The 121,896-nt window shown below is 46.6% G+C and overlaps 4 protein-coding genes across 7 annotated transcripts; 1 reads left to right on the top strand and 3 right to left on the bottom strand.

Moving 5' to 3' along the window:
• Window positions 1–331: 331 nt before the first annotated feature.
• SIK2 (salt inducible kinase 2) lies at window positions 332–58,507 on the bottom strand. Its single transcript, XM_087939218.1, is given in 17 exon segments — window positions 332–1,191; window positions 1,193–1,316; window positions 2,111–2,202; window positions 2,503–2,616; window positions 4,318–4,481; window positions 5,235–5,519; window positions 5,792–6,020; window positions 7,197–7,349; window positions 8,975–9,127; window positions 11,428–11,648; window positions 13,090–13,213; window positions 15,303–15,340; window positions 15,343–15,426; window positions 21,957–22,118; window positions 37,422–37,485; window positions 42,061–42,177; window positions 58,157–58,507. Coding segments are annotated over 17 exon segments (2,787 nt in total). The 5' UTR covers window positions 58,373–58,507; the 3' UTR covers window positions 332–744.
• Window positions 58,508–65,810: 7,303 nt separating this feature from the next.
• On the bottom strand, window positions 65,811–81,779 carry LAYN (layilin). Its single transcript, XM_026708994.2, has 7 exons — window positions 81,584–81,779; window positions 75,740–76,034; window positions 74,497–74,654; window positions 72,569–72,610; window positions 71,152–71,238; window positions 70,106–70,205; window positions 65,811–68,225 (listed from the first exon to the last, which is right to left on the bottom strand). Exons 1-7 carry the CDS (start codon window positions 81,702–81,704, stop codon window positions 67,874–67,876), a joined length of 1,155 nt encoding a protein of 384 aa, XP_026564779.1. The 5' UTR covers window positions 81,705–81,779; the 3' UTR covers window positions 65,811–67,873.
• A 6,215-nt stretch (window positions 81,780–87,994) lies between these two features.
• Window positions 87,995–98,885, bottom strand: HOATZ (HOATZ cilia and flagella associated protein). Of its 4 annotated transcripts, none has more exons than XM_026708993.2 (7): window positions 98,567–98,885; window positions 97,333–97,374; window positions 96,092–96,156; window positions 92,711–92,770; window positions 91,666–91,715; window positions 91,511–91,528; window positions 87,995–89,699 (listed from the first exon to the last, which is right to left on the bottom strand). In XM_026708993.2, exons 1-7 carry the CDS (start codon window positions 98,826–98,828, stop codon window positions 89,648–89,650), a joined length of 549 nt encoding a protein of 182 aa, XP_026564778.1. In that variant the 5' UTR covers window positions 98,829–98,885; the 3' UTR covers window positions 87,995–89,647. The 4 variants fall into 4 exon arrangements, with proteins under 4 accessions (XP_026564778.1, XP_087795334.1, XP_087795335.1 ...); XM_087939207.1 differs by lacking the exon at window positions 87,995–89,699 and adding an exon at window positions 89,720–90,154 and having other exon boundaries at window positions 98,567–98,841; XM_087939208.1 differs by lacking the exon at window positions 91,511–91,528 and having other exon boundaries at window positions 88,376–89,699; window positions 91,648–91,715; window positions 98,567–98,841.
• A 12,342-nt stretch (window positions 98,886–111,227) lies between these two features.
• Window positions 111,228–115,780, top strand: BTG4 (BTG anti-proliferation factor 4). The gene is made up of 4 exons (XM_026709158.2): window positions 111,228–111,438; window positions 113,071–113,208; window positions 113,821–114,028; window positions 115,362–115,780. The coding sequence occupies exons 1-4, from the start codon at window positions 111,266–111,268 to the stop codon at window positions 115,545–115,547; spliced, it is 705 nt and encodes a 234-aa protein (XP_026564943.1). The 5' UTR covers window positions 111,228–111,265; the 3' UTR covers window positions 115,548–115,780.
• Window positions 115,781–121,896: the final 6,116 nt, after the last annotated feature.

The raw sequence follows: 121,896 nt of genomic DNA, 5'->3' as shown, positions 1-121,896 counted from the left end.
GTCCTCTGCTCAACAAAAAAGCAGTCCAAAGAGTTCCTGCAAGTCCTCTGAAGAACATCTATGCGGGGATGAGTAATGGTGGCCGTCTTAGGACGGGTGGACTCCCAACTCCCAGAATTCCCCAGCCAGCAGGAATGGCTGGCTCAGGAATTCTGGGAGTTGGAAGTCCACCCGTCCTAAGAGGGCCACCATTTCCCCACCTCTGACCTACAGCTTAGCCTAGCTTAGCAGGCCAATTCTAAAGCCCGCAGGACATCCTACATTCCTGACTGGCTTCCGTGTCGACGACATCTCGGCCAGGTTCCAACGGGGGGAAAAATAATAATAATAATAATAATAAGGTATTGCTTTTATTGCCAAGTGTGGTGTAGAGCGTAATTCACTCCTCTTCCTGAATTCTCCCAGGTTTCCTCGGGCAGAGGTTGAGCGGTGAGTAGAACGCCCGAGACTTCTGGAAGGGTCTCCTTCCTTCCTTCCTTCCTTCTCAGGAGTGAGTAGTCGTCCTTCCGAGCAGTTCTTTGTTCTGGTGAAGGGGTAAGGCCTGCCTTCAGCCCTCCTGGAAAGGAGAAACGTGGCCCTTCTCCGCTAGTACCAGTTCAGTTGGGCTCTTCGGCCGCGAAAGCTTAAAGGTTGGAGAAGCCGCCGTGGAGTCCCGGTGGGAATCCGCAGCCACGGCGTGGCTGGACTTCGACCCGCCGTCCTCTTCTCCAGGAAGCTTCTCCCCCCACCCGTCCCCCAAAGCTGCTAGTTGACCAAGACGTAGCCTCCGTGTTGCGGGTCGACCGTCTCCATCATTTCACAATCCAAGAGCCCAGGCAACTGAGCAAGGTTTAAGGTGTCATAGCTGGACTGAGACCCAGGAAGTTCCGAGCCCCTCTGGACGTTGGTCATGGCTACGCCGCTCTGCTGGGTAGGATCCAGGGGATACGGAGGCTGGCTGGCATAATCTAGCTCTGGCGAGAGACCAAGGGGCCCCTCGCAAGTCTGGTAGGGGTACGGCTGCTGGGGCGGGACCTGCGGGGAGCCGTGGAGGGCGGGAGGAGGTTGTGGGCTGAGCTGCAGCTTCTGATACTGGCTGAGGAAAGGGTCGTATTGCATGTCTTCGGCCGACGGCGGCTCCATGACGGGACTCAAGGGCTGCACCAGGCTGAACTGGGGAGGGGGAGGAGGGGGAGGGGGAGGAGGCGGGGGGCTCCTCGTGGCAAGGGAGGGGCAGCTGGCTGGATCGGGAGTAGGTGCTCTCGGCGATCTGCATCTGGTTGAAGTAGGTCTGCAGCTGGGATTGCTTCTGGAGGAAGAGGTGCTTCTGATACAACCTAAATCGAGAGGGGGAGAGGGCCGGTTAGCCTGCTTTCCCAGAAGCCGTGTGTGTGTGTGCGTGTGTGTGTGTGTCTCCAACCGGGGCAACTTTGAAGGCTTGTGGACTTCAACTCCCAGAATTCTCCAGCCCAGATTGGCCAGAGAATTCTGTTACCTGATGATCGGGAGCTCTGTACTGAGTGATTGAGGCTGGGATGACGGTCGGGATTCCGACAGTCACCCCCCCATTTAAATCGTGAGCCTCAAGCCAAATTTCCAAACCTTCCAAAGGATTTATTGGGAGTTAACATGTCCGGCGCTGCCTGGGTACAGCCGACTCTGAGACACATCATTCATTGTCACCCTTGACCTTGGAGTTTTCCCTCCACCCTCTGAGTGTACCATAATTCATATTCTCCAATGGGACACAGCCGTAGCCCAGAGTCATCAATCTCTGGCTCTCCAGTTAGAATTTTGCCCGACAGAAACTTCAGTCACCTAGTTACTATCTCTGAAAACATTTATGGAATGCGGTTTCGGTTTTGCAAGCTGCCGTGTTGCTCCCCCTTTCTCCCTTTCTGTTGGCACCTCTAAAAAGACCCTAGAGATATTTGATGAGTTGACAATTACTTTTTTTCCCAGCACCAAAGGGAGTCTTTTTGTGTGTGTGTGTGTGTGTGTGTGATTCTATTTCCAGGGGAAGAACCCACTGTTAAGGTGGGCTGTATCCTCCCGAAGTTTCAACTGCTTCTCCAGTCTTTGCCAGTGGAGCTTGCTGGGATGCCGACCCTTCCCCGAGCGCGGGGCTCACCTGTGCTCCTGCAGCTGCTGTTCCAGGCTCCGAGGTATCTCCTTGCAAAACATCTGGCAGGCATGCTGGGCTTTGGAAAGCAGGCTGGGCTTCTGGAAGGAGACGGGGAAGAAGAAGAGAGAGAGCTTTGGGCCTCGTTGCAAATGCTGCCCTTTCGAAGCTGCCCTCGGAAAGGCTCGACGGGTCAGGTGGGAGGCTGAACTTTCTGGGCTGGGTCTAAGACTCCCTGCCCCCCGCCCCCAGCCTTCCTACCTGAGGAGGAGGCAATGTCTTTGCAGAGAAGGCGCAGCCCCTCCCCTCCTGCCCCTCCCCACTTTAGAAGGGTGGGCAGCCTCTTCCAATGAACAGCTCCTTCCCGTTGACTTCAAGGCTTTCCAGGAAGGGCAACATACCTGAAGCCGGTGTTGCAAATACTGCGTTTCTAAGCTCTGGCGCCTGGATAGCAACGGGGGATGGAGGCTGCTGGGGAAGGTGGAAGCTGCCTCCTGAGACAAGGATGCCTCTTCCTGGAGAGAGAAAGTGGGGGGGGAGAAGAACACCTTATCAGCCAAATGATCTCCCTGGGGTTTGGAGCAAGAGGTGAGCTCAGAAAGGTGCTACGATGCTGGACAACTGGCCAGACTCTTTGGGAATGGGGAAAAAAACATCTAATTCAAAGTAATTCCACCCTCCACCATCACCACCACCAAACATTCAGCCTGTATATCTGTCATACAGAGAAGGGAACGGCAAAAAGTCCAAGCAGAGGTTTTGGCCATCCAGAAGAACTCCAGATCCTCTAGACTGGGAGGAATGGCACCAGATAGCAGTGTCATGGCCTCGTTAGAGTCAGACTCTGAGGGGGAGGAGGAACAGTCGACAGGGCGTGGAGGTATGGCTCCGGAGGTTGTGGAGGAGGCTGGGGAAGGGCAGAGGCTGGCCGGGCAGTCAGAGGAGGACCCAGGCCCATCCCCTCTCCATCCTAGGGCACACAGGGAGGAACAGAGAAGGAAGCAACTTGGCTTACGAGAGAGGAAGCGGCCATGATCCCCCTCATTGGTGGCAGCTGGGGAGACTAGTATGTACGAGAGGTGGTTACAACACAGCGTTGCCAGAAGCAAAGCGTGTGTTCTTTTGGGCTGAAGTTATCTTGGTTGGCGTCCTTCCAACAGACTGTGCCTTGTCATCTCCTTGAAGTTGGTAATTACTTCTCCTGGTCTGTTGTGGAAATTCCTTCATTGTAGTTTGCTTTAGTTTTTTATTTCACCTCTATCTGCTCATTAACTTTGGACTGTATTGTTTTTTTGAAGACTATTTTTGAATAAGTTTTATCTCCAACTGAGAATTATTGAGCAGTGGGGCCAAGTTAGAGGCATTAAAGGACATTTATTTACGTTTTGGATTTTGTTACATTTGTCTTACACTCCAGGTTATCACAGCAGACAGTGCCACATTTCATGCCTAGATGAATCAAACCCCTGTGCTCGATGTGCTGCAGTTTCCATCATCCCTTCGTATCTACACCTATCTAAGCCGCCTCCCCGATCCCAAATATTCAGACTTTCAGAAGCTGCTGGTGAGAGGGGCCCTAAGATATCTTCACTCCTCCCAAGGTAGCTTCAGGAACAGGCTGGCTTATAATGTAGGAGCTCAGGGGCTCCAAGGGACTGTATATTTAATTTTGCATGTATTGACAGCTGCAAGGATTGTATTTGCACAACACTGGAAAAATGAGAACAACCCATCAGATGAGGATGTAATTCAGAAAACACTAGACTGTGCGGAGATGGATTGGTTGACATTAAAAATAAAAGCTAAAGAAGACACAGAATATTACTTAACATGGAATAGATTTTACGAGTAGCTAGAGATAATAGGTACAAATTAGGTGAAGAAAGATTTTTGTTATGTAAGAATTAAATACAAAGAGGGTTGACGATTAGAAACATGTTGATATAATTAACAGAACTATAAATAAGCTAATACAAAGAAATTTAGTTAAAATTATTCTGTTACACTATCTTTTTTCTTACTAGTATATATGTTGATATTTCTGTTTTTTTCTTTTGCTTTTTTGTAAATGATACGCCCTGGCAATGCACTGTATTCAAAATGTTTATGAATAAAAATAAAACATATATTTAAAAAAAAAAGAGAGAGAGAGAGCGAGCTCAGGGGCTCCAGACAGTACCGACCCAGAATGATGCAATTCCTCTCTAAGGACATACCTGATGGGAACCACCCTCAAGGTCATGCAGGTGAGGAGAAGTGGATTCCAGAGAAGGTTCATCTTCTGACCTCATCTGGTCATACAACAACTGGACTTTGTTCAGCTCCAGGATGCCTTTGGTTCTGGCCAAGTTCTGAAGGTGTTGCCTGAACGCGACAATTCCTGTGGAAAAGTTTAAAGAGCAGAGTGTCTGTGGAGATCGTCAGTCATCCAAGTTTGTCCCAAAGGGGCTTTTGTTTCAAGAGGCAACCGGACTTCCTTGTTTTTTCTTTGAAGGTGTTTCTCTTCTCATCCAAGAAGCTTCTTCAGCTCCGACTGGATGGTGGGGAAAGGAAGGATTTATGCTCCTTGCAGACAGCTGGTCATTTGCATCCTTTTAGAGAGCAGTTGAGGCCACTTGGAGGACCCTCAACAGAGGGGGAAGGGTATGACCGTCCACAACACAGTTCTTTCTGCAATTCCAAGATGGCTCCACGCCCATTTGCACCACTTAGCTGACCCTGTGGACACAGACGAACCTCCAAGTGGCCTCAACCACTCTCTAAAAGAATGCAAATGATCAGCTGGTCTGCAAGGAATGTAAGTCCTTCCCCACCATCCAGTCAGAGCTGAAGCAAGTTCTTGGATGAGAAACGAAATGTCTTCGAAAGAAAAATAAGGAAGTCAACTTGCCTCTTGAGTAAAGAGCGGAGCAATTCCAAGTGGTTTAAAGATTCTTTCGCAAGCAAGTCGCGGCGACCGACTTCTGAATTCTCTCTTGGTTCCAGCTGCAAGCTTGCAAGAGCCGATCCCAATCCCCCTTTGGCCAAGCCAACCCATTGCGCCCCCCCCCAAACTCCTGCAGCCAATGGCAACGAGGCTTCGGCCACCGAAGACCGCCTCTCCCTCTGACGCCCCTTAATCCAGAGCAGGTACCTTGCGTCAGGGACGTGTCCGATGCCCTGCGCCCCTCTCGAAAGCTGACCGGGGACCGATTCTGGGCTTCCCGCTTGTGGGCCACCAGTGCCTGCATGGCTGGGTTAGGCGGCCTCAGGCCAATGAAAGGGGGGGTCAACCTCGGAGCTGGCAGGTTGGCCAGAACCATTTCCTTCAAGGAGGAGGTGTCTTCCAGGAAGTTTAAATCCCTCTGGATCGACCCCATGTTGTATTCCGAGTCAACGCTGCTCAAAGATTGGTTCGCGTCCACGGAGAAGACTTTTCCTTCGGGACCCGAGAACCACAAGGAAGAAGAATTAGCCACGATCCCACCGGGAGCGTTGTTATCTAAAGTCCTAGAAGGGCCACAGGTCACTTGGTGGGGCCTACAAGAAGGGCTTTTCCTCAGGATTGGTTTCGCTTGCAAGCGACTTTTGACTTTACAGACCGCGGACAAAGTTTCCCCCTCTAAGGTTTCCCGCTCTAACGCAGGGCTCTCCAACCTTGGTCTGAAGCTCCGATTCTCCAGCCCAAAACCCTCAGACCCCATTTCGTACCTGGGCCTGGCATGGCTAAGAGCGGGTTGGTCACTTCGGCCAAGGTATGTCGCCTCTTCCCACTGCGAGATCCTTGCAGCGCCGCGAAGGCCTGGGCAGGATCCGTTTCAGTTTCCCCTTCGGCCTCGATCCCTTCATCGATGGACGTTTCCATCATGCTGGTCGGGAGGGACTGGCACCCCTTCCTTACCATCATTGGGGGAACCGGATCCAGCAGGCATCCATTCACCTAATCAGAAGGACAAAGGAAACCGGAGGGAGAGGGTTTGAAGGCAGCAGCTCACACGCAAGCTACTCCTTTAGTGACGAGATGATATCCCTAAAAGCCGTTCATTGAGTGAACGGCACTGAAAAATTGAACTTATGAGAAATCCTTGCACTTGTGACAAGCAAAGCACCTCCCGGGGTCATGTGAGGAAAAACAGGGTGAAGAGTTGATTTAAAAGAGCCAGAATGGTGCAGTGGTGAGAACGCGGCATTGCAGGTGAGCTCTGCCCACTGCCAGCAGTTTGATTCTGACAGACTCGAAGTTGACTCAGGCTTCCCTCCTTCTGAGGTTGGTAAAATGAGGGCCCAGATTGTTTGGGGGCCAGAGGCTGACTCTATAAACCGCTTAGAGAGGGCTGGAAAGCACTGTGAAGCGGTATATAACTCTAAGGTCTATTGCTATTTTCTTTCTTTCTTTCTTTCTTTCTTTCTTTCTTTCTTTCTTTCTTTCTTTCTTTCTTTCTTTCTTTCTTTCTTTCTTTCTTTCTTTCTTTCCTTCCTTCCTTCCTTCCTTCCTTCCTTCCTTTCCTTTCCTTTCCTTTCCTTTCCTTTCCTTTCCCTTCCTTCCTTCTCAGTGGTTAGAATGCAGTATTGCAAGCTAACTCTGTCCACTGCCACCAGTTCGATCCTGACTGGCTCAAGGTTGACTCAGCCTCCCGTTCCTTCTGAGGTGGGTAAAATGAGAACCCAGATTGTTTGGGGGCAAAAGGCTGTAAACCGCTCAGAGAGGATGATATAAAGCATTAGGAAACAGCGTAGAAGTCGACTTGCTGTTGCTACTGCTAGATCAGCGTTTCTTCACCTTAGCAAGTTTAAGATGGATGGACTTCAACTCCCAGAATTCCCCAGCCAGCAAGGGGGTCACCCTGAAAGGGGGTTTCTCATACCCCGCGTGCTCTTTTCACAAGAGAGTCTTCCCCCTCTCTCCAGCTTGCTGGGGGTCTCTTCAGCCCCCATCCTAAGCCCAAGCTCACCGGAGCAGCCGGATCTTTGCATCACCATGTTGTCCTTGCCCCTAAGAGCCAGCCCCTTTCCTGGGGAGGGGGAGGGGCTGGAATGCAGCCACAAGAAGCAAAAGGGAACCCAAGCATCATGGCCCACAGTCCCCCTGCAGAGCGAAAAGGCGAGGCGCCCTTACTTTGGGGGTGTCGATTCTCTCTTCCTCCATGAAAGCCGTCTCCGCCTGGCAGACGGACCTGGAGAAGGAGAAGGCCTCGGCGGTCGGTGGGAGGCCAGGAGACCTTCGGAGCCGAACGTTGGGACTGTGCAAGTTTACAGGAGCGACAGATGCCTGCGAAGGGCGAGAGAAAAGGACGGTGGTCAAAGGAGGATTCCAGCAGAAGCCAAAGGAAACCGGCAAGTTCAAGGATGTTAGGACGAAAAGCGGGGAAAGTGAATAGAATGGAGGTGAGTGAAAGAGAGGAGAGGGGAGAGGAGAGGAGAAGGAGGAGAGAAGAAAGAAGGAGAGGAGAGAGAGGAGAGGAGAGAGAAGGAGAAGAGAGGAGGAGAGGAAAGAGGAGGAGAGGAGAGGAGGAAGAGAGAAGGAGGAGAGGAGAAAGAAGGAGGAGAGAGAGGAGAGGAGAGGAGGAGAGGAGAGAGAAGGAGAAGAGAAGAGAGGAGGAGAGGAAAGGAGGAGAGGAGAGGAGGAAGAAAAAAGAGAGAAGGAGGAGAGGAGAAAGAAGGAGGAGAGAGAGGAGAGGAGAAGAGGAGAGGAGAGTTGGAAGGGATTTGTAGGTTATGTAGTCCAACAACCCACCCACCCACCCCCACGCCCAAGCAGGAGACCCTACATCACTTCTGACAAATGGAACTCCAGTCTCTTCTTGAAAGCTTCCAGTGATGAAGCTCCCACAACTTCCAAAGGCAACTTCTGTTCCATGGGTTGGTTGTTCTCACTGTCAGAAAGTTTCTCCTTATTTCCAGGTTGAATCTCTCCTTGTTCAGTTTCCACCCATTATTCCTTCTCTGGCCTTCGGGTGCTTTAGAAAATAGCTTGACCCCTTCCTCCTCCTCTCTGTGGCAGCCCCTCAAATACTGGAAGACTGCCATCCTGTCTCCCCTGGTCCTTCTCTTCCCTAGACTAGCCAGGCCCAGTTCCTGCAGCTGTTCATAGCATGTTTCAGCCTCCAGTCCCCTCATCAACCTGGTTGCTCTTCTCTGCACTCTTTCTAGAGTCTCAACTTGACTTAAACGGCAACAAGGAAGACAGAAGAGGTCAAAGTGCAGCAAGCAACTTCTCCCAATCTCACAACTTGAGACTTCCCTACTGACTCTAGGCAGAAGGAACCAGGAAGGCTACCCCAAGGGCTAACATCCATCAACATATAAGGAAGGGCAGTTATTTGTCCCCTGGAATGGAGTGGGGCCAAAAAGGGGAACCAGGAGATATTCATCAGCCAGCTGTCAAAACAAGTTCAGGACAGATTGGGAGCTTCTGGGTGGTTTACATTTAATCAACATTATTCAGATTTGGTTGTGTCTGAAGTCAACGGGAAGAACTCCTTAGGTCCGAGATCCAGTTTTTTTTTCCAAACTTGGCAACATTAAGATGGGTGGGCTTCAAACTCCCAGAATTCCCCAGCCATCTTAAAAGTTGCAGAGGTTGAGAAATACTTCCTGAGATGGCGCCCTTCTCTCTAAACAAGCGGCCGGCTTGGCAATACAGGATTTCCTGCCCGTTTCCAGAAACACGTAGCACTGGGTGACAAGGACTTTTGTGGCAGGTTTAGTTAAAATGGGACTACCGGGAGGTCTGAATAACCGGTGGTGGCACGGTGTACTGACTGGAATTTACTGAGGAGAGCTTTCCAGGAAGACCATCCTTCCGCGTTCTGGGTCGTCCAACCGCTCTTCCGCGTTCTAGATCGTCCAACCGCTCTAGAACGGAGCCCGGGCGTTTATTGGGTTTTTTTTTACCTTAGCGACCGTTTGTTCGGCGATGGTGCTGGGTCGCCGCTGGCGAGAGTCTAACCGCTGATCGATGGGGAAGCTACTGCGGTGGGACTTCAGCCTCTCCACCAGCAGGTAGTAGATAGCAGCGAAGTGGTTGTAGCTCTTATCCTGCAGGGACTGAGAAGGAAACAAGGACCCAAGCGTTACACGTCAGGGCATCGCTTCTTCCCCCAGCGTCCTTCGCGGGCATCAGATCCTGCCCCGAGGCCTTGCCCCCGCACCTCCCGGGCATAGCGCAGAGTTCCCCTGAATCAGGGTGCGCTCCTCAAGTTACAACCATTCATTTAGTGAGCATTCGAAGTTCCAGTGGCACTGGAAATAAGTGACTTGGGACTGGTTTCACCTTCTCATCCAAGAAGCTTCATCGGCTCTGACTTGGATGGTGGGGAAATGGAAGGACTGATATTCCTTGCAAGATAGCTGGTCATTTGCCTCCTTTTAGGGGGTCGTTGAGGCCACTTGGAGGTTTATCGGTGTCCTCAGGGCCGAACTGAGTGGTGTTCCTGGAGCCTGCAATCAATCCTTCTATTCCCCAATATCCTGTGAGAGATGAAAAAGCTTCTCGAATGAGAAGCGAAATCTCTTCAAAGAAAAAAATATCCAAGTAAGACCAGTTACTTCCTGAAAAAGCACCTTTGGGACAACCATGACCTGGATGACTGAGAATCTCCACAGACTTTTAGCGATACAATTTGAACTCCTTTTGAATGGTGTGGGAGTAAGAGTGGATTTCCAGAGGGAAAAAATTACAGACTACAAGAACCATTTGCACCACTCAGTTCAGCCCTGAGGACACAGATAAACCTCCAAGCGGCCTCAACCGCCCTCCAAAAGGATGCAAACGACCAGCAGCCTGCAAGGAGTACAAATCCTTCCCTTCCCCGCCATCCTGTCGGAGGTGAAGAAGCTTCTTTGGGTGAGAAGCCAAACACCTTCAAAAGAAAAAGAAAAAAACCCCCCAAGAAACTCCAGTTACCTCCTGGGGAAAAAAAAAGCAGGCACCTTTGGGAGAACCGAATGGCCCGGAGGACAGAGAATCTCGGCAGACTTTGACCTGCAGTGAACCCCAATCATATTTCAGCCTCATGGGGGACAATGGACTCTTGCACCCTGTGGCCATTTGAGGCTTTTAAGAGCAAAACAAGACACCCTTTTTGCAAAGGGGAGCTGAGCTCAACACCCCTCCGACCTCAGGCCTTCTGATCCCTGCAAAAGCGAAACCCAACTCCAGCTGGGTCTTTCCCAATTCCAAGGCCCGGAGGGAAAGTGCGAAGCTGCAAAGCTCAAAGTTTCGTTGACGTACATCCTCCCCCCTGCCCCCCTCCAGCCCCCTGCTGCAGTTGCTGGCAGGAAGCCTTAATATTGCAGGCTCCACACCAGCTAAAAATATCGGCCGCTCTCAGGAAGTGATCGCAGGGAGTCCGTGGGGAGCAGTCGGGAGCGTTTATTTCTGGAAAGAAGCTTGGTTTGGAATCTCAGCCCGGAGACCGAAAATAAAAAAGGAGACTCTCTGCACGTTTCTTAAGCAGACGGTCAGTTCTCGGGCCGGGCAGAAGCTTCGATACGGAAACAGAACAAAACAAAAAAAAACAAAAAAAGTGGCTTTGGATTTCCTGTGTTCCTTCCGACTTGTAATTTCCCCAAATTTCCTTGGAGCCAACCGACAACAACCGAATTCCCTTGTCCTCTGGATGCTAAGCTCGGACGTGGAAATCGGAGGACGTGGAAGTTTTAAGAAGCCTTTTTAAGCACGAGGGATGTAAACGTTCCTGGAATAATGAGAACCGGCCCTTTTGAAAGGAAGAAAATACCGATTCGGGCTGCCCAGAGGGAATTTCCAAAAGTTGCGCTTAAGGGCAAAAAAAAAACCAACAATCCAGGAAACAAAAGTACCTATTTTTTCCCCTCTTCCAATATATATTCCCCTCACCAAGAAATTGCACAATAACATAGAAGCAACAATGGAAACAATCCCTCTTCCCTGATATTTTGGAGACCTAAGATATAGATAAAGGTCAAGGTTCCCCTCGCACATCCGTGGCAGTCGTTTCCGGCTCTAGGGGGCGCTGCTCGTCTCCGTTGCAAAGCCGAAGAAGAGCCGGCGCTGTCCGAAGACGTCTCCGTGGTCATGTGGCCGACAGGACTAAACGCCTTCGAAGGCGCACGGAGCGCTGTTCCCTTCCCACCAAAGGTGGTCCTTGTTTTCTTACTTCCATTTTTTACATGCTTTCGAACTGCTAGGTTGGCAGAAACTGGGACAAGTAACGGGAGCTCGCTCTGTTAGGCGGCACTGGGGATTCGAACTGCCGACCTTCCTGATCGACAAGCTCAGCGTCTTAGCCCCTGAGCCACCGCCTCCCTCTAAAATATAGATAACCTGGATTAAATCATCTCTCCGTGCTGGAGGCGGTTTTTACCTCAATGGTCTTTTGCTGGTCAATTCCCAGGCTGTGCATCAACCTCAGGACCTGCTCGTTGTATTCTCCGATGGGAGGCCCGTTCTCCTGCCCCTGGGAATAGAGAGTGGGTCTTTGGACCGGAACCTCTATCAGCATCCACTTGTGCTCCTTAATCTGAGCAATGCTGAGTCTCTTGGATGGATCCAGAACCAGCATCCTCCGGATGAGATGCTCGCACTCTGCGTGGGCCCCAGAAACAAAAAAGAAGAAGAGTTGGATACAGGAAGGGGAGAAGGCTTGGTATAGAACAGAACAGTGATGGTGAGCCTTTTCGGCACTACGCGCGTACGTGCGCACCAGAGCGCCAGAAACCAAAAGACTAGCTGGCTGGCACGCGCATGGCTGGTTTTTGTCCATTTTTGTCCGTTCTTTGGGCTGTTTTCAGGCCATTTTTCAGGTTTTTATCTATTCTATTCTATTAATTCTAGTTCTGTTCTATTCTATTCCTATTCTACTTATTCTTCTATTTCTATATTTCTTTTATTTTATTTTATCTTTTATTATCTCTTTTCTTTTCTCTTTCCTTTTCTCTTTCCTTTCCTTTCCTTCTCTTCTCTTTTCTATTCTACTTCCAGTTCTGTTCTGCTCTGTTCTATTCCTACCCTACTCTATATTCTGTTCTGTTGTTCTATTCCTATTCTACTTATTCTTCTCTATCCTATTCTGTTCTAGTTCTGCTCTGTTCTATTCCTACTCTACTCAACTCTATATTCTGTTCTCTTCTATCTAAAATAGGCAATGCATAGCTTAGATGCCAATTCAGTTATTGCTGAAGATAAAAATCAACATGAATGGAGTGGCTTTCCTTTGCACAAAATACAAAATCTACTTCTCCCACAGGTGCACAATTAGGGGGGGAAAGCCAAAGTAGAGCTTTGAATAATAATCGGGAGAAAATGAACGTCAACACAGGGTTTTCTACCTGGACTGAGCCATTCATTCCTGGGGCAGTTCAGTATAACACCCTGGCTGCTTTCGATGACATTTCCACCCCTGGGCTTATAGCCACAGACAGGCTGACCATGAATCACAGCTTGTTTATGTCAGAATGGAGTTACGGGAGACCTCACCCCCTCCCTGGCTTTGCGGATGAGCCCCCCCCCGCTCCCCAGCTCTTCTAAGGCTGGGCCTTGCCCGAAGGCCCGTCCTGTGTGAATAGGGAGACAGGAGGAAGCTGTCAGAGGTCAACGTCGCCCTACAGCTGCCTTTTAAGCCACAGATTATGTCCATGTCCAATTTCAGGGCCTTCTTGGCAGCTCTGCCCTTTGTGAGGATGGACACAACTGGGGTCTCCCAGTGCAAATTCTGTCTGTTTTGGCCAAACATCCAAAGGCCAATGTCTGTCTGTCTCTGTCTCTCTGTGTATGTGTCTCTCTCTCTGCCTCCTTCTCTGTCTTTGCCTCCCTCCCTCTCTCTCTCTTTCTCCCCGTTTTGTCTCTCTGTGTGTGAGTGTCTGTGTGTGTGTCTGTCTCTCTTTCTGTGTGTGTGTGTCTCTCTCTCTCCCACCCTCCCTCTCTCTCTCTGGGACTTCCTGTCCCTTCCCGTCTCCATCACCCACAGCAGATGGGGGTCTGCGGGGAACGGAGGCGGAAAGACCCCCGAAAGGAAAGGTGGCTGTACCTTCAGACATGAAATAGGGGATGCGGAACCTCCCTTCCAAAACTCTCTGCCGCAGGATGGGGAGGGTCGGTCCGTCGAAGGGCAATGCTCCACAAACCAAGACGTAAAGGACCACGCCCAGGCTCTGCGAAAGAGGAGTGGGGGGGGGGGATCTCAGATCTGGGGACACAAGGGGCCTTCACCGACACCCTGCTCCAAAGATAGCGGTCATCGTTTCATGATTCCTCCCTCCCTCCCACTTTCCACCCTCGTTCCCATTCCCATCTCCTTCCTTTCTTCCCCTCTCCCGCTCCTATCTCTTTCCTTTCCTTTCCTCTTCCTTCCTTTCCTCCCTCCCATTTTTCCTTCCCTCCCTCCCTCTCCCTCCTATTCCCATCTCCTCTCTTCCTTCGCTCCCCCCATCTTTTGCCTTTCCTTTACTCTTCCTTCCTTCCTTCCCTCACATTTTTCCTTTTCTTCCCTCCCTATTTCCATCTCCTTCCTTCCTTTCCTCTCTCCTTCCTTCCTTTCCTCTCTCCTTCCTTCCCCCTCCCCCCATCTTTTGCCTTTCCTTTACTCTTCCTTCCTTTCCTCCCTACCTCTTTCCACCCTCCTTCCCATTCCCATCTCCTTCCTTTCTTCCCCTCTCCCGCTCCTATATCTTTCCTTTCCTTTACTCTTCCTTCCTTTCCTCCCTCCCATTTTTCCTTCCCTCCCTCTCCCTCCTATTCCCATCTCCTTCCTTCCTTCCTTCCTTCCTTCCTTCCTTCCTTCCTTCCTTCCTTCCTTCCTTCCTTCCTTCCTTCCTTCCTTCCTTCCATCTTTTGCCTTTCCTTTACTCTTCCTTCCCTTCCTCTCCTTTCTTCCTCTCCCTCCCATTCCCAATTCCTTCCTTCCTTCCTCCCTCCCCAATTCTGCAACCCCAGGCCGAGCGCTTCTCTGACCTGCTCTGGTTCGCATCAGAGCCTCCATGAGGGAGCGAACCTCGACCGGTTTTGTCAGCCAAGCCCGCCCCGCCCCACCGATCTCCGTGCTCTCCGGCACATTCTTCCCTTCTGGGATCCACAGGCAGGATGTTTTCCTTAGCAGCCGGGCCAAGTCAACAGCTCCTGCCATCAATCCCCGTTGTTTTGGCACGTTTGCGGAGAGCGCCGAGGGGCCGTCCTCAGCCCTTGGGGGGGTCTTTGGGGTGTGCCCGGGGTTCTTCGTTTGGGGGGGCGAGGGGCAGGGAATACGGGGCCGGGGGGCGCTGCTCCTCGCTGCAGAGCCTCCCGGATGAAATGGGCTCCCTTGTTCGGGGGGGAGGGAGGGAGGGAGGGGGGGCCGGAGAGGATGGCGCTGATGTTGGGAGCCTGCCACGCTTCTGAAGAAGGACCAACTTCAAAGGAGGCCTTTGGTCCTCAAGGGATCCTCCCTACATCCGCAGTCCGGGCCTGCAACCGATCAACAGATAGGCCTGACGCAGGCTCCAGGCCGCTTCTTCGTGCTCTTCTCCCCTCGCCTTGCATGACCCCAAAGGGACGAAGGCTTCACCTCCGAATCCACCAGAGCCCGCGAAAGCATCTGCAGAAGCCCTGCGGATCCCAGGAGGGGCTCAGAAGGCAGAGTCCCACCCTGACGGTGCGTTTTTTAAAAAAAACAGCAACCAGGAGGCCCTGGGCTCTGCTAGGTGTCCTCTGGGGGACCCTGGTGTCCCCTCTGTGTTTCCTTTCCCCCAAGAGCTGCATGAAGGAAGAAGGCACGGAGTCCAGCCCTGCAGCAAGATTGCCAAAGGCCAGGCCGCCTTCTCCCTAGAAGCCAAATCCCTCCAGGCTTTGAGAATCTCCCAAGGGGGAAGAACTTAAATCTGCTCAGCCCAGCGTGGACACGCCAATACATCTTGGTCCAAATTCAGGAGGGGGCAGAGAGGAGGGGAGAGAGAGACGGAGAGGGAAGAGGGGGGGAGAGAGAGAGAGAGAGAGAGAGAGAGAGAGAGAGAGAGAGAGAGAGAGAGAGAGAGAGGAAGGAAGGAGAGGAGGAGAATTGGAGCCCGTTTTCTGCATCCGCTGAGCGGTTCCCTGTCTTGCACGTTTCAACGGGGAAGGTTTTCCGGACTCAAAGCTCTCTTCTTGCGACAAGAAGGAGGCATTTTAAGCAAGTCAGAAAAACAAAAATGTAAGTAGAAAAGGAAGAGGGTGTTGCAAAAAAAAGGGGGAGAAACCAAGAAAGGGCTTCATTTAACCCGAGGCAGGTACCCAAATGTCCAGCTGCGGCCCCTCATATTGCTGGCCTTGAAGACCTCGGGAGCCGCGTACGGAGGGCTTCCACACCAGGTGGTCAGAGGCTCGCCGCTTTTGTAGAAGTTCCCAAACCCAAAATCTGCAGAGGAAAAGGGGGGAACACAAAACAAAAGCAAAACACAGATGAACCACAGATACCGCTGTTCTACCTGGCAGGTATATCAAGAGAACACAAGCGGAAGATGCCCCTGGGTTGATGTCCAACTGAGAGATTTCGCGTGGGTGCCGGGTTAAGCGCTGGGAAAACCAGAAAGCTGGTTCAGAAGAACCTTCCGTGGATCCAGCCCAACTCCTGGGTTCTGGATAATTTTGTGAAAAGAGCCTTCCTTCCTTCCTTCCCTCCTTCTCCTATCTCTTTCTTCCCTTCTTTTCTTCCTTCCTCTGCTGCTTTCCTTCCTCCCTCCTTCCTTCCTCCCCTCCCATTTTTCTACCCTCCCCTTCCTCCTCTCTCTCCTTCTTTCTTTCCTCTCTCCCTCTCATTCCCTTCTCCTTCCTCCCTTCTTTTCCCCCTCCCCTTCCATTCCTTCCTTCCCTCTCTCTCCCTATCTTTTTCCTTTCCTTTACTCTTCCTTCCTCCCTCCTCCCATTTTCCCCTTCCTTCCTTCCTTCCTCCCTCCCTCCCATTCCCATCTCCTTCCTCCCTTTTCCCCCTCCCCTTCCATTCCTTCCTTCCCTCTCTCTCTCCCTCCCTCCCATCTTTTTCCTTTCCTTTACTCTTCCTTCCTCCCTCCTCCCATTTTCCCCTTCCTTCCTTCCTTCCCATCTCCTTCCTTCCTCCCCTCCCATTTTTTCTACCCTCCCCTTCCTCCTCTCTCTCCTTCTTTCTTTCCTCTCTCCCTCCCATTCCCTTCTCCTTCCTCCCTTCTTTTCCCCTCCCCTTCCATTCCTTCCTTCCCTCTCTCTCCCTCCCTCCTATCTTTTTCCTTTCCTTTACTCTTCCTTCCTCCCTCCTCCCATTTTCCCCTTCCTTCCTTCCTTCCTTCCTTCCTTCCTTCCTTCCTTCCTTCCTTCCTTCCTTCCTTCCTTCCTTCCCAATTCCTGGGTTCCGGATAATTTTGTGAACAGATCTTTTCCTTCCTAAACTTTGGCCTAGCCCGGGTTTCATCATTTCACAACCATGTAGTGTTTTTCCAAATGCAGCCATTTTAAGAGGGATGGATCCCAACTCCCAGCAGACCCCGGCTACGGGAATAAGCTTCCTCCTTGATCTGCCACGTCGCCTTCAAGAAACAATTCTGGAAATCCCACGGTAAGGTTCTGGGATCGAAGCCGCGGGGATCCTGGAACCCGTAACCAGCTGCCCGAAACCCCTTCTCTCCCCCTCTACACAGGACCTTCCCCAGATGCTAAACCAAAGGAAAAGTTTCATTCCTCTCACCCCTCGTGCCTGTGAAATGTTAAGCCTTTTCAGATCAGCGGGAGACGTCTCCCTTCCTGTTGTAAATCCATATTCTAAGATATACTCTCCGACGATGGAAGCCGGCCAGCGTCTGGCTGCTGGAATGCGCTTGGGGTCTCTCTATTATTTTTTAAGAGGGAGGGGTACATTTCATAACTCTCTCCCTTAAAGGACGACTTGAGCGCAGCTACGAGCAACTTCACTAGGGCACAAGAACGAATTTCTATCCGAATTGAATTGTATGAATAATGAATCGGGGGGTGGGTGGGAGGTTAATGGACCAAGAAGAAGAGCCCCCGAACGCCTCCCCTGGGTACACCTTGTACCTTTCTTTCCCCATCTTGGTCCATTTTGAATCAATTCTACCGCTAGGGTGTATGGTTCTGACGCTTTTATTTGGCTGTTACTGATTGTAAGCCATTTAATGCCTCTCAAGGGAAGACGAGTGACATCTAAGTTTAATAAATAAAAGGATAAAAATTCTCTGGAGAATCCGGGCACGTGCCTAGATGCTCGTGGATTTATCAGTGGTAGATAATCCGATGTCCTTCTGAAGATTTGCAATTGTCTGCCAAGGTTTTTGACCCTTGGCCAGGAGGGCTGAGCTTATGGGAAACGGAGTCTAACATATGTAGAAGAAGACATCAGTCTCGAACCTCAGGAGCCAAATCCAAAATCCCTTAAACATTTTTGTTTAAGCTCTAGGAAAATGTAACGTTCTTGGAAGTCTCGCATTGGAAACAGGAAGTGGCAACTGGACTTTCTTGGTCTTTTTCTTCGAAAACATTTCGCTTCTCAGCCAAGAAGCTTCTTCAGTTCTTCTTGGATGATGTCTTAACAGAAGAACATGTCCAGTTGCCTTTTTTTTGGGGGGGAGACACGCCTTTGGGACAACCATGGCCTGGATGATTGAGAATCTCCACAGTCATCTAACCACTGGCGACTTTCTTGATGCCTGCTGAGGATCCGAAATGATGTTTTAGCAGACCTGATCTGATCCCCCGTTCTGTTGTGGCCCGACAGCGGCCAACGGAGCTGGCGGCAGATTCGGGCAGTGAGGAGGTTGGGGAGGAGCATGGGCCAGTCCTGGAGTCTGGGGAAGGCTCCGAAAAGGGCTCTGCGTCGGAGGCAGAGATGGGGCCAGGGCCATCCAACAGTTATCAGCTGTCTTCGGAGTCGGAGTAAAGCAGAAGAACAGCTGGAGCCTGTTCCCAGTGTGCGCATGCACAGAGCTGCCAGATGAAGGGAACAGCTGAGGAACAAGGGTCAACTTGGCAGTAAAGCTACAGGTGGATGGTGAATGGCTTCCTTCCCTAGAGTATAAAAGAGGAGCGAAGGGGGAATGGGGATTTGCAAGAGACAATTGGTTCATTCCAGCATGCTTGCCAAGTATTGTGGTGTCTGAAAGATATAGGCCTAGCCCCTCTCCAAGCCTCATAAAGGTTTGTAATTGGGAACTATCATGAAAGGCTGTTGGCCGGGACTTTGTTGGGAAGGAAATTCATTGCAAATCAAATAAAAGGAGTTTATCAGGACGAGGACTCGGCTTCGTGCTGTTGGGGGAAGCCTGGCTCAGAACACGTTCACCATCTTACCCTCCCTCCCCCGTTTTGCTACTTGATTCAAAAAGCTAAGCCGAGCCCAGTTGGCACTTCGAAAGGAGGCGACCCGTGGCGGCCTAGATGGGGAAGTTGAAAAACAAAACAAAACACCATTGCTAAGAAACTGCGTGGGACACCTGAGGAAGTCACCTGGCCTCAGGCTGGGCTGGAGGCCAGACTCGATCGCCTCCCTCTGCTTCGCGTTCCTCCCTGCCTTGCTTCGACCTCTCCAAATTTGAAAGGGCCAACATGGAAGCTGTTCGTCGGCCAGCAGAGTGGAGCATTTTCTGGTCCCAAATATATGCTGTTGCTGCCAATCCATGGCCTCCCACTCTCCAAGGAATACACAACCATTCCCATAATAAACCAGAAGTCCCCACCTCCTGAAGGGCCTAAGCGTTGCAAATAAATGTGTGTGTGTGTGTGTGTGTGTGTGTGTGTGTGTGTGTGTGTGTGTATGTGGATCTTTGGTTGTTCGGGTTTTCTCCCACGTAAGATTCGAAGTATCTAGGCAACGTTTCGATGAAGTCTCATTCATCATCTTCAGGCTTCTGTCTTCGGCTCTTGCTTCTCAGAGTGGCTGACTGACTCTTCTAACTCTGAGAAGCACAGAGCCGAAGACAGAAGCCTGAAGATGATGAATGAGACTTCATCGAAACGTTGCCTAGATACTTCGAATCTTACGCGGGAGAAAACCCGAACAACCAAAGATCCACATACAAATACCCGCGAGAACCACACACACACACACACACACACACACACACACACACACATATTCATTCATTCTTAAGTTTTCGCGGGTACTTACATATATGGTATTCAGCTTTGTTCGGGTATTTTCCCACGTCATTGTAGTTGTGCTTTTAAAGTTGTAGCAACGTTTCGGCAGAATCTCATCTGCCATCATCAGGCTTCTGTATAGTTTCTGTATAGTCTGCCGAAACGTTGCTACAACTTTAAAAGCACAACTACAATGACGTGGGAAAATACCCGAACAAGGCTGAATGCCATATATATATATATATATATATATATATATATATATATATATATGTATATGTATATGTATATGTATATGTATATGTATATGTATATGTATATGTATATGTATATGTATACATACATACATACATACATACATACATACATGCATGCATACATATATATAAAAATTGGCAGCTCAAAAGGGCAGAACGTCTGAGCAAAGAAGAAGCCAACTGTGAAGGGAAGAGGAGACAATGGAGGAACCAGAAAGGCCTGTTTGTCCACTTTTCACATGTTAACGTCACCTGCACAGTCAGCCTCCAGGAACAAGGCAGCCGGAGGGTGGAAGGGAGGGGTGTGGATTCGAACAAGCGCAGCAGCACCGTCCTTGGTGGGAAAGCCTCCGGGAGACGTGGAAGTGAAGCGTGCATTTCATTTGTCTCCGCAGTCTGTTCCTTCACACGCTGCTGTCAAAAAGAGTCACCCGCCTTGTTGGCAGGGCAAGAAGTTGGGCGGCCTTGAGTGGCGCTCAGCTTGTGAACCGAGAGTCTTTCTTTCTCAAGAGCCTGCCCTGATTTCTGTGTCACGAAAGTACGGAGGAGGCACAAATACATTCTCCACGGTGGCTTTTGCAAACCAAAATCCCTCCTCGGGGCCGAATGCCTTTGGTGGGTGGGTGGCAGCTGGGTTAAATCTGGATGAATGGCTACCTGATCCCTGGTGAATTTCAGGAGAACCAGATGGGTAAATTTCACAGTGCTCTGGGGTCCTTGGTCCTCTCTGAGATGCTTCACTACCTGATATGATAACAGAATCAGCACTAAAAGGCCCTTGTAATATAACCCCCTCCCCGCTTCTAGCACTGAAGATGTTCCTAGATGGGTCATGAAATGTCTGCAAGAAAACCACCAAGCTCAGAGAGCACCAAGGGTCTCGCAGTTCTTTCTTCTGTCTCCTTCTCCTTGTTCCTCCTCCTCCTCCTCCTCCTCCTCCTCTGTCTCCCCGCTCCCTCCTAGCCAGGGCCCCACAGTTCCACCCTGAGCTACAAATCTTCTTTTCTATGGGTTTCACAGAGCTCCTTGCTTGGGTTTAAACTCAACAGTGCAAATGCCACGTGACGTTATCAGCAGACGCCGGGATGATAATTATACAGCCATTACAAGACATCTTGCAGGCATCATCAAGACTTCACTTCGCATTAACGAATTAAACGGTGGAAAAGGCAAGGAAGAATTTATCTCATTAGGCAGCAAATAATGCCCAATGGATTTTGCTGTCCTTGATACAAGGAAGTTGATTTTTTTTTCCGCTTTGTTGGTATCTAAGACTAAACCACGTTTTTAAGGCTACAAGGAACAGCTGCTGGGCGCCTTGATTTCAACCTCCACCTACAGCATATACCTTGCCTAGATCTTTGCCCTAAATTATCTTCAATCTCTACTAGGATCAGCAACAAGAAACCAGCTTCATAAATGGTAGCCTGAAGTCCTGATCAGGAAGTTAAAACAAGCTGCGATCGATCCAAAAACAAAAGTACAATTTCTGGTCCTTTTTCTTCAAGCTATGTCAAAACAAGGACGTTACTAAAATCCAAGCCTTATCCGAAGCTATGAAAATGGTTTCCTTGACTAGCTTTAACAACAAAATACGGTCCAGGATGTACCTGCCATTCCTTATTTCTGTTTTGGAGTTGAATTAAGCGCCTGCCAAGAGTTGCAAAAAATATCAATCCTTTTAACAGCATAAGACGGTCCTTTGCAAGCAAGTAGAAGTGACCATATTTTATCCAAACCCAACTGGGAACCGAGGCTGTTTCCCACATCCTGGTTCTCTCTCCATTCAACCTACCCATGATGCAAAATTAAACTACAATAATATATGACCTCTGTTACTAAAGCCATCGGCTTTTAAGTCGTTTTAGCCTCCATTCCCACTTCCCTACTGCTATCCATCCCTCTGGAACTCAATGCCCACAGTTCTGAGTTCCACCCTCTTGGGAACCAAACACTCTCGGCCAAAGTTGCAAGACATGATTTCTTCCAAGAACTGGACAGCGTTACAAAACTCTCAAGAAGCTCAAACATTTTCTCGTTCGTCTCATTTTAAAACAAATTCTAGTCGGGCAATCCAAGAATCCTTTGCAATATACAGAGGCGGAGGGAAATTATCCTGCTGCGGCAAACATCTGCTGTATTTAAATTTGTAATTAAAACGGAATCAAGCATGCTAAAATAACCCGAGAATTTTCCATTTTGAGTCGCTTCTTCTTCTTCTAACCCCCAAATTAATTAATTTGATTGTAACCTGCACATCTGGCCAGGGGGTTAGGGGGTTGCTATGGCACTGCAAAGGGGAGTAAAAACTTCATAGCATCCAAAATGACTCCGATTTGGACAAGCAGAGAGGGAAAAGTCAAGCAGGAGCAATTTTTATAGCAAGACCTTCGGGCCAATTTTATCTAACCCTCGTGAGTGCAAGAGGGATTTGGGGAGGAGTGTATTGTTTTCACTCTGTTTATATTGGTTTATTTTTATTTTTTGTAAGCTGCCTAGAGTCATCGAAAATTATGAATTTATTTACAGATAAATAAACCACCCGCCCAGCCCATCACGTATGGAATACCTGCTATCTTAATATTCATGTTGTTATCGAGAAGGAGATTCTCCGCTTTGAGATCCCGGTGTACAATCTTCCGGCCGTGACAATATTCCACAGCCGAGAGGATCTGCCAGAATTTGCGCCTGGCATCCGTCTCGCTCAAACGTCCCCGGTTGGCCAGGTAATCTGCGGAAAGAGGAAAGGCAAAAGGTGAATTGCACAGAAAAAGGTCTCTCTCTCTCTCTCCTCTTTCCCAAATTCGGAAATCAAGCGTGGCAGCGCCATGTAACGGGCAACAGGAGGGGATGTTTTGGCTGGGAGGTTTCATAGCTAGGTGAAAAAGTTCCTGCATTTGTATGCACGGCTCTGCCTGGCCTGATGGAAACCAGAAAGAAGACACGGCCAATTCTTCCCTGGAAGAGCGAACGTCCCAGCCTTTCTTCCTAGGACATTCTGTCCTGGCTCTTTGCAAAAACAAGGACTCTCAAAAGTGTTGCTTGGAGGCCACCTGGAATTTACTATGTGTGCATGGGAAGGGGTGGGGTGGGATGGGGAGAAGAGAGAGAGGGGGGAGAGAAAGACAGAGAGAAGGGGAGGGGAGAATGTGAAAGAGGGAGGGAGAGGGAGGAGGAGGAAGAGAATGAGAGAGAGAGGAGAGAGGGGGAGAGAAAGAGAGAGAGAAGGGGAGGGGAGAATGTGAATGAGGGAGGGAGAGGGAGGAGGAGGAGGAGAATGAGAGAGAGAGGAGAGAGGGGAGAGAAAGAGAGAGGGAGGGAGAGAGACAGAGGGGGGAAAGAGAGACAAAGACAGGGAGGGATAGAGGGAGGACAGAGAGGAGGAAAGAAAGAGGAGGGAGGGAGGGAGGGAGGGAGACTCTTCAATGCTTTCAGCCCTCCTTAATGTTGTACAGGTTGGCAGGACCAACCCAGCCACCTGGCACATCCTCTGAAGAGTTTCAGGATTCAAGACCTACTGAATGAAGAGGACTTCGCTGACAAGGGAAGCGAGGTCTTTTTCTTTGATTTTTTTTTATTCTTATTCTTATTTTTGCAAGCTTGGGGCAGCAGTCAAGTAAGAAACCACCAGATGTCTTGGCCTTACCCTGCTGGGACTTCCTCCTTTCATACTCTGAGAGGGCAACTATCGCAAACAGGAAGACACATCTGACGCTAGCATGAAGTTCTAAGGAACAGCTTTCGTTTGTGTTTTCACACCCAGTTATAAGACTATTATTATTATTATTTTTCTGAACCACACTCCCCCTCCAAAACTATGTTCCCTAAACTACACTCCCCACCCCGCCTCCCCCAAAAAGCCAAGTTTTAAGGTCTTTCTGGAACCCCAGGAGGGTTGGAGGCATGTCAGAAGAATGCCAGTTTTCTAGATCTCTTTTAAGTTGAGCCAGTAGTACAGCGGCCATATGGCCTTGATTAAAAAGGTCAGCCTTTTATTTTGGAAAGCTGTCCTTTAGATTTATTTATTTTTCAAAAAGCCCACTTCTGCCCTTTATTTTGGGCCGTTTGCAAATGGTACCACTTAATGCACGCTCTTTCAAATTCACGCAAAACATGTGAAAAGGGAATTGCCCTTTAAAAAAAAAAGCAAGTTTGCATCATATGCCATTTGATTTTTTTTCAATATATTTTTTTTTATTAGAGGCTTGTAAAATTTGCCCTTAAGAATTGTCTTGCAAAGCTAAGTTTTAAATGTAAACAACTAAACAACAACACAAAAATTATCCTCTTTCAGATTTTTTTTTTCCAGGTTTGTCCTTTATTCTTCCCGACAAAATAAGGTCATATAACCAAGATCTGGAACCCATGCCTCCTGCCCAAACAGCCCAGAAACGACAGGAAAATAGTATCGTTCAGGAGACTCTCTTGTAAAACCAAGAGCACAATCACACGGGGCTTCTATTCATCCCACAGTTTCAGCAAAGTTTCAGGTAGACTTGTGTTTGAAGTTACAACAGCACGGAGAAACGTGACTTCAACTCCTTCCCTCAAAACGACGTTATAGAGCCCTGCACACCAGCACAACTACACACAAGGACAGTTTTCGCCCGAACACCATCACTCCGATAAACAAATAATTCCCTCAACACTGTCCAAGTATTTACAATGTCTGCACTACTATTATTATTAATCTTCTCATCACTCCTGATCACCCCTCCCCTCGCACTTGTGACTGCATGACCGGTAACTTTGTCGCTTGTATCCTAATGATTTATATGGACTGTTTCCTGGTATGATTTGATTGCTTGTTGTACCCTATGGCTATAATTAAGTGTTGTATCTTATGATTCTTGACTCTTGATGAATGTATCTTTTCTTTTAGGTACACTGAGAGCATTTGCACCAAGACAAAGTCCTTGTGTGTCCAACCACACTTGGCCAATAAAGAATATTCTATTCTACTCTACTCTACTCTACTCTACTCTACTCTACTCTACTCTACTCTACTCTACTCTACTCTACTCTTGCAGTCCCCCACATCACGGTGATCAAAAGTTTGGGCACTTGGCAACCTGCCCCAACCAAGAAAAAAAAAATCCACCCTCAGAAGTTCGCATGCCCCCCCCGATTCCCTTGCCAAGGACGCCTTAGTAATCCTTGCCAAGGACGTTTTAGTAAACGTGGGTTTACTAAAACCCACCTCGCCTGCTACCTCTTTTAAGACGATTTATAGAGATTTGGGGGACACACACAACGGATGGGATGGGAGTGGAAAAAGTCGTGACCTTCCGTGGTGGGCGAGGTGTGTGTGTTGTGTGTCTTTCTTCAGAAATGGACAGTGAACACAGCCCCCTGGCAGCTACACGAGGAAGAAAAGGACAGTGGGGGAAGGAATCCAGATTTGTATTGACGAAGAAGACCTGCGAGCGGAAGGAAGGAGAGGAGGCCATTTCTAAGGCACCGGGAGAAAACCCCACTGTCGATTATGTCAGAATTGATTTCGAAAACAATTTGGAGAGAAAACAATTTTGCAAGGCGCCCTTATAAAATGAAAAAGGCCCTTTTAAAACGTACTTAATTAGCTAGACTGGTGGAGAGGGGGGAGAGAAAATAAAAGGTTGTTTTATATATAGATAGATATATAGATATATATATTTAAATAATAACCCTTTATTGAAAAATTAAAACATTAAAATACAAAATACAACACAAATATTTAAAATAAAAGTGTTATGTATATTACAATCCTTTTTGACAGTGCTTGCAGTTCAACTGTTATTCCAGTGCATATTTTATACTCCTATTTGTTAATATATACATTTGAACAAATTCTTCCTTTCTTCCTTTCTTCCTTTCTTTCCTTCCTTCCTTCCTTCCTTCCTTCCTTCCTTCCTTCCTTCCTTCCTTTCTTTCTTTCTTTCTTTCATATATATCTTTATAGAAAACCAGGCTAGGAAACTGGACAGGCCCTCAAATTATGTTTCCTTTGTGCACCAAACTGTAACTCTCCAGGAAGAGATGAAAGGGGCTAGATTTTCTTTCTCTCTCTCTCTCTCTCTCTCTCTCTCCCCCTCCCTCCCTCCCTCTCCCTCTCTCCCCAGTATAAACAAAAGGAGGTGATGTAACCATGGGTGCCGGCCCCGCTTTGCCTTTGCAATAATCTCACCGTCAGATCTGATTAGTGGTTTTACTGACAGATTTTCAGTCAAACGGGTTATACAATTGCCATGCCACCAAACGAGGTTGGCCTAGAAACCTCTAGTGTCTCATTAAAAGATGGGTTTTTGGGGGGGTGGGAAATAACCCCCCCTCTCTAAATAAGCAATCCAATTGGGGTGGGGTAGAGCACCCCATTTTGTATGCTTTCCAACGTTCGCAATTTACACAGTGACTTTGCAAAGTTAGGTGAGTTGTGTTCAGTGTTTGTACGGGATGCAAAGCGTAAGGGGGGGTGGGGGGGTGGAGGAAAAGTTGTGTTGGGTTGTGTTCGTCTTTTGTGCAGGGTGCAAAGGGTAAGGAAATCAGCTCTGTGCCAATTCCCCAGGAAGGGATCTTGAAGGGCGGCCTTCGGGCCTTGGAGGGGAAGTGGTTTAACTCCCTAGTGCCGCCTTTCTCAACCCTGGCAGTTTGGAAGAGGGGTGGACTTCAACTCCCAGAATCTGCCAAGCTGCCATGCCTGAGAAACACTGAATTAGCATAGCTGGCTGGGGAATTCTGGGAATTGAAGTCCACCCAGTCTTCAAGCTGCAAAGGTTGAGAAACGTTGAATTGGGTTATTATTCTTGCTGTCTCCCATCCTTCCGAGGTCGGTAAAATGAGGCCCAGATTGTTGGGGGCCATAGGCTGACTGCAAACTTAGAGAGGGCTGTAAAGCACTGTGAAGCGGTATATAAGTCTAAGTGCTATTGCTAGTTTCTTTCTTTCCTTCCTTCCTTCCTTCCTTCCTTCCTTCCTTCCTTCCTTCCTTCCCTTCCCTTCCCTTCCCTTCCCTCCTGCTTAGAAAGGGCTATGAAGCAGTATATAACTCTAACTGCTATGGCCCTTCCTTCCTTCCTTCCTTCCTTCCTTCCTTCCTTCCTTCCTTCCTTCCCTTCCCTTCCCTTCCCTTCCCTTCCCTTCCCTTCCTTCCTTCCTCCTGCTTAGAAAGGGCTATGAAGCAGTATATAACTCTAACTGCTATGGCCCTTCCTTCCTTCCTTCCTTCCCTTCCTGCTTAGAGAGGGCTGTGAAGCAGTATATAACTCTAACTGCTATGGCCCTTCCTTCCTTCCTTCCTTCCCTTCCCTTCCCTTCCCTTCCCTTCCCTTCCTGCTTAGAGAGGGCTGTGAAGCAGTATATAACTCTAAGTGCTACGGCCCTTCCTTCCTTCCTTTCCTTCCTTCCTTCCTTCCTTCCTTCCTTCCTTCCTTCCTTCCTTCCTTCCTTCCTCCTCCCTTCCCTTCCCTTCCTTCCCTTCCCTTCCCTTCCCTTCCCTTCCTTCCCTCCTGCTTAGAAAGGGCTATGAAGCAGTATATAACTCTAACTGCTATGGCCCTTCCTTCCTTCCTTCCTTCCTTCCTTCCTTCCCTCCCTTCCTGCTTAGAGAGGGCTGTGAAGCAGTATATAACTCTAACTGCTATGGCCCTTCCTTCCTTCCTTCCTTCCTTCCTTCCTTCCTTCCCTCCCTTCCTGCTTAGAGAGGGCTGTGAAATATATATAAGTCTAAGTGCTATTTCTTTCTTTCTTTCTTTCTTTCTTTCTTTCTTTCTTTCTTTCTTTCTTTCTTTCTTTCTTTCTTTCTTTCTTTCTTTCTTTCTTTCTTTCTGGAATGGTATGGGGTCTTCTACTTGAGCAAGGCATTGGACTAGAAGACCAATTGCAACAACAGGTAGGATGCTACTGCATCCAACCTTCGGAGGGTTTTTCTCTTAGATCATCTCGGGCTTCTCTTTGAGAAGAAAAGCAGATTAGAAGAGCACCGGCCTGATTTTAATCCCTACAGGCAGCCTGAAAACAGTTGTATGCTTCTTCTAGAAGGCTTCTGAATTCAGGGGATGGGATAAAAATACCCAATAAAGTAATTACAACACTGTTGAAAGGACAGGTATTCGATCAATAACATGTTCCTAAATCAGAAACGTTCGGCCCCGTATGTGAGGTTGCCTGCCTTAAAACCACTGTCAGCAAACATTTACTTAACCTCTAATGTACATACACAACCAACGGAAAGCGAGTTCCCTATTGTTGCCAAGAAAAAGACACAAGAGTTGTCCATGAAATGAACTCAAAGGACAAAAGTTAGCAGAGATGGCGAAACTGACTGCTTCGGTTAACAAAAAAAAACCTCCCACACACCATTACTTTTGTTTCGACTTGGCAACCACTTCTGGACTTTGTGCTTGAGATGAGAACAAAAATAAAACTTTCATTTTGGGGTTTACCCACTAGGTAGGTTTGCTGTCATAGAAAAGGCTAGTTTATACTATTATATAAAAATAAAAAAAATTATCTTATTCTACTACACCAGTCTGAAGTCAATACCTTGTCTTTCTTTTTTTCCCCTTTTCCCTACACTTTCCCTTTCCCTTCCCCTATTGTTCTTATTTTTATTTTATTTTTTGGTTTGCATTTGACGTGATATACTAATTAAAAAAAAATCTAGGATTTTTATGCATTATGAAGCATGGCGAAGATGGAAGCGAAACGGAGTTTGTGGAATAACAAGACAAATGTATTTGGCTTAGCAATATTAAAACGTTTCTTTCTCTCTCTCTCTCTCTCTTTTTTTTTTATTTAAAAAAAGGAAGCCTCCGGTGGGATAGGATTCCTGGGTGTGAATTTGTACCGTGTTACAAAGCCAGCTACTTGCTACTGTTCACAAGAGGCAGCTGAAAACGCCAGCTGGGCTTCCCTCTAAGAAGATTTGGGAAAACTGACCGGATAATAAATGATTTTAAGAGGCAGCTTTCCCCCAGGGTGACGGCTCATTGATGAAGAGATCCTATGAGATCCCGTCAAAGGACAAACAAGGACCGGATCAGTCCAGGAAGGATTTGGGGGGGGGGGGGGCGGAGGAACGAAACAAGACCCATCAACCCCCAAACTCCACAACAAGAGTTGCGGTCTTTGTCTGCGAGGAAAATAATATCTGAATCATTCTGCATTTCTGTTGTTTTTTTTTCAAAAATGGGGATCCGAATGATTTCCAGGATAGGTTCTTCGAACCAATGAGGGACAGGCGGTCCTTATGACCAAAAATGGAGCTCCAAGTTTGCGTTGCTATGTGAGACATTTGTCAAGGGAGCTTTGCCCCATCCTTCTTGCCCCCGTTGTTAAAGTGAATCATTGCAGCTGTTATTGTGAACTCCCCGATTATGATCGCCGAAAAACAACGGTATCCAGGCAATGCACTGTTTGATTGAAATGGAGTTTTTATATATTATACTAATATAATAAAACGTTTAAAAAAATCATTACAGCTGTTAAGTTAGTAACCTGGTTGTTAAGTGAATCTGGCTTCCTCGATGATTTTACTTGCCACAAGGTTGGGGACACTGAAATTGTCGGAAACGTGAACCCGCTGGCAAGCGTGTGGACTTTGATCACGTGGCCATGGGGATCGCGGTGAGGGATGTGTGAAAAATGGTCACAGCTCACTCTTTTCAACGCCGTTGTAACTTCCAACGGTCACTAAGTGAACTGTTGTAATTTGACGACTACTTGCAGTTTGCAAAGATCGGGTTCAAAAAAAAAAGGCGAGCAACGGACAGAATGTGCAAAAGGGGGCCAAACTGTGGAGAGCACAACTCTCCTTACCTCATTTCGGGGCCTTCTAGGTTATCAGGATGAACTTCTGATAACTGCTGGTGTACAGTTAGTCCTCAACATGCAACCATTTGATTAGTGACCATCAGGAGTTGCAGCAACTCTGGGAAAAGAGACTTACACGCGCCCAGACTTACAACTGCCGCAACATCCCCGCGAACGCGCAATGAAAAATTTGGGCACCGGGACCGGGTTGGGTTGACGACGGGCACAGCGTCCTGGGGTCAGGCTATCGCCGACCTCCCCACAAGCCAATGAGAGGAGCCAGACTCGCTTAACGATCGATCGGATGCACTTAACAACGGTAATGGCAACAAGGTTACAATATTGGGGCATGTCTTGCTTAACGATGTACCAATGGTTTTCACGCAAACACCTTTGGAACATGCTTTTCAAAGCAGCCACTGCAATCTCTACCTTTCTTTGCTAAATGATTGTCCTGCAATAAATAAATAGATAGATAGATAGATAGATAGATAGATAGATAGATAGATAGATAGATAGATAGATATTTTTTTAAATTTATGACAAACTATTCTAAAAATACGAGTTCCGGGTATACATCTCCGGAACTAAAATGGTATTTATTATTACTTACTAAGCCTCTGCTGACATCGCTGGAGTATTAAACTACCATTGCAGAGATCTATGCCTTTATGTATCATTAATCAATTTAGCACTTGCACACGTAATAGGCCCTTCCAACCGCCTCCCACTTGTAATTAACTCTGTTGTTTTTGCTTTAGTCATGTTGGTTTCCAGCTGGGATTGCTTGTCTCTATGACGTGTTATAGGCTTTATAGGTTTATATATATATATATATATATATATATATATATATATATATATATATATATATAGGCTTTCCTAGAAAACATGTAGCTTACACACACACACACACACACACCCCACAAACGGAGGTCACTCTTAACCTCCAACCTCCTTAAGTCAATTTAATTGGGGTAATTCAGAAGAACTGGAAACCATCTCAATTTCAAAGAGAACAATAGCTGGAATAAACAGGTCTTTCACTTGGAAATGAGGCCGTTTCCTGTCCTGCTTAGAGCAGCACAACCCCCTCGGTTCTCATTTGCAAGAAATCCCAACGTGGGACAACGATTTGGAACAGGCTGATGTATCCCAGGGATGACGACTAAACAGGAGTCCAGGCCAATGAAGATACCAGCTGCATGAACTTTCCTTTCTCGAGAATTTCCAATTTCTCTCTCTCTCTCTCCTCCCCCACCTTATTACTACGTATTTGCCCGCTAGGAAATCCTGGGGAAAAGTTTGTTAAAAAGGAAGCTGAGCGAAGGAAATTAAAATGCATGCGCTTGGCAGACAAGGATATCTTTATGTGCTGGGAAACTGTTTGGAAATGAGCATCAGGGAATCGCTTCTTTTACAGGGTCTTCTGACCATATTCCCCCCCACCCCCAATCGCTGACCACGAGAGGTGCGAACCTTCAAAGAGAAAGCTGGGTTGCCAAACTAGCCTGGGAGAAGTCGATGCTTTGTTCAGTGCCAGCTCGACTCGCAATTCGGGCCTCGGCAAGAAAGGGAAGCCACTGAATTTAGCGTCCTTGGTAGAGATGAACTGGCAGGATTAACAATCGGGTTTTATGAAAGCAAGCAACTTTTTAAGAGACTCCCAAGCGCAACTGGAGCTTGTGACCCAGCAACCGAGGCAGCAATTTGGCTTGCCAACTCTTTACCATTTAAGGAAGGAAAAAAAACAACAGCCTGAATCTACAACTCTGGGTTCAATCAGACAACAAAGTGGGCTAATTTAAGAGGTGTGGACTTCGACGTCCAGAATTCCCCAGCCAGTGCTAACATCTGAAAAACATTGAATTAATGTGGGTTAAGATATGGCCCTTAAGTCTGATTTAGCCAGGATGTCCTAGGGTCTTCTATATTCTTTATTTAAAAAAAAAACCACTCTGAGGAATATCACAAACCCTTGGGGAGCAAGCAGGGTCACAGGCAAAGAAGAATTTCGATACAGATTAACAGAGTTGGAAGGGACCTTGTAGGTCATCTAGTCCAACCCCCTTGACCAAGCAGACCCTTCACCATTTTTGACAAATGGCAGTCCAGTCTTTTCTTGATAACCTCCAGGGATGAAGCTCCCACAACCTCTGAAGGCAACTTCTGTTCCATGGCTTGATTGTTCTCACTGTCAGAAAGTTTCTCCTTGTTTCCAGGTTGAATCTCTCCTTGTTCAGTTTCCATTATTCCTTGTCTGACCTTCAGGTGTTTGGAGAATAGCTTGACCCCTTCCTCCTCTCTGGGGCAGCCCCTTAAATATTGGAAGGCTGCTCTCATGTCTCCCCTGGTCCTTCTCTTCACCAGACTAGCCAAGCCCAGTTCCTGCAACCGTCTATCGTATGTTTTAGCCTCCAATCCCCTAATCATCCTGGTTGCTCTTCTCTGCACTCTTTCTAGAGCCTCTTTTTTATAGTGTGGTGACCAAATCTGAATGCAGTACTCTAGGTGTGGTCTTACTAAGGCTTTACAGAGTGGTATTAATACCTCCCTTGATCTTGATTGTATCCCTCTGTTAATGCAGCTTAGGATTGCGTTGGCTTTTGGGGCTGCCACTGCGCACGGCTGGCTCCTATTTAACTGATTGTCCGCTAAGACTCCAAGATCCCCTTCACAGTTACAGCTACTAAGCCTGGTTTTCACCCAGTTTGTATGTGTCCTTGTGGTTTTTCTTGCCTAAGTTTAAAGGGGAGTAGACCCTTCAGCTGCTGTTGCTTACTTTTCCAACAGAAGTGGGAGAAATCCACAACCAGGAGCTCCAATGTCTTACTTAAGTGCTTCCTATTTACATAGCCTCCTCCAACTATTTGCTTTCTGGATGTGGTTATCAGTACAGACGCCGTACCGTACCTTGCTTAGCAAAAGGGTACATTTGGCAAAACGCGGCACGTATGGCCCAGAGGTTCTTCTCTGATACCATGTTAGATAAACGAAATATTAACCCCAGTCCAGGTTTGGTTTTTCTTCTCCTTATCAGTTCTGAACATTCGCAAGGCTCCCGGGAGAAAGGCGATCGGACAAGTAGCTGCTTCCAACCCTCCCGCTGGAACAGAAGGGGCCGATAAAAGTGACCTTACTCACAACCAGGCCAAACACACACACACATGGTGCGCAAGTGGCCGAGGAAGCACCCTGGCCACAGCTTTGCTCGGGGTATTAAACATGTAAACGTGAGTATTAAACACGCGACGAAATGCCAGGAGTCGGCATCATGTGCAGTTACAACAAGAAAGGTGGATTTAATATAAACCCAACTCGGCGTTGACGAAGGGGGGAAAAAGGAAACATTTCACCAACTATTATTTATTTCTGCTGACTTTTATTATCAACAGTGTCTATTCTGGGCTCTTATAAAATGTCTTTGTACACATGGAACCCTCATCTACCTCCAAGGCCACGGAAATTCTACTTTAGTGGTAAAGCTGCAGAGGAAAAAAAAAGCAAATTGAGAATGACGGGATAACAGAGTCGGAAAGGACCTTGTAGCCTCCGCCTTCCAAAGCCAGGGTACCAGGGCAAGTTTGGGGGCATCACCGGGGGGTTTCCAGCTCCTCGTTCTCCAGTCTCATTGCCACAAGGCAAATGCGTGGAGTTCCACTTGCTCTTCTACCTTTCAGCCATTAAACGAGGACCTCGTCCAAGCCAAGAACTTGGGATTGCCAAGTGCCTCAATTAGAGATAGTCCCCAACTTACGACCATTCGTTTAACGAAAGTTTGAAGTTGCCATGGCCTTGAGAAAGGTGACTTAAAAAGACAACCATCCACATAGGCGATTGGGTGATTTTAAGGCTCTCCCCCCCCCCCCACACTCTTCAGTTCTTCTGTGTTATTATTATTTTTAAATTCATTTGCAAAGAAAGAAAATGCCAATTTCTCTAAAACTTTTTAGAAAGCTTCAGCAGCCGTTTTTCTAAAGCTTTTTTTTCTACTTTTAGAGTTTCTAAAAGATCTAAATAAGGTTACGGGTGATATTTTATGCAACGTGGTGACATAATACATTCCGAGCATGGCTCTGCGTAATTTTTTTTAATACCGGGGAAGACTTCTGATTCACATACATTATGTATGTAATTAAAGAGAGATGCAAATGTTACTGCGCCAGACAAAATGGATCGTGGCCCTTTCAGTTGAAGCATTACCTGCGTGGAACTCCTGGTGGGCAATTTTTAACATTCTTTAAAAAAGACACATTTCCGAAAGCAGGTGGATTTCAAAGAATAAAAGGCCCCTGTTCATTCCTTCCACAATAGCAGCTCCAAGATATATATATATATATATATATAGGTAGCCTCAACTTTCAAGCATTCATTTAGGCAGAGGTCTCCAAACTTGGCAACTTTTAAGACTTGTGGACTTTGCCACACGTAAATCACAGGACTGTGGGGAGGCTGCAGTGGTCATACGTGTGAAAAATGATCATAAGCCACCCTTTTGAGTGTTGTAGCTTCGGTCACTAAACGAACTGTTGTAAGTCAAGGACTACCTGTATTCGAGAGGTCACGCTATTTTTTCCCCCCATCAAATAGAGTTTAAGTCCTCAAAACTGATCCTTTATGTCCAAGTACGGATGTCAAATCTACTTGCTGGTGTGCAAGGCACAACAACGAGGCTTAGTTATGCTCTCTTCAGCAGCACATTAAAGTTCAGAACAGTCGATAACATTACTGATCCTTAATCTCAGTAAAACTGCCAATGTAGAACAGGATATTATATGTTATACCAGAGGAACAACATCCAAAAATGTTCCTGCAGAAAGAGAGAAACTGACCGTAAATCATTTAAAAAAAAAAAAACCACTGATTTTGTTCTGGCACGCAAGCTGGTGCCCCAATGAGGAATTTCCTCTTAAAGAGATTTCTCCCTGAGCCCTGGAAATACTGTACAATCATGCTACACGCACACACACACACACACACAAACACACACACGCATCCCTCCCGAAAAGAATGCTAGGCTCTTCGGGGAGCTGAAAAGCTGTGAAAGCACCACGGGGCCTGCTTTTTTTTTAAATGGCAAAAAGACAGAAATACTTTTAAAAAGGAGAACAACAATAATATTTATCCACCAAGGATGATTAAACAGGGCGAAACCAGGGTGTTCCGACCCAGCTCCCCAAACACGACAAACCCTCTCGATGCGAATTCAAAAGATTCCTTTATTAGGAGTGCCGGCAGCCCGGCAAAACGTCTCTCTCGCTGGTTAACGAGTCCGTCCGTTGGCCCGGAAGATGAATAGTTGTCTACCACACCTTTTCATCTCCACCCCCCTGCCTTTTATTCCCCCAGAACTAGGGCGGGGCCTCACTAGCAGCAGTGGCTCTTCCGTCCCAAGGACCGTCCCATAGATTTCCACTGCTCTCCTCTCCTCTGCCTTCTGTGCAGCTGCGCATCAGGCACTTGACCTAGTTGTTCCTCCTCTTCTTCCTCAGCCACTTCCAGACCTGGGGGCTGTTGACTCTCCATCTGAGTGCCGACGGGTGGCCTGGCCTCCATCTCTCTCTCTCTCTCTCTCTCCTCTCTCTCTCTGCCAGATCCATTCTCTTTTCCCGCTCAGAGCTCCCAGGTTGCCCTGATGAGGGCCCTGACTCCCACGCTTCCACCTCCTCCTCTGATTCAGCTGCTGGAGGGGCTGGTGGCCGACAGACCGCAACACATGGGGCCACCACGCCTTCCAGGAAACCGGCATCCGCAGAGCGGGACATGGCCTCCATCGAAGAGGAAGTGAAGCATGACAAAAATAATCCAAGCTAGCGTTTCTCATTATATGACCATTTTCAGATGTGCAAGGCTGGCTGGGGGAATTCTGGGAGTTGAAATCCACGCGCATCTGAAAGTGACCAAGGGTGAGAAACACAGATCTAACTTCTCCCCCTTTTAGGCTACACAGAAAATGGGCTGAACTGAGCCCAGGAGAACATTCTCCAATCCACTTAATAATGGCGACAACGCAGATACCGCCAAGAATTCTCATCGGTATCTCTCTTCTTAGAAGGGTTTGGAGTCATGTAATGTTCATCCCACTGTCTGAATTTTATCGAAACATTCTGCAGACGCTGGGCCAAGGGAAGGATTAGGCCCAGGGACATGGAATATAACTCACCCTACTAGGAGACCAAACTCTTGTGCTTGTCCTTGGTGTTCTCTGAGTTTGGTGGTTATCAGTAGGTTATCAACCTAGATAACACAATCATTAGCTCTGATGGTGTTACCCAGTTTGGACATGAAACGTCTGCAAGAAAACCACCAAGCTCAGAAACCACAATTCAACCCTGAGCAACAAATCCTCTCTTCTGTTGGGACCAAACTCTGGCTTGCTGCTTGTCTGTCAGGGACCCTACGCAAATTCCTTCTGTGGTTAATCTAGCAAACCCTCAAAGCTATTCTGAACTAGAAACCAAGATTGCAGCCTGACTATTAGTCATCCTCTGGATTTTGTGTTCTGAAACATCCCAACACAAAGAGGTATCCAAGAAATGTGACATTGGAGGAAGTCGCCCTTAGCCATATAATTGATCACGTGCCACTGTTTTTTTGCACAATCCAACGCTAGAACTGGCAATCTTATCCAACGACAACTCAAGATAAAGCTGGGTAATTAAAGGCAGCCTTTACATTTCAGCTCTTAAAAAGACTTCCAGGGTTCGCTTCTTACTCCCTTGTATACCTTATCTGGTTAAACACTTCCAGGACATTCTGATTATTTTGATTACACAGCGGGAACCTTCACATGATCTTTCTCTAATGTGCTATCGTCAGACTGTAATCGTCAGCCAACAGTGCCTTTGGCAGTGTTTTTCAACCTTGGCAGCTTTAAGATGTACGGACTTCAATTCCCAGAATTCATAGCTGGCTGGGGAATTCTGGGAGTTGGAAGTCCACACATCTTAAAAGCTGTCAAGGTGGAGAAACATGGCCCTTCAGGATTCCGTGCAGAACAAACGAAGGCAAACTTTGCCCAAAAGAATGAGGCGACAACAAGTTTGACCATGAGGCTTCCAAATAAGGACAAAAATAATATTCAAAGTACTTTGGTTTTCAAAGGAATTCCATGACAGATCTCAGACTAGCCATTTTTTGGGGGGTGGGGGTGGGTGGGAAAGAATAACAGCACCACTGAGTAAGAGATTGCTGAACACACATACATCAAAATGTTTTAGGCTATCTCAAAAGGTCTCAACAAGCCCAATGGGTTTTTAATTTGTTACAATTATTAATTGACAAAATAATCTCTTACATATAGCCTGTAATTGCAAAATTATTCCAGCTCCGCACCTTTTCCAACTTTAAATCCTACGTCAGTTTGAAATGAATTATGCCTCACAAAAGTTTCTACCTTTTAATAAAAGGCGTTAATCCGAAAATATGCAACCTCTTCCTGATTTGGATGACACAAACAGGAAGAATCTGGTACTATCTTTCCAGAATTTTTTTATTAAAAGGCACAAACTTGTGAGATACAGTTCATTTCTCTCTTAAAATGACGACCGTGCCCAACAGCACGATGGGATTGTGCTAGTGAGATTACACATTACCCCTTCGCAGGTGTGTAATTTCAAACTTCCCTTGTGCACCCTGAGTTAAGGAATGGAATAAACATTTCAAAGCTATGCAAGACTCAAAAAAGTTGAACTTAAAGATTGGAGAACGTTTGCAGAACGGATTTTTGCAGGACAATGTGGTCTCCTGAGAAATGATTCTGGAGTCCCAATCAATGGTTATGAATAATAAAAAAAATACTTTTGTTTTAACTGTTGACACCAGACAGCCAAAGCAAATTGTGTTCACAGTGAGATGTTTGCCATTTGCCCTAAAACAGAGCTGGAATGTAGGAATCTGTGTTGTTATGTTCTCGTTGTCATCATCTTAGCCAACATTGCCAATAATCTAAGAGAAGGGAAACTGAAATTTATGAAGCCTGCGCTTCCCCTTCTCAAACAGAGAAACATTTGCAAGGTACAGCATGCCAACGGAAAGAGGAACCATCTTAATTTTGGAACTGAAGATCCCTCAAGAGGACATACTGGAGTGAATAATCTACCGCCCAAAATCCCCCGCCTTTGTTTCTGGACGACCGAGCAGAGGAAAACTTCTGTTTTTAAGAGCAAAGATGATTTCCAAACATATTACGGTCTGCAACTGTTGGAAGAAACCAACGAGCTATTTTTATAGTCGGAAAGCTTACCAAATATTTCTCCATTTTTGGCATATTCTGTCACAAGGTACAGCATGCTTTTGGTTTCCATGACCTGTGAATGAAAGAAATAAACATCATTTTAACTGGCAAAAAGAAAAGGCGGGAGGGAATCCCAGGAGATCTTGAAAACAACTTTTTCAGTATTTTTCCTGAGGTAAATGAAACACCAGAGGTATCGTTACACGTATAACCATTCCAAATTACTTCCAGAATTTGAAGGTGAAGAAGGCAGGATGGAGATAAGGTTTCTCTAAATCGTTGATTTGAAAGGAATGCCTCGTTACTGGAACACAAACAGCTTTAAGATCTATGGAGGTTTCTCAGAATAAACTGCAAGACGTAGGCTGAAAGTTGTGGGATTTGAGCCAACGTGCCGGAGCAATAACTTCTAGGAGGAGCAGGGGAACAAATGAAATCCATAGTCCTGAATTCTGCATCGCTCCTCGACACATCTAGCACTTATTGTGGGATGCCAAATATAAGAAAACAATGCCAAAATACTTTTAGTCTTGAAGACAGAGACAAGATAAATCACTTGGCGCTGAAATGTTTAGATCTGTTTTTTTTTTTTTTTTTTTCTGGGAAGATCTGTCTCGTTAAACAATTCTCCAACGGCTTTTGCACAGAATAGGAAGGCAAATAAGAACGGCAGCACAACTTTTGAAATCTTGCAAGAACAGAATATTCCTGTTGAGAGTTCCTGCCTGTCAACTGTATTCTTATCCAGGATAATTTGGGGTGAAGAGAAGACAGCATTGGTCAACTGGGGTATTTTTAGATGATCCAACTAGATCAGTAACGATTTCTGTCTCCCAAGTGTTTAAATATGAAAATGAGAGAATTGGATGGAATCCACAAAAGTTTATGCCAGAATATGTTCATTTGCTTTCATGCTATCACAAGACACTTCCAAGAACTTCAAATATTTTTCTCCAAATCGAACACAGACTGCAAACCCTCATGTCGGGCAGAGAGAGCGACTGGTGTGTTAGTGAATAATCATCTCACTTAGAATGTTAAAACAGCCGGGCCGCTTCTTAGGCCAAAGGAGAGACTGAAAGGCTTTTAATAAAGGCAGAAAGTTGGGAGAACTGCAAAGCTTGCAGGATTTTTCCTGGGCCTTGAGAAAGTTTGACGTCATGCCCGAAGTAATCTCTTGATCAAAGGTAGGCATCGACGTTCTTGTTCACCGAAGGAACAAGTTGTGGCCACGGGGAGGAAACTCTGCAGCTACAAGATGTGCAAGGATGGTGAGCGAGGGCTCTAGCACATTCAGGCCAGGCCTCCTGACGCACACAATTCAGCAAACTCTCCAGTGCAGTTTCTCTGGTTGAGATAAAAGATGCCAGCTCTTCACCATAGCTGGTTAGAAGAGAACGGGTCTGTCTGGCTGTCTGTTTGTCTATGTATCTATCTATGTATGTGTCTGCCTGCCTATGTATCTATCTACCTACCTACCTACCCATCCATCCAATCAATTTTATACACTGTTTACAAACACTATAACACTATAAAATATAAAAACGTGACAAACAGCACAGTTAAAAGGAGAAATTAAAAAGTTAAATTAAGAAGTTAAAAGGAGAATTAAAAAAAAGATTAAAATTAACAAATTAAATATAAAAAAAGCAGAGTTAAGAAATCAAACCAAGGCTGAAAAGATTTACATGAACTACCACACAGCCCCTAAGCTGTGAGGCTTTTGATGAAAATGTATTTATTGGTAAAATCACTGGAAGGATTAATTGGTTAATTGGAAGTCGAAGAAAGTCTCAACTGCTCCATAACAAAAGCAAAGACTTTTTTTAAAGCTGACTAAAAGAATAATGTTGACAGCTGGGCTGCTTTGTCCAGAAGATCTTAAGAGCATGAAATAGTATTATGTTGATTTTTTTTTAATGATCTGGATCGTTCTCTCATTTCAAAATTCATGTTCAAGTAAGCAAGCTGTTCGTTTTATAATATCGCCATTAACTGCTTGATTTATAGCGAACTTTCAATATTGAGAGATGATTTTAATAAAAGCACAAGCCAAACATTGTTAAAACAAATATTTCTTCTTTAAATGGCGGGGAGGAGGTCTTTCCTTCTTGAGCTTCAACATTTAATACGAGTAATTTGTTAATGACATGGGGCAAGCTAATAAAAAGAGTCCTAAGCGAGAACTTTACGTCGGGATTTACAATGACTGAATCCGGTGGCATCTGGTGGCTCACAGCGCTGCTTCTGAAAAACTTTGTTCATTTGGCTGATTCATGTCTGCGATTTGCTCCTGAATTACTTGTCTTCCTTGTCAGCGCTTAAAACTTCTATTCTTGAATTTTGGCTCACTCCATGGTGAAGTCTCAACTACTTCCTACTTCGGTTCTACAACTGGCTGTCAGCGTTTTGAACATCTGGTTGTCTGACGAGAAAAAACATCTTTTGTTAAGCAAGTGGTGCTTAACTGTTAAAGGGGCATAACGGAGTTTCCATATCAATGTTACATAAATTCCTGATTGCTTAATACTATGTGTGTGCATATGACCCACGTAGGATAAAAGATAATATCAATGCTAATGGAGACTTGGTGCCCTGAACAAGTCCTCAAGGAGGTTTCTAAGATATTTACTTGATTGGTGCTAAGATGAAATTCTTTTTGGTAGGACAGCATGGAGGAATATAACGAGGAAAGCCATGTTAAAGACAAATATTACACGATCTATTTAAACGTTCAAACGTATTTAAGAGCTATGCTTGTCTGAATGAACTAGATCAGTCTTCAGAGCTTTAACATCTCACCGGTAAATTGGGAGAATCGATAAACAGGTTCCACACAAATTCATATTTGTGGAATAGATGCGGTTTAGCATTAAGTGTAAGCAATCCAAATATTTCATGGGGAGAAACAACGCAATCACTTCTTGGAAACCTAAGTAAACTTTACCTTCCTATTCTTCAAATCAAAGGCAACTATGGTCCTTTTAGGACCTGTTGGACTTCATCTCCCAGAATTCCTGAGTCAGCCATACATGGCTAGCTCAGGAATTCTGGGAGTTGAAGTCCACAGCTTTAAAGGGGGCCAGAGTTGCTCACCCCTGCTTTAGACCAAGAGTACTCCAACGATGAAAAGGGAAGAACCGGTTTTTGAAATCCTGCCGTTCACTGTTCCACCTTAGGAAATTGCGGAGTCGAGAATCGCTCTACTTGAACACGCAGATGCAAAGCTATTCAGGTCAAACTGCAGATTACATAAACAGGATTCTGCAAAAAAGTCCCACTGATCCATATGACCTTATGTTTTAGCGAGAGCCAAAAGCCTCAGGTGACTCACTGCATTCCTAAAGGACTCTAAGCCAGGATTCTTCCCCAACGTGTCTTGTTCCTAAGAAAGTGGACCAATGAATTGTTGCTCCCACTTCACTCTTTCTTCAAGCAGAGGCAGATAAACTAACCGGCAACCAGGATGGAAAAGTTGCCAAGCACCTGAATTTCGATCATACGATCATGGGGACCACGCTGCAACAGTCGTTAAGTGTGAAAAATAGTCATCGGTCACTTTTTCCAGTGCTGTTGTAACTTTGTAGCGTCACTAAATGGACAGTTGTAAGTCCCTGTTCTAGACCTTCCCAAAATCATGAAGCCAACTCCTTGTCCCAATAAAACCCCTTTTATTTAGTTTAAAGTGAATTCCTCTCTAGCAAAGTCCTGGCCGACAGTCTTTCAAGAGATTTCACAACTACAGGCCTTTATCAGGCTTGGAGAGCTGCCAGGCTGATATCTTCCAAACGCCACGCTGTAGCAGCAATTACTTGGCAAGAACTCAGGAACAGATTTCATCCTAATGTATTTAGCGAATTGTCTCCTGCAAACCCCACTCCCTTTTCGCTCCTCTTTATTCCCTATGGGAGGGGCCATTCACTGTCCACCTGAGCCTTTACTCCCGAGTTGACCCTTGTTCCTTAACTGTTCCCTTCTCCTAGCAGCTCTGCACATTCGCACACTGGGAACAGGCTCCAGCTGTTCTTCTGCCCCACTGATCTCCGACTCCAAAGGCAGCTGATAATTGTCAGACAGCCCTGGCCCCATTTCTGCCTCCGACGCAGAGCCCTCATCAGAGCCTTCCCCAGACTCCAGGACTGGCCCCTCACTGTCCGAGTCTGCCGCCAGCTTTGCCGGCTGCTGGCGGCCACAACAATCCATCTGTACTTGCTAACAATCATAAGTCAAGAGTCTGGCATTCTGAAGAACTGCTGCTGCGACCGATTTTCCAAACCGAACAGAATTCCTGCAGTCTAGCCTAAACCGATTAAAAACTCTGTGCCTTTCAGCAATAACTGAGCCAACAATTTTAAGGCCAGCTCCCCTTGGCATTTTGTTACTGAAGTCAAGGGTAGTTCAGGCTTGTGAATTCATGAATTATTCAAAGCCAGTTGTTAACATTCAAAAAAGGATGAAGTAAAAAAACTAACCTTGAAGGATCTGAAGTATCAAATTGTTTCCAGATTTGTACACAGGGATGAATTAATTACTACTTACTAATTCCACCAACGGCAACCAAGCATTGGATAAATTTATGACTGGTAAAAAGGTTTGAGTTCCCATCACATTTTAATCTTCAGATTCTACAGGCAAGAGGGTGACATACCTGATAAAGCTTGATAATATGTGGATGGTCCAGCATTTTCATGATCTGTACCTCCCGGTAAATTTTCTCCAGGTTGACAGAATCGAGCTGAGATTTGTCGATGATTTTTATTGCCACCTAGAAAGACACAAAAACAAGGGATGATGTCAACCCTGCCTTCACAAGCCACTTCACCAAAGGACAAAGTAACTGCTACCACCCAGTTTTGACTTGAGGGATGCATTGACTGTGCTCTAATATTAAAACACTGCATGAAGAAACATCAAGGATTTTGGAAGGGGTGGGTATGTATTGAGTGGGAGCAAATATTATATTGTATAGAACCCAATGCTCGAGCTGATAGAAGTTGGTTCAAGAAAGAATGGAATCCACACTCACTGGCCAACGCATTTCTCCATAGCAACCTGTTTCAAAGACTTCTCCCAACTCCCTTAAAGCAGATTTTGAGAATATATGGGGAAAATGAGGAGTTACACAAGCAGACTTCTTCCATTCCCATGACACTGGATTCCCCTAATTTATCTCATTTGATTTATTCTTACAGCTATCCTGCTGTGGGAGAATGAGTGGCAGAAGCTAGGGGCAGAGTGAAGAGAGGGACCAGCCTAGAGTCCCTACATAGTTACAAGCAAGATCTATCCAACCTTCGAGTGCTGTTGGCCCTTACCTAACTCTTAACAAGCGTGGTGGCGCAGTGGTTAGAGTGCAGCACTGCAGGTTATTTCTGCTGACTGCCGGTGCCTGCGATTTGGCAGTTCGAATCTCACCAGGCTCAAGGTTGACTCAGCCGTCCGTCCTTCCAAGGTTGGTAAAATGAGGACCCAGACTGTTGGGGGGGAAATATGCTGACTTTGTAAACTGATTAGAGAGGGCTATGAAGCAGGGTGAAGTGTTATATAAGTCTAAGTGCTATTGCTATTTTCCTTCCTTCCCTTTAGAATGCAGTATTGCAGGCTAATTTTGCCAACTGCCAGGAGTTCGATCCTGACCAGCTCAAGAGTGACTCAGCCTTCCATCCTCCAAGGTTGGTAAAATGAGGGTCCAGATTGTTAAGGGGCAATGGGCTGTCTCTGCAAACTGCTTAGAGAGGGCTGTCAAGCACCGTAAAGCAGTATATAAGTCTAAATGCTATTGTTATTAATCTAGATTAGAAGATTCCTGTGCAAAGACTACAGCAATAAATTGACTACAGCAATAAATTGATGGAAGCTAATCGGGAGCATCAACTCTTATTCTATTTGTGCTAAAATGGAAAAGAATGCTTTAAAGTGAGATTTAAGTATTATCGTGGCAGCCTGGGACCACAAAGTAGAGCCAGCTTTCTGAGGTTTATCATGGAAGCAAAGGATACGTGAGCAAACGACTGTGGCCGAGATAGGAGTCAGAAAACAAATAAATAAACCAGACATTGCTTCACACCAAACGTGCCTCAAAGGTTGCTCCTATTAAAAGGACATGACTAATATGTTGTGCATTAGTCATACGTTTAACTCACATTCTCTGGGCTTGCAGAAGGAATCCCCCCACCTACTAATCCTCAGAGACGGGGAAAAAAGTTCTTTAACATATAAAACTGTCCTTTTAAGAAAGTGCAATTAGAAAGCAAAATCAATGGGGTTGACTTATTGCACGCTTTCCATTTTAACTATGATGAATGTTTTGGAAACTTAAAAACCCATACAGGTAGTCCTTGACTTATAATTGAGCCCAACATTTACGTTGTCAAATCAGACATTTGTTAAGTGAGTTTTCCCCCATCTTACGACTTTTCTCCCCGTGTTTGTTAAGTGAATCAATGCAATTCTTGAATTAGTTAGACAGATGTTAAGTGAATATGTTGACTTTTTTGGTTGTCAGAAGGTTGCAAAAGGGGATCACATGACCCCAGGACACGGCAACCGTCATAATAAGAGTCAGTTGTCAAGCATCAGAATGTAAATCACATGACCATGGAGATGCTGCAACGGTCATAAGTGTGAAAAATGGTCCTTTTCCATAGAGCTGTCTCGAGTGTCCAGGTCGGGAGGAGCTCCAGTCTCGGCTCTCACAGGCTGAGCTTGAGATTGAGGCACGCCTCTCACCATCACATGGTCCTCCGGGCGCGCCCCAGTTTTTTGCTCAGCCTCGTGGCAGTCAGGCTGGTTTTCCTTTTGCTCCTGGTCGTTCTAGCACCTTGTGTTTTCTTTTTTTTTGATCAACTTGGACTCTCAGACAGCGCAGGAAACTGAGGTTTGAGCTCCCTAGGGAGCCTTTTTCTTCTAAGGGGAATTGTTTCACTATCCTTTTAAGGGAGAATCCAGCGCTTCGAGCGCTGCCCCCCCTCCGATTGCTGCCTTTTCGCTCCGTGCGAAGCTGCATCGTTTCTTTCCTGCCTGGTTTTGTTCTTTGGCCGTTTCCCCCCCACGAACGCCCTCTAACCCAGGGAGATGCTTCCCTGCCTCTCCCAGGTACTTCTTTGTGGCCTCCGGGTCTTTTTAACTTCTCCTGGGTGATAGCCGCCGCTGGGGATTGCCTCGTCATTGCGCCCTCCATTTTGGGCTCCCTGTGGTGTCAGCCATCTTGGGAGTGGCAGGAGTCGCCGCCATCTTGTGTGTGGCCGCATGGCCGGGCGCCATTTTTCAGAGGCCTATAACAGGGTTTTTCTTAAGGTTTTATAGGCAGACTCCGGACTGCCTATATCCTTGCCTGTTTGCGCTTAGTTTCTATCAGGCTAACCAGGGCTAGTTGGCTCTGTAGCCCTTCCCCCAGCAGGCGAGTTAGCAGCTCTGCCATCCCCCTTCCCCGGTCCGTCCGGCAGGGGTAGCTGCCTGGCGTTCAACTTTTGGCTAATTGGCTTCTGGGCTAGGCCCTGCTGTGCAACAGCCTCCTATTTTAAATACAAAAAAATTTTTTTTGATCAAAAGGGGGGTGTGAAACGTGCGCTAGGACCCCCGGCCTCTACGTAGGCCGCATCCAAACATGCAACTGTCTGAGGACCCGTGATGGCACTTTACTTTAAAATTTTTGGTTGGTAGCCCCAGGGACGCCTGCCACTGCTCGAGGCCTACCTGCAGGCCGCATTGTGTTTGATTCCTGGGCAGATCCTTGGAATGTCCAAATCCCTGCTGGTACCTTGCAATCCTGCCTTGGTACTCCTCTAGATATAGGAGTCTACTGGCTACACAGTCTCTCCCCAGCAAGGGAGGTAGCAGCTCCGCCATCCCCCTTCCCCGGTCCGCCCGGCAGGGGCGGTTTTTTGGCGTCCATCTTTGGCAATTGGCTTCTGGGCTAGGCCCTACTTCTCAACAACGTGCAAAGCACCTCTGTTGCCCTTGACCTAGGGGGGTGCGAAACGAGTACTGGGTTTCCCGGCCCCTGCTTAGGCTGTGTCCAGCCTTGTTAATCACCTCACGTTAATCAAGAACTTTTTCTCCTCTCCAGATGGCAGACGACAATGCATCTCGTGGCACTTCCCTGAAGGCCAAGGCTAAGTCTCACCACCTGCGCAAACAAGCACAGGAAACATCCAAAGCCTCTCAAAGGGATGCCCTTAGGCGACACAGGGCCCTTGAAAAGGAGATTGACAGACGCTCTAAGGAGTCAAGCTCTGTGCCTCTGGACCCTTCCAATCCCACTCCCTCTACCTCTACCCATCCTCCCTCCTCCCCTGCTTCTGCCTCTTCATCGCAGCCTGGACAGGCCCCTGAGGCCACCTTCCCCCCCGCTGCTGCAGGTCTGCGCCCGGAGGAGCCTCACCCACCCCCCACGGTGGAAATCCCCGAAAATCTCAAACGAGCGATGGAACTGGCCATCCGGCACGGGATAGCACAACAGTTTCAGCAGCTGACCGGTCTGGCCCCTAGGCCTGAGGCCCCCGAGGCTCGAGGATCAGCAACTTCGCATGGTCAGGTAGCTCTCCACGGGGACTTGACCCTGCCCTTGGAGATGGAGGAGATGGAGGCCCAGGAACTCGGGGACCCTACCCTCTTTGGGGACGAGGAGGATCTCGAATTGGGGTCTGTCGTAGACAGTGAACTCCTCTCGGGAGCAGGCCCCCCAGAAGGGGACATGTCGGAGGACGAGGGCCTCTCTCCAGGCCAGCCCGCGTTTCTGGGGCTGTTTAAACCACATCTATTTAGGTCCCTCCTGTTCAAGGCCAGGAATACCTCGGGCCTGAACCCTCCCCCCCCACCCAACCCAGCGGCATCGGGGGTTCCTCCCGACTCCATTTTCTCCCAGCCTGTGGTGGAAACCGAAGTGATTCCTGTCCCACCCATATTCTCTGACATGGTCTCAAGGCAGCTAGCCTCCTCGGGGCCCCTCCCCCTCCCAACGCCCAGGACAAGCGGTTTTTCAATCTTGAACCGCAGTTCTCTACCTTGCTCGATCCCCCCCCTGTGGACGAGCCCGTAGTAGGTCTGGCCTCCCGCTCAACTCCCAGCGAGTCCCTCGAAGCTCTCCAGCCCGAGGACAAACGAGCTGAACTGGCCCTGCGCCGCGCTCATCTCTCTGATGCCTGGGCGGTCAGGGCCTCCACGGCCGCGTCTTTTTTCACCAGAACCTCCATCAAGTGGCTTCAGCAGCTCAAGCAGCACGTCTCCGCAGCTAATCTCAGAGCGCACCAGGATATTGCCAGATCCTGGCCGCAGCCGAGTTCTCTGCAGACGCCACCTTCCAGGCTGCAAAATTCTCCACCAGGGCCATCTCGTCCCAGGTCACTGCCCGTCGCCTTCTCTGGCTCCGCCACTGGCAGGCAGACGTAAAAAACAAGGCTAAGCTAGCTTCAGCCCCCATCTCTGGGGGAAGCTATTTGGACCGGTTCTCGACCCATTCCTGGCCGAGACCCGCAACAAGCGCAAATATCTCCCTTCTCTTGCTAGGAGGTCTGATTTCAGAGGTTCCTCTCCCTCTTCTCGCCAAGGTTCTTCCCGCTCTTCCTCCTTCCCCAGGTACTACCAATCATCTCCCTACAGGCCTCCCGACCGATCGGAACCAGACAGGTCCGGAGGCACCTCGTCCAGGAAGCCCTCCCGGGATCCGGAGAGGTTCGTTCCGTCGTCCCGATAATGCAGTCGCCCCCAGGTGGCTGCCCCTCCCAAAAAAAAAAAAAAAAAGAAAGAAAGAAAGAAAAAGAAACAAGTATAAAGATGAGGAGAAGGAGAGCGAGAATGCCAATCCTCTTCAGGCTTCTCGCCTAGTCTGGCTCCACTCTGACACTTAACTCTTGCAAAATCTCTTTCTCTTCAGCCTTGCCCAAACTGTTGGGGAAGCCTAATCCTCATATCTGCCTTACCTCTCCATACCAAGACTCCCGGTAGACCATACGGCTCCCGGACGCAGGCTCATAGTCTGGAGCACCCTTGTCCTCCTCACCTTGCCCCAGGGCATCTGGCCGGCAACACATTTATCCCCACCCCATGTTAGCTGGGGTTCCTTCTCTGGGCCCCCGGCCCACAGCCTCATAATCCAGATACACGGACCCCTTGCCCTGGTCCTCACTACTACCCTTAGTTCCCTCTGGGGCGGTCCTCGGTCAGTTGGCTCTTGAGCAGGGCCGACCGCCTTGCTCTGGGCGGAACCAAACTTGGTCCCCACTAGCACAGGTCACAGTTTGGGAACTCCTTACGTCTCCCCTCCATCATTCTGACCTGGAGTTCTCTCAGGGGGGTTCCCAACAGGGTCTATCCCATAACACCCTAGGGCGTCCCATTGCCACCCTCGCAACGGTGACCCTCCGGTTATTGAGGGCGCCTCCCCTCACTCTGGCTAGGTCTTCTCAGGGGAACTTCCATCCTCGCCTCTGTCCGGGCTCCTCGTACCGGGTCCCTAACAAGGTTTTGGCCGCTCTACCTAGTCTCCTTGCCCCACGGTCTCAGTAAACATCCGTGGCATCCCCGGCAGGGCTACCTTTAGACAGCCCCGTCTCCTTCATCAGGCCCTCTCGTTGAGGCATTCCAACCTCCGAGGGGTTCTCCTGTTGGGCGTGCCCTCCAGCGGGTCATCAGGGTTCCAGGAGAGGTCCCATTCCAGACGGGAGCCCACCCGCAGGACTAGCCAAGCTTTGGTATGTCCCAACCTGGACACTCGAGACAGCTCTATGGAAAAGGGGCGTTGGTTCTTACCTGATACGCTTCTTTTCGTAGAGCTGTTGAGAGTGTCCAGCCCCACCCGTAGGCCGTCTGGTGGGAAACCCTGCTGTTCGACCGAGCAAACTAATATTTTTTTCCTGAGTAAGATGAGAACAGGACCTTCCTTCTCGTCTTCGCAAAACTGGGGCGCGCCCGGAGGACCATGTGATGGTGAGAGGCGTGCCTCAATCTCAAGCTCAGCCTGTGAGAGCCGAGACTGGAGCTCCTCCCAACCTGGACACTCTCAACAGCTCTACGAAAAGAAGCGTATCAGGTAAGAACCAACGCCCCTTCCTTCCTTCCTTCCTTCCTTCTTTCCTTCCTTCCTCTTTTCTTTCTTTCCTTCCTCTTTTCGATCCTTCTTTCCTTCATCTTTTCTTTCTTTTATTCTTCCTCTTTTTGATCCTTCCTTTATCTTTTTGATCCTTCCTTCATCTTTTCTTTCCTTCCTTCATCCTTCCTTTCCTTCCTTTCCTTCCCTGTGATTAGAATGCAGTATTGCAGGCTAATTCTGCCAATTGCCAGGAGTTCGATTCTGACCAGCTCAAGATTGACTCAGCCTTCCATCCTTCTGAGGTTGGTAAAATGAGGACCCAGATTGGGGTCACTTTTTTCAATGCCGTTGTAACTTTGAATGGCCACTAAGCAAAATGTTGTAAGTGGAGGATTCCTGTATATGGTTGTACAACAGCTTAGGGAAAGCTAAGCCATTTAGCTTAGCACAATTCAAACAATCTACAAATCTGGGTATTAAAAAAACAACAACAATCGAAGAGACATATCCATTTGAAAGTTAAAATACATCCGTGTTAAAATTAAAAATTAGAATGTAGGAGTGACCGACTGGAAATCACAGTACATTGTCAGAGAAGAATCAGGCAAGACCAGCGCGACCTCTAAAAAAACAATATCCATTGTTTTTTCTCTCTCTCTCTCATACATACATTGGTGGACAGGCTTGGCTCATAATTACACAATGTGGTTTATTTGGTTCCTCACCCTCATCAATCTTCTGAGTTTTTATTAAGTTGCTTTTTATCCAGACAGCGTTATTCCAAACTGTTACGGTGCCTCCCTTTTTTTTGTATACCGTACATCATAGGGCCCAATATTGAATTAAAACAAAAACAAAATGGCTCTAGCAGGCACTTTTCCCCCAGAATATTAAAAGCTGCAATCGTTCGAGAAAGACGGAATGGAGAACATTTCCAGGCGAGTAAAGGGACGTCTTTCTTCGCGGTGCACATATTTAATTGGTGTAATTTGCTGCTTGCAAAGGCAATGTAAAAACTGTATACCATCTCTAGAATCTCTCAAGATTGATAAAACAACCATTCTCATCCTCTTGGTTGGTGGACTTCCAATAGCATCCAATGGGAGAGTAAAAAAAAAATATTTGAAACTTCTTTTACAATGTGAATAAATATAAATAAGACCTTCACAGCAGTGTTTCCCAAGCTTGGCACCTTGGAAGATGGGTGGACTTCAACTCCCAGAATCCCCCAGGGGAAATTCTGGGAGTTGAAGTCCACCCATTGCAAACCTTGAGAAGTTCTGGTTGATCCACCTCGCTTCCCCCTTCCACGCACTTATTTTAGGCAAATCTGGACGGTGTACAGGGCTTGGGCTCAAAAAAGGGGGCTGTTAAGGGACAGGTAGTTCAACATTTCTGTGGTTAAAGGAGAATTTGTTAAGTGAGTTGCGATCGTTTTTACGACCTTTTCTTGCCACAGGGAATCCCTGAGGTTGTTAAGTAAGTCACCCGGTTGTTAAGTGAATCTGGCTTCCCCAAGGACTTTAGAAGGTGGCAAAGGGGGATCTTAGAATGCTGCAATGGTCATAAGTATGAACCGATGGCCAAGGGTCTGAATTTTGATCACGGCTTCACGGGTGATGCTGTCAAAGGTTGCCCACTGTGAAAAAACGGCGGTAAGTCACTTTTTTCAGTGCCGTTGTAACTTGGAACAAAACGAATTGCTGAGGACTACCTGTATTTCAAGGCCCAAAATATCCCTAGGCTGTTTTTCCCTGACAACAGGGTCTATTTAGGAGAGATTAGTTTCCAAGTAGCTGTCATCAGCAACCATCCTGGACAGCAAAATTCCACCGCAACCATATCTGTATCTGTGGAAACAAAGGGGCGGTTTGATGCAATAGGAAATTCCATTATTTTATTTTTATTTTTTCGCCTTATCGGGAAAGTACTTCTATCTCCAATCTCATCTGAGCCTAGACATCGAGGCCTGACAGCATTGTGCCGAGAACCCAGGCCTGGAAACTGAAAGTCAATTTCTCTGGGAGAAGCATAAAATGCACACTTCCCTTGTTTACCCAACAGATAACCAGCTTATGAAAATGTCACAACATATAATTAAGATGAGCAGGGTTTCCGAGAGAGACAGAAAGATGAATCACAGAAAGAGCTTTTATTAGAAATAAAGAGTAGAAACTCTTATTCATGCCCGAAAATCTTGCATGCATCAAGAGGAAGAGGGAAGGGGCGGGAGAGGAGAAGGCCCACGGAGCAGCTTGCGCCATTCAAACAAAACAAATCCACAAAGACGCAGAGAGACGTTTGCGGGAAAGACATGAAACAGATGGACCCGGCTTGTATTTTGGCAGCAGGACGTTATTCTCCCTGCGCTATCAAATTATTTCCAAATAAAAGAGAATAAGGATCTCTTGTTCATTTTGTTTCAGATTTGCCAATGAATGAAGGCAAATTATATAGGTCCCAGGATAACGCTGCAGGATCCAAAGCGGGTCGGTCACCGAAGTCCCCAAGGCTGGGAGACCCTGCCCGAAGTGGTCAAAGATGCTACTCGGCCCCGATCCCAGGATGTCGGCTACTCCGGGTCCTGCTCAAATGTGGTCTCTGGGTGGCAATTTTACGAGACTACTTGCGGTTCATAAACATCACAGCTAAGCCTCTGCAAGTTTATGTTGTCAGGATTATAAGCCTCAGCATCTAAGCTACGAGCCGCGGGCCAACTGGGACGGCAAACCCAGCTTGTGTTATTTGGGGGAAAAGAGGAAGAAAGGAAGAAAGCGACATTCAGTTCTGAATTGACTGCATAGTGCACACTCCAGTCCAAAAAGTTCAAAAGGGGTTATGTATTTATGACTTTCAAGATATGCCTCAAACCTTCTTGGTATTTCCAAGCCATTCAGATATTTGGCAAAGAGGTGGGGGGTTTTTTTTTCCTTCCCCATTTGGCCTGAAGAAATACGAAATAATAGAAGCAGAGAATGACCACAAGGTTAGGTCAGGGTCAGGATGAATGGGGAAGAGCAAGAAACGCCTTCAGGTGGGTCCTGAACTGGCCATACAGGTAGTCCTCGAGTTATGATGGCATTTCGGACCAGGATCGCTGTCGCTAAGCGAGTGCTGTGCTATTTCTAGCATTTTGTATGGCTGCAGCCAAAAGTAAAAACTTCAGAACCTAAGAGACAGGTGATATTTTGAAAATGGGGAGATAGGCAAATTTTGCTAATCAGTCACTGCCACTCTCTTCTCCTTCTCCTTTTTCCTCCTCCTCCTCTTCCCTCTCGATCGATCGATTATCTATCTATCTATCTCTATCTCTCCATCTCTCTCTCTACACACACACACACACACACACAAAGCAAAATAACTTTTCAAAACAAGAAAAGACATTTCTTCTGAAGGCCTGCAAGCTATGCAGTTCCAATAAGTTCACTTCTCATCAAGTCAGACGTTTCACACCAAGGCCAGTAGTAGTGTGGTCTATTCCACAAACATCTTCAGCTTCTGAAATCAGAAGTTGTTCTGATTGCAACCAAAATCTCTTCTGATCAGCCTATCAAGTTCACCCAGGGCTCCAATATATTGTGGTTTCTGTTATAAAGTTCTGCTGGGCATCAGAGCTCAGCTTGATAAAACAGCAAAAAAACCAAAAACAAACCATCAATCTCTTTATACCTGTGATGCAGTGCCAAGCTTTTACACCTGAAGCATTAGTGCAGGGGTCCCCAAACTTGGCAACCTTAAGACGTGTGGACTTCAAGTCCCAGAATTCTCCAGCCAGCTACGAAGTCCACAAGTCTTCAAGTGGCCAAGTTTAGAGACCTCTGCATTGGTGGACCTTCATAATCTAAACCAGGTTCGTCACCGTGGCATCAAATTCCACTGCGTGGATTATTTCATCCACCCAATCAAATCCTAAACTTTGTCCATAAGATTGTTTCTACTGTTTAAGTCTTGTTTCTGAAGAGACCAATATTGCAAGTTTGGAAATTGGGTTTCAGGATTTGAGGTAAATAAATTTCAATGGATTTTGATAGCGCTTGGTCATTGATTTCGCCAGACCAACTTTAAATATAAACTGATCTGGAACTGATTCACTGATTGGGATTAAGCCCTGGCTGACAGAATATGCCAGAAAGGCTTTACACATCGTGCTAAGCCATAAATCATGGTTCAATCATCAGGGCTGAGCTTACATATTATGCTAAACCAAAACTACACATGTCTTTTTATGGCTGGCCAGAAACTTGGTCACTAGGTCTCCTGCAACAAAGCATCCTCTAAGGAGTTTTGCATGTAATTATATGCAGCAAATAAAATGGATTCTTTCCTGTTGATACCTATTCAGAAGATGAGTTTTGAGAGTGTAAGATTTTAGTCTAGAAGAAAATTGTTTTGAGTTTCCTAACAAAACAGCACAAATTAACTGCACTGTAAACATCTGTTCAGAGGCCTATGCCACCCTTGGCCACATTGGCTTGATGGGACCTCCAATGGGGAAAATCTGCATCAATAAAGGAGAATATTTGTAGCTCAGGGCTGAAGCGAGGGGCCCTTGGTGCTCTCTTTAGTATTAAAACTGGATTTTTAAACACAACCATAGTTAAGGTTAAGATAGCATTCCAAACTCCCAAATGCGGGAGCTTCTGGATTTTGTTTCTTGACCACACAGGTTAAGTGTGGGCCAGAACATTTATGAAAATTCATTTCTGTAAACCTCATCCCAGGCTAATATTTAAGATGACATAGCCACATTCTTCTTGTATACAAGGCGATGCTAAATGAGGCAGTGCATAGCTTTAAACACACGCAATCGCTGTCCTGGGCAGAGCAATTAAAAGTGTTGTGCGATTTAATGCTCAAAATTCTACTCCAGTGGGAATTCAACATTTGAAACCAAGCAAACCAATACAAAGAAAGAAAGAAAACCCACCCTATTTATGAATCCCTTATATGTCTAAAAAACCAATGGCCCTGGAAGGAACATCGTGACGGGCAGAAAGCGAACTAGCGTGGTCTTTTCTTATGACCACAGAACCAGTTGGGAAACTGTCTCTGCCCCGTCTCCTCTTCCAAAACAGTCATCTCTGATGCTCTCAGCTTTAGGGACTTTCAATGGAGCAACAGGCTGTAAACCAATTTATTCATTAGACTTTATGCCTTGGCTACAAATTGCTATTTAAATGCCAGTGCTCTTAAAAAGAAAGATCAGCCCCGATTAAATGCCAGAGAACTGTTCTTTTTGGCCACAAAAAAACGGATCTCTCCTCCAAAGCCAGATCCAACTCAATGCGGATCTGCTTTCTGGACGTGATTTTCTGAATGAATGGAGCAAAGAGATCTCTAAAGCTCTTGTGAATGTAGTGACGCTGTCAGATTTTTTTCAACATAATTAGGTATTTATTACACCTGTATACCATCACTTTCAACAAACTGGCCAGAAATCTACTCCGTCTTTGTTGAGGTGTTCACATAGGAGGCATTAATTGGTCTCCACCAAGAACTTTTAAAAAGCCACTTTTAAAAAGCCACAATTTAATACATCTGCTTTAGCTGTTCTTTCAATGTTTAGCACAGCCACCTATTTATCCAGCAAATGACAGGTAGCCCTCAACAAATCAATTTCCAAGAGTGTGAATTTTGATCACATGACCATGGGGATTGCTGTAAGGGTTGTAAGTGTGAAAAATGGACACAAGTCACTTTTTTCCCCTAGCGCCGTTAACTTCGGTCACTAAATGAACCATTGTAAATCGAATACTCTCTGTATGCCCCCCCCAAAACCCTCACACTGAACTTAACAATACCGCTTGCCTTTCTCAAACAGCGTCCTTAAAGCAGGACAGACAAAATTACTCTACCGACGCCGGATGCCGGATTTCGGAGAAAGGAGTTTGCATTCTGCGGGTAAACCACACCATTAACATGATATCAAGGTGTGATTTTTTTTTTAATGATAGTTAACAAGTGGAACCACAGAGCTACTTCCGCAGCTGTTTCCACACTTGTCCAAACAGTCACACTTCGAATGCGTGCCTCCAGATTAGGCCTCCCAGGTCCATGCCTCCAGAGAATTTAATTTTATTATATATATATGGAAGGTTGCTCAAAAGCTGCCAACTGGCTTTGCACTTTGGAAGCAGGCAAAGAAAAGGAATCGGTTCTCCTTCCTTTGACTTCCTTTCCAAACAAGCAAACAGTGTTACTAGCAAAAGAAAGACGGGTGGGGTGTAAGATTAGGACAGGCCTAGACGAGCTGTTCTCCTTTTTCGATGCCGGGATCGCAAAAGAGAGAAGAGAGAAAGAGAAAAAAAAAAATTATGCATCCCATTGTATTCTCAGCTACTGGAGAGAGGGGAAATAAGGCTGCAAGGACAAAGGCCTAGCTGTAAAAAGGCGGATTTGTGCCATCTAAGAGTCGGCAGAAACCAGAAACTGCTAGGGAAACGGACAAACGCTTCTGGCTAGTCGTTTAAAAACCGGCATCGTTCTGGTTATCTGCTTGTAGTAGCTGGTAAAAATTATTTTTACTGTGAGATTGATTTATCCACTTATTTTCCAAAGCTCCAGAAGGCAAGAGAAGGAACGATGGATGGGAACTATAATCAAGAGAGAGAAGCAACCTGGAATTAAGGAGAAACTTCGTAACAGGTTAATGGTGAGGACAATTAAGAAGTTGCCTTCAGAAGTTGTGGTTGCTCCATCACTGGAAGTTTTTAAGAAGAGACTGGACAGTCGCTTGTCTGAAATGGTATAGGGTGTCCTGCTTGAGCAGGGGGCTGGACTAGAAGACCTCCAAGGTCCCTTCCAGCTCTATTCCGATTGAATCCTTGGAAAGTTACAGCACTTTCCTACCCTCTGCCCCCCCCCCCAAGCTATCTCATTTCTCCAGTGGATTTCTTGAATTTCTTGCCCCAAAAGAATCATAAATCCCCAACCCTTTATTCCTACAAGGAAATAATTCCTCACCCTTCTACCTGAGGCTGGTCCTGCCAGCTCATGGCCCTCCGAGTCCCATTTTCCTTCAAGCAGGTTCATCTCAAGATCACCAAGCCTTCCCCCAGTGAAGGGACTCCCTTTTCAGAAACGTCACCCTGTCTTCAAGATGCTTTGTCATCCATCTCAACCCATGACTTGGTTCCCACAACCATTGCTCTCCGGTGCTTCCTTCCTCTGCCTTTTTGGCAGTTTGATTCTAAAATACCCCAACCTCAAGATTTCTGACTCCCCCGGAAGGTCCCTTACTTCTGTCCTTTCTGGAGGAAGTTGTGAATTTTAGAAAATAGTTTCAATGTATAATCTTCTGAAAAACATCTTGGGTTACCCCCTTTTTAAGGCTTCTCTGGATATTTTTCCTTCTTCTTTCTGATAAGGCTCTTTTCTTAGATGTAGTACTCAACTTCTGAAGGATCTGGCCTAGCAAATTTCACCAGAAATCATCCCTGGATGGTGTATCTACACATGGACAGGAAGCTATTTTCACTGTCTGCGGAGTTTTTTTTTTTTTTCCTGAATAGAGCACCTCAGAAAGAGAGGCAAAGAAATCGAGCCAACAGGAGGCCCTGTGATCTTTGAAGGATGTCTTCCTGAAGACTTTCCTTTGGGTCATGTTCGTGCACAAAGTCTCAGAAATGTAGGCAGCTGCCATGAGAGCGCATTGTTCCCACTCATCCATATATACCCTGTGGGAGCATCCTAATTATTTGGAGGTGTGGAAAAGAGGGCAGGGGCTCTGCAATTTGATGAAGACCACCCTCTCTTGAGGTGCAACCTAGGAAGAACCACTTATCGAGGTGGGCATCACATCATCTCTGGTAGCCTTCCATGTTTTTCCTTGGAGCACCCACTCCAATTTCTCAGGATCAGGAGTGGCAGTAGAACCTTGTATTTTATTATTTATCTTTTAAGTAAGAAACACAGAAGGCACCATTCCCCCTCCCACAAAAATTAGCTTTCCAGAGCCCCTTACAACTGCAGCACCCACAGATTCAAGGGTCATTCCAGGTTTCACAGCATCAAGCAACCGAAAAGCCACAAACAACCAGTTTTAAAGTAGTAGTAACAATAGTAAGAAAGCAAAGGCAAGTCTCACCCGAGAGTGACAGGTGCCTTGGCTGCAATCCCAAAACAAACAGAGCGACCCTTGGATACCTTCGGCACTGACAAAAATCGCCACCAATCCATTGCAAAAGTCAGTTTAGATCAGGTGATATTCTGGGGTCCCCTTTAATACCCTTAAACCACATTGGGAAGGAATCAGTAGGTGGACAGAAATGCCAAATCCAGTCTGAACATCTGGCTGACTGTCTGACAAGCCATAATAATACCTAAACTGCGTACGCTCCCCGATTCTCAAAAACTCCCCGGTGGCTCACAACAACCCAGCCAAGAAATTACAATCAAACACGAAGAAGAAAGAAAGAAAAAGAATAAATAAACTTTCTCAGTTCTACTTAAGGTTTGCAAGAGGGCTCCGCGCGCCTAGGAAAGAATGGGAGGTAGACAAAGTCAACATCTGAACCCGCCACTAATCCTCTCTCCCGTCTACCTTTGAATCTACTGTGCAGGAGAGGAATCTTCCCTGGAAGGATCTTATCATCCGGCTGGATCCACGGGGATCTCTGGAAAGATCTGAAGCAGCGCAAGGAGACCAGCACACCTTTGGATGGGAGGGGGGCACCTCTGCACCAGACAATCTGCATTGAGGGGGGTCCCCCTTTTACAGTCTGCACCCCCCCCCTTGTTCTCCCAAAAGTGTTTCCCCTCCCGCAAAAGACAACTGGATTTCCTTGGTTTTTTGACCTTCGGGACAACCTGAATGACTGAGAGTCCCCATAGACGCCCCCTTGCTCTTCTCTCGCGCACCCGGACTCCGAGACCTCCCACCCCACCTCACCCCCACACATTGGGGGGGAGGGGAGGATAGTTTCCCTCTGCCCTTCCACCTCCACCCCCCCCTGCCCAGGTGGGCAGCAGAGCCATCCTGTCTGCAGCATCACTGCAGTCCCAACTTGGGAGGGTGTGTGTGTGCGTGTGCGTGTGTGTCACAGCATTGCAGGGGAGGGGGCACTTCCCCCCCCCACAAAGCCATGGGGGTGCCTTGCCTGACTTCCTTCTTTCTCCCAGCCCCCCCCCATTTAGGCTGGGTTGGAGGGAGTCAGATTGAAGAGCAGGATCCCCCCCCCACACAAGCCAAGGGGATCCCCTTACTGACTCCCTGCTTCCCCCCCCAGCCCCAATTTCAGATCCCAAATGATGGGGAGGGCCGGGATATTGCAAAGCAAGATCACCCCCCCCAAACCCTGGGGATCCCCTGATTCTCTGCTTCCCTCCAGCCCCTCCCCTAATTTAAGGTCCCAAACACGATCCTGGGGATCCCCTTACTGAATCCCTATCCCCCCCCATTTAGGGTCCCAAAACATGAGGCAGGGTCGGGGGGAGGCAGATTTAAGAGAGGGATCCCCCCCAAAAAAAGCCATGGGGAGGGGGGAATCCTGACTCCCTTTGCCCCCAGACCCAATTTAGGGTCCCAAATGTGGGGAAGGGTGGGGGGGGGGAGGCAGAGCAGGATGTCCTCCTCGCGCAGAGGGAATCCCCCTGAAGTGCCCCCTTCTCACGTTCTGCCCCCTTCGGGGACGCGCCCTCCCTCCCCCCTCCCCCCACAGACACGTGTCTCCGGCGCTCCGTTCCCACGACCCTTCTCCCCGGCTCCCCCTCTCACCTCGCTGCGCGTGATGCGGTGCCGGCCCAGCTTGACCACGGCGAAGTTGCCCTTGCCCAGCGTGCCCTCGATCTCGTAGAAGCCGACGCGCACCGGCACCGAAGCGCCGCGGGGCGGTTGAGGCTGAGCCGCCGGCGGCGGCGGCGGGGGCAGCGGGGGCTGCAGGAGCAGCGCGGCGGCGGCCGGAGGAAGCCGCCGGGGCTCGGCCATCACCATGCTGCCCGGGTCGGCTCCCGCGCCTCACCTGCCGCCGCCGCCGCCGCCACCGCCGCCACCGCCAAGGACGGAGAGCCGCTGAGGGAACCGCGGAGAGGGGAAACGCGGGGACGCGCACGCGCGCTCCCTCCCTCCTCTCTGCCGGACGCCCCGCCTCTTGCGCGTCACGGCGGGGCGGAGCGCGTCGCCCCGGCAACCGCCGCCCGCCGCCAATCTGACCGTTCGACTCGAGGGGGCGGGATCGCTCCCGCCAAATAAAAGAAAGGGGAAAAAAAACCCCAGCGGGAGAGATTCCCATCATGCTCCGCGCGAGGCAGCCCTCGCTCGGGGCTCGGGTTGTGGGGGGCGAGCGCTTTCCTTTTTCCCTTTCTTTGCTCCTCCCCCCACTTCACAGGGGGGTCCCGATGGGTCGTCTGAAAAAGCCTTCGATCCCGAGAATGTGGAGAGAAGAGAATTGGAACAGAGCAGAACAAAATGGAATAGAATAGGGAGTCTGGAGAATAGAATTAGAATGTAGAATAGAATAGGAATAGAATAGAATTAGGAGTAGAATTAGAATAGGAATAGAATAGAATAGAATTAGAATGTAGAATGGAATAAAATAGAATTAGTAGAATTAGAATAGGAGTAGAATAGTATTAGAATAGAATAGAAATAGAAATAGAATGTAGAATAGAATAGAATTAGGAGTAGAATTAGAATAGGAGTAGAATAGAATAGGAATAGAATTAGAATGTAGAATGGAATAAAATAGAATTAGTAGAATTAGAATAGGAGTAGAATAGTATTAGAATAGAATAGAAATTGAATTGAAATAGAATAGGAATAGAATTAGAATGTAGAATAGGAATAGAATAGAATTAGTAGAATTAGGAGTAGAATAGTATTAGAATAGAATAGAAATTGAATTGAAATAGAATAGGAACAGAATTAGAATTTAGAATGGAAGAGGAATAGAATAAACTCGAATAGAAATTGAATTGAATTGAATTAGAATAGGAATAGAATGGAATTAAAATAGAAGTAGAATAGAATAGGGAATACGGAGAACAAAACAGAGCTTGAAGGGACCCTGGAGGTCTTCTAGTCCAGCCCCCTGCTTCAGTATCTGTCCAGTCAGGGTTCATTTCCTTTAGGGTTCGCGCTCCCAGTTTTCTCCAACCCCACAATTCGACAGCATCAATTCCCCGGTGTGTTTAGTGACAGACAACACCCCGATGCCTCCCCATATTCCAAAGCCGAAGAGCAGCTAAGACTTCAGTTTACATCCTACCATGTAACTTCTATGCCCCTCCATCCTGTCTTGATTTAATGGGAGAGACGCAGACATCGGCCCGAGGGATGGTTGCCTCCCAGAGCAAGCCCATCCCTGAGGTGCCACTGCTCCTTTTTTGATCTCCCACGTGATCCTATAATTCACAAAACCAATTAATGGCTCTCAGCCTTCGTGTCTTTCATTTGGGTGATTGCAAAATGCTTCCCAATTATATAGTATTGCCAAGGCAGTGGTGACTTGGGACTTGGCTTGTAACTAAAGACCAGTTGGGGATTCTTCCGTTTAAGGGAAGTAAAATCCAACAGAATGGGAGACATATTAAGCATACAGTAGATTGGGCCCCATATTTATATACTGGGCACTGCTTACGTCCAGCCGTGACATCAGGGTTGCCTTGGGTCCAGCATTTTAATAAAGATGAAGCACTCACTGTAATTGTGAACTGAACAATTCTGTTTTTAAATAGAGTTTTATTAAAACAAAAAATAAAAAGGAAGATTAAAAACTAATGCAAATACAAAGTAAGAAACAGGAAAAGAAAAATCAAAGAAGAGCTAAAAATGCAAGAAAGGAAAAAAATAGAAAAAAGATACAAAGAGGCAGTTTCCGATCTTTACAACAATAAGTATAGTTGCTTATCTCTTATTCTATGGTTATAACCTAACTCTTTTCTTTCTATAATTATCTATCCAAACAAAAAAAACAAGGTCCATTTTTTTCATTTTAAGCAAAAAAACAAACAAGCAAACCCATGAGGTTTTTCCAGTCAGCAATAAATGGAGATAAAACTGTTGTACACAATCCAGAGAACTATCCAGTAATGGCCAAATAAATTTGATTAATAAATGAGTATTGTCTTTGCTCTGATCAAACAAGTCAATTTTGCCACCTCAGCAAGATTTCCCATCTTCACCCTCCATTCTTCCATTGTAGGGAGCACCAAATCTTTCCATCTTTGTGCCTCTTTGTTCCCGTCATCATATACAAAAACAAAATTCCATGATTGTTTTTTCAACTTTGTCCATCAGCCCCCAAAGAAAGATTGTCCATTTATGCAATATCTCCTTTTTTGTAATTTCCGTATTGTTTTCTTTTCATAATTCATATGCTAGGCCCCTTCCCTGATTTATCTGCAATTGTTTTAGCTTTATATAACTGATATTTATAAGCTGAACAATTCCAAAATATCAAGTTATTTACATGTTTGTGATCCAGGCACTGACCTCTCCCCCTCTACACCCCACAAACCAACTGGGTCAATTTCTTGTATTCTTTCATGCCATGCTTAAGTTTTCTATAATTAAATCTGACAGGAAGCCAGATCAATTCTTGGCAACAGCTGTTTTTGCCTTGCATGTATCTTAAAAGGGATAATTTAGGCTGGGGTGGGGGGGCAGGCAGTAACATTTATACTGGATTTTCACATGGAAGAAGCTTCACCCTATAGTTTCTGTCTTACTCGTTCATTTTATCCGAAGAAGAGTCAATTTTGGGATGGCGATATTCCTAGGATTTTTAGAGGCGATTTTCAAAAGCATCATGAAGCGGAGTGCTTAGAACCCGGTTGTCCAAGCTTGGTAAGTTTTAGGACTTGTGGACTTCAACTCCCAGAATTCATAGCTGGCTGGGTAATTCTGGGCGTTGAAGTCAAACAGGTCTTAAAAGCTACCAGGGTTAAAGGTAAAAGTAAAGGTTCCCCCTGCACATCCGTGCTAGTTGTTTCCGGTTCTAGGGGGTGGTGCTCATCTCCGTTACAAAGCCGAAGAGCCAGCACTGTCCGAAGACGTCTCCGTGGTCATGTGGCCGGCAGGACTAAACGGCTTTAAAGGCACACAGAATGCTGTTCCCTTCCCACCTATTTTTCTACTTGCACTTTTTTACATGCTTTTGAACTGCTAGGTTGGCAGAAGCTGGGACACGTAATGGGAGTTCACTCCATCACGTGGCGCTGAGGATTCGAACCGCCGAACTGCCGACTTTCCTGATCGACAAGCTCAGTGTCTTAGCCACTGAGCCACCACTAAATTCAGAAGCCTTTGCAAACTCGTCTGCAACATGCAAGTTCAACCTAATCCTCCGTACATCTTGGGTGTTCCTTCCCAGAAGATCTGGCTCCTTTGAAGAGCGGATTAGCTGCTTGTCTCCAGACGGAAGAACAGAGGTGCAGTCCACGCTGTTGGAAGGAAAATCCACCTGGTTCAGTTCCAAGCTAGGGGAAAGGCGCTGAAAACAACATGGAGGCTGATTGGAAAGGAAATTTAATGATGAACAGAGCCAACAGCAGTCCTGGGACAGCTGACCAAACGGTGGAAGGAGTGGATGGATCTTTATAGGTTTGTGACTTTGGACTGTTCTGGGGATTGTGCAATAAAGGGGCTTTTGTGTCTAAATGGTGATGGGTTAATCCTATTATGTCCCGACCTTAAAGATCATGTCCTGTCCTTCTTAATCCCATCATCCTGGAACTGAAGATGTTTCATTTATGAATAGATTGGCTGAGATTTCTTTTACTATGCAGGAAACTGGGGCTGGAGCATGTTTCTCCATTTCTCCTTTGGGGAAATATAACACTCTACCTCTTTTAATATTCCTCAAAATATTGCATTCTTCGCGGGGGCGGGCTTCCCACAATGCGATCAAAATTCAGATGCTTGGAAACCGGTTCATACTTACGACCGTTGCTGTTTCCCAAAGTCACATGATCCCCTTTTGCGACCTTGTGACAAGCAAAGTCAATGGGGAAACCAGGTTTACTTAACAAACTGGGTTACTAACTTATCCACTCCAGTGATCCACTTAACAACTGAGGCACGTTAGGTCATAAAATGGGACAAAACTCAAATCTTTCACTGACGAGCAGAAATTTGGGGCTGAATTGTTGTCATAAGTCAAGGCCAACCTATACCTACTTCGGAGCAAAAGCAAAATAGCTCCCTTTCGACCTTCCCTTTCCTAATTTTATACCTGGTTGCACGTACCTCGGTTTCCATGTCCAGGATACCCACGTTACAATGAAAATACGTTCTGGATCCTTCTCTACCTACAGTTCTCCAGACCATGCAGAGCTGGTGAGATGCTGTTTGCATTTCTGCCAATGATGACTTATTCCGTTATGCTTACCGGTTGTTTTATTGCCTTCCTGATTTAGCTATTTTAGAAAGTTCCGGTGAATGAGCAACTGCAGGGTAGGATTAGTCAGCATTCTCCCCCAGAGATGCTGGATGCAACCAAGAAGCAGCTAAGAATAGTTCTGCCAGACAATGATACCCTACCAGTCTATTCATAAACCCATTCATTATTCCTTCTCCTGGAAAAAAGAAAAGGCCAGAGTAGTTCGCTCATTCAAGGCCCTGATCTGAGCTGTATAATTAGCATGAATGTACATATAGATACAGATTAACAGAGTGGGAAGGGATCTTGTAGGTCATCTAGTCCAACCCTCCGCCCAAGCAGGAGGCTCTACACCGTTTCTGACAGATGGCAGTCCAGTCTCTTCTTGAAAGCTTCCAGGGATGAAGCTCCCACAACTTCTGAAGGCAACTTCTGTTCCATTGATTGATTGCTCTCATTTTCAGAAAATTTCTCCTTATTTCCAGGTTGAATCTCTCCTTGTTCAGTTTCCACCCATTATTCCTTCTCTGGCCTTCGGGTGCTTTAGAAAATTGCTTGACCCCTTCCTCCTCTCTGGGGCAGCCCCTCAAATATTGGAAGACAGTTATCATGTCTCCCCTGATCCTTCTCTTCACTAGACTAGCCATGCCCAGTGCCTGCAACCATTAATCGTATGTTTTAGCCTCCCCTAATAATCTTGGTTGCTCTTCTCTGCTCTTCTCAACATCCTTTTTATAGTGTGGTGACCAAAATGGGACAATCTGTAATTATTCTTTCATGCTACCAAACTCTTCTGAAAAATTCCAAACTGAAGTTTGTTCTGGAGCTATAACACACACATACCTTTTAAAAGAAGCATCTCATTTAAGTCAATGCCTTTTAAAAAAATTTAACTATTGATTAAAATCAGGGATCAAAACATCACACCTATCATCAAGTGTCTTAGACACCATAGTTGCTGCCCTCCTTGGGAAGACAGGGCAGTCCACCAAATCAACAGTCTTTAATTATGTCCAGGGTACCTTTGAAAGGAAAGAAAGTATATATAAAAGGCCACAGCTGCTTTTCCAATTGGGTTTTAATGAAAACTTTTTCCAGTCGAGAGTCTGCCATCTATTTAGGAAATGCAGGTTGCAGCTATATTAAGTACAAAATTAAAGGCGCCCTCTAGTGCTACATGTTTCTTTTCCAGGACCTTTTAGGATGTTGTTAAAAAAACCCAACCTCTCAAAAATGTCCTATTTTTAACCTCCATTTAAATTCTTTACTCTTCAACAGTTCAGAGAGGTCTCGACAAAGGGAACGTCTTGGAGACTGGCATGAACCTTCTTATTTTCTGAGAAATTTCACCCAAATTGTACTCCTATCCAACTCCAAAAATCAAACACCGACCTTTTACCAGATGAACCAAGGGCTTTGGTATCCCCCCACCACAACTGCCTTGCAAAGAACAAATATAAACCACAGATAAAATTAACGCCGAATTGGCAAGCATGCGCTGATCTTGGCGCATGCACATCCGTTCTTTTGTCTTGTTCCAAACTTGGAAACCCTCTTCATGTCCAGCTGACACCGTCACCCTGCTTCAGTGTTTAAAGCACCAGTTTCATGCCCTCGTTTTGCTGCTTCTTGCACCTGATTGCAACTTAAAAATTGGGTCTGTGTGAAAGCTGACTTGGATCTTTGCATGGGCCACCCCATCAAACAGCATCATTCAAAAATGTGGTCATCCCATGGTCGTGACAGTGATCGGTAAGATGTGAAAAGGTTGGAGCCAGGCCTTTTTTCCCCCCAAGCTCATTTCCTCTTTCTCCTAAATCAACAACAGATGATTCTGGACTAGCTTAGAAAAGGGAAGCAACTGAGAACGAGCAGCTGTGAAAAACTCCAGCAACTCCTCCAACGGCTTTGCAGAAAATATAACCGATAAAGACGGGAATCCACTGAAATTGGGCACCCAGAGTCTAGCTTGCTTTGCAAACATTTCTCCATCTCCTAATCCCGTCTCCCTCACATATTGTCACCACTTTCCAGAAAACTTAGCACTTAGGGGATCAATACACATTTCCCACGGTAAGTTGCTTCCTGGGAGAACCTGTCATAGATGATGTGAAAAGATGCATTAAAAAGTGGCATTTGATAAAGAGCACAACAGCTGTAATCTGTGTAGAAAACTGACCAGGTTAATTATTTCTGTTGGCAAAGCAACACCATCATCAGTGGCCTGCATTTTTACAGTTCACACCCACAACATATGATTGTTTCTTGGGTCATGCAAAAATTCCAGACAGAGGCATCATTTATCTGAGTCTTTGCACTGAACTGACTTCCAAATGGGATTGATTGATGTCAAATATTGAATTGTTGAACCCAATGATTTGAAACGTATGGATGGAAATCCATCCATATATTTCCCTTTCTTCCACAGGTTTTGGTGTACATCTTGGCTTTCAGGTGTTTAGGATACAATATTTTACTTTGATCCTGTGCTTTAGCTCTTTTTCTCACAAAATGGAAGTAAGATCTGGGGTTATGAAACCTGCCAATAAATCTGTATATTACCACAATTCGCTGCTGTACATTTTCCATAGTCTCTTTAGCTGCCTAGCTCTCACTGACTGATGTAGGAACTTCTTATAATAATACAGGAAACTTTTTGCAGGCCCAAATTCCACAAATGAGGAAATTATTTCCTCTTGAGCAAATATTGGTGAACATGAATTGCTTTACATAAAACACCTAGCAAGAAAAGAATTGCACTTAACTGCTGAATGAAGGACGTATCATAAGATAGTAGGCAGACTGATTTCTCTACTACCATCTATTGTTCATTATCACTCCAGCTACTGCTAATGGGAATCCTTAATACCGTTGCTTTTGGCTAACCTAGGATTAACATGCACACTGCTGATTCCAACATTAGGTTATGAGTTACTACCATTTATGCTCCTCAGTGTAGGAAGCTGATAAATTCTGCTGAAGATACTCCGAAAGGCAAGATCGAGAGAGACCACTGAGAAAGACCCAGTGCAAAAAAAGAGAACCCTATAATTTTAATCTGTTGTTGCTCTGCAACCAAAGACGTTTATTTCTTTGCTCAAGAGAGTCCAACATTTCATTCAGACATGCATAAGAGAAAACATGGCAGTAAAGCAATACCGAAGTGCAGGAAAAACACCCGGATTGAAATGAAAACCGTGCAAATTACCTGTGGCTTTTTTTACCCACAGATGCTTGGATGTCTGTCAGTCATGCCATGAGACTGTGAGTAAGGCTCCTCAGGCTCATCCCGACATGCCCCAGGCATTAGGCAACCACAAGCTGTGTGCCTCACCTCATTTGGCCTGATGTAGTCATTCTTTGGCAGTTCTCATGACTGAGAGTCATAACATGGGACACCTCTTTGCTTGTTTAGTAGAGGAAGCCAAGAGGAGCAATTACACGTTGGCCAGTCATGCGGTATCAGAAGATCATGTCCAACCATGAGTCTTCAAAATCAACTTTCTCATTTTTTCCCGTGGGGTGACTTTTTCATCCCGCAATGTTGCGTAATCCTTGAGTGATCTGAATCTCACTGAGCATCAAGGTCCCATCAGGAGTTTCCCCAGGCCATTGCTGTTTCTCGGAGTTTTCTCCTCTCCTCTCCAACCTTTGGGACTTTCTCCCAAAAGTTTAGCTTTGCTGTTTCCACTCAGAAGGGAAAACACAAGGAAAAGTTCCAATCAAGCTAGACGTTTTGGTCCTTCAGAGGTTCTCACAAACATTCCACAACATCACAGCAACTCAACTGCCATGGCAACAGGCTTCATGCATTCAACACCAGAATGAAACCTCTCAGTCCATGACAATGTAAGATGACATCACATGCACGTATCAAAAGCTTTCGAAATGTTGTAGAGTAACACATGCACAGAACATCACACTGGCTTGTTAAAAAAAATATGTTAAAAGTCCCCCGCCCCACTTTCAACTGTCACACATCAAATAACAAAGGAAGGCACCATAAAATATTTCTGTCTTTTCTTGCTGCTTCTCTGCAGGGAGAGCCACAGAAGGAGTTGATATTTTGAGATGAATAGCACAAGCGTAAGGATATCAAAATTTGCGTATGACCTCAAATAATGCATTGCTTGTTTGCTTTTATTTTTTTCTAAGAACAGTAGGTTGTCTTTCAACAAGGTAAATCTGGACGTAATTTCAGAATTAGAAACTGTGTGTTAAAACCACAAGCACATTACTTGTTCCTCAAATTTGCCAGTCTCATCCGAGACAGAAAGCATCTGATATATGAAAGAAACTTATCTTTGGCATCTTTATTTTTAAAACTAGCACCGACTTTACCCCATTTGTATTCTGCGTCCAAGAAACAGATCTGTCCACAACTGCAGAGGAGTTTCTTATCACTTGCACCCGCTCTGAATCAAAACAGAAATGTCTATAATCAATACGGAAGATACTGTAGTTAGACCATGTCCTTTCCTTTGTCCTCAGATCATTCTACAAAAATACCATGTGGAAGAATAGAAGAGCGGAAAGAAATTCCCCTCCTTTCTGGAAATTTTTTTATGATTGACAAACAGGTAAAGATGGAATCTCGGCAGCTGATCCAAACCAGGTGGCGATAAACAAAACCCGCGTTATATTTAGCCGTACCTCACAAATTCCATCTGGATGTCAGCAATTAGTTGATGTGCGTATAATAATGCAAAAAATGTTGTCAGGTTCTAGATGATCAGGAGGCTGTAACGAGGAAAGGAAACAAGTTCTCCCAAGACCATTTCCTGGTCAATAAGATCTCTGCCTTCTCCTTTAAAGATGATGATGAAGATGACCAGGACAACCTGGACAGACTCAGTGACAGAGATGATGGGTTCATCAGTGGAAGATCTGAATGTCTAGCCTAGGGACAGATCTTCATGGAGAAAACGTAGATGCTAAGAATTAAAAACAACTTGATGACATCTAATCAACCAATCAACTTGTTTAAATCCATGGGCCCCTTTCAAGGAGAGGAAGGAAACCCCTCTGCGATACCACAGCCATGTCTTTGTGTGCAACGGTTTGTGTCAATGGGAACATTCCCCACCTTAATCCGTCTCTCACCCAGCAGCTCTTTAATATCCATAAATTTCATTTTCTACCCAAGCTGACTCTTTGCTTTGCCCTACTTGGTCGTGGCACAGTTCGTATATGTCATTTGTGACAAAGCCGCTTTCGGTGCTTGCCAAGGTCACAAAGCCGCTCTCTGAGTTGTTCACCACCATATTGTCATAGTCTCCACAGAGCTCTTCTCCTCCATGACCGACACGGAAAGAGGAGTTTTGGGTTTGTGGTCTTGTTCTTGCAAGATCGGCCTCCCCTTGTGTTTTAATCACATTATATATATCTAAACTGGGGCTGTTTTGCGTTTTGGTAGACGACCAAGTGTCTTTCTCCTTCGTGTTCTCTTCTCTCTGCTCCCGTCTCCTTGGCAGGGAAAGAAAGAAAGAAAAGAAAAGAAAAGAAAAGAAAAGAAAAGAAAAGAAAAGAAAAGAAAAGAAAAGAAAAGAAAGATACATTAAGTTCCTTCTGATTTTCCTACGAGTTTTCTTCTACTTTCAAAACCTGGGTTAGTCATGGATGAACTTCATGGTTTTGCTGGATGTTTGGGTGATCCAGACAGATAAGAAGGGGGCAGCCTTGCTTTCCGATAGTTTTTTTTTAATGATTTTTTTTGTTTTTTTAAGAAGGGGCAGTCTTAGGGAGAACTTGGCTGGCAGGCCACCAGGAAAAATTGGCAGGGGCAAAGGATAGATCGGAAAAGGTGAAAAAAAAAATGCAAGAATAAGGCAATTGCAACTCACTTATTTAACTTTCCTTTTTTCTTCCCTTAACACATCAATAAAAGGCTTTTCAAAACACCCTCTTAAAAAATAGGTTGGTGATCCGCAGAGGTAGAATACGCTTCAGCCATAAGGTCAATCTAATGTATTTGTCGACTCATAAAATATTTTTATGGTCTTTTTAGAGTTGCCAACAGAAAGGGAGGGGGGGAAAAGGGTTTCAAAGAGCAGTGAGGCAGCTCGGAAAGTGAAAGTGCATTCCATAAATAGTTTTGCAAAGATAGTAACTGGGTGACTGAAGTTTCTGCCACACAAATTCTAACTGGAGAGCCCGATTGATGACTCTTGGCTATGGCTGTGTCCCATTGGAGAATATGAATTATGATACACCCAGGGGGTGAGGGGAAAACCAGGATCAAGGGTGGCAAGGAATTACATGTCTCAGAGTCGGCTGCACCCAGGCAGCGCTGGACATGTTAACTCCCAATAAATCCTTTGGAAGTTTTGGAAGTTTGGCTCGAGACTCATGATTTAAATGGGGGGAACTGCCAGAATCCTGACAATATTACTGTGAGATCAAATTGCACCCAAAATTTAATAGCAGAGATGCTGGGAGACAAAGAGTTTTAGTTTAAGAATAACTCAGATGTTGCAACAAAAGATGACCGGTCACAAGAAAGGCTGAAGTTTCTCCTTTTTTGACTCCTGCTCACAGTGTCTCCATCCTGTGAGTGGGCAGCGAGGTTAAATCTGCAAATCACTCTGATACAATCCTTCCCCTCCTCAACTCATGGAGTAAAGAGTGATTCTGGGGTAGGGAAAGACTTTACTTTCAACTGGGTGTAAACTGACAAACTCTCTTGGGTTCAAAGAAAGTGTGTGTTAGCCCCGCAAGGTACCTTGCAAGCCCAAACACGCGTCCCTCTTCTTCACTTTAAGTTTGTGTGAATTGGGGAAGAAAACCTTGTGTTCTCCTGTTCTTTTCTTGGCCTGGGTTCAAACCCCGCTTCTCTAATGGTTGCCATGGTAGCAACTTTTCTTCCGGTCTTTTAAGGCCTTTCCCCATGTCTGCTGAAGCAGAGGACTCCAACCCGGGCAACTTTACAAACTTGTAGTAGTACTGTAGTATTCCTCACTGAGGAATTCTGGGAGCTGAAATCCACCAGTCATAAAGATAGCAGGTTGGAGAGCCCTGCCCTAAAGCATAGGGATTGTAGGGGTCTGAATTCAAGGGATGAAATTCCTTGAGCAAAATGCCTTGGCTCATGGGGTGGCCTTCCCAATCCTTCATTTGTGGGCTCCTATTATTTCCTCAAAGACCTCAAAAATATGTTTTTCTCTCTCAGGACCGGATGCTTTTCTTAGCCAACATGAGGAAAACACCTCAGCTGGGCACAGACCACCGTGTCGTCTCTATGGCATTTCTTCTCCTCTCTCTTTCTTGTCCCTCTTTGCTTGTAACCTGCTCAATCCACCTGGATGCCTTCAAAAAATGTTCTCAACTTATACAATCATGCCACTTGCCTCTTTGCGTAAACCCAAAAGATAAAAAAAGCAATGGTGATCAACAGAAGCAAAGCAGGAATGCTTGAAATCAGGATGTACGGAAGGCTCCAAGTAGGGTCTGGAGAGAAAAGAAACCAAGAGTTTTAATCTGTTATTCAGAACAAAGTTTTATCAGAGTAGAATTGTGACTCCCCCCCCCCACCCTCATTTATTTATGGGTTGTGGGGAGATATTCCCTGTAGGGTATAAAGCAAAAAGAACAATGTATATTACCGTATTTCCCCATGTATAAGCACCCCCTTTGTATAAGCCACCCCCCCAATTTTTGGACTGAAGTTTTGAAAAAAATATTTTATTAGAGAAACAAGTTATGAAGAAAGAAAATTTACAAAGAAACAAAATTCGACGTCTAGATCTACAACTTCGGTCATGACGCCGAAAGCGGTGCGGACGACGCTAGCAATCTACGCATCGGAACGAGAGTAGGAACGAAGCATTCAGGCCGATGCCTAGCGTATGCATTTCTATCGCGTACTCGCACTCGTAATCGTATCATCACGTACAATTTTTACAAAAAAGTATAGCATACTGCTGGAAAACCAGTTTATTCCTACTTTATTATTTTATGCATTTTTCACGTATAAAAAGTGTACCTGCTTTGTATATGCCACCCCCCTACTTTTTGGGCTTGAACATTTTGGAAAAAAGGGGTGGCTTATACATGGGGAAATACGGTAATTCTCTTTAGGTGTGGCAAAGACATTCCTTCCCCGAGAAATTCAGGGTATTGTTAAAACAGCTTTGGAGAAAGGAAACTGCAAGTGCATTTTTAAAGTATTTTTTTCATTAGGAGGTTTCACAAAAGGTAAACATGACATAATATAGAGTAAAATTAAATCAAAGGGAAAGTGTGAATTCAGAAATCAAGAAACGTGGTTAAGAAATAGGAAGAAGAACAGATACATAAAGAAACGACTTCCAACTTTCTTTGCAGCATTTATTACCAACTTATCCTTTCTCTGTTTTCATTAAAATTATGAGAAATTGCAATGGGTTTTCTTTACCTCTGGCCTCTGGGAGGGTTTTGTTAGCTACAGCCTCCTGCATGGGGGTTTCTGGCGATGTGAATGCCAAAGACTCTGTTATGTACCCTAGGAAAAAAATCCTGAATGTTACGACTTAAGGATATTGTCTTAATAATGTAAATAGTTGGTCTGGATAATTCAAGATTAAGGAGGCCCTAAGATTGATAGAAGAGGATTCAGGACTAGGATAAGACACAAATTTGGCTGAAGGGTCCATATTTTGGGATCAACCAGTTCAAAAAGGATCAGTGAACATCAAACATTCCAAAAAAGCAATTGAGAGTCATGGGTTAAAAAAGAGCACGCTTTACTTATTTATTATTTAACACAACATTTCTCAACCTTGCAAACTTTTAAGATGTATGGACTTCAACTCCCAGAATTCCCCCAGCCAGCATGCATGCTATCTGGGGGAATTCTGGGAGTTGAAGTCCACACACCTTAAAGTTGACAAGGTTGGGAAACACTGATTTAATGGCTAACCATGTCTTTCCTTTGGGGGTGGAGGACACTCCAGAGACGGGATGAATCTCTCCTTCTTTCCCCGTAAAGAATAACAACAACCCTGTGAGGAAGACTGGCTGGAATGCAGAGGTCTTCTGAAGTCACCAGCAGGCTCCTAGGCTCTATGGTTAAATGTGGGCCCAAATCTAGGTCTCCCTAATATACCTGTTGTGGAGCTGGCAACAGATTCGGACAGTGAGGAGGTTGGGGAGGAACATGGGCCAGTCCTGGAGTCTGGGGAAGGCTCTGACGAGGGCTCTGCGTCGGAGGCAGAGATGGGGCCAGAGCCATCCAACAGTTATCAGCTGCCTTTGGAGTCGGATATCAGTGGGGCAGAAGAACAGCTGGAGCCTGTTCCCAGTGAGCACATGCGCAGAGCTGCCAGAAGAAGGGAACAGCTAAGGAACAAGGATTGACTCAGGAGTAAAGGCACAGGTGGATGGTGAATGGCCTCTCCCACAGGGAATAAAGAGGAGCGAAAGGGGAGTGGTGTTTGCAGGAGACAATTAGTTTAATTCGTTAAAGGGAAGATCTGTTCCTGACTTCTTTCCAAGCATTGTCTGCTACAGTGTGGCATTTGGAAGATATCGGCCTGGCAACTCTGCACGCCTGATAAAGTTGTCTGTAGTTGTGAAATCTCATGAAAGACTGTTGGCCAGGACTTTGCTGGAGATGAATTCACTAAATAAAAGGGGTTTTTATCAGGCTTTGTGCTTTTGGGAAGCTTAGGTCAGAACAATACCTCATTGTCTCTCTCTCACACTCCTCTAACCATTTCTTTGGGAATTTTTTGGGGTTTTTTTTTGCATGGTTTTGTTATTTGTGCTAGATTTGGCAGTTTTCCCAACAAAAGTCTCAACCTCCCCCCCCTTTCCCTAACACCAAATGTTACCTGTCTGAGAAGCAGCCAATTCAGAGACAACTGTCGGCTTTTCTGCAAAGGGAAGAAAGACAATCATAAGAGGGAGCGTATGCCGAAAACCAAGTCCCAAATCCTACATTTGATTTGTTGTGTTAGTTGTGAAGTCGTGTTTGACCCATTGCAACCCCACGGACAACGTTCCTCCAGGCCTTCCTGTCCTCTACCATCTTCTGGAGTCCATTTAAGCTCACGCCGACTGCTTCAGTGACTCCATCCAGCCCCCTCCTTCTCTGACATCCCCTCCTTCTTCTTTGGCCCTCAATCGTCCCCAGCATTAGGCTGTTCTCCAGGGAGTCCTTCTTCCTTCTCATGAGGTGGCCAAAGTCTTTTGAATTTCACCTTCAGGATCTGGCCTTCTGAAGAGCAGTCAGGGTGGATCTCCTCTAGGACTGACCAGTTGGATCGTTTTGCAGTCCAAGGGACTTGCAGGAATCTTCTCCTCCAGCACCAGAGTCCAAAGAACCTCCATTCTTTGGCGCTCAGCCTTCCTTATGGTCCAACTTTCTCAGCCATACATTGCAACTGGGAAAACCATCATCTTGACTGTACGCACGTTTGTTGGCAGGGTAAGTCTCTGCTTTTTAGTAGGCTGTCTGGATTTATTATAGCTTTCCTTACATTTGATTACATGTCAACTAAAAAGATACTCCTTTGGTCTTTTTAGCTGCCAGCAGAAAGGGAGTGGGGGGGAAACAGTGCATTCCTTAAGTGCCTAGATAATTGCCCTGGCAGCCCAAAGTTGTCAGAGCACAAGAATGTTACTGGAGAGCATGATTCTTGGCTATGGATGTGTCCCATTGGAGAATATACATCCAGGAAGGTGGGGGAAAGACCAGGGTCAAGGAGGAAATGAATGATGTATTTTAGTATTGGCTGCACCCAGCTAACGCCAACATGGCCAGGTCTAATAAATCAATTTTCTCTTCTCTGAGAAATGCAGCTAGAGACTTAAGATTTGAACGGGGGCGGATTTGTTGGAGTCCTGACACTTAGAACAATTAACCAGTGGAACAACTTGCCTCCAGAAGGTGTGGATGCTCCAACACTGGAAGTTCTTAAGAAGAGATTGGACAACCATTTGTCTGAAGTGGTGTAGGATTTCCTGTCTAGGTGGGGGGTTGACTAGAAGACCTCCAAGGTCCCTTCCAACTCTGCTATTCCATTCCATTCCATTCCATTCCATTCCATTCCATTCCATTCCATTCCATTCCATTCTTTATTCTATTCTACTTATTATTGTATTCCCATGTTGGCGAACCTATGGTGAAGTGCCAAAACGGGCCCATTTTTCGGCCTCCCAAGGCTGCAGAGGCTTCCCTCAAGCCTCCAGGAAGGCGAAAACGGCCTCAAAAGGGCTGAAAATCAGCTGGGAGGCATGTGCCTGCGCAGTGCATGCGCAGTACAGATAAGGGGGTGGGGCGGGGGTGTTGCATGCACATGCACAGGGGTTGGGGAGCATTGCATTGTGGGTCCTGGCATGTGCATGTGCTATCGCATGCACTTGTGCTTTTGGCACACCACAACAAAAAGGTTCACCATCACCTATTCTATTCTATTCTATTCTATTCTATTCTATTCCATTCCATTCCATTCCATTCCATTCCATTCCATTCCGTTCTGTTCTATTTCCTATCCTATCCTATCCTATCCTATCCTATCCTATCCTAAAATGATTTTAATCATGTTGTGATTTTTGTCCCTTCAAGCTTTTCCTTCAGATCAGTCCGGTGTGTCTTTCTTGAGTTTAAATTTTCAAAATTTTGACACAAGCAAACTCTGAACGCCATGGTCACATCCAACAGATGGTTGTAACTCAAGGACTACCAATATTTGTGCCAGCAAGAAAAAAAACAAACAAACATTGTGAGCATCCCCAAATACAAAGGATATCGGGTTACCTTGTGAATATTTACAAATAAAGTTGTTTTTGATGTTGCATCGATCATCGTTCCACTGGAACAGGTAGCGTCCTCCGTCGCCGGCGGGTGCTGATGGCTGGTGATACATCACCACGCACCACTCACTCCCACAGGAGGGCTCGTCCATGTACCAGTTTCTGTAGGAAGGACAAGAACGTTGTCACGTGCCAATACGACATCTCTAATAAAATGGACCTTTGAGAAGATGACAGTCTCGGAGTCTTTTAATTTGGATGTTGTTACTTGGAACGCTGACATTAACCCTGAATCCCTAAATCCAGGGGTGGGATTCTACCACAGTGGTCGCCAGCCAGTGGGCCGGGGACCACTGGTGGTCTGCAAGAAAATTTTGGTGTCCGCAGAGAGATGCCATCCCCAAAGCAATTAATTCAGGCTGCATGGGAACGCAAGGCTGCACTGCCCACATGGTCTACGGGAACACAAGGTTTGCGTAGCTTGCATTGTGCACAACATGAGGTAGTGAGGGGAGGGGGGAGAGGGGGGAGGGGGGGGAGCTTGCCTGGCCACCGGGCTGCTTCTTTCCGCTTCTTTCTTCTTCCGCTTTTGGCTGCACACAAGGAAAGCAGCCAAAGTCTTTCTTTCTCTCCCCCAACCTCCGCCAGAAATGAGTCTTTGGGACCCTGCAAGGCCTCCTGCTCCAAGAGGCTGTGCCGGCAAAGACTCATTTCTGGCAGAGTTTGGGGGAAAGAAAGAAAGACTTCTGCGGCTTCTGCTGCTTTCCTTGCATGGAGCCAAAAGTCTCTCTCTGTCTCTCTCCCCCTGAGAATGGAGCTGGAGACGGTATCCTGCGATCCCAAATAAAGAACAATCGATCGGTAGGAAAATGGGGTGGGGAATTTTCCTTCAGACTTTTTTTGGGGGGGATTTTCCCAGGGTCTCTACTGCTTTCTGCAGAGACCCTGGGAAAATGTCAGCAAGCCACCATCGGTCAAAATGTATTAGTTATTTTTTTCCTAGTTCATTGGACACTTCTATTATTGGCAGCACTTCACAGGAAAGAAAGGTGGGTGCTTATCTCGAGGGACTGTTTGAGATTCATTACAGCTGGGAATGAAAATAATTCTCAGCATTGCAATAAAACAAGACTTGTTTGTAAAATAAGTGTGTGCGTAATTACAATCTTGGAAGCCTTGGTCAGAACAGGAACGCTGACATGAGCCTGGCCTGCTAAATTCTTCAGGGAAACTTCATCCTGGCTTACCGAAAGGTGGACAAACTCCCATCGGTCCAGGTGTATAAAGATGGACATTGGGTGCTATTCCCGGGGTCTTCTTCTCTCCGGAGACCAATCCAGAAATCGCCATCGGAGGGTGAATAACTCTGGATCATCTTCTCAACCAACTCCTGTTCTGACTGGGATTCGATGCTGACCAGGTCTGCACCGTCCCTTCTGCAGGTTTGAAGGGCTTCCTCGAAGCCAACCCTGCGCGCAACTTCGTGAAAGTAAACAATTTTGTAGCAGGGGCGTTGCGTGCCTCTTAGGCAGACGGTGTTTCCTGTGGAAGAGAAACAACCTCAAGACCAGTCATGAGCAGGGGTGGGATTCTACCAGTCCGCACCTATTCGCTAGAACCGGTTGTTAACATTCTAAGCAGTTTGGAGAACCGGTTGTTAGAAGAAATTACTGGCCTAATCCTGTAAGGAAGGCAGGAAGGAAACATTCTGGTGTTGCTTACAGAAACTGCCTCTCTGTTAACCCTTATTACATTCTTGGCAGGACTAGACTTCCTGTCTCTGGAACTTCTCTGGAGTTTTCCCCCCCTCCTTTGCTGGTACTTTGCTTGTGTGGAGTGACCATTCAAAGTTACAATGGCACTGAAAAAAGTGACTTATGACCATTTTTCACACTTACGACTGTTGCAGCATCCCCGTAGTCATGAGAGGCCAGGCAAGGAGATGCGTGCCTCGATGTGAGTGATATTGAATTGGCCACACCCAGCCAATAACATGACCACCAAGCCATGTCCACCCAGTCACATGACCACCAAGCCACACCTACCATCTACGTCACGCCCACAGAACCGGTTGTTAAAAAATTTGAATCCCACCCCTGGGGAGGAGACTTGGGGTGTCCAATCTTGGCAACTTTAGGACTTGTGGACTTCAACTCCCAGAATTCCCCAGCCAGCTGGCTGGGGAATTCTGGGAATTGAAGTCCACACATTTTAAAGTTGCCCAATTGGACATCCCTGGAGAAGACAGGGAGAGAATTCTTGACATCCACAACTGCACGATGTAGAATTTTTCCCAGCATCACAAAAGGAACAGCAATACTCTCAACTCTGCTCTCTTCTCTTGTGGCTGAATATTATAGGAAGAAACCGGTAGCCCGTATTATTCTTTATTATTTTTGGCAGTGGGATCAAAATGTTTATTTCAAACATCTATGGAGATTCTCCGTCCTCCAGGTCCTGCTTGTCCAAAACGTCCTTTCTCAAGAGACAGCTGGACTTCCTGGTTTTTCTTTGGAGACGTTTCACTTCTCAAGGCTCCCATTTGCGCTACTCAGGTGGCCTCAAGGACCCTCTAAAAGGATGCAAATGACCAACTCTCTGCAAGGAGTATAAATCCTTCCGTTCTTCACCATTCAGTTCAGAGCTGAAGAAGCTTCTTGGATGAGAAGTGAAACGTCTTCAAAGAAAAACAAGGAAGTACAGTTACCACCTGAAAAAGCACCTTTGGGTTTACTTCAAATTTGAACTGAGACCCAAGAGAGGGTCTTCAGATTTACTCTCCTGCTTGAGAGGGGGCCGGATTAGAAGTTCTCCAAGGTCCCTTCCAGCTTCTATTCTATTCTATTCTATTCTATTCTATTCTATTCTATTCTATTCTATTCTATTCTATTCTATTCTATTCTATTCTATTCTTATTCCTATTCCTATTCCTATTCCTATTCCTATTCCATCCCATCCCATCCCATCCCATTCTATTCTTTGCAGCAATCCTCCATTTATTTCAAAGCTCGATTTATTCCCGTGGTTTATACGGCCGCCCACTATTACGGCAGTGACTGGGCAGCCTGCAAAGTGAAACCCAACAAATTAGAACAATCCAAAATAATAAACAAAGCCTGATGCCAGGAAGAACTGATTCGAATCTTAAAATAAGAACATAAATCATCAAGTTTGCTTTAATGAGATGTCCCTACGTGGCTGGATCTTCTCAGTGACCTTTGCGTAATTGCCAAGACACCGCCTGCTCCATTGTTTAGTCTCCTTTGGACCGACATTGCTAAAACAGACATAAATGGATTATTCCAGCTTTGGGAATCTATTCACCCACGGAAGGTAGGTGGATGTACTTTGAGCATTTCAGGCAGAAGATTGCAAACAGGAGTAAAGTATTGTTAAGCTAAGTTAACTTCAGCAACATTTGCTAAAGGGAGACCTCCTTTGGAGTTGGTTTATTCCTTGCCAAACCATTTGAGTTTCATTAGCAAAATGTAAAGTTACTTTTTAGACAGGACAGAAAGAGAAATGTGCATCCATTCGGTCATCACATTTTGCACATTGCATCCATTTCATCATTTTAAGAAATAAGAATCTGAATGGATCGGACGAGGAGAAGTTGTCAAGCCACCAAGCCCCCTTTCCCCTTAGAATGCCCCAAAGATCCTGGGTTGCCCTCTCCCCTCTTTGGAAGAGCTTTAGAGCTCCCGCTGCCTTAAGAAAGTTCAAAACATCCTCAAAGATCCATCTCATCCTGGGCACCCTTTTTTTTTTAAATTATTACCATCTTGCAGCTGGTACAGGATAATAATAAAAACAAGAACAAGGAGGCTGAAAAACAGCTTCTATCCCAGGACAGTAACCCTATTGAATTCTACTGTGCAGTGTTGTTGCGATGTTGGGGGTTTTCAATTCAATGTGTAGAGGGCGAAGGATGTGTGTTTGTGTTGATTTTCATGGTCATTGATGTGCTCTGAAGATGGTGCTTGATTTTGTTGTGGGAGGTGCAAATGACAATAAAGTAAACTAAACTAAACTAAAGACCAGCTAGAACAACTACAGCTCCGAAGCAGAGTAAAACAAGGGTTGGATAGTGAGATAGGTGGCATATTAATTAGTTAATTAAATCTTTGTTCCTATCAAAGAGGAAAGTGATTGCCTACAAGTTCCATAACGGGAGCCCAGCTTTTCAGCCAAAAGACTACTTTTGCTCCAGTTTAAAACAGCTTTTAAACAACGCCTAAGTTATGGGACTGAGAATTTCCAGGGCTGGTTCTGAAGCCCCAAAGCTATCACATAAAAGTGCTCCAAGGGCCTCTCCCCCTTACTGAGAATTGGACTCTGGCAGCTTCAGAGAAGGCCAACAGAAGGAATGTAATCTTAATAAAATCATCCTCAGCCACGTCACTTAAAGAGAGAGCTTCTTTGGAGTTGGCTCAGCCAGGTTCTTGCAACCTCTTGCCAAATCATTTGTGTTTTATCAGCAAAATGTAAAGTTATTTTTTTAGGCAAGACAGAAAGCGACGCAGCGAAAGCAGTGATGGTCCCTGCTACGCACCCGCTGTCCACTCTGGGATCTCACTAGATCACTTTCTGGAGATAATTCTGGGAAAGTACACCGATTCCCCCAGCAAGCTCATTTATGGTGTCGTATACCCCTAAATGCCCCCAGCCCCCTTCAGATACGTTGGGCTACATTTCCCCTCATTTCCAACCAGCACGGTCAGGCCTGGGGATTGTGGGAGCTGCAATCCAAGCCATCCAGAGTCCGCTGTATTAGAGAAGGCTGAGCTTCGAGGAACGGAAGGGCAAAAGAATGCTAAATGTAATAAGTCATCCCAGCAGAACCATTGGCTAGCTAAACTCCCCCGACTGCCCCTCCCCCCCCCCATTTTTTGATGGAGACCCACAGCTGTTGAGAAAGTGGGGGCAAAGTCTGTCCTGATAAACACAATGGCATGAAGCTTTTCCCAGACCAAGTTTGTTGGTCTCTTTGTTTGTTGATTGTATTTATATTTCACTGCAGTCCTTTGAGTTTCTTGCTGGTTTACAGGAATACAACAGTCATTAAAACATATCTCTGGTTGAAGTGAAAACAATTTTTGAATATATATATATATATATAATTCATACACACATATATTTGTCATATGCCTGCCCGCCTATCTATATCTTTCATCTATCTATCGTCTATTGTATATCATCTATCTATCTATCTATCTATCTATCTATCTATCTATCTATCTATCTATCTATTATCTAGCTATCTATCTAGCTATCTATCTAGCTAGCTAGCTAGCTAGCTATCATCTAGCTACCTAGTACACACACACACAACACACGCAACACACACACCACACACACACACACACACATCCAAACACCAAGTTCCAAATGCCATTGGGAAGAGCTTCGTTTTCAGTCATTTCTGAAAGGCATAAAATAAAATTAAAATAAGCTATTCCAGAGGGTTGGTGCTGCTATTTTTACCTTGATTGCATTATATCTTGATAGGAATCGCTTGTTTGGCAGTGAAAGGTTTGTGGTCCAACCCTGAGCAGCAAACTTCAGAAAGGGCCCAGTGTTGGAACCCTATCCGGATGGAGCTCGTTGGCTGAAGGGCCTTTCTGGGTGCCCTAATCAAAACAGCTGCCCTGGGTGCAAATTCCTGGCTGATAGACAGGAAACTCCCTCCATCTCCCAACCAAGCTTAGCCTCTCTCAGCCTCCTTCTTGAAGGGTCTCGGCCACTCAACTCAGCGGTGGTCCTTTTTGCAGGGCGGTGGGCATTCTTCCAAAGCTCTACCTGCAGTCCAAAAGTGCCATTTGCAACCTGCCATCCTGCCGTTTGTTCTGAGTTCGTTGCAAGCCTTAAAAGCCAGGAGGTGCCAACTTAAGTGCTGTGGACAACTGGTGCCTCCTGGGGCTTTGCTGCCCACCCACCCACCTACCCCAGCCCGGAGCAAACCGCAGAGGATGAGGTTACGATGAAGCAGCCAAAGGGGCCTTTCTGATCCTTGGACGGAGCCCAGGGTGGAAGGAAGAGCCCTCTATGCTCCAGTTGAAGTGGCCGGATTGCACCCTCTCAAGAGGCTTAGGGAGCCGCGGGAATCCCAGCTATGAAGCCCTGCCGAATCCGGCTTAGTCCTTTGGCTGATTGATACCCCGAATGGACCCCTGCCCGAATCCAGGGATGCCCAGGAGATCCCCTGCGCGGCGAGATTCCACAGGTCACGGGGGGGGGCCCTGAATTTGGCCCCCTCCCCAACATCTGGGCGGCCAGAAGGGAGGCTAGAGCCCCGCCATTGGCTTGGGGCAGATTCCGGCAACTGAGACCCCCTCACCCCAGATTTGGAAAGGCGCCCATCACCCAACAACCGAGAGACCACCGCTCCCCTTGCCTTTAAGGAGGCTGGGGAGGGGGGTCTGGCCCGGAGGCAGCTTTGGTAGGTAAAACAGGGGAGTCCTTTCTCCCCCCCACACCTTCTGGCTGTTCGCCCTCCCCAGCCCCACTCGGGACTGCCCTCCCCTCCTAGCCCGGCCGTCTTTACGGGCGGGGGAGTGCTTGGAGCCTCCACTCATGAGCTACGAATCGTGGTTGGGATGGCCACGATTGCCCGAGGTGCTGGGAGGGGGGCAGGGGAGAGGGAGACTAGGGCTGCACCCCGATACCCGCAGCCTCCCCCTCCCAGCACCTTGGAGAGCAGCCGAAGCCCCTTTCCACCCCTCCCCCTTCTGGCCCCCTTTTCCCGGCTGGACGGAGTGGGGGGTGGTCCCGTTTAGCACCCGACCCCGCCCCCCGGCCCGTCCCGCGCGCGGCCGTAAGTGGAAACGCGACCCTAGACTTCTTTGGGCGTATTTTCCCGGGACTTTTTTTCTTTTTTTTGCAAGTTTCCTCTTTGAACGGAGTCCCAGAGTTGGAAGGGTCCTTAGAGGTCTTCTAATCGGACCCTCTCCTCAAGGCAGGCAGCCGGTCCCCGCTTCCAGCCCGGCCAGGACCGCCGCCTGCCCATCCCCGGTCTCTCTGCGCTTCGCTCTGCCCTGCCCCGGCCAGCCTCTGCTCGCCCGCCCGCCCGCCCGCCGGAGGGCCGGACTCACCGCTGGGCAGCCGCCCCTCCCGGCCGGCCGCCGGCTCGCAGAAGGCGCCCAGCCGCAGCAGGAGCAGCGGAAGGTGCCAGAGCCCGCCGGCCGCTGCCCCGTCGCAGCCCGGGAGCCACATGGCCGCAGCCGACGAAGCCACTTGCAGCCGCCGGGAGCGGCCGAGCGTCTGGTCCGGGCGAGGCGAAGCGGCTCCGCCTCCGGGCCGGGGGCCAGCCGGGAGGGGAGGGGAGGGAGGGAGGGAGGCCGCTGGAGGGGATCCGGGGAGGGCGGAGGGCGGCCTTGGCTGGCAGCCGGCGAGGCTGGGGGACGGGGAGGGGGCAGTGTTGACACGTGTCCGCTGGACCCCCGCAGCGCCGAGGAGTGAAACTAGGATGGGTTCAGACGACTCGCCCCTCGCAAGCGTAGAGAGCTGGGAGGGACCTTGGGAGGTCTTCTAGTCCAACCCCCCTGCTCAGGCAGAATTATTCTATCATGAAGACTTCGGAGGAGCAGAGGGCGAGAGAGAGCAAGAGAAGAGGAACTCAAAATCGGAGCAGAAATGGCAAAGGAAATGGAGAAGGAAGAAAGGGAAGAAAGGAGACAGGAGGAGGGAGCAGTAGGTGGTCGATTGGTAACTAAAGAACCAAGAGAACAAAGATCCCTTATTGCTATAGGTAGCAATAAATCCCACCTATAAAGTATAAATAATGGAAGAGGAAAAGAAACGGATTTCTATACACATAAATGGACTAAATTCGGCTATTAAAAGGAGGAAGTTTCACCTTAGTTCTAAGTTGCTTCTCCCTTTGGTTAGTTTCCACCCGTTGCTTCCTGTCCTGCCTTCTGGTGCTTTGGAGAATAGATCGACCCCCTCTTCTTGGTGGCAGCCTCCCAAATATTGAAAGTTGCTAACATATCACCCCAAGTCCTTTTTCATTAATAGACATATCCAATTCCATCAACCGTGCTTTATACGTTGTTGATGATCCAAACTCTGTCAAGGATTTTGGAGTATTCATCTCAAATGACCTAAGTGCTAGAGCCCACTGTAACTACATAGCCAAAAAGGCATTAAGAGTTGTTAACCTAACCCTACGTAGCTTTTTCTCTGGTAATATTACACTACTAACTAGAGCAAACAAAACATTTGCTAGACCAACACTCGAATACAGCTCATCAGTCTGGAACCTACATTACGTATCTGATATTAGCACAGTTGAGAAAGTCCAGAAATATTTCACAAGAAGAGTTCTCCACTCCTCTACTCGTTGTAGAATACCTTATGCCACCAGATTCGAAATTCTAGACCTAGGAAACCTAAAACTACGCTGTCTTCAGTCCGATCTAAGTATGGTATATAAAATCATACATTGCAATGTCCTACCTGTCAATGAATACTTCAGCTTCAACCATAACAACACAAGAACAAACAATAGATACAAACTCAAGGTTAATCGCACCAAACTTGATTGCAGGAAATATGACTCCAGCAACAGAGTGGTCAATGTCTGGAATACTCTACCTGATTCTGTGGTTTCTTCCTCAAACCCTAAAAACTTTAACCTTAGACTGTCTACTATGGACCTCACCCCTTTCCTTAAGAGGTCTGTAGGGGGCGTGCATAAGCGCCTACCGTCCCTATTCTATTGTTTCTTTTTATTTTTCTTATATGTATCCATGTATTCATAACTATGTTTATACTTATACCTATTATCTTGTAAGCAATTGACAGATCAAATAAAAAAATAAAAATGTTTTAGCCTCCAGTGCCCTAATCCTCTTTGTTGCTCTTCTCTCCACATCTTTTTTTACATCGTGGCGACCAAAACTGCAGTATTCCAAGTGTGTCCTTACCAAGGCCTTACAAAGTGGTATTAATAACACTTCACGTGATCTTGATTCTATCCCTCTGTTAATGCAGCCTAGAAGGGTGTTGACTTTTTTGGGCAGTTGATGCACAGTGCTGCACACTCCTGTTTAAATGATCGTCCGCTAGGACTCCAAAATCCCTCTCACGGTTACTCCTATTGAGCCAGGCACCATCTATGCCATACCTGGGCGTTTTGTTTCTGTTGCCCAAATATAGAACCTTCCTTTTTTGACCATTAAATTTCATTTTGTTAGATAGTGCCCAACGTTATCTTCTCAAGTGTTGGCTATTTCTGCCAGCTTGGTGTCATCTGCAAATTATTTGATGGGTTTTATTTATTTGTTTTATTTACTTATTTGATTTTTGTCAATCACTTACAAGATAACAGGTATAAGGATAAACATGAGTAAGAATACAGGAAATGGGTATGAATAAATGGGGACAATAGGACAGGGATGGTAAGCACGATGGTGCACTTATGCACATCCCTATTATATGAGGGGATATTATGTGTGGGGATAGATCCAAATCATTGATGAAGATGTTGAAGAATCCTGGGCCTAAAACAGAGCCCTGGGGTACGCCACTGCATACTTCCCTCCATGTAGATGCAGTTCCATTAAGGGCTACAAGTTGAGTGCGTTTGGTCAGCCAGTGACGAATCCATGTGCTGGATGTGTGAAGGAACCCAGCAAGTCTCACCCAGTTTCTGTTACCCTGGTTCACTTCACTGAACTCACATAGAACCCTGGATTGCCAACTGGTTCAACCATACTCTGTAAATCACATTTGCCAAAATAAAACTCAGCCAAGGTTAACCCTATTTGTGCAAATTCTTCGGCTGAGAAAGCCGGGGGTGTGAACTGCAATGGGATAAGTGGAGAGTCTAAAGCAACCTGCAAAAGATCTGGGCACCATCATATTTCGGTCCCAGTTGGGACCCAGGGCTGGACTAACCTGGGTCAAACAGGGGCTGGGAACTGAGACCGTTTTTTCAAACAGGTGATTGGTGCAAAGAACTGAATCCCAAAGTGCGTTGTGAACTGGCTCTCTTCCTCTCCCACTGAGCAGAGATCTCTGTGTTTTTGTCTGTGTTTGTGTGTGTATGTGTGTATGTCCAACAAAGCCATGTACAGTCCTTTTTAGTTCTGCCAGCACAATCAAATCACATTTTTGCTTTGCTCTGAAAAGAACCGATCTGCTTAAACCACGGTTCATCGTCTTGTCCGAATCCAGAAAACTTGGTTGAGAAAAAAAACAACAGCAACCCACCCCAGCAGCCATAAATCTGCATCTTTTCAAGAGCTCCTGGAACAGGCAGGGGCCGTTGGCCAGATTTGACTTGGGGGGAAAAAACAGAGGGAAATGCATACGGAAAGCTCCCTTCGCAGGATCGGCTCCTGCCCAGATGCTGACGGGACGTTTTTTTCTCTCCTGGTTTCCTGAGCGCTGGGAAGCTGGAACCGGTTGAGCTTCCCAGATTTTGAGCCAACTTTCCGCTCATGTTGGCTTGGAAACAGCTTCCCAGATGCCCAGCTGGGGTGAGGAAGGAAAGGAGTCCAGCTGCAAACGTGCTATTGTGGCCTCGGGGTTGGGACGGAGCAGCCCAACGGATGGAGGCTTCCCTTCCCATGGCCTGTGTGTGTCTGTGCATATATATAAAACAGATATAGCAACAGCACTTAGACTTACACAGGGCTTTACAGCCCCCTCTAAGTGGTTTACAGAGTCAGCCTGTTGCCCCCCCCAACAATCTGGGTTCTCATTTTACCGACCTCGGAAGGAGGGAAGGCTGAGTCAACCGTGAGTCGGTCAGGATCGAACTCCTAGCAATGGGCAGAATTAGCCTGCAATACTGCATTCTAAAACGAAGGAAGGAAGAAGGGAAGGAAGGAATAGACTTATAGACCGCTTCACAGCCCTCTCTAAGCAGGCAGGCAGGCAGAAATAGCAACAGCCCTTAGACTTATATTCTGCTTCACAGCGCTTGACAGCCCTCTCTAAGAGGTTGACATAGTCAGCGTCTTGGCCCCAACTATCTGGGTCCTCATTTTACCCACCTCAGAAAGATGGAAGGCTAAATGACTCTTTAGGAGGAAGGAAGGAAGGAAGGAAGGAAGGAAGGAAGGAAGGAAGGAAGGAAGGAAGGAAGGAATAGAAATCCAACAAGAAGGGAGGAAGGAAAGAGAGAGGGGAGGGGGAGGAAGGGAAAGAGAGAAAAAAGAGAAGAGAAGAGAAGAGAAGAGGAAAGAAAGAAAGAAAGAAAGAAAGAAAGAAAGAAAGAAAGAAAGAAAGAAAGAAAGAAAGAAAGAAAGAAAGAAAGAAAGAAAGAAAGAATTTAACAGCACTGGAAAGTGTGCTCTTCTTATCTGGAGGAACTGTGTCTAGTGAGTTTTAGCTGGGAATTCAAGTAATTCCCAGCATCACATGAAAAAATGTTTGACTTTTAAATTCACTTGGTGTCTTATTAAGTTTGATGAAGCCTGGGTCAGAACACAAAGAGCCATTTGAACCCCACAGAAAACACCGGGAGCCACAAAAGCCCTTCCCTTGCCTGACTATTTCCTGAACCGCCACAAATTTAGCATGTGTTGCTGGAATTAAACGTTCTGTTTTCTTCCGAAACTTTTCTTGTCTTGGATGGACCTACGGTTGGCCTACCCGGAGCTTGAAAAGCTCAATAAATGGTGTGCATCGGGATGAAACTGCTCTCCTGTACTGTCAAAACTCTGGTTGCGGGTGTTGTGATCTTGTGATGCTGCGGAGGAAGCCGTGACGAATGCGTGCTTCATCTCGTTTCTCTGTTAACGGTGGAGGGATTTCTTGGAAGGCTGGACTCGAACGATTCCAACTCCTCTTCCAACCTGGCCTGCCGTTCCCTGGAAGCTGCACCAGCAATTTCCTAAATGGCTTTCTGATTTATGAAGCTGGAGGAGGGGGTGTGGCGTTATCCGTGAGCGCATGTGCACACTGACGCCTGCACACTCATTCCTTCCCGAGCAACACAGCAAAATCTGACTCCAGTTCCTGCTGACTGACAGAAACGGGCCTCCAAGTGACGCCCGATGTCAGGAAAAGAGGAACTAGGCACTGTGGCAGATCAAACAATAGGAGCCAGCCGTGGGCAGCGGCAGCCAAAAAAGCCAACGCAATCCTAAGCTGCATTAACAGAGGGATACAATCAAGATCAAGGGAGGTACTAAGACCACTCTATAAAGCCTTAGTAAGGCCACACCTAGAGTACTGCATCCAGTTTTGGTCACCAGACTATAAAAAAGATGTTGAGGCTCTAGAAAGACTGCAGAGAAGAGCAACCAGGATGATGAGGGGACTGGAGACTAAAACATACAATGAACGGTTGCAGGAACTGGGCCTGGCTAGTCTAGGGAAGAGAAGGACCAGGGGAGACAGGATAGCAGCCTTCCAATACTTGAGGGGCTGCCACAGAGAGGAGGAGGGGGTCAAGCTATTCTCCAAAGCACCTGAAGGTCAGACAAGGAATAATGGACACTAAACCAGGAGAGATTTAACCTGGAAATAAGAAGAAATTTCCTGACAGTGAGAACCATCAACCAATGGAACAAAGTTTCCTTCAGAAGTTGTGGGAGCTTCATCCCTGGAAGCTTTCAAGAAGAGACTGGACTACCATCTGTCAGAAATGATGTAGGGTCTCCTCCTTGGGCAGAAGGTTGGACTAGATGACCTACAAGGGATAAAAGCCAGCCTTTGGGGTTGGTTTCTTTGCAGGAAGCAAAGAAGTTCTTTCAACTCAAAGGCCTCATTGAAGCTCTGCTTACTCCAGTTTGTTTTTTTGAGACTTCTGGCTTGGGATATTTATCTGCAATTAGTCTTTTGTTCTTGGCAACCTTGCACAACCTTGAAAGGGCTGGCTCTTATCTGGGACAATTAGTTTTGAATGAATCTTGGCTGTGAATGCACAGAATTCACAGCGCCACATTTAAAAAGTTTGCTTTTATACCTACGTTGTGTTTGTCTGATTTGAACAAGGCTTGGGTCAGAACAATTCCATTCAGTCGTGTCTGATCTTCAGCCACACTATGGATCACCACTCTCCATGCCTCTCAGATCTGATTTCCTCCTTCAGATCTGCCAGGGTCATCCTGGCACTATAAAGGATTAGTGCCCAGCCCATGGGTGCCAGGGCAGCCTCTTCCCCTTTTTCTGCTGATCACTCCTGGCGTGACTTGCATTTTCGAGTGAGTCAGCTCTCAGGACATGGCGAAAGTATGACAGCTTCTGTGGCAATCTTGGCTTCGAGGTGATATTTTTGGTGCGGTCCGGTCTAGGACTTCTTCTGTTTGTTATTTCTGGGATTATTGTGGGATGCATAATAGTTGTCTCCAGCACCATAGTTCAAAGGCCCTTTTTCCTACCTGCCTTTTCCCGAGTCTAGGTTTTGCAGCCATAAGTAGGGATCCCGGGATGAATTGTGGGCCTTTAGCCTGTTGGAATGAGCTTCTCAGCCATCCTTCAGATACTGGGCCAGTGGCACTGTGATGACCCAAAGGGGCACGGCGCAAAGGCCACACAGTCAGATAATCAGTACGAGTCCCTTTATTAGCTCCAACTTTGCCTCCATGTCCTGGTTACCTTCTGGGCTGGAGAAAAACTCCCAGGAACAGCCTTTGGCTGCAGAGAATCAAGTCCAAAATGTGGCCAACAAAACTGTAACTGTAAGTCCAATCAAGGCAAAATAAGGTCATTAGTCCAGCAGGACAGGAGCAATAATTCCAGATGTGAAGGAACAACCACAATTCAACACAGTTGGGAGGATGCCAGGAACACAGATAAGCAAAGTCAACACAAGATAAACTCATGTTTGTTCCCAGCAGACACCACACTCAGCATGCATCTCTTTTACACTCTCTTTCCCAGGTGTGCCTTGTGAAGGGAATCAGGGCCCTTCCCTCCCCCGTAAGCCACGCAACCTACGTTGCTCCCTTCTCCATTCCTCCCTGCGTGCCCTAGGATGAAGAGGGGGTGGGCCTGGGTCTTCCTCTGAACTCCCTCTCCCTTGTTCTACCTCTCCCCTGCTCTGCCCAGCCGGACCGTGCCCTTCCCCAGTTTCCTCCACAGCCAACGGAGCCACACTCCCACTCCCTGTCAGCTGTTCCTCATGACAGGCATCTACTGGCCATCCCAGGACAACCCATCACCAGCCAGAAAACTCCTGGCTTACGGGCGAGACATTTTGGTTAACCGAGAGCTCTGAATTTGGGTTGAACACCCCAGTTAAAACAAGCTAAATTACAGGAGCAATTCCTTTTATTGACACAGGGAGGGCTTAGTGGCATCTTTCGGCCCGGATGTTTTTCCCTCCACACAACTCAAAGTGCAAAAAACAAAAACACAAAAACAAAACAAAACCTCTTTTAAGGCCAATTTTTTGAAAGTTGGAAGAGAAGGAGAGAAAAAAACCCGCCAAAACCACCACCGCAACACAGCAAGCCTTTTCTGGCAACGGGTGGCACCACTTCCTGCATGCCGCGGAAACAAGGGAAGGGATTCAGCTCCGGCGAACTCATCTCAGCGCATGGATGTCAAAAGGCCAGACGGAAACCGGGAGGCCGAAAAGCAGAAATTCACCGGGCAGTCTCGGGCGCGTTGCGAAAGAGCCGGCTGTTTTTAGCACGCTATTCCATTTTACTCAGAATCGAGCGCAGCGAGGCTGCTTCTGCAAAACGTGACACGCTGTACTAAGATGGGAGCCAGCTTTTCCTCCCCCTTTCTCCCCCCCCCTCCCCCCGGTGCCTGCCAGGGGTCTGGGAGCTCTCGAATTCCTCCTGCTGGCTGAGTATCCTGGAAATTCAAGTCCCCAGATGGGGCTCTAAAAAAGACAAAAAATGAATAAATCATATAAAACGAAACACGAATGCTGGAAGCGGTGATAGAAACGTCGCCGTGAAGAGCAAACAAGACATTCCCGTCTCGTCAGGCCGGTGTTGAATTAACGCGTGGAATATTTCTTCAGAGATCTCTTGCGCAGGAGTCAAAATCTCACGGGGCAACGGTTGCCAAAAGGGCCACCCAGCCCTGCGGAGAGCTAGTCTGTCCAACATGCGGAGAAGTCCAGGGGGAGGGGAGGGGGCGGACTACATCAACAATGAGCCACAGCCGCTGTCAAAGACCAAGGACAGGCCGGCTGAAAATACAAACAAGCTTTCTACGTTTGGTGTCCCTGATCGGGATCCTCAAGGTAGCGCCTTTACGCTCGCTTCATCCTCAGACTGTTCTTCCTTCTCCCTTTTGGAACAACAAAGAAAAAAGGAATTAAGAACACCCTGAAGTCATTAGGAACCCTTCCCACCTCCTTCCCCCCCATGCCAGCAGGAAAATCTCCAACCTCAAAGCATCCCGCAGCTTGGAAAATTGGAGTCCCCTGGTGTTTCCTGAGCTTGGTGGTTTTCCCCGAAGACATTTCGTGACCCAGCTAGGTAACATCATTGGTGCTAGGTGGGAGTGGAGTTTGCTCTTATTTTTATACACGGGTGGCTTTGCCCTGTCGGTATGGCTGGAAATATTCTTGGGGGTTCCTTGATTAGACTGCTGTTTACTTCTTTGATTTGTTTGTCCGGCCTGGTAATTTCTTGATTGGGGTATTGTTTGTTGCTTGATTGTTGGTGCAGTTAATCTTGGTATAATCTCTGCTTATTTGAATGCTTGAACACGCCCAGCAACACTGTCAGGCAAGCTACTGTCTATAAATAGAAAGTAAAATTCACTCTCTTTTAGCACTGATGATGTTACCCAGTTGGGTCATGCAAGAAAACGACCAAGCTCAGAGAGCGCCAAGGATCCCACAGTCCTCCTCCTCCTTTCTACAAACCCCACTCCCTTCTTGCACTGATAATGTTACTCAGTTGGGTAATGAGACGTCTCCAAGAAAACCACCAAGCTCAGAGAGCACCAAGAACTCTTTAGTGCCCCAAGTTTTCTTCCTCCTCTCCTCTTCCTCCTCCTCCTTTCCAAACTCCACTCCTTTCTAGCATTGATGACGTTACGCAGTTGGGTCATGAGACATCTGCAAAACCACCAAGCTCAGGCAGCACCAAGAACTCCATAGTCCCTCAACTTCTCTTCTCTTCCTCCTCCTCTTCCTGCTCAACTTTACAAACACCTACTCCCTTCTAGCACTGATGACGTTACTCAGTTGGGTCATGAGACATCTGCAAAACGACCAAGCTCAGGCAGCACCTAGGACCCCACAGTTCAACCCCAAACTACAAATATTCTCTCAGTAGCTTGGAAAGGCTCAAAACCTGGCCTATAAGAGGAACTGATTAGACTCTAATTGTGTTAGGGGCGCAGCCCTCCCGTCTCTTGGGTAGGGGACCATCCCATCTCAAATGCAGCTACGGTAGTTTTAAGACACGGAAGCGCAGCATTTGTTCTGTTAGTTCAAAATTAAGAAAGACCAGGAAAAAGGGGGTCATTGCAGAGTGAGATTCTCCATGTAGCTTGGCTACTTTTTACTCTGTAAAATATTCTGGCATTTTTTTTTTAAAGAGGATTTCTCAGTTAACAGGAATCGATTGGAAAAACCCTGCAGGCTGATGGGGAGAACTGGCAGGCTCTTGAAAACCTGTCGGATGACAAATCACACCTAAGCAAGTAATTTCCACAAGGCTCACTTGCTCGTTTCTGAGTCTAACTGTGGATAGATCAGGGTTGTCACCAGTAACTCAGGGAAACAACTGGAGTCAAGAGAAACGCCCAAGATTTGAATAAGCACCTCACCTACTGTAAAAAATGGGTTTCAAATGGCATTTCCCCACGGGCTGGAGGTTGTCATACTTGAGAAAAATGCTAGCCATTAACACATGAAAGGCAGAAACCGCAGAGAGGAGAAGTGGAAGGGGACAAAGCAGCTTTTTCAGAGGTGTAATTTTAAAAGTGACAAGGCAACATCATCTCTGAATGTATGGAGAGCCCATGTCGATTTCTTGGGCAAAAAACCTGGACAATTTGGCTCCTCTTTAATTCCAGGAATTCTTTGGCGTGCGGTTCTTTCTCTGGTTTGCATGAAATAATTCTAAGCCGGACAGGAGATTTACCTTTTGTCTTCCTGGTCCCTGAAATTAAAAAAAGGCGGAAAGAAAAGGGGAAAAAAAATCACACCTTTTCAAAATGATATAAGTGTTTATTTACAATCAGGACCACCCAAAACTAAAAGAAACAGGAATGGAGAAACTTTTCTTCCTGATATTACCTTGGTGGCCCTTTGCCCTTTGGCTTGTGCGCACGAGATAAGGATTCTTTCTGAGAAAGGGGAAAAAAAAATGCTGTTAAAAACTTCGCCATTTTAAACTGTCCTTTTGCAGGGTGGGAAAGAACAGCCCAAAATTTATGGGTGTTCTGTGGGGTCCTGGATACAAACCCCGCTTCCTTCTAGCACTGCTTTTGTTCCCCAGTTGGGTAATGAAACATCTGCAAGGAAACCGCCCAGCTCAGAGAGCATCAAGGACCCCACAGTCCTCCTCCTTCTCCTCTTTGCAAAGCCCCTTCCCTTCTAGCGCTGATGATGTTACCTAGCTGGGCATTGAAATATCTGCAAGACAAACACCAAGCTCAGAGAACATCAAGCACCCCACAGTTCAGCCCTGAGCTACAAATATTCTCTCGTGGGTAATTCCCATGGATTTGAATTTTGCAGTTGGATTAACCGCTTTAAATACACAACACCATTAACAGGTTAGAAAAGAAGAACACGCAAAGCAGAACATTCCCCAAAATGTTGAGGAACTGTCCTGTGTGTGTGTGTGTGCGTGAGAGAGAGAGAGAGAGAGAGAGAGAGATGAAAAATCAGAAATATAGGAAGAACCCTGGTGAAACAGATTCAAGATGGGAAGAATGAGAAATGGGATGAAACGGTCCTTGACAGATTCTAGTCAATTGAGCTAAATATGTACCAAATATCTTCTTTCCTGCTCCATATAATTAAGGTGGTTTCTCCCCACCAATCATCCCCTTTAAATAACTCTGTCCAATCCTCTCTTTCCACAAAGCTCCCTGAGGAGCAGAACCATCTAGACTCGTGCCAGGCTTCTGGCATCCTTTCCAGCTTTATGGAGGTCTGAATGACAGCCTGGCTACTCAACCAGCCAAATTTCAATAGCATTCCTGGCTTTATTCTTTCTTTTGTGTTACATGCTGAAGCTGGCAGTAGGGAAGAAATGAGAGAGGAAAGTTAAGCAAGGAAGCAATGCTTGGTTCTCGGGAGAGGGAGGTTTGGACAATTTAAAAATCCATCTTACCGATATCCGCTCTTCTCTTTGTTTTTTCAGTAATGCAATGATGTCTTCTCTCGTTTTAGCCTGTAAAGAAAGATGTTTGCCACGGTGAGGAGGAGGTGGGTGGATTGGCTAATTCCTGAGAGTCAAGCCTTTCTCCCTCTTGGTTGCTTGGAGAAGTGCGGACGTGCAGGCTAGGAGTTGAAATCCACACATTTTCAAGCGAGCAAGGTTGAGAAATGCTGTGTCACACCTGCCCTGACTTGGGCTCTCGATTCCATGTGTGCGAAAGGTATACTTTTACCGAGGAGGCAAATGGTGACAGTACAGCAAAGCCAGAATTAGAAGTTTGCGCGCAAAGTTTCCCCAGTTAACTTGTCCTTTCTGTTTCTGCTCCCTGTTATCTCTCTATTGTCCAGTTGCGCTCAAAGGAATTGTTTTGGTAAGGTTGCTTGCGTCGGCAGGCTAGATGGAAAACCGTTGCATTCCCCTGCCAGGTCTCGGGCCTTGGGACGATGAGGCGACATCTCAGGAAGGCACAATGAGTAGTTTCACTTTCCCTTTTCCCAGCAACTCTCCCCCCCCTCACTCCCGTCTAGGGCAGGCTGGCATCTAGCAAAGCAAAGCTGAAGCTCAGGATGAGAGTTCTGACATGCTGATCTAGAGCCCCTGGCTGGGGAATTCTGGGAATTGAAGTCCACACATCTTCAGGCGGCCGAGGATGAGAAGCATAGCTGAGATTTGTGCAACCAACAACTGAGTATAACCACGTCTCGTACCCCAGTATATAACCAACGCGTGGGGTTTACCCCATCAGACACCAAAGACCATCTACGCCCTTCAAAGGTGAACCCTAACCTCCTGTAGATTCTGAATTTATCAGCTGGTTATAAAGCCTCCGGGATAATAATCTGGATCCATATTAAACTCCATTTGGATGAGGGGAGATCCGTGCAAGCCGATTAGGGCTTTAGTCCTAGGAAAGACGGATGAATTTAGGAATTAAGTGGGGTGCCCAGGCCAAACGCACAGGACTGCAAGCTAGCAATCTTTACTTTTAAACTGGTTGATGAAACGAGCAACCTTGCCCTCGTTTCTTCGAGAATTATTTAAGAGAAATTGCGGCCGAGTTTGAAGAGTAGACTCCCTTCTCCAGATAACCCCATTTCTCTGAGCCAGGTCTAATGGACGGCCCTGGAATCAAATCCATTAGGGGGTTATTAATCGCCACGAATATGAATGCCGGTTTGCTGGCAGCCAGTGCAAAGCTCAGCACATTTCGGCTTTTCCTAGGGCCTGGCTGCTTCTGGCTCTGTTCCCATGCTTACTCGGCAAAGCGTTTCCTCTTTTAACAAGACATCATGACGGGGGGGAGAAAAAAAGAGGAAGATAAATCCTTTAAGACTGTATTAATGTAGCTCTTAACTTTCACAGACTGTGGTAACACGATGTGAATTAGCCGGAGAGGCACGCTATTTACTCCTATCGATCGACGTAATGATTTATTTATATGGCGGTGAGCCCAAAGGCCAAAGATGTTTTGGTTCCCACACTGGACCCCGGGAGTTAATTAAACCAGAACTAATGGGTTTGTCCGTGAGGGTTCGTAGACCAGGGTTGCTTTCCCGTCATGTCTGCAGCATCTTTTATCGAGAACAAGAGTCCAAGAAATCTAGAAATGGCACAGGTTTCCGGAAGAGACGTTCAATTTGGCATTTTCCCCATTCCTTGGAGGCCTATTGTGATGACCCAAGGGGGCGTGGCACAAAGGCCACACAGTCGGATAATAAGTAGGAGTCCCTTTATTAGTTCCAACTTTGCCTCCATGTCCTGGTTACCTTCTGGGCTGGAGAAAAACTCTCCCAAGAACAGCCTTTGGCTGCAGAGAATCAAGTCCAAAACATGGTCAACAAAAACTGTAAGTCCAATCAAGACAAGATGAGATAATTAGTCCAGCAGGGCAAGCGAAGGCTTTCCAGATGGGAAGGCACAGCAATAACTCAACACAGTTGGGAAGACTCCAGGAACACAGATAATCAAAGTCAACACAAGATAAGCTCACATTTGTTCCCAGCAGAAGCCGCACTCAGCATGCATCTCTTTTAAACTCTCTTCCCAGCTGTGGCTAATGAAGGGAATCAGGGCCCTTTCCTCCCCTGTAAGCCACATCACCCACGTTGCTCCCTTCTCCATTCCTCCCTACTGAAGGATGAAGACGGGATGGCCTGGATCTTCCTCTGAACTTCCTCACAACTACAACAGTGGTGGGATTCAAATTTTGTTACTATTGGTTCTGTGGGTGTGGCTTGGTGGGCATGGCAGGGAAAGGATACTGCAAAATCCCCATTCCCTCCCCACCCACTGACCTGCTTTCCAGCTCCGTTCTCCTGGGCAGGGCAACCAAAGGAGACCCAGCCAATCAGCTGGGACTCAATGGGAGGCAGAGAATAGATGGGGTTGGCGGGGCCAGTCAGAGGTGGGATTGGCCGGTTCTCCAAACTACTGAAAACTTCCGCTACTGGTTCTCCAGAACTGGTCAGAACCGGCTGAATACCCACCTCTGAACCAAGCAGGTCTAAAATGGGGCAAAACTCACTTAGCAACGGAAACGTTCAGTTCAATGGTGGTTGTAGGACTATATCTCTACCAATCTATGATCCTGCATTATAAAAACAATTCCCCCCCTTACTTTTTCTTGCAGGGCCGTTGCTGGCACCAGCCCCATGGAAGCCATGTCAATTCTCCTGCCCTTTTTATATTTCTGGTCTGAATGGCTGACAAATCTTCCTTTCTCTCGGATTTACAATGCAATCTAATCATCTCAGCTCCTTTCTTGAAGGAGATAATCAGCCAGAGTGCTCGGTGCCCCAAAGAATGGAAAACCTTGTGCTGATTTTCAGAGCACGGAAGAGCCCTGGCAGCTTTCTCCCCTCTTTAGAAATATCGGCTTGCATACAAGGCTCTGAAATTCTAACCCTCTTCCCCAAAAGCTCCAAGGAACGTGACCAAAACAGAGCTCAAAATCTCCGTCGCTGAGCGAAACCGTTACTAAGTGAATTTTGCCTTCTTTTATGACCTTCCCTGCCACGGTTGTTAAGTGAACCTCCACAGTTCTTGCGTTCGTAACCCAGTTGTTAAGTGAATTTGGCTCCCTTGTTGATTTTTGCTGGTCAAAAGGTCCCAAAAGTGGATAGGACATGACCCTATAGGGGTTGGACTAGATGACCTACAAGGTCCCTTCCAACTCTGATTATTTGTTATCTGTTATCTGTCACTTTTTCCAGCGCCGCTGTAACTTCGAGTGGTCATGAAACAAATGGTTTTTAAGTCATGGATGGTCTAGAATTCCCAAAAAGTAAAATTTAGAATTGGAGCTAGTTCTGAAAAGCAGCTAAATTCGCTCACCTTCTCTAGGCAGTGCTCTTTCCACACATCTTTCTCTGTTTCCGAGTGCCTCTCTTCTTCTCTTCCTAAACAATCATTTGCAAAGAAATCTTTTAAAATTCAGTTTAATAAATAAATCATTTTTCATCATTTTTCAAGCTGAACTCTGGATGTGGGATTTGTAACGACAAATCTACAGCAACCCCAAATCAGAAGCCCTTTAGAAAAAAGGCACTGTTTTTTGTGACTTGCTGGTTAGTAGTCTGAAAAGGTGCTGCCAGACTCCTGATTTTCTGGACTAAGAACTATTTTTATTTTAATTATAGTAACAAAGATATTGAGGGACATTGGATGCATAAGTTAGCCCAAAGGAAGAACAAGAAGGACAGCTAAAAGGAAGAACAGGGTTTCTTCGACTCCTGATGAATGTATCTTTTCTTTTATGAATACTGAGAGTATTTACACCAAGACAAATTCCTTGTGTGGCCAGTCAACACTTGGCCAATAAAGTATTCTATTGCTAAAAAGACTTGCAGAAAGTTAAGTTTTCCATTTTTGTTCCCAATGATCTCATCCTTTAAAAAAAAAAATCAAAAAGCAAGAGAAAAAATATTTTAAGTCAACAAAGTGAACTGCAACGATTAGCTTAAACAACAGACAATTCACAAACTTGGAAAGTTTCCTGACCAGATTTACACATGATATTTATGTACAGCTGGTTGAATAAGGTGTGGTTTTCCGGTTGTACATATCCAGCTTAGTCAAAAACAACAAATTGTATTTTGGGTTAGAGCCGAGGTGAGTAACTCTGGCCCCTTTAAGGAGCTGTGGACTTCAACTCCCAGAATTCCTGAGCCAGCCATGCTAGCTCGGGAATTATGGGAGTTGAAACCACAAGTCCTTAAAGGGGCCAAGTTACAGCAATATAGGAATCTCAGCTGCAGGAAGATACCCGAGAGGTGTATTTCCTCTGCTCTGTGTTCTTGCAATAAAAATACGTTTATTTGTTGCTGATTTTTAATAATGCCAATTAGAAATGCTACCCTTTCCATTTGCTGCTTGGGGCAAGATCACCTACCAGGTCACGTATAGGACTGAATCAATTGATTGGCACCAGTTGTGATTGGCATCCCTTGGTTGGCGTTCAGGGCACGCCTCTTACGAGGATTTTTAGGCGTTCAGTGGTTTGGCTTCAGATTCTATTACGATAAATATCAGGGCACCCTCCAAAATGTCCATTTTGGTAAAAACTGCATACTTACTGTCACTCACTGAGGATGAAACAGACAAATGGCTGGTTTTCGCTAAAAAAAAAAGAAATAAAATAAAAATATTGCAATGGGTTGAAATCACCAATTGAGATTCTCCTTTGTGAGGTGGCTTTTCAACATTAGCTGAAGAAGGTCCACATTAATGGACAACCTCCATAGACATTTCGATCCCAGGTGCTATAACCACCCCCCCTGCAATGCAGGCCAATTCCTAGGGGGAAATTCCGGTGTGTGTGTGTGTGCGTGTGTGTGTGTGTGTGGCGGCATTGAAGGGGGGACCGAGGAAAAGGAACTCCTCCAAACCAGAAGGGGAAATTCAGTGCAAAGAGAACGGAGGCTAAGCAGAAGAAGCACCACATTGGACAGCCACTTGTCTGGAATGGCATGAGATTTCCTAAGTTGAGCAGAGGGTTGGACTAGAAGACCTCCAAGGGCCCTTCCAACTCTGTTATTCTGTAATTCTGCTTGCCTTCCTTCCTTCCGTCCTTCCTTCCTTCCTTCCTCTCTCATCCCTTCTTTTCATTCCTTCCTTCCTTCCTTCCTTCCTTCCTTCCTTCCCTCCCTCCCTCCCTCCCTCCCTCCCTCCTTCCTTCCTTCCTTCCTTCCTTCCTTCCTTCCTTCCCTCCTTCCTTCCTTCCCCTACCTCCTGATCACTGGAGGTTTTTAAGAAGAGATTGGAAACAACCATTGTCTAGAACTGTATAGAGTTTCCTACATTGGGGGGGTTGGACTAGAAGACCTCCAAGGTCCCTTCCATCTGTGTTATTCTGCTATCCTCCCTCCCTCCCTTTTCCTCCCCCTTCCTTCCTTCTTTTCTTCTCCTTATCTCTCCTTTCCTCTCCTTCTTCCCTTCCTCCCTCCCTTTTCTTCACCCTTCCTTCCTTCCCCTTCTCTCTCCTCCCTTTTTCCTTTACCTTCCTTCTTTCCTTCTCCTTATCTCTCCTTCCCACTCCTCCCTTCCCCTTCTCTCTCCTCCCTCCTTTTTTCTTTAACCTTCCTTCCTTCCTTCCTTCCCTCTTCCTTTTCCTTCCTTCTCCATCACCGGAGAAAAGACGGGCCAACCCTTTGCCTGCAACGGCGCCGGGTTTCCTGCACGAGCAGGGGTCGGACTAGAAGATCTCCAAGCCCCCCGCCCCTCCAACTCCGTCCTTCGGTCAGCCCGTGGAGCCGGCTCTCCCCGGGGGCCGGAGGGTCCCTCCCCGTCCCGTCCCGCCGCCCAGGCTACCGGCCGAGCTCCGTCGCGGGCAGGAGGCGCCGTTGCACAGCGAGCTGCCCCGCGCGCCCAGCCGGGACTCGAGCGGCGGCTGGAGGGTGACCGAGTTCCAGAAGGACTTGGCCAGCGCCACGTCCTGCTCGCTGGAGCCCGCGAAGGCCAGCGGGGCGGGGGCGGCGGCGGCGGCCGAGGGCGAGGGCGAGGTGGCGGGCGCGGGCGGCGAGCTGCTGGCCATGGCCGACGGGGTGGGCGAGCGCGGCCGCTGGGTCTCCATGGCTCCCGCGCGCCGCGCCGCGCCCGCTGGCCCGCCCAGCCGTTGGCCGTTCCGGAGGCGCCCGCGGGCGCCGCTGCCTGGAGCCCCCGACGGGGAGGGGCTGGAGGGGGGGGGAGGGCGGCTGCTGGGAGAGGCAGAATCACAGACCCCGGCTGGAACGGCAGGGGCTCTCCTGCTTGAGCAGAGGGGTGGACTAGAAGACCTCGAAGGTCCCTTCCCTTTCTCTCATTGTTCTTCTGCTATCCTTTCTTCCTTCTTCCCTTCCATCCTCCCTCCCTCCCTTCCTTTTAGCAACACTGGAAGTGTTCAAGAGGAGATTGGACGACTCTTTGTCTGAAATAGCAGAGGGTCTCTTGCTTAAGTAGGGGGATGGACTAGAAGACCTCCAAGGTCCCTTCCAACTCTGTTATTCTATACCAAGGACTAGAAGGCCTTGGAAGTCTTCTAGTCCAATGTCCTGCTCAAATAGGAAACCCTCTACCATTTCAGACACACGGCTTTCCAGTGATCTCTTCCAATGACAGAGCACCCACAACCTCTGGTGGCAAGCAGTTCCACTGGTGAATTGTTCTCACTGTCCGGGAAATTCCTCCTTAGTTCCAAGTTGCTTCTCTCCTTGGTTAGTTTCCACCCATTGCTGCTTCTCCTGCCTTCAGGTGCTTTGGAGAATAGCTTGACCCCTTCCTCCTCCTCTCTGGGGCAGCTCCTCAAATATTGGAGGACGGCTCTCATGTCACCCCTAGTCCTTCTTTTCATCAAAACATACCCAATTCTTGCAACCGTTCTTCGTATGTTTGAGCCTCGAGTCCCCTAATATTCTTTGTTGCTCTTCTCTGTACTCTTTCTAGAGTCTCAACATCCTTTAAAAAAAAAATCATTGGCTTTTGCTTGGCGGGATTCATCCACGATCGCTTGCACCCCATGGCCCAGGTTGGCAACCTTCTCTCACCTGTCAACTAAGCTGCGAAGGTGGAGGAACACTGCCAGCTGAGGAATTCAGGGCATCAAAGTCCACCGGTGTCTTCAAATTGCTCAGGTTGACAATCATCACTCTAGATTATTGCCTCCGTAGCAATAGAGAGTGGGTGGCTGAATGCATTCAGGCCTCTTTCTCCTTCTCCTTCTCCTTCTCCTTCTCCTTCTTCTTCTTCTCCTTCTTCTTCTTCCTCCTCCTCCTCCTCATTATTATTATTATACAGAAAAATGACAGTATACACAGCAAACAAGATAACCGTGCTGAGTTTCATATCACAAATCACTAGTCGAACACTTCCCAAGTGTTTAGGACTGCATGATGTATTGGTGGATTATGCAAGCAGATCCCATTATTATTATTATTATTATTATTATTATTATTATTATTATTATTATTATTATTGATGTTGATGATGTTGATGTTGACGCTGATGTTATATTGTTGACGTTGATGTTGTTGTTGTTGTTATTATTATTATTATTGTTCTTGTTGTTGTTGTTATTATTATTTCCTTAGTACTTTGGGGGAAGTTTAAGGCCCCTTGCAAGGAATTCAGCCCCCCTGGCCCCACAAATCCTACAGAAGCCATTGAAGTCTTTACGAACTGTTCAAATCCTGCAGAAGCCAGTTTGGAAAACGATATGATCCCCGTATCTGCTTCATAAAAACGGATGTGCTTATGCTTCCTATTAATGGAAATGCTGAATGCTCATGTCCTCTTTTGTATTTTCAGTGTGTGCTTTTTAAAAAACCCTGCCATGGACTGAGTTGCACTTCACCTTAAACTCCGGTAAACTCTTCTGAGTCCAGAAAAATTGGATCATGGCTGCCTGTTCCTCAGAGAGCAAAAAAATTGTTATGTGAAGATCTAGGCCAGGGGTCCTCAAACAGGTTTTTTCTTTTTGACAGCTTTAAGCCTGGTGAACTTCAACAACTCCCAGAATTCCTCCTCCAGTCATGTTAGTTGAGGAATTCTGGGAGTTGAAGTCCACAAGTCTTAAACTTGCCAAGTTTGAAGGCCCTTGATCTATATCTTTTATGTAGATATATATAAATAGCTAGTGGTAGCTAGCTAGGTAGCTATGTACATATATTAATATATATTTTGATATATAGATATATACTACAGATATATACTCTAGATCAGGGGTCTTCAAACTTGACAGCCTTCAGACTGGTGGACTTCAACAACTCCCAGAATTCCTCCTCCAGTCATGTTAGCTGAGGAATTCTGGGAGTTGAAGTCCACAAGTCTTAAACTTGCCAAGTTTGAAGGCCCTTGATCTATGCCGAATCCCAGAAACTCCTCCCTCCGCCATCCAAGCAGAAGCAATAACAAGAGAATGCCCCATTGGGAACATGGGTCCATAAGGAGTAGTCCTCCACTTAAAACGGCAATCGAACCCGGAATTACGGTTGCAAGTTCTGGCAGTTATTTTGTAGCTCATAACAGGATCCTGCCTAATTTTACAATATTTTTTTTTTTTCACGGCCATGGTTAAGTGAACACGGCAGTCCGAAGCGAACACACTGTCTGCCATTGGGCCTTTTTGGGGCCAGAAACCATCAGTTTTGACCAAACACATCATAAATTGCAGTCACATGGCTTTGAGATGCTCCAAGCGGCCGTAAATACGGGCTGGTTGCTGATAACCCAAAATGGAACCGTGCAACTGTGGGTTGGGGGGAGGGGTGGCCTTCATAATCTCAAACACGGATCGCAGGTTCCTTTTTTGGGGGGGGGGGTCCCTCTTATCTTCAAATGGTCGCTAAGGGAGCAGTCATAATTTGAGGAGTCTGAAAAACATCGTTCCCCTTTTACCTATCCTCACAATGTCAACTAAAACAGGGGTCTCCAACCTTGGCAACTTTAAGCCTGGCGGACATCAACTCCCAGAATTCCCCAGCCATCTTTGCTGTGTTGAAGTCCACCAGGCTTAAAGTTGCCAAGGTTGGAGACCCCTGAACTAAAAAGATACGCCTTTGGTCTTTTTAGCGGCCAGAAAAAGGGAGTGGGGGAAAAACAGTGCATTCCTTAAGTGCCTAGATAATCGCCCTGGCAGCCCAAAGTTGTCTGAGCACAAGAATATTACTGGAGAACATGATTGATGTCTCTTGGCTATGGATGTGTCCCGTTGGAGAATATACATCCGGGGGTGGGGGGAAGACCAGGGTCAAGCAGGAAATGAAGGATGTATTTTAGGGTCTGCTGCACCCAGCTAATGCCGACATGGACACTCCTAATAAATCATTTTTTTTTTTTAACTCTGAGAGATGCGGCTAGAGACTTACGATTTGAATGGAGTGGATTTGTTGGAGTGTTGACACACAAGTTCTGGGAAACAAGGTGACAATGGTTTCTTAGAAAGGAAGTCACGAAATACTTTTAATGTTGGCCTTTATTAGGAAGATATCTCAAATGAACAATAGACGGAGATGTTGAAGGGAACATCCCAAAACTTTTCAACAAAACCCCCTTTTCCAAAACATTTTTTTAAAAAAATCCTTTGTTCTTCCCATTCGCGTAGCCTTAATTTTTGCTGCTTTGCAGGCTGACTGTGAAAGAAAGCAGAATTCATCATTTTTTTTTCATTAGTCTCCTGTCTTTTGGGTTCTTATCAAGCCCCTCTAGGAACTGACCTTCAGCCAAATATTATGGGCTGTCAGCACTCTTGTCAAGCCGCAGCATTGCTGGTAAACGACCCACATTGATCAACAAGAAATTTAATTACTCCCCTATCTGGCAGTCTCAATGAATGAAAAGTTAATAAATCAGAAAGTGAATTCCTATTAAGTTGAGGACTGAGATGAAACTTACTCTTAGGAATGTATCCCTCAAACCTTTCCTCTCCAGCTTTCCGTAACCCGAGGCCCTCCAGTAGTTAAGTTGGTTAGGCAGTGTTGAGAAGAGCGGCCTCAAAAACTTTGGAGCAAGGGTCTCCAATCTTGGTAACTTTAAGACTTGTGGACTTCAACTCCCAGAGTTTCTCAGCCAGCTTTGCTGGCTGAGGAACTCTGGGAGTTGGAGTCCACAAGGAACTCTGGGAGACAACAAGGAATTCTGGGAGTTGAAGTCCACGAGGAACTCTTGGAATTGAAACCCACAAGTCTTAAAGTTGCCAAGGTTGGAGGAGGCCCTTGCTTTGGATAACATCAAGATGGGATAAGCGGATCTTCATTTGTACAATGTTTCTCAAATTTAGAGACTTGAAGGTGGGTGGACTTCAATTCCCAGAATTCTCCAGCCAGCTATGCCGAAGTCCACCCTCCATAAAGCCGCTGTGGTTGAAGAACACTCCTTTACAGTGGTCTCTCCTACACAGGGTGGCTTCTAACTCTTCAACCTGTAGACGTTGACTAGTCCATCGAGCAAATTGCAAAACTGCAGGGAGGGGCCACCTCTTCACTTGGCTGTGTTGTTAGCGACTGTTACCTTGGTCAATCAGCTAACTACACTGCCTGGTGACAAGGCTGATATTGCCTAACTTCTCTCTCCCTTCTTTGTCTTTAAGAGATCATTCGGTGGTTTCCAAACGGATTAAATCTGGATTTTTTTTGTCTTAAGATACCCATTTCATGCTACCAGGACAAAATTGCAGTCCAATGCCTAAAGGAGAAGAGACTAAGCCAAGCTCCTCCAGATCTTGTTTTCTGAACTTCACCATCTGGTACCATTAGCAGGGCCATCACCCAATTCCCCATCAGGGAAGAAGGAAGAAGACCCACCCATGGGCTTTTGGAAGATCTCGTTGGCTTGGGACCTGTTCTTCATTTCCGGTAGGATCTTGAAGGCAACATCTGCTCTTCATGCCAGCTTTCCTGTATAGGTCTTGAATGCCAACTAGAACATCCCACCAACCCTACCAGAAAGTCTGCCACAAGAGAACCCTGAAATTTGCCCAACCGTCCTCACGGCATGATCACCACCAAGCTATGTAGAAGTTGGGCATGTCTCCACTACTTCTATGCCCCACCATTTCCTTATGACTGGTTGTGTTTCTCGCTGTTGAATCGGTAAATCTCCAACATGGACCAGGAGATCTGAATAAAAAGCGCAATTCCTTGGGTTCCGGCTGGCAACTGGCTTCTGGGAAGCTTCTTGGAGATTGACGAATTCTGCAGATTGTTTTGTTGACAGTGAAGCTAGTGATTGTTGGGGAGATCACAATCAGCTAACTACACTGCCTACAAACCAAACGTCATGATCTGGAGGAGCCAACCTGGAAAACAGAACAAAACACACAGACACACATACCAGGGGTTCAGCAGTGGTTCCTTTGCAATTCAGGATTGTAAAAATGTCCCGTTCCTGGACCACAGCATCTTGCAACAAGAACCTGGCCCCCTGAAACTCTTTGTTCTTCCTATTTTGAAGTTTCCAGACCTCATGATTGCCCAAAATAGACCCGAAAGTCTGCAGGCCCTGCCTCGTGAGTCTAAGAAGTGGGAGATGCCTGAATACCCCAACTCTTTACTCAGTTCTGCAATAGTCATTATAAATATGTAGGTTTAATACGAAATACCCACGGCTCATGCTTGCTAGTTTTGCTAAGCATGATACATAAAACCACTCTCTAAGGCTCTACCATTCCTGAGACCCCCCCCGAAACCCAAGTCCAGTTTAACCCCAGTCTGGTGGGGTCCTTGAATTAATCTGCTTCTTCTTATATTTTGTCCTCTGTAAATGAACAGTGCCAGGGACTAAGTATAGACTTAAGGAAGGAGGAAGCAACTCCACCTGTAAAAATTACAGTATTTTTCTACAGAGAGTTAAACGATCTGTTGCATCCCAAATCTGCAGTTAGCACATCCTTCCTCCAAGTTGGCAGTTACTGATTAGATTAGAATAGAATAAGGTTGGAAGGTACCTTGGAGGTCTTCTAGTCCAACCCCTTGCTTAGACAGGAAACCCTATACCATTTTGGACAAATGATTGTCCAATATCTTCTTTAAAACCTCCAGTGTTGGAGCATTCACAACTTCTGGAGGCAAGTTGTTCCACTGATTAAACTGTCATGAAAATTCCTCCTTAGTTCTAAGAAGAATTTCTAATCGCTTCTCTCCTAGATTAGTTTCCACCCGTCGCTTCTTTTCCTGCCTTCAGGTGCTTTGGAGAATAGCTTGACTCCCTCTACTTTGGGGGAACTCCTGAGATATAGGAACACTGCTATCACGTCACCCTAGTCCTTCTTTTCATCAAACTAGACAATGAGATTAAACTAATCTGCAATTGCTCAGTCATTTTCATCCAGCTAAACTTCACCCCAAAATTTAAACTTGGTTGATCTTCCAAGCAGGAACGGGAAGGGCTCAGGGACAGGGGTGTCCATTCTCCAAGCCCACCTTGGGCCTCTCATCCTGGGGAATTCAGGATCCCAAGTCCTTCACCATCTCCTGTGCCAGCCCCCACCTTCGTTTCAATCCTTAGTCAAATGCTTCTGAAGCCACAGAAAAGAACACTGACATTTTAGAACAGAGCTCAGAAAAACAACCTGTGCGTTCCTTGTACACTTCTGGTTTACAGATTGAGGCGACTCCTTCAAAGCTTCTGGAACAAGACCATAAAAGGAAGTTTGAGAATTTGCCCATAAGCAGCTTACCTTCATGTAATGCTGGTGGTAACAGCCACCTGGGTAATTACATGTGACAGATGGGCTCGGTTTCAAAACCTGAGCAGGGAAGGAATAAAATAAAAATAAATCAGGAGTGCTTTTCCATTTTCTTCCCAAATGGATAATCTTTGCAATCCTCTTGGCTTCTGAAAGCGGCAGAGATATTCCAGAACTTTTCAGAAGGGCTTCTAGGACGGATCTCTAAACCAGCATTCTTGATCACTTCAGCCATGGATTCTAAACCTGGTTAAGAGAAAGACTTGAGATTACCACAGATCCAACCGAACTCAACGGTTGCATCTCTGGTCTTTGAGCTGGGCCCCCAAAGCCCCAATCCTAGGATTTGTGTGCACTCTGTAACCATGGATGGTCAGGTGTGGCTTACAAACCAAGCCCAGTTCAGCCCTCATGAAAAAGGGGGCAGGTTGACTTCTCCCTGCGGCAACTCAATGATGCAACGTTTCCATGGACTTCTCAAACACACCAGGAGCAGGAAGAAGACTTGAAATCAACCTGACGTTATTACAGGTAGCTTTGCATCTTACCACCATTCGTTTACTGACGGGTTGAAAAACAGCCCTCAGCAAAGTGACTCCTGGCCAGTCCTCTCACTTACAACAGTTGCAGAATCCCTATGGCCACGTGAACACAATACAAGCCCTTGGCGATCAGCAAGCGTTCACCACGGTTGGAGCATCCCAGGGTTGTGTGAATCGCCATTTGCGACTTTCCCATCTGGCTTTCAACCAGTAGCCCATGGGGGGGTGGTGGTGGTGGTGGAGGGAATGCTGGATTCACTTAATGACCATGTGATTCACTGAACAAGTGTGATTTGGTTAACAGCTCTGGCAAAAAAAAAAGGTTGCAAAATTGGGTGTGGCTTGCTTAAGAATAAAATGTCTGATCCCCAGTTGTGTTTGTAAGTCAAGGACTAGTATTAGCAGAGTAAAGATATGATGCCAGGGCAGGTTGACCATATCTCTCCACTTAGGCTACTGTCTAGAATATCATTAAATGAGGAATGATGGTTTGGCAGTGCTGAAAGCCAAGGGTTTAACATTGAACCTGGGGAATTCAGGCTGATGGATGGAATTGCATTTATAATCTTATCTTTTTTTTTTCAACCCCAAAGAGCTGAAGGCACCAAATGCAAGTCTCCCTTCATTCCTAGAGTCTTGTTCATGTATATTTCACACTGCGTGAGGCGAAGTACCAGGGAGAGATTTCGCGAAAGGAGATGAGGTTAGAATAGCATTTCTCAGCCTCCGCCATTTTAAGATGTGTGGACTTCAACTCCCAGAATTCCTCATTAACTGGCTATGGGATTCTGGGAACTGAAAGTCCCTCTGTCTTAAAGCATGCTGCCTGTGGGAATTCTGGGAGTCAAAGTCCACACATCTTAAAGTGACAGAGGTTGAGAAACACTGAGGTAGAATGAATTCGGTTGACCCAAGGGTCTTCAAGCTCGACAGCTTTAAGACTTGTGGACTACAACTCCCAGAGTTCCTGAGCTAACATGACTAGAGGAGGAATTTTGGGAGTTGAAGTCCACAAGTCTTAAAGCTGTCAAGTTTGAAGACCTCTGGGTTGACCAATTCGGTGCAGTTTTATAGAATATCCAAGTGCAAACACATCACAGCCAGGTAAGCCTTGTCACACAAGTGAGATGGCCGGCTCCCTCAATGTAAACAAACAAACATAAGTATCCACCTGGATGTATAATCCATCCAATCAGAGTGTAAATATATTCCGAATAGTAGCATTGCTAACCCTGAAATGTTGCATACATTCCTTGGAAGGTTAAATAAAACGTTTCTAAGGCAGGAAAACGGTGAAGACGAAATTGCGACAGATCCAGCATTTGTCAGGAATAAGTGTCTTAAAATTCGACACACAACGGAGTGTTTAAATACAGAAACTATTTCTAAATGCAGGTTACATTAGGGTTGACCATCGAAAAGAAAGCAAGTTTTGAACACCAGGCAATTGCTATTTTAAGAGCCAACAATCGATCACTCGGGAAAGGAGACTAGCAAAGATATAAAACATTGGTCAAGTGATGGACATGGTCTATCATTAATGCTCCACTGCTACCATCAAAAGTTGTCCCTTTTGAAAGAGGGACAAGTCACAGAGGGACTTTGGGCAGTGTACAAAACCCAAAATATTTAGAAGTTGCCTATCTATGAACTGCGCAGAAGATGAAAAAAGCCACTTACTTACCTATTAAGCCTCCGAGATGCCACCTGAACCATGTTAAAGATTTCAGCTGTGCCAGGCCCCTCCCAAGGGCCTCTTCTCCTGCTGCCCAACTTACCTGCCCAAAAGGTCCATCTGCTCTTCTCTCATCTTCCTTCACAACCCCAAGAAGGTTTTCTTCTGGGCCATCCCACTCTTCCCTCTCTGGAGACCTTCGTGCCACGTTGCTGAAGGTGAACACGATGGAAAGGAGAGTCCCAGGTAGGACCTTAGCTTAGACATTCTCCTGGTGCAGGAAAGCCCAAAGAAAGTCCCATCCACCATCTTCTAGTGTTCAGGAGGACAATGTTTGCTCCAAGCCAAGCCTGCTGTTGCTAGAGAACAGATGCGTGGCTTTGCTTACAGTCCTGTCTGGACTTGTCCTGAAAAAGAGGGAGACCCAGAATTTAATCCACTAAGGAATGCTTGGATTGAGATCGGTACTCCATCCAAAATCTGGTGAAGGTGGAGTTCCTTCCTTCTCTTTCCTTCCTTCCTTCCTTCCTTCCTTCCTTCCTTCCTTCCTTCCTTCCTTCCTTCCTTCCTTCCTTCCTTCCTTCCCTCCCTCCCTCCCTCCCTCCTTCCTTCCTTCCTTCCTTCCTTCCTTCCTTCCTTCCTTCCTTCCTTCCTTCCTTATCTTTCCTTCCTTATCTTTCCTTCCTATCTCTCCTTCCTTCCTTCATCTATGGAGATTCTCAGTAATCCAGCTCATGGTTGAAAAAACACCTTTGGGACTTCCTTCCTTCCTTCCTTCCTTCCTTCCTTCCTCTTATCTCCTTCCTTCCTCTTATCTCTCCTTCTTCTTATCTCTCCTTCTTCCATCTCCCCTTCCTTTCTCTTATATTTCCTTCCTTCCTTCCTTCCTTCCTTCCCTCCCTCCCTCCCTCCCTCCCTCCTTCCTTCCTTCCTTCCTTCCTTCCTTCCTTCCTTCCTTCCTTCATTCCATATCTCCTTCCTTCCTCTTATCTCTCCTTCTTCTTATCTCTCCTTCTTCCATCACCCCTTCCTTTCTCTTATCTTTCCTTCCTTCCTCTTATCTCCTTCCTTCCTCTTATCTCTCCTTCTTCTTATCTCTCCTTCTTCCATCTCCCCTTCCTTTCTCTTATATTTTTCCTTCCTTCCTTCCTTCCTTCCTTCCTTCCTTCCTTCCTTCCTTCCTTCCTTCCTTCCTTCCCTCCCTCCCTCCCTCCCTCCCTCCCTCCCTCCCTCCTTCCTTCCTTCCTTCCTTCCTTCCTTCCTTCCTTCCTTCCTTCCTTCCTTCCTTCCTTCCTTCCTTCCATATCTCCTTCCTTCCTCTTATCTCTCCTTCTTCTTATCTCTCCTTCTTCCATCTCCCCTTCCTTTCTCTTATCTTTCCTTCCTTCCTCTTATCTCTCCTTCTTATTATCTCTCTTTCTTCCATCTCTCCTTCCTTCCTCTTATATTTCCTTCCTTCCTTCCTTCCTTCCTTCCTTCCTTCCTTCCTTCCTTCCTTCCTTCCTTCCTTCCCTCCCTCCCTCCCCCCCCTTTGATTTTCATTCCTGAATTTGGGCTGTCTGGCTATCCACCCCCTTCCCCTGTGCTGGCTAGGGAATTCTGGGAGTTGAAGTCCACACATCTTAAAGTTGTCCAGATGGAAAAACCTCTGCTGTAATGTGCATTTCTTTAACACAGTTTTGACCCCTTCCTTCCGTTAAATATAAGAGGCTTAGCGGGCGGGGGGGGGGGGCAGAAAGTACAGTTGCCTCTTCATCTCCTTTTTCTCAGGAGTTGGGCTGGAATCAGAGTTGGAAGGGACCTTGGAGGTCTTCTAGTCCACCCCCCCTGCCCCTAGCCTAGTCCATTTCAGACAGGCATGTTTGAACCCTCCAGGGATGGAAATCCCACTGATTTTAGACCCAGCCCAAGGGCTGCAGGGGAAAAGAGAGAAATTTAATCTGGAGACTAAAATTAAATGATTTAGGTGCTCAATCACCTCCAGGGCACACACCTGTTAGGCCTGCAAAAGCTCCACCTCTCCTCATATAAACCCCCAAAGGTGAGCAAGATAGCTATTTGGCTGACAGAAGGAGTGTTTGTTGAAGGGCAAGGAGAAGACAGGCAGAGTTTGAGAGAAAGACACATGGAAATGGTTGCAGAATAATCTCAAAGCCAAGGCTGGTTTATCTGTTTCTCAGCCAGGATCCCTGAATTCTCAGCCAGTCTGTGACTAGCTCAGCTAAGATTTTTTTTTCCCCTTGAAGGTAATTCTAGATTATCTCAGGGGTGTGTCTCTGTGTGTAATATTGTTTTGTCCTGGGGATTTGACTCTTTTGTATCAGATGTAATGTGGATTAGTGTAAGGATGTTTTAACTTCCTTCCACTAACCCACTCTTAATTTAACTTCCTGAGTAAAAGCCAGATCTTGCCAAACATTCAACCAATGATGGTTAAAGCTAATGCTGGTTTAGTAGAACGTACAAACCAGGTTTGCAGAGGGTTGCCTCCCTATACTGAATATTTGAGAGTGCTCTTGTCTGCTAGTGGCAACTTGAAGATGGCTGGCTAGGGAATTCTGGGGGTTGAAGTCCACCCATCTTCAAGTTCCAAGGATGAGTAGTGGTCTACACCAAATGTGAAGGTGGTACTGCAATCTTCATTGTCCTGGGCAAGTAGCTAAGCATCTTACATGCTATGTCTGTCTATCCCATGCTTGTATTGGCTGGGGAGGATGGGGGTTGTTATTCTAGCTAACAAGTTTTAATAATAGTATCTGGAGAGCAGCTGGCTGGGAATCATACTGGCTTCTTTTGAACACCCAAAGTAGGGAACAGGCCAACTATCTAAAGCTTGCGGCAGATATGTGGCTGAGAGATTTTGAACATGCCAGCACAAAGCAATGACAATAACAGGAAGATCTGGATATCTCCTATGTTTAAAAATAACTCTCATTCTTGGTTTGTATGCTTGTAACCCAGAAGTATCGCATTTTACTCTAAGATGGCGTGTGGGCAGGTTGCACTTGGCTTAGGTTGTTTCAGATCTTCTCCTTAATGGTTGCAGCCATCATTTATGGCTTGATCTCTGAGTCTAGTCAATTGTGGCTTAAACTCCCAACTGAATAAGCAAACTATAGCTTGAGGGGTTCTTGGTGCTCTGTGAGCTTGTTTTCTTGCAGGGGTTTCATTACCCAAACTAGGTAACATCAGTACTAGCACTGAGGATGTTATCTAGATGAGTAATATGATATCTGCAAGAAAACAACTAAACCCAGAGAATACCAAGGCCCTCACAGTCCTCCTCCTCCTCCTCCTCCTCCTCCTCCTCTTCCTCCTCCTCACCACAAACTCCATTTCTAGCACTGATGATGTTACCTAGTTTGGGTAACAAAACATCTCCAAGAAAACTAGCTCGGAGAGCACCAAGGACCTCCAAACATTCTCCTTTATCAGGAAACTATAGCTTGATATGTGTGCTACGAGTGCACAGACAGGGGCATCCAAAGCCTTTGGCAGACCCAGCCGAGATCCTGGTGAGACATGACATGCCCTGTTGGTTACAGGAACAGGGCTGACCTCAGGTCTTCTGCTCCAATCCCCACCCCACCCCAGTTGTGTTCCTGCAGGGGGCTTCCTCTTGCAGAAGGGGCAGCATGAAAGATGAAATAGCCGCCGCCGTCTTCTTCATCACCCGCCTGGTGAAAAAACACAACAAGCTGAATAAGCAACAGATGGACAAGTTTGCCTGCACGCTGACCACGCTTCTCTTCGAGAGGTATAAAAACCACTGGTATCTCGACAATCCCACAAAAGGACAAGGCTTCCGGTAAGAGACACCCCATTCCCCCAGGGGGCGCCCCTCTTGGTCTAGTTCTCTTGCCAAAGGGGGGCCTACCCCTCCTGAATACAGACCCAGATAGCGTCTTCCGCCCACCCCAGCAAAATTCTCAGCCAATCGCGGCCTGTTTTTTTCCCCCTCCCCCAAAATATGAAGAGAGCTGCTTGAAGTCAACACCAGGCCCATCCATTGGGTAACCCAATATAAGTACTTGCTGGTGAGAAGAGGGGCTGGTAGCAGCAACAGCACGACTCCACTTTCCCTGGTTAGAAGGTGGTTTGGGGTCTTCCTGATCCCCCAATCTGCCCCCCTTTTTTTTGGGTTCCCTGGCTAAATTTGTGTGGCATGGAGCAGAAGGGCCCATGGCTAAGATCTCCTCATCAAACACTCGAGTTTCTTGGGTCATCCCAACCTGCTTCCTGGGCTTGGTGAGAAGGTGGATGGCAACCATAGCTAGAGATGTGGTGGGATTCAAATTTTTTTACTACCGGTTCTGTGGGCGTGGCTTGGTGGACTTGGTGGGCATGGCAGGAGAAGGATACCGTAAGATCCCCATTCTGTCCCCACTCCAGTAACCTGCTTTCCAGCTCTGTTCTCCTGTGCAGGGCAACCAATGGAGACCCAGCTGATCAGCTGGGACTCAATGGGAGGCAGAGAAGAGATGGGGTTGGTGGAGCCAGTCAGATTGGTGGGATTGGCCGGTTCTCTGAACTACTCAAAATGTCTGCTTCCAGTTCTCCAGAATTGGTCAGAACTGGTTGAAGACCACCTCTGATGGTGGGGCTATATGCCAACACACACAGTGAGGTTTGGAGCCTTGGCAAACCGAGCAACTGAATTTCTATCTGGTTTTGCTGCCTAGATTAGGAACTTGGTTTTAACACAAGGCATGTAACCGGGTTCCTGGAATAACCCTGTCTGGGCTTGCTACTCTGTTGATGCCTAAATGAACATAGGCTGTCTTCACACAACCCATAAGTGCTGTTCAAATGAGCAAAGTGTAGCCTTTGAGCTGCCATCTTGACTTGTCTGAATGTGGATGGGAAATGGGTTAGTCTGGATCTTTGCTCAGGGCTCCTTTGTCCCCGATGCCTTTCACAAGTTCTCTGGCTCCTTTGCTTGGCCTCCCCTTCTCAGTTAGAAGAAGACGTTGTCAGGATTCCAGCAATCGCCCTAATTAAATCATGATTCTGGAGCCAACCTTAAAAAAACTTCAAAAGATTCATTAGAGGCGACAGACTGGCACTGCCTTGATTGAAGCCAGTTCTGGCATATGTCATTTACAGCCGCTGTGATCCCATTTCCCCCCTGGGTGTGTCATCAATCAGATTCTCCAACTGAGCACTGGGGGACAGGCTGGGGGTCATCATTCGGGTTCTCCAATTAAATATATTTGTGGGGAAAAAAACTCTGGCATTTTAGTTACAATCTTTTAAAGATAAGAGTTGGAATGTACTTTTGCTTTCAATTGCTCTTCCAGATTTCCTTCCTCCCCTCACCCTTTTTTTATGGCAACTACTAAAACAGGCATAGGAATGTTTTATGAGTTGACATATGTCTTGATGACCTCCCCCATTCCCACTGGTGGGAGAGTGTTTTAATCTGCCTAGCTCTTTTCAGGTGCATCAGGCTAAACTGCTTTCAGGCCAAAGATCCACTCTTGGACCAAGCGTGCATGGCGAGCGACGTGGACTTTCAGAGCCTCGGTTTGCCCAAAGAGATGACCATCTGGGTTGACCCCTTTGATGTCTGTTGCAGGTGAGACTACCGTGCCGGAAGGGACTTCCTTCTCTGCCCCCTGGGACTGGTGTTTTGACATCCAGGCAAAGTCAGGAATTGGGTTAGCCCTGGTTTGCTAATCCAACTACAGTGGTGTGTGTGAGGAGGCATTAAGGCAAACATTAGCCTGACAAATGGGCACAGCCCAAGAGTAGATGCAATGGCCTCCTTTAAGCTGACTCTGCCCAGGTTGGGTGTAGGGTGTTGAGCCAACCAAGCAATTGCAATTTGTTAAACCTGCTGCGTGGCTTAGCCTGTGGTAGGTGTGTTTTTATTTTATAGTACGTACAAAATGTGTGTTTTCGTTCTATGGTGTGTTTCCCAGATCCACATATGTCAGATGGGTGGCAGAGAGATGGGAAGGAAGGAAGGAAAATGGGAAGGGAGGGGGGTAGAGAGAAGAGAGAAAGGAAGGGAGAAAAAAGGGAAGGAGGAGGGAAAGAAAGAGGGAGGAACAGATAGTAAATTAAAAATATAATAAATGTTTTGGGGCAATGAAGGAAGAGGTTTGGGAAACCTTGCTCTAAGGACTGAGTTATTCCTTGCTTGGGGCTTGGCTTGCTGCCCTGCCTAACCCCATCCCCCATTTAGATACGGCGAGAAAAACCCAGCGTTCACCGTGGCTCACTTCACAGGCCAAGAGGATGACTGCGACGTCTCTCAGGGCATCCGGCAGGCGGTGGAGAAGGCCTCCTCCACCACCTCCGATTATCACTCCGGCACTTCTTCTGAGGAGGATGGCACCACTAGGGAACCCAAAAGCATCCCAACTGTTAGCAATCCCAACAGCATCTATCAGGTGAGAGGAAGAAGCTGCGGGTGGCTGGGACTCCAGGATTTCTCAATCTTGGACCCTTTAGGATGGGGGGACTTCAACTCCCAGAATTCCCTAGCCATTGAAGTGCATTCAAGCTTACCAAGGATGAGATACACCTGTCTCCTTCTCTCCCATCCTCTCCCGCCCTCCCTTCCTTTTCTCTCTATTGTCCTATTCCTTCCTTCCTTCCTTCCTTCCTTCCTTCCTTCCTTCCTTCCTTCCTTCCTCTCTATTCTCCTATTCCTTCCTTCCTTCCCTCTCTAATCTCCCCTCCCTTCCTCTTCTCTCTATTCTCCCCTCCCTTCCTCCCTTCCTTCCTTCCTTCCTTCCTTCCTTCCTTCCTTCCTTCCTTCCTTCCTTCCTTCCTTCCTCTCTATTCTCCTATTCCTTCCTTCCTTCCCTCTCTAATCTCCCCCTCCCGTCCTCTTCTCTCTATTCTCCCCTCCCTCCCTCCCTCCCTTCCTTCCTTCCTTCCTTCCTTCCTTCCTTCCTTCCTTCCTTCCTTCCTTCCTTCCTTCCTTCCTTCCTCCCTTCCTTCCTTCTCTAATCTCCCCTCCCTCCCTTCCTCCCTTCCTTTTCTCTGTATTCTCCCCTTCCTTCCTTCCTTCCTTCCTTCCTTCCTTCCTTCCTTCCTTCCTTCCTTCCTTCCTCCCCTCCCTTCCTCCCTTCCTTTTCTCTCTATTCTCCCCTTCCTTCCTTCCTTCTCTCTTTCCTTCCTTCCTTCCTTCCTTCCTTCCTTCCTTCCTTCCTTCCTTCCTTCCTTCTCTAATCTCCCCTCCCTTCCTCCCTTCCTTTTCTCTCTATTCTCCCCTTCCTTCCTTCCTTCCTTCTCTCTTTTCTTCTCTCCTTCCTTCCTTCCTTCCTTCCTTCCTTCCTTCCTTCCTTCCTTCCTTCCTTCCTTCTCTCTCTATTCTCTCCTATTCCCTCCCTCCCTCCCTCCCTCCCTCCCAGAAAGAAGCAACATTTCTCTCCAAGGGAGCTCCGTTCCAAGAGATTGAGAAAGAAAGAACCCCTTAACATATAGAAGTGCCAGGCAGGCCCAGTCCCACCTGGGCTGGAAGTCCAGAGCGATGCGCCCATGGAGTCACGGGATGGATGATTGGGAGGGTCATGAGTGCTTCAGCACAAGAGAAAGAGAAAGCGGGGAGGGAAGAGGGGAAAACTGACGGGGCTTCTCAGAAACAGAGCCCCATCAAGAGCCGCTCAGTCAGAACAAGGGGAGAGGAAGGAGCTGAGCGGAGGAGTTGCAAGACGCTGGCAACCTTCCTCAAGACCCTCCTCAACCTTCACCCTCATCGTCTCCATCTGCTTTCAGTGCAATGAGCCGTTACCCCTCTGGGCCCAGTATTCTCACCGAAGATGCTTTGTTCCTGATGGCGTCCATCCAAATCCTGCTGCTGCTTACTATGTCCACTACAAGGGGTACAAAATCTGCCGCCCCTCCCTGCCCTTCGGTTGCCCGCGCGTGGACAGGTACCACTGGGTCAATTCCAGTCGATAAAGCTTTGATTTGCACCCAGGCCAGAGACTTGGACAGTGGGCCGCTGAAACGCCGGAGGGCAGCTGGCGTTTTCTTCCCCAGGAGAAAAACCAACCTTTTGGAGCACTTAAACACAATTCTTGCCCCCCCCCCCACTCACGCTCTCTTGTTCTCTCTCTCTCTCGTGCGCGCGTGTTCGCAAACTTTTTAAAAAATTATTTGCTTTGTAAGCTTTTTTTTTAAAATGCATGGTCGCAAGCGGCAGTCTCTTAAATATTTTTAATGCTGTTTTTAAAATGGGCAATGAGTGAAAAATGAACTGCGAAGATGGCGCTCGTGGAAAACTTGTGAAAAGGAAATTCTCTTATTAATAAAATGGAATGTTTTTCTTGGTTGCTTTTCAAAGCACCCGTTACTCTGTGAAGGAAGGAGAAGGAGGTAGATATTGTGTGTGTGTGTGTCTCTTCTGGCAAAGTGAGCCAGCTCAATTAACAAATCTTGTTTCCTCTAAAGCAGGGGTCGGCCACCTGTGGCTCTGGAGCTGCATGTGGCTCTTTCATGTTCCTCTGCTACAGCTCCCTGTTGCCGGTCGGCTCCACAGTTGATAGAGCTTTTGGTTAGGACAGGTGGAGGAAAAAGGATGCCGTGCTAGGAGGAGACTATGGTGGGGGAACTGGACTTCCAGACGACAGAGGAAAAAGGACGCTGCGCTAGGAGACTCTATGGTGGGGGAACCGGACTTCCAGTCCGCAGAGGAAAAAAGGACACTGTACTAGGAGGAGACTCTATGATGGGGGAACCGGACTTCCATCTGCAGAGATAAAAAGATGCTGTGCTAGGAGGAGACTCTATGGTGGGGGAACCGCCATAGAGTCTGGTCGGCTCCAGAATTGAATGGAGGACTTCCGGTTAGGAAGACCTGTGTGGCTCTTTGAGTGTTTAAGGTTGCCAACCCCTGCTCTAAAGCAGGGGTCTCCAACCTTGGCCACTTTAAGACTTGTGGACTTGCAAAGCTGGCTGAGGAATTCTGGGAGTCGAAGTCCACAAGTCTTAAAGTAGCCAAGGTTGGAGACCCCTGCTCTAAAGCCTCAAGACCAGGCAGCGCTACAGGGAAATCACCTTAATTTCCCACAGAAAGTTGGTTAATTACATTTCTGCATTGTGAAAAACTAGATGTTCCATCGGGGTAAACTTCTAAACTAGCATCTCCTTTGTGTTGCCAAGATAATTTTGCAGATACAACATCTGGTGATCCACTGATCTTACCAAAGCTAAACTGGATGGGACATGAATGGGAAATATTGGGGGAAAGGCGATAGCTCTGGACTAGATTAGGGACTTGAAGGGGAGGGGGGGTGGAATCTGGAAAGAATGAAAAGACGATCTCTTCCGTACTGTTTTCAAAGAACATTTTATCGGCACGTCCATGAAATCACCCTGTCCATGGGTGAGTCAAAATATCAAGATGACAGCCACAGTCATGTGAATAAGTCATCTCTCTCGTTCTTACACGCAGCACATTAAAAGATATCTGAGGCCATGTGGAACTCTCTGGATCAAATAGGACTTTTCTTCTCCATTGTAGACTGAACATTTCTTCTTGGGAAGGGCTGTTGATCCCATGGAATGCCCCCTTCCTTCCCACTCAGTCTTAATACATACAATACTACGCTGTTCGTGGGACAGGATAGCATAACATCCTCCCACCAACACTGGGCAGAACAAGCCACTAATAAAATGAGAGCGAACCCCACTCCCTTCTAGCACTGATGATGCTACCTAGTTGGGTCATGAAATATCTGCAAGAAAGCAACCAAGCTCAGAGAGCACCAAGGACCCCACAGTTACATTCCACCCTGCAAACCCCATTCCCTTCCACCACTGATGAGATTGTCTAGTTGGGTCTTTAAATATCTGCAGAAAACAAAGTACCAAGGACTCAGTGTTCCTTTTCCTCTTCCCCCTCCTCTCACTAAAGATGTTACCTAGTTGGGTCATTAAATGTCTGCAAGAAAATAAGTTCAGAGAGCTCCAAAGACCCCACAGTTGTCATCCTTGTCTTCGTTCCTCCTTCCTCCTCCTCCTCCTCCTCCTCCTCCTCCTCCTCCTCCTCCTCCTCCTCCTCCTCCTCCTCTCCACAAACTCCACTCCCTTCTAGCACTGATGATGTTACCTAGTTTGGGTAATGAAACATCTTCAAGAAAACAACCAATCTCAGCATCAAGAACCACACAGTCTTCCTTCCTCCTCCTCCTCTTCTTCCTCCAACCCCACTTCCTTCTAGCACTGATGATGTTACCTAGCTGGGTAATGAAACATCTGCAAGAAAACCAAGTTCAGAGAGCACCAAGCATCCCACCATTCAGCCTCGAACTACAAATATTCTCTCGTGGGTAATTCCCCTGGATTTGAATGTTGGATTAACAGCGCTTTAAATCCCCGACAGCGTAAGGTTAGAAAACAAGAACACACGAAGCAAAACATTCACCCCAAAATGCTGATAAATTCTCCCGTGAACTAAAAAAATAAAGAAAAATAGGAAATGCTGATCTTTCCTTTCAAAGTGACCTAGCCCCACGCTGACATTCCGCCATGATCGATAGCTTCATGCAGCCCCAAAATATTTGAATGCCATGGCTCCCCCTGGCAGCTTGCAGGGGCTGGAAAGCAGCTCGCAATGTAGACCTCTCCCTCGTTGGCATCAAGAGACCTGATCTCCCTCCGCTCCCCAAGGCTGCGGTTTCAGACAGCCGCCAAAATACTCTTTGTTAACCTGGCAAGGGAAAAAAGATGGAGGAAGCAACCGGCGTAGTGCGTCCCTTTCCAACAATTTTATGACTCCTGGCTGCACTTTTTATACCATGCTGGATCCATCAAGGGATGGCAAATCATCAAGTTTGTAACGACTGTTCTGCAGCTATGAGCATGCGAAAGTTTTAAAGGAGCCCCATCCTTCGGCAAGTCAAAGACACAAGTCTTCCAAAATGGGGTCTAGAGGTGCCTAATTAATTCATGAATGAGCAAAAAGCGTTTGATATTTGTAGTACTCGGCAATGAAGTCTGCCAAAATTTCTGCTGGATGCCCAGGAGAGCCATTGGCAAGATGTTTTAAGTGGATTTTGGTAGACTAACCTGGCTTCCTTCCTTCCCTCCCTCTCCTCCCTCCCCTCCCTCCTTCCTTCCTTCCCTCCCACCTCCCTCCCTTTCTTCCTGTCTCCTTCCTCCTCCTCCTTTCCCTCCCTCCTTCCCTCCCTCTCCTTCCTCCTCTCCATCCTTCCTTCCTTCCCTCCTGCCTCCCTCCCTTCCTTCCTGTCTCCCTTCCCTCTCCTCCTACCTTCTACTTCCTTCTTCTCTCTCTCCCTCCTTCCTTCCCTTCCCTCTCCTTCCCTCCCTCCCTCCTTCCTTCCTTCCTTCCTTCCTTCCTTCCTTCCTTCCTTCCCCCTCTCTCTCTCCCTCCCTCCCTCTCCTAAACCGCAAAATAGTTGGTTCAGTTTGAGCTAAGCAAATTGGGTGAACCTGGTTGCTGCGGTCTCTGGCTTATTGTCTCCCGCGAATCCAGACAACTGTGATCGAATCATTTGGTGATTCATCCCTTGTTTATTTGGAGTACACATTTTCTTTTCAAGCTGAACGGTGATGGGGTCCCCTTTGAAGATACAATATCATTTTGCTAGCGTGCCCCCAGCCCCCAGCCAAGACCTGTCCCTTTGCTGAACAGCCTTGAACCAAAGCAGAACCCAGATTGCGTTATCTCTGACCTTGCAAAGCAACACCAAGACAATGGCAAACGTGGTGGAAACTACAGAACAATGCTGACATGTTTTTGATAAATGCATCTACGTGACATTATTATTTATCTTTGTCTACACGGTCAGCTTGCTAGCCATACTATCTTCGAGATAGGGCCTCCTTAAGGAGTACCCTTCTAATTATCTAACCACTTCTTAATGAGTTTAGTTATTGCTTCATCACTTGAAAGTAATACATAGACTGAATCAGTTGTTACACTGCATAACAGAAGAGCAAAATTGGAAGGGACCTTGGAGGTCTTCTAGTCCAACCCCCGCCCCTGCTCAAGCAGGAGACCCTGTACCATTCTAGACAAATGGCCATCCAATTTTTTTTCTTTTTTTTAAAAAAAAAGTTTTTTATTTTAACAACAAAACAACATAGACATACCACATAAAACATAAAAATATCATCCTTCTTCATAAATTTACAAACAGTGCATCGGTTGGTTTACCACTTTTTTTTGTGCATCCATTTCCTAGTCACTAATATATTACATAATAGCTCATATTATCAATCAATAAGTGTATAACCTAATATCATCACTAAAAAATCATTTATCTATAATTTTATTAATTCATACTTTAACGAGATAACTATAGTTTACTTAATTTATTTTGCAATAAATCATAAGATCATACCAAATCTATCTTGATAATGTTTTATAAAGATAATATCAAAAAAAAAAAAAAAATTTTTTTTTTATGCTAAGTCTGAATGTTCTATTATTATGTTTTATTATCTAACCATTGATAAAAAAGATCCCAAACTTCATAAAATTGTTTATCTTCTTGTTCTCTGATTTCAAATGTCAATTTTTTTTCTTAAAAACCTGGAGCACTCTGGAGGTGACTTGTTCCACTGGGTAATTGTTCCAACTGTCAAGGAAATCTCTCCTTAGTTCCAGATGGGTTCTCTCCACGATTAGTTTGATTAAATTAAATAACACACAAGAAGAAAGCTGACATCCATCCACACCACAACAGGAATCTCCAATGGCTTTTCTGAAAAGAACACCTCCCCTGCAAAGCCGCACGTTTTAATCTTCCAGAGAAACCCGAGACTCTGGTTATAATGCTGCAATTCAAAGTTCACGCAACGCTAACATGTGGCCATCACGCTTGTGAGCATGATGTGACCTTCTGTGTGGATTAAGCTCAGTCTTCCTTCTACTTTTACGTTCCTCCTGACCATTTGTTTTCCAACGGTTGTGCTCCACTAGGGTAGAAAAAAAAATGGCCAAAGTTGGTTATCCATGGTCCTTCCATTGTTCCGCCTTGATGACTTCTACCAGAGCTTCCAAAATTCACTCAGGCCATTGGTCCTTCCGAAGCTTCCACTGGAGCCTCTCGATTTCCTGGCTCAACCATCGGTCTTCCAGGGACAGGACCTCCGTTTCGTTTTTCTCCGTTACTCTGATGACTTCCTGAAGCGGGAGAGAGGAAGCGTAAGAAGATCTGGCCTAGTCGCAGGGGTGGGATTCAAACTTTTTAACAACCAGTTCTGTGGGTGTGGCTTAGTTGGTGGGTGTGGCTTGCTGGTCATGTGACTGGCTGGGCGTGGCCAACTCAATATCACTCACATCAAGGCACGCATCTCCTCTCGTGACTGTGGGGATGCTGCAACCGTCGTAAGTGTGAAAAGGGGTCATAAGTCACTTTTTTCTGTGCATTCTGTAACTTTGAATGGTCCCTCCACACAAGCAAAGTACCAGCAAAGGAAGGGGAAAAAATTCCAGAGAAGTTCCTGAGACAGGAAGTCTAGTCCTGCCAAGAATGTAATAAGGGTTAATGGAGAGGCAGTTTCTGTAAGCAACACCAGAATGTTTCCTTCCTGCCTTCCTTACAGGATTAGGCCAGTAATTTCTTCCAACAACTGGTTCTCTAAACTGCTTAGAATGATAACAACCGGTTCTAGTGAATAGGTGCAAACTGGTACAATCCTACCCCTGCTTAGTTGGCCTCCTGCACCATGGTGGGGGGACATTTTCACTCTCCCTGGGCTCCAGAAGCTTTCCTTGAGCCTCTAGGAGGATGAAACATTTCCAGCCTTCTAGAACTTCTGAGAGGCCCTCTCCGAGCCTCCACACGGGCTCTGTACTCACCTGGCATCCAAAACAGGCCACATGGGGACTCCTGGGAGGGGAGGGGCAGGGAGAGAGGGATGGGACAGGGTGGGCGGGGCCATCGAGGCATGGGATTTACCGGTTCTCTGAACCAGTAATTAAAATGATAAAATTAGCGACTGGTTCGCTTGAACTGGGGCAAACTGGTAGCAGCTCACCCCTGATCTGCAGTATCTGCACAAGCTTAGGAGGTTGAGTGGGAGAGAGTGAAAGAGAATAGTACAGCAGATCTGGTTGATTTGTGGAACCCTTATTCTTAGTTGGAGGTGTTCACTTTCTTCCAAATTAGTTCTAAGACTGTTCTGACCCAACCTGGTTCCAAGAGAGCAAACACAAAACACAACAGCCCAACCTTTTACTGTTTCATCTATGAATTCTGTTTCTTCACCGATAAAAGGCTGCTTTCAACTAATCAGCTCCGACAAGAAAGAGCCTTGTCAAGTTTTTTTCAAGGCT

The sequence above is a fragment of the Pseudonaja textilis genome, chromosome 9, assembly GCF_049901715.1.
Source record: "Pseudonaja textilis isolate UNSWEBS1 chromosome 9, rPseTex1.2, whole genome shotgun sequence".
NCBI classification, from domain to species: domain Eukaryota; kingdom Metazoa; phylum Chordata; class Lepidosauria; order Squamata; family Elapidae; genus Pseudonaja; species Pseudonaja textilis.
The sequence above is the reverse complement of the archived record's forward strand: the minus strand, read 5'-3'. Positions and strand labels throughout refer to the sequence as shown.

What these genes read in the sequence shown, in the direction of transcription:
- LAYN (XM_026708994.2), bottom strand. Translation starts at nt 81,704, where the DNA reads ATGTGGCTCCCGGGCTGCGACGGGGCAGCGGCCGGCGGGCTCTGGCAC. An exon ending in TATTTGTAAATATTCACAAG is followed by an intron (nt 72,611 to 74,496) that starts GTAACCCGATAT and finishes TTCCCTTTGCAG; the next exon opens with AAAAGCCGACAGTTGTCTCT. An exon ending in TTTTGGGTTTACGCAAAGAG is followed by an intron (nt 68,226 to 70,105) that starts GCAAGTGGCATG and finishes TTCCCTGCCAAG; the next exon opens with GAGACGGGAGCAGAGAGAAG.
- HOATZ (XM_026708993.2), bottom strand. Translation starts at nt 98,828, where the DNA reads ATGGAGACCCAGCGGCCGCGCTCGCCCACCCCGTCGGCCATGGCCAGC. An exon ending in CCCGCGACGGAGCTCGGCCG is followed by an intron (nt 97,375 to 98,566) that starts GTAGCCTGGGCG and finishes TTTTTTTTTTAG; the next exon opens with CGAAAACCAGCCATTTGTCT. An exon ending in TTCATCCTCAGTGAGTGACA is followed by an intron (nt 96,157 to 97,332) that starts GTAAGTATGCAG and finishes ATGATTGTTTAG; the next exon opens with GAAGAGAAGAAGAGAGGCAC.
- BTG4 (XM_026709158.2), top strand. Translation starts at nt 111,266, where the DNA reads ATGAAAGATGAAATAGCCGCCGCCGTCTTCTTCATCACCCGCCTGGTG. An exon ending in CCCTTTGATGTCTGTTGCAG is followed by an intron (nt 113,209 to 113,820) that starts GTGAGACTACCG and finishes TCCCCCATTTAG; the next exon opens with ATACGGCGAGAAAAACCCAG. An exon ending in ATCCCAACAGCATCTATCAG is followed by an intron (nt 114,029 to 115,361) that starts GTGAGAGGAAGA and finishes ATCTGCTTTCAG; the next exon opens with TGCAATGAGCCGTTACCCCT.